Below are 105,929 nucleotides of genomic sequence, written 5' to 3'. Positions count from 1 at the left end.
TTAGAACTGTTAGGGAATCGCGTCCTGTACTTTGACACGGACAGTTGCATCTACATCCATCGCCTGGTTAACAGCACCCTGACATCGAAGGAGACCGTTTAGGAGCCTGGACAGACGAGCACCCCGACGAGAAAATTTTAAGTTTCGTAAGTGGCGGTCCTAAAAATTACGGCTACGAATACCGGGACAAACAAGGAGAAGTGCACACGAAGTGTAAAGTGAAAGGATTGACTCTGAATTATCGTACCAGTCGAGTGGTGAACTTTGGCGTATTGAAACAAGCCTTGCAATCTGGAAAAGATGAACACTTTAAAGTGACCACCTATCAACCAAACAAGATTGTACGTTTACCCACTCACCACATCGTCAGTCGACCATTGGAAAAAGTCTATCAAATCGTGTACCAGAAGCGAGTGCGGCTTCCCAACCAGTTTACGTTGCCGTATGGACATGTTGGTATTGGTCTGTATATAAAAAGGGACAATGTCCAATATCCATAGTTCATTGTGACTACTAAGACCAGGCGAACAAGATTAATCCTTTGAAAGAGAGAACATTCCAGTTTGGGGATTGTAAAAAAGTTTTATTTTCTCCTAGTGTGACTAATATTGGATGGATAAGACCCATGCATTGCGACGGAAAATGTCCGGAAGTAAACTGCAAGTTTCCATGCGGTTACCATTGTTATTGCGTAACGGAGTTTGCAGACGAGTACGATTGTGAGCCTTGCGATGGGAACGATGCTGTACGTTGTGACCTTAGCGATGCCGTAAAGCATCATGGGAAGTTTGTTCTCCCTACCCCTATCATGGAAAGTGATGCTGTGCGTGTCAAACCTGAGGGATGCGAAAGCGATGCCACTCGTCCTCTTGGACACTTTACTGGGTTTCATTTTAAATCTGGATGTCAACCTTCACGTCTACCACCCTACGGATGTCATCCAGCCCTGAGCAAACTCCTGTCCATGTCAACTTCCCTCATCGAAACGAACCTGTGAAGACGAATATTCGTTTCCTGTGCGTTTGTCGGAATACTGCGACTTTGAAAATCGTCTTCAATCGTTCAAAGGAAAATGGCCTAAGTATCTGGGAGGCCCTACCCCCGAAGAATTAGCCGGAGCCGGATTTTTCTACTTGGGCGAAGGAGATAAAGTCAAGTGCTTCAGTTGCGGTGTGTCACTTCACCACTGGGAACCACAAGATTCGGCCTACCTAGAACATGCTCGATGGTCACCGAATTGTCATTACTTACCCTTAGTGGGACCGAGACATTGAAGTAACTTACCATGCCGTTGAAGAAGAAGAAACCAGATTGGCTAGGAGTCAAATGTTGGATATCACCGAGACCAGTATTTAAATTTCATTTCAAAAACGATATTGAATCATTACCTAAAGAACTGCAAGAGAATATTTACAAGGAAGTTTGGCAGGGGCTTGCCAGAGTGAAATCTCAATGGGTAACTGTAGAACTTTTGTGTCGAGAAATTCACAAGAGGAAAGTGAAAAAAGTCAACCAGTGTGTTAGATTTCTCTGGGTCAAGTGTGCATTCATCCTATTATATCACTCTAGACCGTTTGCATCAAAAGATTTCAACGAGGTTCTTGGATGTTACCCTGAATGGCAGTGGTCAGAAATTACTTACTATGTAAATTCAATTGTACGGACTGACCTATTCATAGATACTTTGCTAGAGAACATTCGTGGCTTGCCTGTGGAGTTGAGAGAGCGCATTTACCGAGAACTGGTCAAAATACAAGTTCAGCGTAAAGAACAGTTGCGTCCGTTACATCACCGGTGTTTTAACCACTGGTACCTGAATGCTATACAAGGACTGATTCAGTTGAAAGTGTTCCACTGGACACACATTCATGAACGACCCCATGGTTTAAAAATGGATTGGTTTGCTATTGATGATTATGTACTGCATCGAATTCCAGAGGACGAGTTAAAGACTTACCAATATCTTTTACACAATGTCAACTTAGTAAAAGAGGAAACTTCTGAACGAATTGTAATGTGTAAATTAGTGACTAAACGATTTAAATTCGACACTGAAGTAAAACCATGTCTGTGCAAACGGTACATTTATTGTACATTTATTCTGTCAGACAAAAGAGGATTTAGTATGACCTATTCATGGATACTTTACAAGAGAACATTCGTGCTTTCCCTGTGGAGTTGAGAGAACGCATTTACCGAGGACTGGTCAAAATACAAGTCAAACGTAAAGAACAATTGCATCCGTTACGTCACCAGATGTTTAACCACTGGTACCTGAGTGGTATAAAAGAACTGATTCATCAGAAATTGTTTCAGTGGTCAGACCTTGTTCAACACTTTGAGTTAGTGAATGATCGACATGTTTGTGATTTTGGTTACTTCGAGATTCACCTTGAGCAACGCATTGAGGAAGACAAGTTAAAGGATTACCAACATATTTTACGTGGAATCTACTTAGAGGAAGAGGAAACTTCTAATCGAACTCTGAAGTTTAGGTCACAGTTTGGAGCATTTAAATTTCCAACTGGAGAACGAAGATCTCTGGGTAGAAAGTGCGTGTATTGTTTCCGAAACAAAGAGACTATAAAAACAGGCTGCCATGCCACGACTTTTATTACATGTGATTGACCAATGACCATATTCAAACCGTGGATCATTACCATCAATTATTACAAGAACTGTATCCAATCAATTTGGGTCGACAAGTGGTGTGTGTCTTAGTGACTTGTTTTCTGGGATTTCGTTTACCAGCCGATTCCTTGTGGACTCTTTACGAACAGTATTTACCACCCAAATGGCCTTAAATGGTCAGAAAAGACTCCTTTTGCTCAAAGCCTTGCGTTTTCATCTAGATACTTCTCGACCTCTACAGGAAAGAAAGATTCGTCAACTTTTAGCTACCGAAGACGTGTATGACGATGTGTGTGTAGCTTGTGACTTACACCCCCATTGGACAGATGTACGTGCCTGGAAAAAAGGGGGATTTGAGGCTTGGACCCAAGAAGTGACCCAGTATACACGAGAGTTGTTCAAGGAAAAAAGTCACTTTTCAACCTGTGTTAGTGACAGTACCAGAAGAAGAACTCTTCACTCAGGATAGGACTATCGTGAACATGCCTGAAAGACCCTTTCTGGAGGACACTTGTGTGACCTTACCCCCTGTAGAACTGGTCAGAACCTTACCCAAAACATGTTGTACAGAAACTTGTTTTTATTCCACGTTGATGGTTTTCGTGTGCCTTTTATTGTTGGACTTAAGCCTTTGGCTTTTATGTATTTTTGTCTTTCGTGTTCATGTTTAAAACATTCAGTAAACGTGTCCTGAAAAAAAGTATACAAACTCTTCTCTTGTCTGTTTTCGTGTCACAAGTGACATTCCTGAAACTATGGCTACATCCGCTTTCTCTGCTCCCTCTTCCTCTATTGTCAAAGTCATCGACGAACACTTAGATCGTGCCAGTTGGGAGGCTTTGTATCTTCGCCATCCATTTAATATTCTCATTGCTGGACCTAGCGGTTCAGGCAAAACCGAATTCATCAAACGTTTGATCGAACTTAAACATCATTTGATCGTTCGTCCACCTCATCGCATCGTGTGGTGTTAAAAAGAGTGGCAATCGGCGTACAGCCTCTTGCGAGAAAGTCAAGGCGATTCCATCGTGTTTGTGGAAGGCATTCCTAAAGAAGACGACGGAATCGTCTCTGACTCTCGTCAAACCCATTTGGTCATTTTCGACGACATGTTAGGAGAAGACAAAGAAGAAATTAAACTTTGGTTCACGCGCAAAGGGCATCATCGTAATGCCAGTGTCGTTTACATCACCCAAAATTTGTTTCAACAAAGTAAAGCCCATCGCACCATCAGTCTCAATGCTCATTACGTGGTCTTGTTTAAAAGCCCTCGAGATAAATCGCAAGTGCAAGTCATAGCTAAACAGTTAGGAACGCCTTGGTTGACTCAGGCGTACGACGATGCCACTCAAACTCCACACGCCTATTTACTCGTCGATTTGAAACCTACAACCCCCGAGGATTTGCGATTTCATACCCACTTGTTTCACCACTGGTGCCAAGAAGGAGGGCCTGTCCTGTACACGTTTCTGTCCTCGACTTAATCCCTACAAAAAAATCTATAAAAACCTCAGACACTTTTCGTCTGTCTCAAACAGTTTGAACATGACGTCCCTTCAGTCGCATCTTCCCGTCAAATGGATTCGTGCCTTGTATGGCATCAGTCGAGAAAAAAATCCATAAATACGGGCTCGTTTCTTAGAAGCTAGTCTCAGAGAAGTCTTACCAAACGCTTTTTTTGATCGAAACAAAGTCGCTTTGACCCAACTGGCCGATCCCCGCATCGACACTCAAACCTGGAGGGAGCGGTACTCTAGGAGGTGTCAAAATTCGCTCTCTCTTAAGTTCTCCCCAAGAAAAAGGGCCACGGTGGCAAGACCAGGTCCCCAAGGAGACCCGTGTCTCCAAGAACTTCTCCAGTGGCGGGACCCACCTCTTACCAGTCACCAGCCCGGTAAAAGAAAGCCCCCAGAAAAAGAAACAGAGAAAAAGTCCCCAGAAAAAGAAAAGCCCACAGAAAACTAGTCGCAAGAGAGGCACTTCGGCCAGGATGCAAACTTACACTCGCATACGTCGACCTGCAACGGCGGTGACCGCGTCTCCGGTAGCCTCAGGTTCATCCACTTCTCCGTTGATGACACCAAGAACTGAAAAGTACTTGGAGACGTTGATCAGACCAAGAACTTCTCCGTTGATGACCCCAAAAACTTCCCCAGTCGCAGGACCCTCCAATTTAGCGACAGTGGCAGCTGTTCACAAAGTACCTGCTCCCAAAATCAAAGTTCAAGAAAGATCGGACATGTTACAAAGTTTACTGGATATGTCCAAGCAAGAACTGGCTCGATTTAGTCCGTTGCGTACCCATGCACAACGTGTCATGCCTGTCTTCAAGTTGATACAACGTAAAGACAATCAGTGGCGACGTGTTACGGTATAAAAAAGGCCTGTGACAAAGTAGGGGTATCAGTGAACTTCCAAAAGATGTCACCTCCAAGAAGTGCACACCGTCACTATCGTCAAAAAAGAAAGAGACAAAAGCAGACTCGTCATCCGACAAAGCGCTTAGCCAAGCATCGACGTTACCCTAAGAAAAGACACGGTCGTTCAAAGAAAAAGAGGCGTCAACAAAGGGGAGGATTCCTTGGCGATTTTGGAAAAAACATTGTCACCTTTATGACAAAGCGATGGTCCCAAAAAAATATAAAAGGGCGTGTGTTAAGTCATCGACGTTAGTGTATGTTTGGTGAATGTCCCGGTACCCACAAGCAAAGATGTCACCCTCCAGAAAACGTTCCTCTTCTAAACCCCAAGGAAAGAAAAAGAAAGGACTTCGTCCACGTTTAGTCAAACATGGGGACATGTTATCTGTCCTGTCCAAAGCTTCTCCACCCCTGCGAAAAAAAACTCATTCAAACGGCCTCCAAAGAGGTCATCGATACCGTGTGCGAATGTTGTTTGAACGTGTTGAAAGGCACGATCCCATTCTCCAAACACCAGAAACAATGTTTAGGCAAACATCGTCACGTTCTTCGCCAAATGGTTCAAAAGAAAATTCCCATCGGACAAAAGAAGATGATGTTGGTCCAACGTGGAGGAATTTTACCCCTCTTGTTATTCCCATTACTGAAAGGAGTCTTGGGAACCGTGTTGGGAGGACTGGTGGGAGCAAGATAAAAAGGCCCTCTGGAGTCCCAAGATCTCAGAATTAACCCCCTGACATCCCATGGAAGGACGAAATCTAGCTTTAGTGCCTTACAAACGATGGATGAAATACCATCGTTGGCAAGAACAACGCACCCCGCATTTACCTCCCAATCCCAATTTGAGCGAGATGTCCCAGTTACAACACGAATTGCAGTCCTTGATGGATCGCCAAGATTTGTCCGAAACAGAAAAATCGCAAAAGTACGGTCAACTCTTGCAACAACTGCAACTCTTTCACCAAACGCTTTAGACGAAACAGCTCTACCCACTCTGAAAGATTTTAAGACCTTGATGAAAAGTCCATTCCCCACACCATCACCATCACCACCACCACTACCATCCCCAAGGGTCACCAGAGATGCTACCCCACGAAGGCCTGAGGAAGAAGAGATACGAGAAGTGTTTCAAACACCGTCAGCAGCACATGTCTAGCAAGATTGCAGCATCCTTGTTGACCCCGTCCCCCAAAAAATTGTATCGTGCTGTCAAAACTCGACTGAAAAGTCTCCGTTTACCTCAAGTGCAACGATGGTTACAAGAACAAGCTACCTACACTTTACACAAACCCATTCGACGCAAGTTTTCCAGAAGTCGCACCCGAGTGGAAGGCATCGATCATCAATGGCAAGCCGACTTAGCCGATGTCTCTCATTTGGCCAGCTACAATCGCGTCTACAAATATTTGTTTTGTGTCATCGACGTCTTGTCCAAATTTTCCTGGGTCGTGCCTTTGACTTCCAAATCGAGCAGCGAGTTAGTGCGAGCCTTGCAACGGGTGTTGAAACAAAGCGGTCATCACCCTCTTCGATGGCAAACGGACAAAGGTACCAAATTTCTGAACCAAGCTTTCCAAAAAGAATTAAAGAAACGTGACATTCATTTTTCTAAAACCGAGAATCCTGAAACCAAAGCCAGCATCGCGGAACGTTTTCAACGCACTTTGAAAGAACGCATGTGGAAATATTTTACGCATCACCACACTCTGAAGTACATCGACATCTTACCGCACCTGGTGCAAGTGTACAACCAATCTTACCATCGAAGCATTGGACGTGCCCCGCAAGAGGTGACTACCGAGAACGAAGTGCTGGTGTTTGAGCGCCTGTTTGGTACGCCCCCGACGAGAGCTGTCCCCAAGAAAAGTGGAGTATTGGCCGTAGGAGATTGGGTACGCATTGGCAAAACCAAACGCACTTTCGACAAAGGTTACTTACCTAACTGGACGACCGAATTGTTTCGTGTCACTGGACGAGTGCATGGCCGTCATCCTGCCGTCTATAAATTGGAAGACATGAAGTGCTCAAAGGAACGTTTTATTTGCCCGAGTTACAACCTGTCACCAAGAAAGAAGACGACGTGTACGACATCGAAAGCATTCTCGAACGCAGATCCCGTAAAGTAGGCAAACGACGTGTCAAAGAAGTCAAAGTACGTTGGAAAGGATATCCACCCAGTTTTGATTCTTGGATCGACGCTTCGCAAGTCATCGACTATAAAAAGAAGTGACCATCATGCCCTTTCACACAGATGCAACTACTGCGACCACTCCTTCACCCAGTTCTTCTCTGCAAGATTTACAAAAACAACCCTTGTGGGTGTGGTTTGGAGAACGTGTGCCTAAAACGCAAATCGTCTTTTTCTGCCAAATCTTTGTGGTGTATCGTGCCATCGGGGCAGCCATCGCCAATTTGAGTTTGCAACAAGGAGACAAACAATTGTGGACCATTTTATTAAGCAGTTGCATCAGTTACCTGCTTCCCAATCCCTCCCTGAAATTCACCTCGAACGGGAACAACGGGAACCTTGTGTCCAGTGTCAGTGCCAGTCACCACTCCAATAACAACAATCCCATGTTGAGCGGAGACACGCCTCTGACTTCTAGTAACTCCTCGGACAGCCACAGAACTCTGGAATTATCAGTAATAACAACCAATTTTACTTAACCTTACCCAGTGACAGTTCCTTGGAGGTGTTCCCAAGAACACTTTGTGCTGTTACACGGCCAAATTACCTCAGGCCATCCAATTAGATCACGAAGCCCATTGGGAAGTGGCTTTGGTAGAAATCATTCACCTGACCCAAGTCCTCAATGTCCTTCCCAATCAAAATTTTTTACGGTGGAAGTTCATGACGAGCAAATGCAAAAGTACTTGAATAGATCAAAATATGACAATAAAACCTTTGATGACAAAACTCAAAAGTGGACCTACCACTTGTTCATTCCCCCAGGCTATTATTTTAGTGGTCAACATTTGGTCAGCACCATTACCTCCAGATTTAATGTCGTTCTTCTTAAAGCTTTGGGAACTGTCAGAAAAAGTGTCACCATGGAGTACCACAAAGCAGCTCGTCGCTTCCTGATGAAATTTGACGGGGGTAAAATCATGTCTATTTTATTTTGTCCTGAATTGTTTGACATGTTGGGTGGGGACATGGACATGAGAATGGCCATGATCAAGAAAAACTAATTACCAGTCATTTCCGACAATGATACTTTTACCAAGTTATTTCGTTCCCCGGTAGAAGTGAACCAAGGACTGAATTTGATTTTTGTGTACTCCGATGTGGTGGAGTATAACGTGGTGGGACACACCTCTGTATCGTTACTGCGTGCCATTCCTTTCAAAGTGGATTCTGCCACGGTCGCTGACGAGGAGGGTGGAAACACTTATCACGTCCACCGCGAATTTGTACATCCTCACTATTTGCCTGTCAGCAAGTCGTATTTGGACACGGTCAACATTGCTATAAAAGGAGATCTGGGACAAAATATTCCATTTACCAAAGGAAAAGTCACGGTGAAACTCCATTTTCGAAAACGGTTCTCTAACGAGTTGTAAGTCATGTATCCAGTGTACCGAGGAGTTGCTCGACAGCGAGGACACTGTTTAGGAGATACGTTAAAATCGGCTTTTCGTTCGGTGGCTCCGGTGTTGAAACCGATGGTGACACGCGGATTGCACGCCTTGAAAGATGCGGCATTGACACACGGCAAAGAATTTCTCCAAAATGTCATCATCGACAAACAAAACCCCAAAGAAGCTTTCTTGAGGGCAGGCAAAAATGTCTTGCTGCAAACAGGTAAAGACCTTTTAGGCCGACGAGAAACACATATAAATGCCCTAAACGCTACCGAGTAGGCATTCCAACTTCCCTGAAGCCACAGCAAGGACAAGGCAGAAAAAGACGACGAAGAAAACACCCTTTCGCCAGACTTCACACGTCTAAAGCTAGAAAGACAAAGAAAAGAAAAACCGTTCGAGACTTAGACGTTTTCGATTATTGAGAAAGAGAAAAAAATGATGCACCGAAAGTCTTGCGCCTGTTCCAAGTCGTAACTGGATCTGTTTGCCATGCCACCCACCAGGATGACCATGCAAGAATCCCAATGGTTGGAATTTCATCCCGTGTCCTCTTTGACCGATTCAGCTCCCATCGAGTTTGATATCAAAGGTCAGCCCGAAGATTACATCGATCTGAATAGCAGTTATCTGTATTTGAAAGTCAAAGTAATGAAAACGGACAACACCAATCCAGGAGGCGATGCTAGAGTAGTTCCTGTCAACAATTTCATGCATTCCTTGTTCAGCGAAGTGGACTTGTGCTTGAATAACAAACTGGTCAGCAGCAGCATGGATACTTACCCGTATCGTGCCTACCTGGAAAATCTCTTGACGTACGGAAAAGAAGCCAAGAATACTCATCTGGATGCTTGAGTGGTATGGAAACCTGACACAGCGGGTGATAACACGTTTAACGATACAGCCCTCACAGCAGATGACGATCCTCACAATGTGGGGTTTAACACACGTAGAAATAAAATTCTGCAAGGACGTAGTTTAGAACTGATGGATCGTTTGCATTTGGACATGTTGTTAGAAGAAAAGTATTTACTGAACGGGGTGGATATTCGCCTGAGACTAAATCGCAGCAGTACCGCTTTCCATTTGATGGCTGATGCTAACGAGTACAAAACCATCATCCAAGAAGCCAAGCTCTACGTGCGACGCGTGGAAGTGTTACCCGAAGTGGGAAACGACATCAGTCAAACGTTGAGCAGAACGACCGCCAAGTATCCGATACGACGGGTGGAAGTAAAAACGTTCACTATTCCTGCTGGACAGTGATCCATGATCGAAGATCATCAGTTCCAAGGCCAGCTACCCAAGCGTTTGATCATTGGTATCGTCAAGAATTCAGCCTTCAACGGAGTCCACAACGAAAATCCTTTCCTGTTTCATCATTACAACGTAGCCAAGATCGAAGTCAGTCGCGATGGCAAGACACTGTGTACTCGACCGTTTGAGCCTAAGTTTGGTGACAGGAATTACTTGAGGTCGAACTTGTCCCTGTACGAAGCCACCGGACAGTTAGGAACCAACACCAGTCACGGCATATCGTACGAGGATTATACAGAAGGCTACGGTTTGTGGGCGTTTGATTTCACTCCAGACCAAGGCAGCGACGAGGGACATTTCCACCCTATAAAATCCGGCCAGATTCGTGTGGAACTTCAGTTTACTAATCCTCTACCTGACACAGTGAACGTCCTCCTGTATGCAGAATTTGACAATACCATAGAAATCAACAGTTTAAGAGAAGTCATTCTAGATTATTAGAAGCTATGGAAGACTGTTATCCCTCTTTACCTAGTGGAGAAACTGGAAATGGAATGTGAGGAGACCGTGGAAGAAGAATCTCAAGACAAAGACGACGAAGTTATGATGAAGTCAAGATGGCCAGAACAAGAAGCGCATTTAGTCTCCTGCTTTGCTACAGTCCTGGCAGAAAAAATGAAGGAATTATCAAGGAAGAGTGTTATGGATGTCAAAACGATCATCCCAGTCAAATTCAACACGATAAATGTCTGATGCTGAGTCAAGAAGAAAAATTGGACGAGTATCTGGACGAAGCTTGGGGTCTCATCTCGAAAGAAGTCGTGTTGCATCAGTGGTATAAAGGCTTGCGTGAACATTCTTGTCCTCCATTAACGCCTCTGGAGATCCGTCGCATCGAAACTCTCGTGAACCAGGGTCCGAAGTCAGAGCTAAACGCCTTTTACTTGTCAGACATTTTCCAAGAGAAAATCAGGATCGAATTGATCACTTATCATTACCTGTGAAGAAAAAAACACACAAATAAATGGATACCTGGGAATTTTATTATCTTTTGAACCACAGTTCGTACACTGCTTCTTGGAATCCTGTCGTATGTGTTAAAGATGAACTCCCTCATCGCAAACCTCAAGACCATCAAGCTTATGTGATCAACAAGGACGACAGTCATCTCCCAGGAACCCACTGGGTAGCCGTCTACTTTCCTCAAGAAGGATGTGTGGAATATTTCGATTCCTATGGATTACCACCTTTGGAAGACGATATCATTGACTTTATGAGAAGAAATGCTCAGACCACCCGATTCAATAATGTGAAATTACAAAGCACAGATTCCCTGGTGTGTGGACAACATTGCGTGTATTTTCTGCATCATCGCAGCCTGGGCTATTCCTTAGAACATTTAGTGACTCATTTTGATCCTAGTTCTTTTTCTAGAAACGATATGAAAGTAAATTGATGGTTTTGTGACCATTATGCTTATCTTTTGTCTCAAGCTAGGAAACGTAGTGTCCATCAATGGCCTAATGATTTCCAACAGTGGAAATCACAATTTCATTCACAACGTTGTCAGCCCTGTCTAAAATAATGTGTTAGTTGAGAAAAAATGTTTGGTATTTGAAAAAAAATGTTTAATGTTATATTGAATGGTTAATGTTAAAAAATGTGTTACTTGTTAATGTTAAGTGATTTTGAATAAAAATGTTGTGTTTTGAAGAAAAAATGTCTTTGTGGTTTGTTTGGCTATAGGTATCCTGATTCATGCTCTTTGACTTCTCTCTATCCCTCCCATGACACTCATTGAACGTTCCGACTCGAAAACCGTGTAGGGATGTTTTCATTCACGTCCGCGCTTTGACCATAAAACTGCAGCAGCAACCTGAACCTGACAGAGGCTTTGTCAACTGTCGTATTGATACCAAAGAGTTCTTCTTCTCTTTCCGAAGAAGCAGACCTTATCCTGGAAGAAAGCCTATCGTCAGAGGACGTCGCAATCTTAGAACCTAAAAGATTGCCATAGCTTCAACTTCACACACAAAAAAACAGCCCTTTTCAGGGCTACCCCAACCTCTAGAAAAGAAATAATTATGAATTTGCCGATGTGTAAATGTAGAGTAGTGTAAATATAAACACTCACTCTTTTCTGGTGTGATTGTATATGTTTATATGTGTGATTGTAAGCGCTCAAGTACGTTTGTGTGGATAGTAGATTATGATAATGTTTTTTTGCTGTTTGACGTGGGTGGATAGTAGATTTTGGGTTTGATTTATGTATGTGGATAGTATATTATTTCTTTAAGTGATTAATGAAAATTTTTAAATTAGTAATGGGTAGTAAAAAAGGGAGTGAGTGTTTCTTTTAGGTCCGCGCGTTTTAGACTATAATGTAGATAATATAAGTTTAGGGTTTTAGGGGATGTTTTCCTTCACGTCCGCGCTTTTCGTATAAATTGAAAACCGCTAGGCAGTCTAGCTACCCTTGTTGATTGATCAACACTACAAAATGAGCAGAAGGCTAGCGAAACTTCTTGAACTTCATGTTCACCTGGAATATGCCAGGCTCATATTGAATGAGCTGGCTGCAGAGGCTATAGTGGAAGAAGGAAGGATGAAAGAGGAGGAAAGAAGAAAAAAAGAAGAGGAGGAAAGGACCACAGCCACAACAAGGAAATTTCAGATACCCAGAGACAGAAGATTGGGATTCTGAAGCCACTCATCCCGCCTCTGCACTCCCAGCGAAAAGAGTGAAAGGAGACTGGAGTAGAAGATGCGTTTGCGGTGCCAGGCCGGGGAGGTGCAACCATTAACAAGTGTCTGTGGAGTTGGAAAAAAAAACAGCCCTTTTCAGGGCTACCCCTTACTCTAGAAAAGAAATAGCAATCGATTTGCCAATGTGTGTATGTAGAGTAGTGTGAATATAAACACTGACTCTTTTTTCCTAGTGTGAGTGTATGTGTTTGTGTTTGTAAGCGCTCACGTACGTTTGTGTGGATAGTAGATTATGGTTATGTTTTTGCTGCTTGTCGTGTGTGTGTGTGTGTGGATAGTAGATTATGGTTATGTTATTTGTCTAGCCATTACTGTGTGAATAGTAGACAATATGAGAAGAGAAACGTAGGGGATGTTTTCCTTCACGTCCGCGCGTTTTAAGTGATGATCTAGGTAATATACGTTTTGGGTCATAAGGGATGTTTTCCTTCACGTCCGCGCTTTAACTATAAAACTAAAAGTGTTAGCCATTAGAACCCATTCCACGGAATAAAGACGAGGAAAATGGTGGTAGCAACAGAGTTACTGAATCATTTGATAGGTATTTATTATTGGATAGTAGATGTTACGTTTGTCATGGAAACGATAGAGAAAGAATTCAAGTTAGAAAAGTGTCTTGACTGTGTTAATAGTCTGAATGAAGCAAAAGAGATAGTAAAAGGAATGATGGAAGAAGAGGAAAAGAGATTGAGAGGATTGATTGACCCGCCTTATGTAAGAGTGGGAAGTTTAAAGGAAGCACTTGAAAATGTCATCGAAGTCAGGTGCTTCTTAGAAAAGATATTGAATTGGACGGAGTGGCGATACGTAAAATGGGGGTTCGACCAGATGACAAAAACGGAAGAAGTAATGAGGAAAGTGATGACGGAAGAGGTAAAGAACATCAAAGAAAAGTGGACTAAGGAAAAAAAAAAGAAGAAGAAAATAGAAAGAGAAAAGAAAGCTTTGAGAAACTCAACAATAACTGGATAAGAATATAGGAGAAATTCCGAGCGATAGGTCATCCTGACTGGATGCCTGAGTCAGAAATAAAGAAGAAGAAGACAGGAATACTGGCAAAAGTTAGAAGATGGCTAAAGAAGTGGAGGAAATAAAAGAAGAAGGTGATGATGAAACCAAAGGCCCTTTTCAGGGCCCTTTCATAGGCCTCGAAAAGACCTTGAGTTTCATTGCCTACCCCTTTTTAAAAAAAAAAATACAGACCCACCCTGTTAAATTTCCCATGTTCAATTTCCATAGACCCATAAGGTCGGGACCCTATTAAAATAGGGTCCCGACCCTGTTCCATTTTCCCCTTGTCCCTATAATGCCTATGATGTTTGTCCTGTTTGTCCAGTTATAGGGACAATGGGAAAAACTAATGTTCTTTTCCCATGTTAAATTCCCCTTGTCCCTATAATGCTTATGATGTTTGTCCTGTTTGTCCAGTTATAGGGACAATGGGAAAAACTAATGTTCTTCCCCCATGTTAAATTCCCCTTGTCCCTATAAGGCCTGTGTCTTAGGAAAAATTCTCAGGGACTATGAAAAACTAATGTTATTTGCCTAATGTTAAATTACATAGTCCCTATATGCAATTTTCACTTTTTTCCATAGTATTGCCCTAGTCCCTGAATCGCCCCACTTCACTAATCATATCTAATATGATGATCCCTTTTTATAATATGAAAGCCAAATACACGGATGAAGACAGTCAACTGGAAGCCCATTGTAACTAATATAGTGATTTAATGAAACAAGAAAAACACTTCTGACCACAAACCAACATTCATTGACTCTTTACTTCTTGAACCGTGTCATTTATACATTTACAGAAAATGTAACGTCCTCGTGTTGAAACAATAAAGTAATATTTCTTGAGAAACCGGAACCCAATACTTAACTTTCCCGTCTAGCCTTCAAAGGACGTATTTCGTCAGAACAATTTAAATATGACACATTCATAAATTATCACTGGGCAACACATCCTTTGATTCAGGAGATATGTGATTCACTGAGATATTGAGAAGGAAATATAATCTCATCTGTTACTGCTACACTGTCTTGAAAATGACGAAAACTGGAGAGACTAGAAATAACACCTGACTTTATGCGACCACATAAGCTTGCGTGTGTCGGAATCTGAAATCTACTCCAGTACAGTTGTTGTGTAAAGCGAGTTCTTTACTGCTGCAATTCCCGAATCCATTGAATATTATTGAATGCCCTTAGTTTAGTCTAATGATTGTAGAAATCAATGCATGTTTTAGTGGTGTGTTGCGACACCTCAGCACAATAGACGACATATGGTGCTAACTTCAGTACAGCTCGAGTACTGTAACATGAATTGCACAATGATTTATTATGATAAAGCCTTTCAAATAAACGTAAACATAAAGTACAAGAAGACCAAATATATACCATAAAGATGTTCAGATTCCATAAAATGTATGCAAGATAAAAGTGCACATATAAAAGTCTTAAAATATATGGAATAGCAAACAAACAAACCAGGAACTCCTCAAAAACACAATGATAGGGTAAATAACCCATAGAATAGTTCACTAGGTAGCCTATTTTATTAATTGTCGCTGCATTCAAAACACATAATAGTGTCTTTGTACTATCATAATTAAAACGTGTTCTATGATAGTAATACTTGTATTTTCTTCACAATGCAATGTCCTCGTGACCAGAAATATAGTGATTCAAGGTTATGCTAAATATCCTCAGATCTGATGGGGACTTTGCAACCTCCAACCTGTATGTCTTCAAATCTAATGGGGACTTGGCAACCACCAACCTTTATGACCTTAGACTTGATGGGAACTTGGCAACCACCAACCTACGTGTCTTCAAATCTGATGGGGACTTTGCAACCACCAACCTATATGTCTTCATATCCCAATGGAGACTATGCAACCTCCAACCTATATGTACTCAGATCTGATAGGGACCTCGCCGCTTCCAAACTACACGCATCTGAAAGTTAGAGATGATGGTGATTTATAAATGATGCGGTAAGAAAATTTAACTTGTATATTATTCCGTCTTTCAGGCCCCGCCCAGTTTGAAAATACGCAATAAAGCACATCTTATACTAACAAGAGCGAACTGGAAATTACAATTATGAGTGTATTCCTCTTTTAGATTCTGACATTTTGCCAAAAATAGTTAATTCAAATATTAATCTCCAAACCAATGAAGTGCAATAAGCGACATCTTTCAGATGGAAAGCGACATCTTGTGGACGGTAAGCGACATCTTGCGGACGGTAAGCGACATCTTGCGGACGGTAAGCAAGATCATGCGTACAAAGAACAACACTATGTGGACAATAAACGCTATGAATTGGACAATAAGCGATGACAAGATTTAGTAACGGGCTGACTATAGCCACCTCAAAAGACGACAATGAATAGTTAACGAGTGCTCTTGCAAGTGATAAATATAAGACAAGAGAGTTAACAGAAGGTTGCACTTGGCAATTTTAGGTTTTTAGAGACTTTATGCACATCATATTTCGTGTACGACTGCAATTACTTCGTATGTAATAAAGAGGGTGTAATTATTTAGATTAGAAAGTACTTTGTTTTTGTTTGAATTCCGTATAAGTGACTTATTTAGATAATTCAATTACATTGGCCGGGTAATAAAGCTTTAAAATATGCCATGTATGAGCAACATTCTCTTAGCCGCTTATGCATTGTGAAAACTATTTTCAAGCTTCTTAGCGTCATGAATACTGCAAAATATGAAATTGAATTAATAAATAAATAAAAGGGGGTTAATCAGACCAAATTCATCTTAAAATGTGATATTATTAATATTAGCTCTCTGTCTTAACGTATATAATGTGGTAGTGCTTACTTCAATATATGAATATTTACGATAAAAAAGCAGCAAAAATAGCGATTGAAAAAGATTTTGTCACAGTCAGCGTGAAACCTATCGGCATTTATTTATACTCTCTATAAGTAAATTACTATCATATGCTCCAACTCGTTAAGCACAATCTGTTGCTGAGCATTGTCGTTCGGATACTTTACTGGTGTCTCCTCCATGTCGCAGGAAACGAAATTACACAGCTAGATTCTAACCCTGTTATTTCTAGTGAATACGGTTCATTTTTGTTTATACATTGACTAAGAAACAGTATATGACGGAAATGGTGTATCAAAAGTATAAATGTGCTACTGTGACCCACCTACTTTTAATCACGGGATGAGACTGTCAGTCGTACAGTGCGAATTGTTAACAGTAGATTCAAGTCTACTTGCAAATACAGGGAACATTATTTTCTTTTTGTCATGCATAGCGTCAAAAGGCACCGGTAAGTAATTTTAGTATTTCAATATTTTAAGAAAAGAAGATGTTTTTATTATTGATGATGATGATGATTATGATGATGATTATAATTATACCTGTATGTCTCAGAGTTTAAAATGAGGCGTAATAATGTTTACGTAATGCTGATTAAAAGTTAAATTCTGAGTTTTAAACATAAAAAACTGCAGTAAAAGGATTCGATGATAAACCGTTACAAGTAAACGTTAGTTCTAAATACTATGACAGGTAAAGCTGTTAATATTTTGTAAAATGTTTATAATGATGACGACGAGGACGACGCTGATGATGGAAGATGGAAAAGGAGGAAATTACAGTGATGATTATGATGATGGCAATAATAATAATAATAATAATAATAATAATAAATAATAATAATAATAATAATAATAATAATAAATAATAATAATAATAATAATAAATAATAATAATAATAATAATAAATAATAATAATAATAAATAATAATAATAATAATAATAATAATAATAATAATAATAATAAATTAGGAAGAGGAGAAAATGAGGAGGTCATCATCATTTTCGTTCCTTCACTGCTTTTTTCTAAAATTCTTTGTTTTGTTTCTATATTAATAAACTAAGAAACAATTGAAATAAGTAGGTTTTACTTACACTTTGGTTGATAACAATATCTGAACATAATTTGGGAAACATACACTTATGAAGGGTCACGCTAATAGTAAAAGTCTGAAAATAAATCAAGCCATCAAATACACATACTCGCTCATAAGAAAGCACAGATTGAGATATTTATGTTCACAGTTTAGACAGACTTTTAAAAATGGTATTTGACGATTTGTTTCGATATCTGTGACAGGTTGTTACATTATTTGCGATCATTTGGTAAAATATCTTTGACTGATTGGTACACTGTCTATGACAGGTTGATATAATGGCTGTGACAGGTTGGTACACTGTGATAGGTTGGTACAATATCTGAGACAGGTTGTTACAATATCTATGGCAGGTTGTTACAATATCTGTGACAGTTGTTACAATATCTGTGACACTTGTTATAATATCTGTGACAGTTTTTCACAATATCCATGGCAGGTTGTTAAATTTTATGTGAGACGTTGTTACAATATATGTGACAGGTTGGTAAAATATCTGTATCTGTCTGTATATTGTCGTTTTCTAAAAGCCTTAATTCTATAAATATATTCCAAATTATAAATATAACATACGCCAAAAGCATCTGTCAGTAGTATAACAATTTATTTTTTATTTCATTATGAGACATTGAAATATATCTATGGGTAAAATTATAGCACCACAATGGAGATATCACTTTGCGCATGCTTTTTTACCTTCAGTTTAGCAAATATATATGCTTCTTCTTCAGACTCGTATTTACATATTTAGGCTGTTTCTTCTTCCTCTCTCTCTCTCTCTCTCTCTCTCATGAATAGATCTTAAAATTTGTTAGACTTTTGACCCTTTATTATATATTTATATAATCAATAAAATGCAAGAATGCATGGCAATTAATCCCAAAATAAATTTTACTAGGCTCCTTCCATCAGTTTTGGTTTAATGGTGGCACGACAATGCCTCAAATACATCTTCGACATTGCACACACGTGGGAGTGGAGTGTAATCAATGGTTTCAGGAAAATGGCTATATTTAGAAATATAATCTATCGGTGAGGCTGATAGAGCTCCCTCCTATAATAGCTACAAATATCCTTGTTTTCCGAAGTGGTATTGTTTTGATCAACATAACAGATATTTCAAACATGATCGAGTTTTTCTATGTTTGTTTTCGAATTCTGAATTTGTCCCAAATTTGGAGAAAAATGGATGTCGCAAGGCATATAGACTTTCGGAGAGATAATGACATTCGTTGTTATTCTAAATCTGATCCCACACAAAAGTGCTTTTGGCAGCGGACAAAAGTAGAAAGGTGAATATTAAATATGTGAATACCTACTTTGTCAGCGGTCGTTTGTTCATTGTCGCCAAATAACATCTAACCTATGTAACGAAATTTTACACTTACTCGAAATAATGCGTATATCGGATAAAGACAATGAATTTAATTTCATTACATATCTATCGTGGATAGCTCAATATAAGAAAAATTGCATGACAATCAAAACCTGACACATCAACAAATTACTGTATGCTGATTTTTGTTTCCATGTCGCCATTTAATAACCTAACCTAGATAACGTTGTTTTCTCCGGACACATAATAACAAAAATCCTAGGAATTATAATTTACTCAAATGCTATCGTCATATTCTAGAAACAAATCTGTTTAAATTTTCATATCTATTTCTTATCTAATATATAATTCCAACCTGCCACAACTTCAGCCTACATAAAAACCAGAATTTCAAACTCGATTCCCGGTTGGTACTTTTTTATGTTTTTGTGGAGTATATCAACACCCTTTGTTTGGAAAATGTCATAAGTAATGTGACTTGTTTAATCATTTTTTCCAAGGACGAAAAACCTCCGTACAGTAAAGTAGCATCCATATAAAATTTGAAAAATAGCATAACTAAATAACAAAATGTAATTTGTGTGTAAACCCCTACCGCCACATCAAAAAAAAGGGAAATAAAAGTGTTTCTCATTATGAATAAATGACTATTTATAATATTTTGTTAATTTTCTAATCTTTATTGTAACATTTCTTCCTGGAGCTATAGCTGATAGTTTTGATAAATTTCAGGCTGTCAGTCATATAAATGACCTCCATTTATACCTGTTGTTGTCTTATAGTCCCTGGAGATAGGAAGTAAAACTTTCAGACAAATTCAGGCATTATATTTGACATCGTTTTTTAAAAATTTATTTCTGGTCGGTTTATAAACTAGCAGGTATTAGACACGTGGGTTGTCGCTTTTTAATGGAGTTAATGGAACTCTGAAGCGAAACTTCCATCGAATCTACTTTACATCTTTTGTGAAACAAAGTGGTTGATATGGTTGTTAATAAGAAATTATCTATATTAACATGTTCCTCTTAGGATTTCAGGAAAAGATAATTATGGATAGAACTGTTAGCAGGTGTAGGCCTTTCGGGCATCATCTTAGAACGGTACAAATGATTGGGGTCTTGGTGGCACACAAACGGCTTAGAACAGTACAAAGAATTGGAGTCTTAGTGGCACACAAACGGCTTTGAACAGTACAAATGATTGGGGTCTTGGTGGCACACAAACGGCTTAGAACAGTACAAAGGAGTAGGGTTTTTCGGCCACACAAAAGTTTTAGAACTACACAAACCACTAGGTTATTTGAGGCATACACACGTGGTAGGGCTGTACAAAGGGGTAGGGTCTTTCGGGATGAAAACGTCTTTTGAACAATACCAATGAGCAGGATCACTCGGTAATATAATCATCTCAGAACTGTACAAACAAGTAAGGTCTTTCGGTTACACGAACGTCTTAAAACTGTACAAAGGAAGATTGTTTTTGATCATTCAAAGACTCTTAGTGCAGAGTATATATCGAAATTTACAGATGAAAATGTATCGATGTTGTCAAGGGTACAAAAGAAAAACATTGATAACGGACCGCGAACACACGTCTTAAATATCTCATATCGTTAAATTAATATCACTTTTACCTGATCAAGAAATATCTTTACAGGAATTAAAGTTTTTTTTGTAGCATTTCGTAAGATTTCTATGTATACATTATGTAATAAATTGTCTAACTACACGTTGATAAACCCGCTTGTCTAGAACTAGTGTCGCTTTATTTTATACAAACATTTGACGTTAAATACAGATTCTTATATACTATATCTTGAGGTGTCGTCTTATACATCAGTTTTTACGAGTGCCGATGGTCAAACAGACCCATGTCCAGTCTTAAGTGTACGGTGCGCATTTAACAACATGACTAGGTCGGTATATAGAATTAACACTCATCCAAGTTAAAAGTAAAACGGAGGAAGTTATACAACAGAGGAAGTTATACAACATTGATATTTTTATAAGTATGTCATCTGTCGTTTTATCTCTATAAATGTTATCTTTCCAATCTGAGAGACCCTATATATACATAATTTAAACAATAATTCACAATGTAGACCTTTGAGATCCCTTATTTTGATTCTCCTTGAAATTGACCAATAATGCATCCAAAATACTGTCTATTTTAAGTCAAGAGAGGGATTCATTCCAGAGTGATCATTTGATGCGCTGTATGCAAACAGTTTATTTAACTACAATTGGCCTTGTCCTATGCCTTACGAAATAAATATCCTTTGACCTTACCAATGTTTATTTTTTATGTTAGAATATTTGTTTAACCGATAAGAGCTGTCTCACGTTAGTGTTTTGGTCTAAAAGAAGAATGACAACTTTAAATCAAATTGTGCTCACGCATATTTGTATCAAGTAAAGGAATAATTTATGTCTTTACTCGTTGCTTTAAAAATGAAATCAAAACAGAACAAACAAACAAACTGACAGTGGTCTATGGATGCGAAGTGTTGTGAGATAAAGAAAAATGGAATAGCACTAACCTTCTTCCAATAAACTGCATAGACAATCATTCTAACTTAAATGATATAATAACCATATAGGTAACAGGAAAAGCTTTGCTTTCCGAACTCGTCTTTAAAACTTGGGCTGAACTTTCTTCAAGCAACTCTATTTGAATTTGGCATTTAGAGATTTCATCATTGAACAATCAATCGAAATATCAAAAAAATCAATATGTGATAAAGGGAGTTTACCAGTATTGCTACAAATGCTAAAGAGAAACCGCAGAATGTCATTCTAAAGTACACCGAAATGTTAAGTTCATCACATTTATAGTAATGGTAGCCTTGGTAATATCCTATTGCAACGAGGAAATGCAGATGGACAAAATTCCTTTTTCGCGAAAGATATAGCATTGTTTTTAAATATAAGCTGACTATGAAGTGTCGGTTAGTATTTCAATTTAAGGCACGTGATCAAACACGTGATCGGTGTAAATAGATGTCATTGGTCGTTTCTAAGATGGTGTTATCGAGAAGAGTATATTTCGAGAAAAGATCCATTTGAAATCATAGTTGTCGAAAATAACACCCGACCACGTTTCAAAAATCAATAAAGTATGTGCACTTTTCATTTCTAATATTATTTATGAACATGTTTAAAATAAACGATTGAAACAAAATCATTAGATTCAACACGGGCTTGAGGTAAATTAGAAATGACCACTGTTTACAAGGATGTTTCAAATGTTTTAAACATTTTGTAATAATATTTATTTCTTTGAATTTAACGTGGATCGATAGACAAAACAACTTTCTATAACATAATTATCAGTACGCCAGACACGTGTAGATAGATGCCTGCGACGTAACATGGCGGATGATAGTGATTTAAAAATGTCCAAGAAAGAAAACAGTTTGTCAACAGAGGATTAAGCATACTGTAAAATTAGCGCACTTAGATTACATTCATATTGATATCTAGGCCGTAGCGTAATCTTCGTACTGCTATCAAGGCCGTAGGGTACACTTCGTACTGATATCAAGACCGACTTGGACAAACTATTCGGAAGTAATTCATTCTGATATTATTCATTTTGTTTTGCTTCACAGTTTTAAAGATGGTTGCGATAACGATGACCCACGTTTTGGAAGAACATTCTTTTACGACTGTCATAGGAGATGCAATCTACATCTACTTTCTTAACTCAATTCAATGGAAAATAAAGAAGTTTGGATAGCAGAAAACGATCAGAGACTATAAACCTCTTGACCTAATTGCTCGAGAGAGTTTTATCTTTTCATGCTAACGTCCCTATGTATATGGCTGTACTAGTGTCACGCGATATTTTTCTTGCCCCTTAAGCGTGACCAAAAGTTATTTATCTCTACCAAACCACCTGTCCGCACACCTTTAGTCGAAGTATCCCACTACTCGATGACATGGCACCACTGCATGGAATACACTATTGCGACAAACTTCCCAAAGGTGCACGTCATCCAAAGTTTTCCTAGTCATCCACACAGCCCTGATTTAGCTCCAATTGATTCTGGGCTGAATCCCATTATCAAACATTTGTACAGAGGTAGTTGATTTAAAATCGACCACGCGGTCGGCACTACAGGTTTCCAGCCTATGAGGAACATTCTAGAACGTGAATAAAAATTGGAATTTAACAATTTTGTAATCTGACTGAGAAAGTGTATAGAGGTGAACGAGGAGTAACTTGAGGGGAATGCACCGATGTCCTGTTCACTAACAGAAAAAAGAAATTGTTATACAAAGCACCAATAATCAAAATGTTTCAAATACCTCTCGTAAATCAGAGATATATTTCTTTCATGCGACGTGGACACTAATTTGGATTGGCTCCTACTATAATCGCCAAATCATGCATTGAGGTTCCGTCGAGAACGAGGGAAAATAAACCAGACTAAATGGGGACGGGCGCTATACCTATGCAATTGTGACTCTATTTGTATACTATGTCCTATGCTTACGTGCTACCTCGTAACGTCGTCGGCCCTGCATTATATGTCAGCATTCAAGCAATCAAGGCAGCTCAGGCATATTATGCAAAATGTTATCATTTGGCATCAGAACAACGTCATGAGGACTACATATACTAATTAGTCGACACAGATGGATTGTCCAAGCGCGCAGAAATTGTTATGTTCCGAATTGCATCTTAATCTTGGCATTTTTATGAATTTATGCATTGAAAAACTTCATTTTCTTTTCAATATTTATGTACGAACTATAAATGATGCAAGACGAAGGAAGAATGATTCGTACATGCTATGAAAATGAAGGTATCTTGATTTTTTGTGCTACTTCCACCGAGTTTCTTCTCATGTTTCTGGAAATGCGAATTGTCGTCTATAAATACGGATGCAAGTGTGAAGTCTTAAAAAAATAGCTGTGTTTGTATCGTGTCAAGTAAGTGAAAATGCCACGGTAAATGAGACTTGCACTAAACATCAGCAAGTTATCCAGATGACATTTAGCAAAAAGATTTATAACATTGTGGTATTGGTCTTATCATATGAACTGGCGGTAACGCAAAAGAGATGCATGGAACTAAAACGGTCTATAAGCGAGTCCTTTATAGTTACAGTTGGAAAATGACGTGAACTTTAAAGGGGTCATACATTGATGTTAATAACCATAGGATGATATATAAAATAACAAACGAAACAACATGAATCTGCCTAAAGAAATCATTCCTTTTTCTAACAGTTCCAGTATCTGTTCTAATTCTGGCAAAAAGTAAAACTCGTTATTCTTTCATTGTGATATATTAACGGAAAATACCATCACATATTAATTGCATCGTTCTTTTATGTCCACCTTTATGACAGCATAGTCTTGTTCTATATCGAAATCTCGCTGTCTGTCTGTCTGTCTCACTGTGAACGTCTAAGCAGACAATACATATAAAATGTTGCCCCTTAAATGGAGGTAAGCCATCGAGAACAACTCTTATTGAGTTTGTTTGTAAACGCTTTACTCTTTCGCACATATATAGCGTGCACTTTGTCTCTGAATATATCAGTATAGTCTCTCTCTCTCTTTCTTTGGTTTCATACAATATTGACAATTGCACAAATTATTTCAGGTAGGTTGTATTCATACAAGTGTTGACTGACCTGGATATGAAATTTTTCCTGTTACTTCTACACATATATTGTCTTACAGAAGACAAAACAGTGACCGCCAACGAGAACGGTATGTTTCATTAGTATGATCAACGTTACGAAATTAAATTACTTGAACTCGTGTGTACACGATGCTGATTTAACTGCGAGTGTGTGTCAGATTGTGTTAAAGAATCTATGCAAATATCTCCTTTTTTCGTCCCTCGTTTCCTCCTTTCTTTTATCACCTACAATCTTCTTCATTTTTCTTTTTCTTTACTTTGGTTTTCCTTGCCACTTGTAACCAAAGTGTAGTTGTTTTCAATTTAATTAAATGAATATATTCAAAGATTTATGTTCATCGATGTTTAAAACAGTAATTCTCATATTTAGTTGCCTTTCCTATGTATATCACACTTTGTTCAAATTTTAGAGGTTTTTTTAATTATAAAAATCTTAAGCCAGAATACAGAGAACATATTTGTACCAATAATTGTAAGCAACGCATGTACTCTCGTGTTTAGAATGTTCAAAATATAAACTATTGCGTCTGAAATCGAAGAAATGTGTTAAAATACACTTGACGACCCCCGATTCTTTGACAATAGAGGCAAGTCTTGTCTTTGTTATAATCTCTACTTTTTCAATATAGAATGCTCATCCAGAAACGAGACCGAAGCTGGAGGGTACTTCAAACTGGATGGCGAGAAGATTGGTTTTGGTTGTGTAAAAAGGATAAAGGTCAACATGGGATTTTATATCAAAATGTCGTTTGGGTCATCAAATACTACTGAAGTTGAAGTAAGATTTCAATTTAAGTCTCCATTTTCTTTAAGGGAAACTTCTCATAAAGCTGCTGCAGTTATGTATTACATATAAATTTGGAAATACTAATACGTCGAACGCAAAATCGGTCACGAAAAACTGTGTGAACACTAGTATCGGAAAACCCCTCCACATACAAAACACTCCCCAAACCAAACACGTAATTAAAATTATACATAAGTATTTCTGTGTGTGCAGGTACGTACGCTTATATTCACATAAATACGGTCAGACATAAATATAGAAATATTCATAAATACAGACACACATATACATACATGTTTACATATATAGAGATATAAAAACTATACAGTATTTACAATAATGTAAAAACAGAAATAGACACCTACCTACTTACCTATATATCAGTAAGGTAGATAATTGGATATTAAACTTGTAAAGAAATTGATTCTTACTTCTTTGACATGTTCCTAAATTGAATAAAATACCCCATTTAAACGTCGGAGTGAGTTCTTGTTATATTTGCGTGAATATATATATATATATATATATATATATATATATATATATATATATATATATATATATATATATATATATATATATATATATATATATATATATATAATTATCTTCTAAATGATTAATTTACAGGTCGTGGAATTTAGTAAGGGCACGAAATTCCGTGTTCAGACATTACGTCCTAATCAGGTGATGTACGAAAGTAAAGAAAATGAAATTGAAGTGAGGATACTCACTTATTCAGCTCCTCTCGAAGTGCACTGGTGGAGAGGTAAGACAATGTTAAAAGTTGTATTCTAAATGCTAAAGATATAGAATATTAACCTAGAATACTACACATGCCTTTAGGAGGATTACTATACATGGATATCTAGGAAAGGGTGAAAGAGTCATTAATGTCCTTCATGTTATTTCATGTCATCAGTCCAAATTAGGGTTGGGTGGGGGTCATCTTAAACTATTGCAAATATTAACAAAATATCCGTTCGAAGATTTAAAATGAAAGTTAATGCGGACAGGAAGAAAAACCCGTACCTAAATTTAAAAAAAAAAACAAGAAAGTTTATAACCTTGGAGTTCATTCTTTCTTTCATTCTTTGCTTCTTTCTATCTTGTGGAAATAGCAGCATCACAACTGACGTCTCACGCGAAAGAATCAATAAATTTAAACGTGAAAAGACGGTTACTCATATAAGTAAAATACATCGAATTATTATTTATTTTTTTGTTACAAAAAAGTTGTTCTAGTAATTTAACATTTCACAAACAATAATGGTTTAGGATGGATCATTGCTTTCACCTTTCATCGTCCATTTGATAATGACAGAAATCAAACGAAAAAAAGACCCAAATAAATCACATCCATTAAAAATGGATTTTGGGGATTAAATTTATAAACAAAAAAGACAACTATATAAATAAAAAATAAGGCCAGAGTAGTAAAGTGGGCCACTATATGGACGATGGGACTTCTATGTTAACATAGTGGGCTTGTACCCTGGCATCAAGGGGAATTTAACATGGGAAAATTTAACATGGAATGAATGGGGAATTGAACATAGCGACAAGGGATTGGGCCACGATAGCCTCAGTGGAAATCCCAGTCAAAAAGGTCGTGGGCAACTTTCGCGTCAAGGGGAATTTATCGTCGGGAAAAGTAACATGGACAGAATGGGGAATTGAACATAACGACAAGGGATTATGCCACTATACGGACAAGGGGACTTCTTTGTTAAAAATGGGTCCCGGCACTTTGGCGTCAAGGGGAATTTAACATGGGGAATTTTAACATGGAATTGGGACTGTATAGCGACAAGGGAAAATGGAACATAGCGAAAAGGGATTGGGACTGTATGGCGACAACGGGAACTGAACACAGCGACAAGGGATTGGGACACCCTAGCCTCAATGGGACCTTAATATTAAAAAGGGGTATATACACTCTAGCCTCAAGGAGAATTTAACATGGTAAATTTAATATCCACTCTGGGGACAATGGGATTTAACATAGGTTGGTTTTGTATAGGGGCTCTAAACACCTGCTTTAGTTCATTCAGAAACAAATTTAATCAACCAAAATGTAAAGCGTCTGCTACACGAGAGTACATGATTTGTTTACAAAGTAGTTCCTAATACACTATTGGGCACAAGTGTCCTGTGCGTGAATGCAATATGAAGGTGTGCAATATCGTAAAATACTGAACGATTCTGACAATGTAAAGTTAACGCAGAAACAAATGAGCATATGATAAAAAATATTTATTTTAGATTAGCACTCTCATCACTATGGATTGTTTAGTAGGTGATTTTATTTCTATAAAGTTGTATGTCCCTCCTCACCGGGCGTTATAGATTTATACCAAACTGTCACTGTTTGATCCCGATTGAGGTCAGCCCGTTGCAACATTGTTGCCAATGTCCAGTACCGTGACGTCAACCCACCTGTTCCATTCCTATTGTCCCTATAAAAACCCAATTTTTTTTATATTACTATACAGGCTCAACTTTTTGTCCGTATAAATCTTGTCCCTGAATCGTCCCAGCGTGTTTTGTAATGGTAATTCCCATTGTCCGTGAATCGCTATGAAAAGCTATAACGCTTGGCGGGGCGGGGCATATAACCTTATATAACGCCTGGTGGACATTGTTGCCAATGTCTAGTACCGTGACGTCATGATTCCTATTGTTCCTATACAAACCCAACCTATGTTAAATCCCCATTGTCCCTAGGGTGGATACAAAACTCCCCATGTTAAATTCCCCTTGAGGCTAGAGTGTATATACCCCTTTTTAACATTAAGTTCCAGTGAGGCAAGGGCGACCCAATCCGTTGTCGCTATGTTCAATTTTCCCTTGTCGCTATATAGTCCCAATCCCTTGACGCTAAACAGGCTTACCCATGATAAAATTCCCCATGTTAAATTCCCCTTGACGTCAAAGTGCCGGGACCCTTTTTTAACATAGAAATCCCCGTGTCCGTATAGTGGCCCAACCCCATGTCGCTATCTTCAATTCCCCATTCACTCCATGTTAAATTTCCCAATGTTAAATTCCACTTGTCACCAGGGTACAACCCCCTATTTTAACATAGTAGTCCCATTGAGGCTATAGTGACCCAATCCATTGTTGCATTGTTGAATTCCCCATTCTCTCCATGTTAAATTTCTCGATGATAAATTCCCCTTGACGCCAAAGTTGCCCACGACCTTTTTGACTGAGATTTCCATCGAGGTTGTCGTGGCCTAATCCCTTTTTGCTATGTTCAATTCCTTGTCCATTCCATGTTAAATTTCCCCCATGTTAAATTCCCTTTGTTGCCAGGGTACAACCCTCTTTTTTTTTTAAACATAGAAGTCCAATTTTTCCGTATAGTGGCCCTCTTTACTATTGGCCAGACTAATTGTATAAATCCCATCCGATCCAAAAAAAGGAAGGAAGAAAGAAAACGTATAAATGTTAGACAACGTATTTATATTTTTTTTTTAAATTTATAATTATCATCGTTTTTATTGCTCAGAGATATATAAAAAGGCTCACCGAAGCCTTAACATATGCGAGTTACTGACATTTTTGTTCATCAATCCGTTATTTGAATATTTCTTTCTTTATTTGTGAAATTAATGAGTCAATAGAACCAATTAATTCTTAATCCAAGAAAAAAAAGTACTAATTCAGTGTATGATTTTTGTCCTTATGGCTCTAATCTTCCGAACCACCCCTTTGGGGGCCTTCGAACATTTCAAATTATACTGACCTAATTGTCTCTATTGACATTAACCTAATGTCCAAGGACATGAAACACTTTGAGCCAAGGAGCAAAAATGGAATCGTAACATGTCCATTTGATACAGTTTTACGCTGTTCGTTAAATATTGATTTAAGTTAAAGTGCGTAGACCATACTCATTCTCGTTGTATCTACCAGTGCATTATGCCGTGTCCGATATTAATGAATACTACTCATGTCGAAATACGATATTTGTTTTTACATAAGCAAGGAATTTGGCACTGACTTTAAAACTTTTTCACAAGAAAGTTTTTAGAGCGAGAATATGGACAACCCATTTGGCCAGAAACGTCAGTTCTTCGCTATACTCTCGAATCGAACACTAATTTCGGTTGCTCTATTTAATTCGTCTTGAACTGTTCGTTTTCCTTGACAATTTATATGTTGCAACTCATTTCTTTCATAACCAAGCAATTTTCTTCCCCTTGGATTTGTGAATCTTGGAACTCGTTTTTCCACATTTATTAAAAAATACGTATCTCCGATCAGACACAAATCATCAAGCGTGCATTTCATGGATACCAAAGATTTATGCGCTTTGATTGGACAAGCAATATATATATTGTGCGCTTTGATTGGACAAGCAATTTATATATCGTGCACTTTGATTGGACAAGCAATTTATATATCGTGCACTTTGATTGGATAATCAATTTATATATCGTGAAGATTACATTATAAGAGAGTAAAAATATTTGAGTTGAGCTGAGCTATTAGTTCGAATTCCGACATATGCCTTGTGATGTTTGTTTTAAATGTAAGGTTTGTTTGCTGCGGTATAAAAGTATGTTCTTTGTGATCATCATTATTTGTGCATGCAATTTTCTCATATGGCTGTCTTTATATACATAATAGGCATAGATATTCGATATACTACCTTAAATGGGTTCGTATAATTTGATTTCCTTGCGAAACAAACTGCGCAACATTAAGGATACATATATCACTGTTCTCATTGAAAACCATAATATGTATTATATAATATTTTAACTTACTTCTCTTGATTGTCCATGTTAATACTTAACACAGAATTACTCGTAAGTTTTCAAAACCTTTGTCAAAGTCTTTGGATGTTATTGGTCTCAGAGTGGTATTCAATTCGATGTAAACTTTTAGGCATGGTTTTCTTTTCCAATAACTCAACTCTCTGCATCGACTTTAGTTTCGAGCGTAAATAAACACACAACTGTCAGTTACAAAAGTTATACATCTGTGTTATACAACAAGGACATTAACTCAAATACTAAGGGATATTATCTTTTTCTGCTCTGTTAACCTTCTCTGTAATGGTAATAAGTCATATTAATATGGAATTATTTTTTTCGATGCTAACGGATAAACATAAATATGGTCTTGCAGATATGTAAGCAGTGAGGTGCTTCTGAAATGCCACCAACACTTTAGTCATCTTTCCAGGACATTAGACTGTCTTTGATGACTGTATTGGTCATTTGGTTGCCTATCTAACGTTTTAACAGCCATGACTTGACTCACGGTCCATACATGCAATTTGTTGTTATGTAGGTACATAATGAAAGACCTTGTCCTTGGATATCGTGTTTTCCATCGTGTGTCGTGTTATCTTAATTGGCATCTTAGTACTTGCTATCTGCTTTCAAGTCTAAATTTTTCTATCTATCTATCTATCTATCTATCTATCTATCTATCTATCTATCTATCTATCTATCTGTCAGTAGTGAAGGGGGATCTTATAGGGTCTATGGGATTTATCATTAAAAACACCCTTGGGAACATATAGGGTCTATGTAAATTTAACATGGAGAAAAATCGTGGGAACATATAGGGTCTATGGGAATTAACATGGCCAAAAACCCTGGGACAATATAGGGTCTATGGGAATTAACATGGCCAAAAACCCTGGGACAATATAGGGTCTATGTAAATTTAACATGGCCCAAAAAAACCCTTGGGACTGTATAGGGTCTATGTAAAATTGAAACAGGGAGGGTCTCTATTTTTTTTAAAAATAAAATAAAAAGAAGGGGTAGGCAATGGACAGACTATCTCTTTTCGAGAAATATGGCTGGCCCTGAAAAGGGCCTTTGGTTTATGTTAATATGCCCTTAACATAAAGGGCATTTGCGACATCTTCTTGTCCTCAAACTTCGTCTTACAGCAGGGCCATACATCAGAGTCCTCTTGAAGCAACCTTGTCTCTCTATATAGACTCTTCTTATCCACAGGCTGCTGCTGGTCCTGTGGACAACGGTCCACTTGGATCGGACATACATGAGCATGTCCGTCCTCAACATCATTGTTGACACAAGGGTTGAAGATTCAACGTCTGTCCACATGCTGAGGCTCCGACAATAGGTGAATCAATGCAGTGAACTGCGCTTATTTATAGGGACAGAAAGGATTGAAACGGATTGAGTTCATTCACCAATCCTAACACGCGTTACAGAATTCAGTCAGCCCGCATCCAATCCGAAGAGAGCAGTCTGTGACGTCACGTAGTCGATATAGATTCGCTAGCGCTTGTGTGCAGTCAATCTATGCGACAGTGATTCAACATGACGGAAACTCAGAAAACGATCCAATGGGGTGCACCAGTAGGGGAGACCGCCCAAGGGAACCCGGACTTACTTTCAGAAGAGGTGAATTGGGATTTTGTCGATTTTCTCTCCTCGCAAGAATTTGTTCCGGAACCTTCGTTACCTTCTTCATTACCACAAGTGGAGAATTTTAGACAGAGACAGAAAGAAGAATTGGAGAAATTTATACAACGACAAAAGGAAGCGGAACAGGCTTTTCTCTTACAGCAAAAGCAACAAGAAGAAGAGGTAAGAAAAAAACAACAGCAAGAAGAAGTAGCAGCAAAGAAACAAGAGGGTGAAAATCAAACGGTCACGGTACTGTTGGACATTTTAGCGGAGTTAAGAAGTCTGAAACAAATGTATCAGACTTCTTTATCACGACCGAAGAGAATACGACCTTCCCGAGCTAAACACGTCAACCCTGTGACTAAGCCTACCGCACCACCCTTAGTGATTTCAACCCAATCATTATCATCAACATCAACATTACGCAGTCCAGAAGTAGGCCTTGGCCGTGGCAAAGGCATAAGGCAGTTAAAGTTGATTGCTTAAACTCACCCCTACATCATAAAGAAAAAAGGCCCTTTTCAGGGCCACCCACATATCTCGAAAAGAAATACAATTTCAATTTGCCAATAACTCAAAAAAAAAATAACCCAGCCATTTTACCCTATAGTACGTGTCTTTGTATGAGTGCGTGAGTGTAGCTTCTTTTTTTAAAATCAAAACTCAAAGACTCTTACCTTATATCATTCATTTATTCTTTTATCCATTTTTTACAATCCAATTCACAACTCAACACTTTAATTTAAAGTTCATTGACTTCTTCATTCTCCTTTTTTAGTCTCTCTGTTTTTTGAATTTCTTCACTGTCACACTCTTTTCCTCTTCTTCCTCCTCACTTTCTTCCCTTCTTCTTTTCTTCTCCTGTTTCTTTTTCTTCACCTGTCTGCTTTTTTCCTCTGAAGAATCCCTCTCTTCTTCTGAAGAATCCCTCTCTTCTTCTGAAGAATCCTTCTTTTCTTCTGACTCCTCTTGTTTCTTTTTTGGGCAATCTGGAGACCAATGTCCTTTTTCTTTACAATAATAACAGGTATGTTGACTTTTGTCTTTTTTAGCCCCTGTTTTTGTTCTTTTTTGACGGTCTGGACACTCTGAAGACCAATGCCCTTTCTTCTGGCAGATATAGCAAGTATCTTGACTTTTATCTCTAAAGGAAGGAGAGTAGTCCGTAGGCTGGTCTGAAGAGAATTTTCTAATGACCCCTCGCAAAGCTCTGACGAAACGTTCCATCTGGTTAGTCTCTTCCATCGTTGTGCTCGGCTTGAGAGTGAAATGAATAGTGAAAGGATGAGACACACGCCCTTTTATATACGCTGGTCTGCTATGACTATAAAGTAGCTCATGGTGTTTGAACTTGAGTCATTTGACTTTTTGCTTTCAAGATGAAACGATCTAATTCATTCGAGAAGAAAGAAGAAGAAAAAGAAAGTAAGAGGCAGAAACGTGATCTATCGCCTCGTACCAGGGCTGAAATCTTGGCACAAATTCATGCCAGTGATTTTGAAGAGGACGTGAGTGAACCAGAATCAGAACCCTCTAAACCAAGTTCACCACCCTTAGTCAACCCTGAAAAATACTATTCCATTCGAGAGGCGGAAAAGCGCTCCTCTAGAAAATTTAGAACCACGGCTTACAAATACACGGTGAAGTTTAAAGATTTCAAGTCCGAAGTACCGTTAGAGAAAGCAGAAGGGTTCATCACCGGAGTGTGGGATTCTCTGCTCACTGCACTCAAGCGACAATGTCAACCCAAAGAAGACGATCGCTTGAGACTTTCCATACAACACGACGGTTTGAAATCCCCTGTTTGGATCGAGTTTAGCACCCCTGCAGAATTGACCGCTTCCAAAGTCATGGACAAGATTCAACACGTGCAACAATCTAATGACCAGTTTGACATCACCGATGGAAAAGCCACATTGGACATGACCCACGCCTCTCCTCCTCAAGGAACCGGACGCAAAAAGATGTTATTGGTGAATGACCTTCGCAGCATTAAGCGTAGCCTTGTCCAAATTCACAATCCTCATGACCAGATGTGTTTAGCCCGTGCCATCGTGGTGGGACGAACCTATGCCAACAAGAACGACACGGTAGAATGGAAAAGAGACTGGGAGAACATTCGACAATCGGACCGAGCCAAACAACGAAGTGAAGCAGAACTCCTGTTACGACAAGCTGGCATGTCCAAAGACACACCCTGTGGCATTCCTGAGATGCAAAAATTGCAAGATGCCCTAGCTCCACGATACACCTTGAAAGTGTACCCTCAAGAAGTGCGCGGGTCTTTGTTGTTTCGAGGGCAAGATTTTAAGGACGGAAAATACATTCACGTTTATCATCACGATGACCATTTCGATACCATTACCAGTATCACTGCATTCCTGGGATACGGTTATTACTGTGAGAAATGTGACCATGGTTATAATAATCGAGAGCAACACAAGCATTGTGGATCGAAATGCTCAGGATGTTTGGCCTCTTCACCCTGTCTGAGCGAAGAACCAGTGCCTTGTTCAACTTGTCTGCGTACGTTTGTCAGCCCTACCTGTTACCAACAACATCTGAAAACGCAAGGTTCACAGAAGAAATGTGCTTGTCAACTCCTGAGATTGTGCCCTACGTGTGAACAAGTCATACGTATCAATAATACCAAGGCACACGTATGTTCAGGAAAGAAAAAATGTCACATTTGTCACCACATCGTGGACTTGGAACACGAATGTTACGTGCAAAAATACCAACCCCCACCAGAGAAAGAGGACGGTCACAAGAAGAAAGGCAATTTCATCTTTTTCGATTTCGAATGCATGCAAGAGACTGGCATTCACATTCCTAATTTCTGCGTGGCTCATCGAGCGTGCGAGAAGTGCATTCAAGAACCTATCTTCAGTCATTGCCCTCTCTGCAGCAAGATTCCTGGAGGGCGTGAAAAAATCTTTCGGGGACCAAACACGTTAGCCGATTTTGCCCAATGGGTCTTAGACCCCGTCGACAAGACGTGGAGCCAAGAGGACATCGAACGTTACGGAGATTGTCATCGTCATGCCACGGTGATGGCTCACAATTTGAACGGAGCCAAAATCCTTTTCATGCAAGTGGGACAAGTACAGTTTAAAGATTCGATGAGCTATTTGGCCATGCCTTTGAGTCGAATGCCTAAAACGTTTGGAATGACAGAAATGGTTAAAGGGTACTTTCCACACTTTTTCAATACGGAAGCCAATCAACACGCCGTTCTACCCCATTTCCCCGAGGCTCACTATTACGACCCCGACAACATGCGTACCGAACAACGAGAAACTTTCTACGCTTGGTACCAGGCTCACGCTTCGGACCCTTTCGACTTTCAGGAAGAAATGCTAAAGTATTGTCGTTCCGACGTGGACATTTTACGGCGTTGCTGTGGAAAATTTCGAGAACTGTTCATGGAACACGGAGGGGTCGATCCTTTGAAAGAAGCTTGCACCATTGACAAAGCGTGTTCCTTAGTGTATCGACAACGATTCATGCCTGAAAACACCGTGGCTGTCATCAGTCCTCAAACGACCCACTATGTCAAACGTCAATACTCGGTCAAAGCCCTACGTTGGTTACATTACTTGTGCGACAAGGAAGACAAGTGGATTCAGCATGCCCGCAACGGAGGGGGCGAAAAGACCATCGGAACGTATTCGGTCGATGGCTGGGACTTAGAAAACCCCAAGATCGTGTACGAGTTTAACGGTTGCTTATTTCACGGATGTCCCGTCTGTTACCCTGACCGTGGCACTAAAAATCAGTTTTTACAACGAACCATGGAAGACTTGTACCAGGACACTTGTCAGCGACGCCTAAAGTTGGAACAGGAAGGATACCAAGTGGTGGAAATGTGGGAACACGAGTACGATCACCGTATGAAAACCGATCCCGAGTTTAAACGCCTCGTGGAAAGTTACCAGTTCATGGACCCGCTGAACCCGAGGGATAGTTTGTACGGAGGAAGGACCAATGCCACCTGTTTGCTGTACCAAGCCGACGAAGAGAAAGGAGAAGAAATCAAATACTTGGACGTGTGTTAGCTGTATCCCTACGTGTGCAAATATTGTCGCTTTCCTGTAGGGCACCCGCAATTGTTGATGGAACACATCGACCTGAAAAACATTCGACAATACGAAGGCTTGATCAAGTGCAAAGTTTTGCCTCCCACGAACCTATACCATCCCGTCTTACCTCACCATTGTCAAGGCAAACTGATGTTTCCCTTGTGCCGTACTTGTGCCGAAACGTGCAACCAAGACCAACCTTGTCAGCACAGCCAGGAAGAACGGGCCTTGACGGGAACCTGGGTCAGCGTAGAATTGTTCAAAGCTCTGGACATGGGATACCAACTGTTAGAAGTGTACGAAATTTGCCACTTTCCCAAGACACAACAGTACCGCAAGGGTGATCCCAGTCAGAAAGGCATTTTCGCAGACTACGTGGATGCCTTTTTGAAACTGAAGCAAGAAGCCAGCGGCTATCCTTCCTGGTGTCACACTCCCGAAGACCAAATAAAATTCAAAGAGAAATACCGGGAACAAGAAGGCATCACTTTAGACCACATCGAGAAAAACGAAGGCAGAAGATCGTTTGCCAAAGTGATGTTAAATTGCTTGTGGGGTAAAATGGCACAACGACCGTGTTTACCCAAGACGGAATATTTGACAGAACCTTCCCGCTACTTCCAGATGATTCACGACAAAACCAAATACATGAAACACGTGGACGTCGTTCGAGAGAATTTAATCTTGGTCAATTACGAAGAAGATCTGGACTTTGTACAAGACGACCCTTTTGGAAATGTCATCATTGCGGCTTACGTGACAGCCCATGCTCGCTTAAAATTGTACGAAGCTTTAGAACTGTTAGAAGAACGCGTCCTGTACTTTGACACGGACAGTTGCATTTACATCCATCACCCGATTCAACATCACCCTAACATCGAAGGAGACCGTTTAGGAGCCTGGACAGACGAGCATCCCGACGACAAGATTCTAAGTTTTGTCAGTGGTGGTCCCAAAAATTACGGCTACGAATACCGTGACAAACAAGGAGAAGTGCACACGACGTGCAAAGTGAAAGGACTGACTCTGAATTATCGTACCAGTCGAGTGGTCAACTTTGGGGTATTGAAAGAAGCCTTGCAATCGGGAGAGGATGGAAACTTTAAAGTGACCACCTATCAACCGAACAAAATTGTACGTTTACCCACTCACCACATCGTCAGTCGGCCCTTGGAAAAAGTCTATCAAATTGTATACCAGAAGCGAGTTCGACTTCCCAATCATTTCACCTTACCGTACGGTCACGTCGGTATTGGTCTGTATATAAAAAAGGAACCCTAGGCAAGATCGATAGTTCATTGTGACTACCAAGACCGAGCGAACAAGATGAATACTTTGAAAGAGACATCGTTCCAGTTTGGGGATTGTAAAAAAGTTGTATCTTCCTCTAGTGTGACTAATACTGGATGGATAAGACCCAGGCATTGCGACGGAAAATGTCCGGAAGGAAACTGCGATTGTCCATGTGGTTACCATTGTAATTGCGTAACGGAGTTTGCAGACGAGTGCGATTGTGAGCCTTGCGATGGATACGATGCTGTACCTTGTGACCTGAGCGATGCCGTAAAGCATCATGGGAACTTTAGTGCCCCTACCCCTATCATGGAAAGTGATGCTGTGCGTGTCAAACCTGTGGGATGCGAAAGCGATGCTGCTCGTCCTCTTGGACATTTTACTGGGTTTCGTTTTAAAGGGGAATGTCGACCTTCACGTTTACCTCCCTACGGATGTCATCCAGCCCTGAGCAAACTCCTGCCCATGTCACTCAACCCTCATCGAAACGAACCTGTGAAAAACGAATATTCGTTTCCTGTGCGTTTGTCGGAATACTGCGACTTTGAAAATCGTCTTCAATCGTTCAAAGGAAAATGGCCTAAGTATCTGGGAGGACCGACCCCTGAAGAATTAGCCAGAGCCGGATTTTTCTACTTGGGCGAAGGAGATAAAGTCAAGTGCTTCAGTTGCGGTGTGTCACTTCACCACTGGGAACCGCAAGATTCGGCCTACGTAGAACATGCTCGATGGTCACCGAATTGTCATTACTTACCTTTAGTGGGACCGAGACATTGAAGTAACTTCTTACCATAATAATCTGTTCATGGATACTTTACAAGAGAACATTCGTGCTTTGCCTGTGGAGTTGAGAGAACGCATTTACCGAGAGCTGGTCAAAATACAAGTGAAACGTAAAGAACAATTGCATCCGTTACGTCACCGGTGTTTGAACCACTGGTACCTGAAGGCTATACAAGGATTGATTCAATTGAAAGTGTTCCATCGGACAGACATTGATCAACGATCCTCTAGTTTTAAAAAGGATTGGTTTGGTATGGACGATTGTAGTTACATCATTGTAAACGTACTGCATCGAATTCCAGAGGAAGAGTTAACGAATTACCAACATCTTGAACACAATGTCAACTTAGTGAAAGAGGAAACTTCTGAACGAATTGTAATGTGTAGATTAGTGACTCAACGATTTAAATTTGACACTGAAGTGAAACCATGTTTGTGCAAACAGTACATTTCTTGTGTCAGACCAAAGAGGATTTAGTATGACCTATTCATGGATACTTTGCTAGAGAACATTCGTGCTTTGCCTGTGGAGTTGAGAGAACGCATTTACCGAGAGCTGGTGAAAATACAAGTCAAACGTAAAGAACAATTGCATCCGTTACGTCACCAGATCTTTAACCACTGGTACCTGAATGGTATAAGAGAACTGATTCGTCAGAAATTGTTTCAGTGGTCAGACCTTGTTCAACACTTTGAGTTAGTGAATGATCGAAATGTTCATTATTTTGGTTACTTCGAGATTCACCTACAGCAATACATTGAGGAAGACAAGTTAAAGGATTATCAACATATTTTACGTGGAATCTACTTAGAGGAAGAGGAAACTTCTAAACGAACTCTGAAGTTTCGGTTACAGTATGTAAGATTTAGATTCCCTACTGGAGAACGAAGATCTCTGGCTAGAAAGTACGTGTATTGTTTCCGAAACAAAGAGACTATAAAAACAGGCTGCCATGCCACGACTTATGTCACATGTCATCCAACAGATTCCGTGGAAGGAACTCAATGACCATATTCAAACCGTGGATCATTACCATCGATTATTGCAAGAACTGTATCCATTCAATTTGGGACGACAAGTGGTGTGTGTCTTAGTGACTTGTTTTTTGGGATTTCGTTTACCAGCCGATTCTTTGTGGACTCTTTACGATCAGTACTTAGCACCTCCATGGCCTTAAATGGTCACGAAAAACTCCTTTTGCTCAAAGCCTTGCGTTTTCATCTGGATACTTCTCGACCTCTACGGGAAAAAAAGATTCGTCTACTTTTAGCTACCCAAGACGTGTATGACGATGTGTGTGTAGCTTGTAACATACATCCCCATTGGACAGATGTCCGTGCCTGGAAAGAATGGGGTTTTGAGGCTTGGACCCAAGAAGTGGCCCAGTATGCACGAGAGTTGTTCAAGGAAAAAAGTTACTTTTCAACCCGTGTTAGTGACGGTGCCAGAAGAACCCGTCACCCAGGACAGGACTGTCGTGGACAGACCTGAAAGACCCTTTCGGGAGGACACTTGTGTGACCTTACCCCTACTATAGAACTGGTTAGAACATTACCCAAAACATGTTGTACAGACACTTGTGTTTATTCCACGTTCATCTATATCATGTGCCTTTTATCCTTGTACTTAAGCCTTTGGCTTTTATGTATTTTTGTCTTTCGTATTCATGTTTGAAAAAAAACATTCAATAAACGTGTTCTGAAAAAGTATATAAACTCTTGTCTTGTTCGTTTTCGTGTCACAAGTGACATTTCTCACACCATGGCTACCTCTACTGTCTCTGCTCCCTCTTCCTCTACTGTCAAAGTCATCGACGAACACTTAGATCGTGCCAGTTGGGAGGCTTTGTATCTTCGCCATCCCTTTAACATGCTCATTGCTGGACCTAGCGGTTCAGGCAAAACCGAATTCGTCAAACGTTTGATTGAACATAAACATCATTTGATCGATCGACCCCCTCAACGGATCGTGTGGTGTTACAAAGAGTGGCAATCGGCGTACAGCCTCTTGCGAGAAAGTCAAGGCGATTCCATCGTGTTTGTGGAAGGCATTCCTAAAGAAGACGACGGCATCGTCTCTGACTCCCGTCAAACCCATTTGGTCATTTTCGACGACATGTTAGGAGAAGACGAAGAAGAAATTAAATTGTGGTTCACGCGCAAAGGGCATCACCGTAATGCCAGTGTCATTTACATCACCCAAAATTTGTTTCAACAAAGTAAAGCCCATCGCACCATCAGTCTCAATGCGCATTACGTGGTCTTGTTTAAAAGCCCTCGAGATAAATCGCAAGTGCAAGTCTTAGCCAAACAGTTAGGAACGCCTTGGCTGACTCAGGCGTACGACGATGCCACTCAAACGCCACACGCCTATTTACTCGTCGATTTGAAACCTACGACCCCCGAGGATTTGCGATTTCGTACCCACTTGTTTCACCACTGGTGCCAAGACGGAGGGCCTGTCCTGTACACGTCTCCGTCCTCGACTTCATTTCACTCCCCATCAAAAAATCTATAAAAACCTGAGACCCTTTTTCGTCTGTCTCACACAGTGTGAACATGACGTCCCTTCAGTCGCATCTTCCCGTCAAATTGATTCGTGCCTTGTCTGGCATCAGTCGAGAAAAAGATCCACAAACACGAGCCCGTGTCTTAGAAGCTAGTCTCAAAGAAGTCTTACGATGGTTCACGGTGACGGCACGTCAATTACTCCAAGGAATCATTCAGATTCCTCATCAAACCAAACGCTTTTTCGATCGAAACAAAGTCGCTTTGGTCCAACTGGCCGATCCCCGCATTGACACTCAAACCAAAAAACAAATCATTTTGAAACCTGGAGGGAGCGGTACTCTAGGAGGGGTCATCATTCGCTCACTCTTAAGATGGGATCCTAATGCCCCCAAAGTTATCCCCAAGACAAAAGTCCAACGAAGCCCCAAGAAGAAAAAGAAAAAGACCAGGTCCCCAAGAAGAATAACTTCTCCAGTGGCAGGACCCTCCTCTTACCAGACACCACCACCCCGGAAAAAGAAAAGAAGCCCCCAGAAAAAGAAACAGAGAAAAAGTCCCCAGAAAAAGAAAAGTCCACAGAAGAAAACTAGTCGCAAGAGAGGCACTTCGGCCAGGACGCAACCTTACACTCGCAAACCACGACCTGCCACGGCAGTGACTGCGTCTCCGGCATCCTCACGTTCATCCACTTCTCCGTTGATGACACCCAGAACTGAAGAGTACTTGGAGACGTTGATCACACCAAGAACATCTCCGTTGATGACCCCCAAAAGAACTTCCCCAGTGGCAGGACCCTCCAATTTAGTGGCAGTGGCTGCTGCTCACAAAGTACCTTCTCCCAAAATCAAAGTCCAAGAAAGATCGGGCATGTTACAAAGTTTACTGGATTTGTCCAAGCAAGAACTGGCTCGATTTAGTCCGTTGCGTACCCCTGCACGACGTGTCATGCCTGTCCTCAAACTGATAAAACGTAAAGACAATCAGTGGCGACACGTTCCAGTATAACAAGAGCCTGTGACCAAGTCGGGGTATCAGTGAACTTGTAAAAGATGTCACCTCCAAGAAGCCACAAAAGAAAGAGACAAAGGCAGACGCGTCATCCGACAAAGCGCTTAGCCAAGCATCGACATTACCCTAAGAAAAGACACAGTCGTTCCAAGAAAAAGAGGCGTCAACAAAGGGGAGGATTCCTTGGCGATTTTGGGAAAAACATTGTCACCTTTATGACAAAGCGATAGTCCCAAAAAAAAAGATAAAAGGGTGTGCGTTAAGTCATCGACGTTAGTGTCTGTTCGGTGAATGTCCCGGAACCCACAAGCAAAAATGTCACCCTCCAGAAAACCCCAAGGAAAGAAAAGGAAAGGACTGCCACCACGTTTAGCTAAACATGGGGACATGTTATCTGTCCTGTCCAAAGCTTCTTCACCCCTACGAAAAAAACTCATTCAAACGGCCTCCAAAGAGGTCATCGATACCGTGTGCGAATGTTGTTTGAACGTTTTGAAAGGCACGATCCCTTTGTCCAAACACCAGAAACAATGCTTAGGCAAACATCGTCACGTTCTTCGCCAAATGGTTCGAAAGAAAATTCCCATTCGTCAGAAAAAGAAGATGTTGGTCCAACGTGGAGGCATTTTACCTCTCTTGTTAGGCCCCATACTGAAAGGAGTCTTGGGAACCATGTTGGGAGGACTGGTGGGAGCAAGATAAAAAGGCCTCGGAAGTTCCAAGATCTCAGAATCGACCCCTGACAACCCCATGGAAGGACGAAAACTAGCTTTAGTGCCTTACAAACGATGGATGGAATACCATCGGTGGCAAGAACAACGCACCCCGATCCCAATTTGAGCGAGATGTCCCAGTTACAACACGAATTGCAATCCTTGATGGATCGCCAAGATTTGTCCGAAACAGAAAAATCGCAAAAGTACGGTCAACTCTTGCAAAGACTGCAACTCTTTCACCAGAAAGCTTTAGACGAAACAGCTTTACCCACTCTGAAAGATTTTAAGACCTTGATGAAAAGTCCAGCACCATCATCATCATTACCACCACCACTACCATCCCCAAGGGTCACCAGAGATGCTACCCCACAAAGACCTGAGGAAGAAGAGATGCGCGAAGTGTTTCAAACACCGTCAGCAGCTCCCATTTCGAGTAAGATTGCAGCATCCTTGTTGACCCCGTCCCCCACACCCCAACGAGAAGAAATGAAAGCTTGGGTTAAAAAGATGATGTCCACGCCTCCTTCGACAGAAGTGAAAAAGAAGTGAAAAAGAAAGAAGGGAAACCAGAAGCGAAAAAAGAAAAGAAAACCAAAGCCATTCCATTGCCACCTCCACCTCCACCACCACTACCTTCGACTTCTACTCCCGTAGCCCATCGGACACGTAAATCCGTTTCCAAACCACCCTTTCGTCCCACCCAAAGTAGCATCACCGAAGAGTGGGTGACTTATTAACACACAAAAAAAATGGAAAAAGTCTTAGCCAGCATTTACTACGATCCCTCGCATCCTGCAGGTTACGCAGGAGTTTAAAAATTGTATCGTGCTGCCAAAACGCAACTGAAAAGTCTCCGTTTACCTCAAGTGCAACGATGGTTACAAGAACAAGCTACCTACACTTTACACAAACCCATTCGACGCAAGTTTGCCAGAAGTCGCACCCGAGTGGAAGGCATCGATCATCAATGGCAAGCCGATTTAGCCGATGTCTCTCATTTGGCCAGCTACAATCGTGGCTACAAATATTTGTTTTGTGTCATCGACGTCTTTTCCAAATTTGCCTGGGTCGTGCCCTTGACTTCCAAATCGAGCAGCGAGTTAGTGCGAGCCCTGCAACGGGTGTTGAAACAAAGCGGTCGTCGCCCTCTTCGATGGCAAACGGACAAAGGCACCGAATTTCTGAACCAAGCTTTCCAAAAAGAATTAAAGAAACGTGACATTCATTTTTTTACCACCGAGAATCCCGAAACCAAAGCCAGCATCGTGGAACGTTTTCAACGCACTTTGAAAGAACGCATGTGGAAATATTTTACGCATCACCACACTCTGAAGTACATCGACATCTTACCGCACCTGGTGCAAGCGTACAACCAATCTTACCATCGAAGCATCGGACGTGCCCCGCAAGACGTGACTCCCGACAATGAAGTGCTGGTGTTCGAGCGCCTGTTTGGTACGTCCCCGACGAGGGCTGTCCCCAAGAAAAGTGGAGAGTTGGCCGTAGGAGATTGGGTGCGCATTGGCAAAACCAAACGCACTTTCGACAAAGGTTACTTACCTAACTGGACGACCGAATTGTTTCGCGTCACTGGACGAGTGCATGGCCGTCATCCTGCCGTCTATAAATTGGAAGACATGAACGGAGAAGTACTCAAAGGAACGTTTTATTTGCCCGAGTTACAACGTGTCACCAAAAAAGAAGACGACGTGTACCACATCGAAAGCATTCTCGAACGCAGAACCCGTAAAGTGGGCAAACGACGTGTCAAAGAAGTCAAAGTACGTTGGAAAGGATATCCACCCAGTTTCGATTCTTGGATCGACGCTTCGCAAGTCATCGACTATAAAAAGAAGAAGTGACCATCATGCCCTTTCACACAGCAGACGCAGCTACGTCGACCACTCCTCCTTCACCCAGTTCTTCTGTGCAAGATTTACAAAAACAACCTTTGTGGGTGTGGTGTGGAGAACGTGTGCCTAAAACGCAAATCGTCTTTTTCTGCCAAATCTTCGTGGTGTATTGTGTCATCGGGGCAGCCATCGCCAATTTGAGTTTGCAACAAGGAGACAAGCAATTGTGGACCATTTTATTGAGCAGTTGCATCGGTTACCTGCTTCCCAATCCCTCCCTGAAATTCTCCTCGAACGGGAACGTTGTGTCCAGTGCCAGTGCCAGTCACCACTCCAACAACCACAATCAGAACCCCATTTTGGGCGGAGACACGCCTCTGACATCCACTAACCCCTCGGACAGCCACAGAACTCTGGAATTATGAGTCACGAAAACCAATTTTACTTAACCTTACCCAGTGACAGTTCCATGGAGGTGTTTCCCAACAACACGTTGTGTTGTTACACGGCTAAATTACCTCAGGCCATCCCCTTAGATCACGAAGCCCATTGGGAAGTGGCTTTAGTAGAAATGATTCACCCGACCCAAGTCCTCAATGTCGTTGCCAATCAAAATACTTTTACGGTGGAAGTTTATGACGAACCATTGCAAAAGTGGATGAATGACAATAGCAAATATCCCCATAAAAAACAAAACAAAGACAATGCAAAGTGGACCGACTATCAGTTGTTCATTCCCCCAGGCTATTATTTTAGTGGTCAACATTTGGTCAACACCATAGCCACCAAGTTTAATGGCGTGTTTGGGGAAGCTTTTAAGACTTTCAAGGCCAAAGCTGTCACCATGGAATACCACAAAACAGCTCGTCGCTTCCTGATGAAATTTCCTGAGGGGGAAAAAATCATGGGTTTCAATTTTCATGATGACTTGTTTGACATGTTGGGTGGTGACTTGAAGATGAGGAAGAAAACAGAACAAACACTAAAAGAAAAAGTCATCATTTACGACAACGATAGTTTTGCCAAGTATTTTAATACCCCGGTAGAACTGAACCAAGGACTGAATTTGATGTTTGTGTATTCCGATGTGGTGGAATACAACGTGGTGGGACACACCTCCGTGCCGTTACTGCGTGTCATTCCTTTCAAAGTGGATTCTGCCACAAACGCTGACGAGGAAGGTGGAAACACTTACCACGTCCACCGCGAATTTGTCCATCCTCACTATTTGCCGGTCAGCAAGTCGTATTTGGACACGGTCAACATTACTATAAAAGGAGATTTGGGACAAAATATTCCATTCACCAAAGGAAAAGTCACGGTGAAACTCCATTTTCGAAAACGGTTCTCTCACGACTCGTAAGCAAGTCATGTATCCAGTGTACCGAGGGGTTGCTCGACAGCGAGGACACGGTTTAGGAGACATGTCGAAATCGGCCTTTCGTTCGGTGGCTCCGGTGTTGAAACCGATGGTGACACGCGGATTGCACGCCTTGAAAGATGCGGCACTGACGCAAGGCAAAGAATTTCTCCAAAATGTCATCATCGACAAACAAAACCCTAAAGAAGCCTTCATGAGGGCAGGCAAAAATGTCTTGCTGCAAACGGGTAAAGACATTTTGGGCCGACGAGACACACCTATAAATGCCCTGCACGCTACCGAGTCTGGCATTCAGCAAGGACAAGGTAGAAAGAGACGACGAAGAAAACACCCTTTCACCAGACTTCAAGCGAGAAAGGCCAAGAAAAGAAGAACCGTTCGAGACTTAGACGTTTTCGATTATTGAGAAAAAGAAAAAAATGATGCACCGAGAGTCTTGCGCTTGTTCCAAGACGGAACTGGATCTGTTTGCCATGCCCCCCACGATGATGACCATGCAAGAATCCCAGTGGGTGGAATTTCATCCCGTCTCCTCATTGACCGATTCCGCTCCCATCGAGTTTGAAATCAAAGGACAGCCCGAAGATTACATCGATCTGAATAGCAGTTACCTGTACTTGAAAGTCAAAGTAACCGAAGCGAACAACGGTGCCATAGACAATGATGATGTAGTAGCTCCCGTCAACAATTTCATGCATTCCTTGTTTAGCGAAGTGGACTTGTACTTGAATAACAAACTGGTCAGCAGCAGCATGGATACTTACCCTTACCGAGCCTACCTGGAGAATCTCTTGACGTACGGAAAAGAAGCCAAGAACACTCATCTGGATGCTTGCGTGGTATGGAAACCTGACAAAGCGACTAAGTTCAACGGCGTTGTACTTGCTGGGGATACTTCAAATCCAACGGGATTTGTAGAACGACGAGCGAAAACTCATCTAAGTCGTAGTTTAGAACTGATGGATCGCTTGCATTTGGACATGTGGTTACAAGAGAAGTATTTGCTGAACGGGGTGGATGTCCGCCTGAGACTGAATCGCAGTAGTGCTGCTTTCCATTTGATGGCTGGTGCTGATGCCACTTACAAAACCATCATCGAAGAAGCCAGACTCTACGTGCGTCGTGTGGAAGTGTTACCTAAAGTAGGTAACGACATCAGTCAGACATTGAGCAGAACAACCGCCAAGTATCCCATACGACGCGTGGAAGTGAAAACGTTCACCATTGCCTCTGGACTCCGATCCAAGATCGAAGATCATCTTTTCCAAGGACAGTTACCCAAACGTTTGATTGTTGGTATCGTCAAGAATTCAGCTTTCAATGGTGTCTATAACGAAAATCCTTTTGAGTTTCAACATTACAAAGTGTCCAAGATCGAAGTCAGTCGCGACGGCAAGACCTTGTGTACCCGACCTTTCGAACCTGTCTTTAATACCGCCGATAAGACTAAGTCGAATTACTTGAGATCGTACTTGTCCCTGTACGAAGCCACCGGGCAGTTAGGAACTAACACCAGTCACGGCATTACGTACGACGATTATGACGGAGGCTATGCTTTGTGGGCTTTCGATTTCACTCCTGACCAGGGCAGCGACGAGGGACATTTCCATCCTATAAAATCCGGCCAGATTCGTGTGGAACTTCAGTTTGCGAGTGGTCTACCAGACACGGTGAACGTCATCCTGTATGCAGAATTCGATAATACCATAGAAATCAACAGTTTGAGAGAAGTCATTCTAGATTACTAGAAGCCATGGAAGACTGTTATCCCTCTTTACAAAGTGGAGAAACTTTGGAGATAGAATGTGAGGAAACTGTGGCAAAAGAAGAAGTGATCATGATGAAGTCAAGATGGCCAGAACAAGAAGCCCATTTAGTCTCCTGTTTTGCCAAACACTTGGTCGACAAAATGACGGAATTGATCAAGAAAAATTGCTATGGATGTCAAAACGATCATCCCAGTCAAATTCAACACGATAAATGCCTGATGTTAAGTCAAGAAGAAAAATTGGACGAGTATCTGGACGAAGCTTGGAGTCTCATCTCGAACAAAGACGTGTTGCATCAGTGGTATAAAGACTTGCGTGAACATTCTTGTCCACCATTAACCACTCAAGAGATCCATCGTATCGAAGCTCTCCTGAATCAGAGTGAGGAAACAGAACGAATAACCGTTTATTCGTCAGACATTTTCAAGCAAAAAGTCAGGATCGAATTGACGACTTATTATTACCTGTGAAGAAGAAGAAAACAAATCAATGGATACCTGGGAACTTTATTACCTTTTGAACCACAGTTCGTATACGGCTTCTTGGAATCCTGTCGTCTGTGCTAAAGATGAACTCCCTCATCGCAAACCTAAAGACCATCAAGCTTACGTGATCAACACGGACGACAGTCATCTCCCAGGAACCCACTGGGTAGCCGTCTACTTTCCTCAAGAAGGATGTGTGGAATATTTCGATTCGTACGGATTGCCCCCTTTGGAAGACGATATCATCGACTTTATGAGAAGAAATGCTCAAACCACCCGATTCAATAATGTGAAATTACAAGGCACAGATTCCTTGGTGTGTGGACAGTACTGTGTGTATTTTCTGCATCATCGCAGCCTGGGCTATTCCTTAGAACATTTAGTGACTCATTTTGATCCTCGTTCTTCTGCTAGAAATGATGTGAAAGTAGATCGATGGTTTTGTGACCATTATGCTTATCTTTTGTCTCAAGCTAGGAGACGTAGTGTCCATCAATGGCCTAATGATTTCCAACAGTGGAAATCACAATTTCATTCACAACGTTGTCAGCCCTGTTTAAAGTAGATTGTGCATTGAGAAAAAAAAGTTTGTGATTTGAAAAAATTGTTTGATGTTATATTGTTGGATTATTGTTAAAAATGTTAGAGTTGTTGTTTAGTGTTAAGTGATTTTTGAATAAAAAATGTTGTGTTTTGAAAAAAATGCCTTTGTCTTTTGTTTAGCTATAAGAATGTTGGACTGATGCTCTTTCATTTCTTACTATCTCTCTCATGACACTCACTAAACGTTGCGACTCAAAAACCGTGTGGGGATGTTTTCCTTCACGTCCGCGCTTTGACTTTAAGAACCGGGTTGTTTCCAGTCTAACCATCCATTGTCGACTCATCCTCCTAAGAAGATGTGCTCCAAACTAGCTAAACTCAACGAAGCCTACGTGAATTTGCATAGGGTCAGACACAGTCTGATACCGAAGCCAGAAGAAATAGAGAATGTGAGAATGTTAAAAATCACTGAAGACCTGATAGAAGAGCTCTTCAGAGAAGAAATGAACAGGGAAAAAGAAGAATGGACAGAGAAGTACAGACTTCAGAGACAGCAGCAACAGCAGCAACAGCAGCAGCAGCAGCAACCTGAACCTGACAGAGGCTTTGTCGATTGTCGTATCGACACTAAAGAGTTCTTCTTCTCTTTTCGAAGAAGCAGACCTTTCGCCAGAAAGTCTATCCTCAGAGGACATCGCATTCTTAGAAACCAAAAAAGAATGCCATAGCAAACAAAAAACAGCCCTTTTCAGGGCTACCCAATACTCTAGAAAAGAAATAACGATCCATTTGCCAATGTGTGTAGGTAGAGTAGTGTGAAAATAAACACTAACTCTTTATTAATAGTGGAAGTGTATGTGTTTGTGTTAGTAAGTGGTTAAGTAAGTTGGTATGGATAGTAGATTAAAATGATGTTTGTTTTTTTTTTTGCTGTTAGAGGTGTATATTTTGGGTTAGATTGGATTGCTTTGCGTATGTGGATAGTCTATTGAAGTGATTTATAAAAATTTTACAATAGTGATGGGTAGCATAAAAAAGTGAGTAAGTGTTTCTTTTAGGTCCGCGCGTTGTTTTGGGTCATGATCTAGGTAAGATCAATTTTATGTTATTAGGGGGATGTTTTCCTTCACGTCCGCGCTTTCACTATAAATTGAAACTCGTTCGGCAGTCTAGCTACCCTTGTTGATTGATCAACACAGCCAGAAGAATGAATAGCAGAATAGTGAAACTGTTAGAACTCCAGATGCACCTGGAATATGCCAGGCGCATAGTAAATGAACTATCAGCGGAGGCTATCGTAGAAGAAGCAAGAACAAAGAACGAAGAGGAGAGAAGACAGAGGGAAGAGGAAGAAAAAAAACTAGAAGAGAGGATGTCATACAATATTCCCGAGACAGAGGATTGGGGTGCTGAAGCGAATCATCCCGCCTCTGCACTCTCAAGACAAAAAGTAAAAAGAGACTGGAGTCAAAGATGCGTGTGCGGCGCCAGGCCTGGAAGGTGCAACCATTAGATAGGTGCATCTGGAGTTAAAAAACAGCCCTTTTAAGGGCTACCCAATACTCTAGAAAAGAAATAACTATCCATTTGCCAATGTGTGTAGGTAGGGTAGTGTGAATATAAACACTAACTCTTTATTTATAGAGAGAGTGTATGAGTTTGTGTGTTTGTGTGTTTTTGTTTGTAAATGATGAAGTAAGTTTGTGTGAATAGTAGATTATGGGTTTATTTATTGATTCTTAGCGTATGTAGAGAGTATAGTTGTGGTTATATTATATGAAATGAGAAAGTAGGGGGATGTTTTCCTTCACGTCCGCGCGATGTTAGGTCATGATCTAGGTAAGATCAATTTTATGTTATTAGGGGATGTTTTCCTTCACGTCCGCGCTTTCACTATAAGAACCCACAGTATTGGTCGTTCAAACCATTCTGCATAGAAGATGGCTTCAAACCACCTGGATAAATTTCAATCATTGCAAGACGTCCTTGACAATTTGGGCATGATAGAACAAATGCTCGTACGACTCGTTGAAGACCACTATTCTTATAGTCCGCATAGAGTAAAAATGGAAATTAACAACTTAAGAAAAGCAAAGGACATGATCAGTGGTGTGATGAAGGAAATAAAGGAGGAGAAGGAGGATGAAGATGAAAAGATAAGAATAAGAACATGGAACGAAAAAATTGAAAAAGAAGAAGAAAATGAGAAGAGGAAGAAAGAAGAAGAGGAAGAGAAGAAAGAAGAAGGGGAGGAGAAAAAAAAGAAAGAAAAGAAGAGAAAGAGTGTTGGAGATAAAATAAGAAGTTGGTGGAGGAAAAGAAGAACTTAGAAGCAGAAGAAGAAAACCCAAAGGCCCTTTTCAGGGCCCCCATATTTCTCGAAAAGAGATAGTCTTTCCATTGCCTACCCCTTTTTTTATTTTGTTTTTTTTATTTTTTTTATGTTTCAATTTTACATAGACCCTATACAGTCCCAAGGGTTTTTTGGCCATGTCAAATTTACATAGACCCTATATTGTGCCAGGGTTTTTGGCCATGTTAATTCCCATAGACCCTATATTGTCCCAGGGTTTTTGGCCATGTTAATTCCCATAGACCCTATATGTTCCCATGATTTTTCTCCATGTGAAATTTACATAGACCCTATATGTTCCCAAGGGTGTTTTTAATGATAAATCCCATAGACCCTATAAGATCCCCCTTCACTACTTCTGTCTGTCTGTCTGTCTGTCTACCTATCAATCAATCAATCAGTCAATCTGTCTGTTTGTCTGTCTGTTTACCTATCAATCAATCAATCATTCAATCTGTCTGTCTGTCTACCTATCAATCAATCAATCAATCAATCAATAAGTCTGTCTGTCTGTCTATCTATCTGTCTATCTATCTATCTACCTACCTACCTATTTATCTATCAATCAATCAATCAATCTATCTACCTACCTACCTATCTATCTATCAATCAATCTATCTACCTACCTATCAATCTATCTATCTATCTATCTATCTATCTATCTATCTATCTATATCTATATATCTATATATCTATATATATATATATATATATATATATATATATATATATATATATATATATATATATATATATATATATATCCATTATGATGATCATTCATCGAATTCCTATTTCAAACAAGTGTAAAATATCTACAAGTAAATGAAATGTATCTTGCTAATTTTCAAAATTACATCTTTAGCAAGTTCCTATACACTGTAATAATGTCAAGGGTTTCCTGTACTTTTCACTCGGATATCCCAAAGTTCTTAGAAAGTGTCAGTATAGTAAAGTATTGTCACGTAATAGTAATGTAGATTACTAAATCTCAGTTTGATCGTTTTAATGACACATTTTGCATACTGTTAATGCTCATATATCATGCTTGATCAATTGAGACTTGAATAAAAAATTTCTGTTGTTGGTAGCTTAGTTTCCGTATGGCTTTTAAAATGTCCCATTTACTCACAAGGGACTTGGAGAACCACATGTACTCGTAAGAAACTTTTAAAATAGTCCATGTACTGGTAAGACTTTGAAAAGACTGCACTCGCGTTAAACTTTTAAAATAACAAATGTACTCGTAAGGAACTTTTAAAAAGAAAACTACTCCTTAGGTACTTTTAAAAAAGCCAATGTACTCTTAAGAGACTTTTAAAAAGAAAACTACTCGTTAGGTACTTTTAAAAAAGCCAATGTACACGTAAGGGACTTTTTTTTATAAAAAGAAATACTCGTTAGGTAGTTTCAAAAAAGCCAATGTACTAGTAAGGGACATTTTTAAAGAAAACAGTACTCGTTAGGTACTTTTCAAACAGCCAATGTACTCTTGAGGGCAAAAGTACTTTGTAAAAAAAATTGGAGTTTTTGTTTAAAAGTTTCACAGCCTCAGTGATCTTTTCAACAATTATGTTCTTTGCAAGCTGTTGGCCTATAAACCAGAAACTGTTGTCTTGAAATGTTCTCGTCTGTCTTATAGCAACATATGTGTCTCAATTTTCAAACTAACGGCTATTTATAGCCTAACTAAACGACTATTTATAGCCCAACTAAACGACTATTTATAGCCTAACTAAACGGCTATTTATAGCCTAACTAAACGAAGTGAAATGTATAGTTTATCATTATTCAGCATTATTCTCACCCCTTTCTCGGTAACTTGTTTAAACTGATTGGAATTATATGCTGAGACCTTGTGGATGAGGAGTGGGATATGTTTTGTATGTGTATAGTTCATCATGCGCAGGATTTCCGCACTTACCATTTAAATGACAGTATCTTACAATTTTATATATAATTTCCTGCTCTCAATCACGGCATGTTTGTTGAAATAGATTGCACTTTCGTCGTAAATATTTAGGTCGTTCTTTCCTAAAATTACCGTCATCTGCTTGCAATTAATTGGTTGATCAGAAACACACAATCTTTCCGACTTTCATGAACATCCCAAATTATCCAAATTATGTTGCCACACCAGCAGGCATATTTGGAAATTTTAATTAGGTTCAATTTATTGATTGTTCACCTTTTTTCAACCTTTTACAAGTCATGTTTGCCGTAGATCAACATCTCCTGATAAAATACAGTTTTATTAATCTCTCCCTTTACGTCATTCCGTTTATATACAGTGAGTCATCTACCTTTACCTTTCTGATTTGTTTGTATAAATGAGTTTTAAAAGTATTTGCAAAATTAGGAAGGGATACGGTTTGCAAAGAACAACCTAATAAGTCAATCCAAATATCATATATATATGTGTGTGTATGTGTGTGTGTATGTGTATGTGTATGTGTATGTATGCATGTATGTATGTATGTATGATGAAACAAGATAGACGCTATCGCTTAACCGGCTTGAAGCAGCTGTTTCGTTTTTTAGTGCCGTTTTCATGATATTTGTGCTTGTTGCCTGTTTTCATCTTCGTTATTGAGTTCATTATGTATTGGCTGTTAAATTCGTATGTGTTTCTTCATCTCCTTGTTTTAGAAACGAGAATAATTAGACTTTTTCTCAGCTGTCTTGCTCCAATCTTTTTGAACAAAACTCCATCACGTGATACTCGCCAGTCAACCCGTTTATGTTACGATGGACCCTCATTCATTGCTTTAAATGTTCACTCCTTGGCTCTCCACACTACATTGTGCTCTAGACTAAACTAACTGGGACTACAGTCATCATTACCTAAATGTAAACAGAAGCAAAAAAAGAAACGTTGTTTCAAAGCTGGCCGGCGTAGAACAGTCACATTTTAGACTGGATTCTTCGTAGACCTGATGATAACATTCTACGGTCCTCCCTGGTATCCCATGACCTTGCATCAGGTCACCTCTGCATTATATGCCATCTTGACGTATCAGTCCCTAACCCTCCACCTTTATCTGCTACTAAGAGAAACCTGCGTATGATAAATAGAACCAAACTAATGCACGACATCCAAGCTAACCTAACAACTTGCTTACCTCCTACCGCAGAACAACTCGATAACTGTCTACGTTCATTACTTGACAAACATGCCCCATCTACCAAGTGCAGAGTATAAATTCAAAAGTGTTCTCCGTGGCATATCAGTGTTAGGGGCCAGCTTCACACTGCTAAAAGAGACCGCCGTAAAGCTGAGAGGCCTTGGCTTTCCACCAGACTCACTATTCATAAGCAAATCTATGAAGCCGCTAAGAAGAATGTCACAAATATAGTCCATGCAGCGAAATCAGCCCACTATACTACTAAGATCATGGAAAGTTCCAGCTGCAAAGAGCTCTTCGAGATTACTAACAAGCCAATGTCAATGAACAAATATACATCACTTCCAACTACCTTCTCTCCAGTCGACCTTCCGGACATGTTTGCAAATTTCTTCCGTGACAAAGTACAAACCATTAGAGATAAGCTTGACATCACAATTTCAATAGACTCGTCGTCACCATACAGCTGGGATACAGAATTTGAGCGGCAAACATTAGCAGCATTTGAACCTGTCTCTATGGATTTCGTACGTGCAATCGTGATGAAGAGTGCACCAAAGTCATGTGTACTTGATCCAATTCCAACATCACTGCTGCTTGAGTGCTTAGATCCATTATTGCCTTCACTAACTGATGTTATTAATACCTCTCTCTCATCTGGGGAATTCCCATCATTTTTCAAAACTGCTATCGTAAAGACTCTGCTGAAGAAACCAACACTAGACCATAACGATTTAAAGAACTACCGCCCAGTTTCTAATCTCCTATTCATTTCAACAATCTTAGAAAAGGTTGTTCTATCCCAGATTGTATCTCATCTAAATTCAAATAGTCTTTTTAGCAATGTACAATCTGCATATCGCCCTTGCCACAGTACTGAAACAACCCTTCTAAAAGTAGTTAATGACATTATCTCTGCGTTGGATAGCGGAAAGATTACAGTCCTCACCCTCCTTGATTTGTCTGCAGCATTTGACACAATAGACCATGATATATTACTTCAACGTCTTCAGCATGTATTTGGCATTCATGATACAGCCTTACTGTGGTTCAAGTCCTACTTGGTCAACAGGACACAAATTGTATCTGCAAATGGAATACTCTCCAGCCCAGTTGATCTTGTTGTGGTGTTCCACAGGGGTCTGGGGTCTGTTCTTGGACCTGTTATGTTCATTCTGTACACTCAGTTGCTCTCAAGTGTCATAGATCATCATCCAGTGTCTCACCAATTGTACGCTGATGACATCCAAATATACAAATCTAGACACCCAACTGAAGTTGATGCTACCATCCAAGGTGTAGAGAGGTGCATTTCTGATGTGAAATCATGGATGACTTGTAACAAGCTGCAGATGAATGATGATAAAATTGAGGCCATTCTGATCACAACACAAAGACTTTCTCATTCACATCCTTTACTTCAAACAATAAATATCAGCAACACCAACATTAAATTCACACAATCAGTACGAAACCTAGGTGTTACTCTGGACAGTATTCTCACATTGCACCAACATGTGATGAACATATGCAAGGCTGCATATTTTGAGCTGAGACACATCAGCTCAATTCGCAAATATCTTTCAGTTGATGCCACTAAAACACTTGTGTGTTCATTAGTACTTTCAAGACTGGACTATTGTAATTCAATTCTGTCTGGTTCATCTCAATATCTACTCCAGAAACTTCAAAAAGTTCAAAACACAGCTGCTCTAATCATACTTAGAGTACCACGATCAGAGCACACATCCCCGCTGCTCTGAACCCTACACTGGCTATCCATTCGATCCAGAATCAAACACAAAATTTGTTCTCTGTGCTACATTTCACTAATGGACTCCAGTCCAAGATACCTATCTGACCTCACCCATGTGTACACAGCAGCAAGATACTTACGCTCCTCTTTTGACAATCGTATACTCATTATTCCCACTATGAAAACAAAGTCATATGAACAGCGTTCTTTTGCATACCAGGGCCCAGCAACGTGGAATGAATTGCCCACTGAACTTAAACACAAAGACACAGTGATCACATTTAAGAGGGCTCTCATAACTCACTTATTTCGACAGCAAGAACAAAGTTAAAGACCTAATAATGTTTCCTACCTGAAATATTCCCAGCGTGTTTTTTAATTTTTAATGTTTTTCTAATTTCATGTTGTTTGTTTTTGTAATAATATTATTATATTTCTTATCTTATAGGTGTTGTCTAATGTTGTAAAGCGCTTAGAGCTTCTAAAGATTAGGCGCTATGGAAAGTCTTCATTATATGTATGTATGTATGTATGTATGTATGTATGTATGTATGTATGCGTGTGTGTGTGTGTGTATGTATGTATATGTGTGTGTATGTATGTATGTATGTATGTATGTATGCATGTGTGTGTGTGTGTGTGTGATCTATTTAAGATTTCTGTTTCTTAGCCCACGTAGTTTAGAGACAATATGTATTACCATTACAATTATTTATGTTCGTTATTACCCTCCGAGTATGCTTCAACCGCTCAGGTGGCCTAGGTGGTTAGAGCGTCTGTCTAGGATGTGGGAGGCCGGGGTTTGCAACCCGGTTGAGCCGTACTAGCAGCTACCCCGCTATGAGTTCAACATTAAGAAGTTAATATTAAGATTAGACGTCCTAGTGTCAGGATAATGCGACTGGATGGGACATCATGCTACATGTCTGCGGCATGATGCTCCAGTGCTATACCTCACTATAAACTGCCACACTGCAGACATCGTAGCGATATGACTGAAACAGTGTTAAAAGTGTTAAAACTACGTTAAAAGTCGAAATACTCTCTCTCTCTCTCTCTCTCTCTCACACACACACACTCGTATGCTTTAAAATCGACTACGTTTCATGGAAGTTGGTCGTATTTATGACTGTCGTGCAACGTTTTTCATTTATTTGGTAGTGTGCAGTACCATTGTTGAATCAACTACTTTTCAATATCTGATCTTCTTATTTAACTTCTTCCACGAATATTTTGATATTATTATACACGACAGGATTTTCACGAACATAACAAATACCTCATATATTCTTCTTTTATTTCAATTTAATTTAAAATATTGTTAGTTTTAAATGGGCTGTTCCGAAATAAACAGGTCAATTTGTAAAGTAATGACGGAATTATGTTTTTAAAATCTTTAAAATGAAGCAACAATATCCAGATCTGAAAGTAATATATAATACCTCCTGAAATTTATATAGGTAACATCTGATGTTTAGGAAAAAAGAAAGACACCCCCACCAAACAATAACACCATACATGAGAATGCAAACACCTGTTTATTTACCGAATACATACAAAGGATATATGCCCCTCTTTATAAGAGCAGAGATGAAAAAGTATAGATGAAACAATGACCTTGAAATCATTTACTGTCTATGCGCCCCAGTAGGCCTCGCAAAGTTATAACTAATGTGACATAAGAAAAGTGTAGATTAGAAGTAGAAATAAAGAATATTCTCGAAACTTACACAGCTGCCTCTTATCCTACAACTTAAAAACATTATTTATTTTGCCAGAATAACACAACGACTCAACATAAACAGACGTTTACCGAAACTACAGTTAGATTTAGGATGGTCTAGGCAACTTCAACTTATAAATTACCTTTGATATCTTTAAAGTTACCAAGAACCAATTTTGCTATTGACATAAAACAGTTTTGATATTTTAGTTTCAAGCACCAGCATAAATACTGCTGGTTTGCTACAGACATAAAACAATTCTGATATTTTAGTTCCTATCATACGAGTAAATACTGCTGGTTTGCTATAGACATAAAACAATTTTGATATTATAGTTCCTATCATGCGAGTAAATATTGCTGGTTTGCTATAGACACAAAACAGTTTTGATCTTTTCGTTCCTATCATACGAGTAAACACTGCTGGTTTGCTATAGATATAAAAGAATTTTGATATTATAGTTCCTATCATACGAGTAAATACTGCTGTTTTGCTATAGACATAAAATAATTTTCATATTTTAGTTTCTATCATACGAGTAAATACTGCTGGTTTGCTATAGACATAAAACAATTCTGATATTTTAGTTTCTATCATACGAGTAAATACTGCTGGTTTGCTTTAGACATAAAACAATTTTGATATTTTAGTTCCTATCATAGGAGTAAATACTGCTGGTTTGCTATAGACATAAAACAATTTTGATATTATAGTTCCTATCATACGAGTAAATACTGCTGTTTTGCTATAGACATAAAATAATTTTCATATTTTAGTTTCTATCATACGAGTAAATACTGCTGGTTTGCTATAGACATAAAACAATTTTCATATTTTAGTTTCTATCATACGAGTAAATACTGCTGGTTTGCTTTAGACATAAAACAATTTTGATATTTTACTTCCTATCATACGAGTAAATACTGCTGGTTTGCAATAGACATAAAATAATTTTTATATTTTAGTTTCTCTCATACGAGTAAATACTGCTGGTTTGCTATAGACACGAAACAATTTTGATATTTTAGTTCCTATCATACGAGTAAATACTGCTGGTTTGCTTTAGACATAAAACAATTTTGATATTATAGTTCCTATCATACGAGTAAATACTGCTGGTTTGCTATAGACATAAAACAATTTTCATATTTTAGTTTCTATCATACGAGTAAATACTGCTGGTTTGCTTTAGACATAAAACAATTTTGATATTATAGTTCCTATCATACGAGTAAATACTGCTGGTTTGCTATAGACATAAAACAATTTTGATATTTTAGTTTCTACTATACGAGTAAATACTGCTGGTTTGCTATAGACATAAAACAATTGTGATATTTTAGTTTCTATCATACGAGTAAATACTGCTGGTTTGCTGTAGACATAAAACAATTTTGATATTTTAGTTTCTATCTTACGAGTAAATACTGCTGGTTTGCTATAGACATAAAACAATTTTGATATTTTAGTTTCTATCATACGAGTCAATACTGCTGGTTTGCTATGGACATAAAATAATTTTGATATTTTAGTTTCTATCATACGACTAAATACTGCTGGTTTGCTATAGACATAAAATAATTTTCATATTTTAGTTTCTATCATACGAGTAAAAACTGCTGGTCTGCTATAGACATAAAACAATTTTCATATTTTAGTTTCTATCATACGAGTAAATACGGCTGGTTTGCTATTGTCAAATAATGATGATCAGTCTGATGCTAAACATTCATTGCATACATTTATTTCCTTTTGACGTATATTACCCCTATGGGAGCCTTTGGTTGACATATATTACCCCTACGGGAGCCTTTGGTTGACGTATATTACCCCTACGTGAGCCTTTGGTTGATAAGAGTAAGTTTCTATCTGAACATCAATGGCATTTCCCCTCAAGTCGAGAAAGAAGAGTCGGATTTAGTTAATCGCTACTGAGAACAGTATTCGAGTTACCATCGGTTACATGGAACAATATGCGTCGGAAGAGGACACAGTCATAATTGAAACATCTCGGCCTTAGTTGTCATATCATCTGTTGTGCATTCCGCCGAAGGCGAATCACCAAAACACATCAATTTTGTGTGTATTCCTACAATTACTTCCAACATGTTTTCAGAATGTGACAGAAATGGCCGAGTGATATTCCAAAACGGCCTAAACGTGTGCATTTACGCGTCGCAGATTTTTGTTGCAATAACTGATACTAGAATAACCGGTTTTCATTTGCTTTTACCGTTCAGAAATATGGGAAGGTCATTAGTAATTACATTTTCATGGTATCTGTTGTGGGGTTGATTTTACAAAATGAAATAAGTAGCTGCAGTAAGTTGATGAGGCTATTGTCTCATGAAGGTCTACCAGTCTTTATGAAGACTTTTTCTGCCCCAGTACAAATATTTGTAACGACCATTACGTATGTGTATCCAATTTCTTTTACCAAATATCCCATGACTGCAATGACGTGCATATGAGAGTGCATTTTCAGGAAAAGCAAATCATTAAATTAGCCGGGGGAGGAACTGAGTCACGCTCACTGTCGAAATATGCTGATCAACAAATATTGTCTTTGAAGTCTAGTTTGTCTTTCAGCTATAGCTCATGTACCTTAACAAGCAGACTCGTGCCTAATCGGAATAACGGAACACGTGATCCACCATTGAAAAATAGATGGGTTATCGTCTGCAGTAAAGGCTTACCAGTGGGAATCAGAGAGAGAGAGAGAGAGAGAGAGAATCTTCTATTTATCAATTATCATGCTTTCTCAGAACTGAACAGCTGATGATAAATTTGTCACACCTTCCCCACTAATGGAACATCCTAATTATTAAATTTTAAAAGCTTACAATAAAATTTCTTCACCTGAGCAGTTAACATTACGCACAACCCATAATTTGGCATAAAGATACATTATAATGCCAAGACTCAATCGAGGTCACGATGCTTATTTTCTTTTTCAAAGCTATTAATAGTCACATATGACGCAATATCTCTACCGTCATATAATTAGTTCTACGATTTCAAAGGTGATAACATAAAACTATGATGTATTTTATATCAGCGTGTTAATCAACGATTACTCGAAAAATATTTGCCTTCTTTGTGCATTAGTAGGTTCGTAAGTATTCTATTATATAAATATGGTCTGCGTTCAGTAATTAACCTTTTAAGTATGAATAAAATGTACCTAATCTGGAAACTCTTCTGTTTCTCAGAGTGTGGAAAGTCGCATATCCAAACTATGCAATTTTTTTGAAGTCACTGGACCATCTGTACTGTCCGGATACCCGAATCATTCCAAATGTAACTGGGAAGTTTCAAGTGCTCCTGATTACCAGATCATGCTGGAAGTCCAAGAAATACGGGCATACAACCAGACTTTGGGCGACTGTTCTTATGATTATGTACAGGTATAAACGCGTACTTAAAGTATCGTATCTCAATATTTTTCCTATATATTATAATGTATATTTAATTTGTACTGTTTGTTGGATTGTTTTAATTTTTATATGTTATGTATATTTGTATTTTGTTTATGCTATGGATGTTTATATTTTGTTATTGACCTTCGTCCAGAATCAAGTTAATGGTGTACCTAACTAGTGAAATTTATTCTATAAACAGAATAATACATATTTAATATTTCTCTATAATGAGAGATTAAATATTCAGATCATTATTAATAGAGGACCGCCTCGGATGCGGAAGGTCGTGGGTTCAATCCCCGGCCGAGGCATACCAAAGGCTTACAAAAATGGTACTAATAGCTGCTTCGCTTGGCGCTCAGCATTAAAAGGTTAGAGTTAGGACTGGTTGGCCTTGTGTCAGGATAATGTGACTGGGTGGGACATCATGTTACATGTCTGCGACATGATGCCCCAGTGCAAGGGATCACTATTAACTGCCACACTGCAGACATCATAGCGATATGACTGAAAAATTGTTAAAGCTACGTTAAAAATCCAAATCACTCATACACACACACATACATTAATGGAGGTAAACGGGATTACTTCTATCTGTATGTAGGATATTAGTTTTTTGCTTGGAAATTCCTCCGCTAAGTGGATTTTTCCTTTCTTTTCTTGTTACTTAGGGTAAGACCATATAATCGTTACTATATATATATATATATATATATATATATATATATATATATATATATATATATATATATATATATATATATATATATATATATAAATTAGGACAAAATTAGAGATAATGGTAATAACATATGTCACCAGAACGTGACTCCCAAAGCAGTCGTTGTCAGATCTTCACGTAGAACAGATTAGATCTGATCTTAACCAGATTGTGATCTAATTATTCGTGTTCCTTATAAATCGGAAGGAACATTTACAAGTCGCTGTAAGAAACATATTCTTCTGTAATAAATGACAGTAGAAATTGTTTTAAAATCGTTCGTAAATCTGAGCAGATGAAGACATTAAATTTTGAAGTGCAGCATACGGATTTTTTGTTCCCTGCTAGTTACTTTTAGAAACTGTAATTTTTTGCAGGTAACAGGGATACTGGAGGGCGAAACAGGGTCAAAAACCATATGTCTAACAGAAAGAAAATCAAAGTACCACTACAACTCCCCAGTATATATTCTTTTTTATTCTGACAGCAAGAGTGATTCTGGCATCATCTTTACATTTAGAACAAGTATGTCGACAGAGCATGCAATATTTACGTTATGAACTTCAGAATACATATAGCTTGTTAATGGAATGTAAGTGTGAATTGCACACTAAGCATAACAGAGCTGATCATTTGGTTAGTTGTTTGGTTTGTTATGATGATTAGAGCTTATCGTTGACCATATCATACTTGGGAATCTAGGAAATGAGAGCAAAGTGTCTTTTCCAAGGACACATTTTGGCAGCAGAAGGAACCCGATACCTCAACCAGCTGCTAAATGTTGAATTCGTTACTAGATTATGGTAGTTTATTTCCTTTTGTTAAATATACCCCTTAGAGTACTGATCTATCCATTCTTTTCTTTGGCAGTATATATATATATATATATATATATATATATATATATACATAATTCTCGTAACCATCATTTTGAAATTCCTTTGTGAAGTTCAGACAGTATCAAACAACCTTATTTTTCAAATATTCTTCCTTCTTTTTATCCGTGACGTCTTTGCAGGTTTAGTGAAATTCCTAAGAAAATACCAAGGACGAATGGAGAGTCCTGGGTATCCTAGTAGTTACCCTAGCAACTTATTACTAACATGGATTCTAGAGGCACCAATGGGATTTCGTACACAGCTAACATTTGACGATTTCCGACTGGAGGAGGAGCATACAGGAAAATGCTATGATTTTGTAAAGGTATATTTGTTGTCCCGGGTGGTTGATTAATTGGTTAATTTATCGTTAGAACATCGGTGTTTGATTTACTTGAGAAAGGAGTTACGTTAGTTGATAATGTAAATCAGACAGATGTATTTAATATAGGATTCTGTCACGTTCTTGGCAATCTTAAAAGAGCATTTAATTATTATAATGTGTAGAGCAAATGAGACACAGTGATAAGGAATGTGCAGTTTAGGAACAGTTGCTTTACTTTTCGAGCACGTAATAACTTTCTAACACGTCTCAAGACCTACACATAAATCCAATGTAGTCTTTAGTGTACATTGGATAACCCAACTACTAAAATTTATTTTTACCGTTCTTTTCAATCTCTTCCTCGCACAAGACCTATTATATTGCCAAATATTGTCTTGGGACAGTAAATTTGCTCTAGCTAGAGAATAACTACGAAACATTTTATGTAAAATGATGTATTGAAATAAGTGTATATCAATAAAATTCATTTAGATCATCGAACCCAGGCAAGCAGAGGTAAACAATAGCGATATGAGTTACTGTGGCACATCAATGGTTAACTCGTCAAAGACTTCAGGAAAGCAAAGAATGGAGGTGCTTTTTTCTTCCGACCAAGCAGTTTCATACAAGGGCTTTTCTGCGTATTGGGTGACAGGTATTTGTTTACTAAACTGTTTAAATTGCGAAATATTTATTTCCAATTGTTTCATGCCTTTCTACTGTCTTGCTGGTAAATTTGTACATGTATCTCATGGGATCAATTTTACTGAGTAAACATAGTCACATCTCATTGTTAAAAAGAATATAAGAGGAGCGTGTTTTATGTCTGGTTTAATAAACGTCAGCATGAAATGTAAACATTCCAATTCACGACAAATATTCTAACTAAATTTAATTATTTGGTCAGAATGAAGTAAAATAGCTAAATCTTATTTTTCTCTAAAATTATTCCTAAATCAAATTCATGAAGATAAACATAACCTATCGGTATCTTTTAAATCATGTATTAGGTTGTAGAAAAAATGTACATGTAGTGGCTTGATTGAATGATAAGCTATTTTAATAAATTAGTAAGAACGTTGTATTCTACATTGCAAAAATTAACCAAATCTATAAAATATGAAGAAATAGCTATTGCTGCAAATCCATATTCATAAACTAATTAACAGAAAACAGGAAAACCAACAAGTTTTGTTAAACTTAACAAAAACTTTAATTATTAATATTATAAATGAAAATGTGAGAGGAACTTACATTATTATAAAAAACAATCCAAATTAATCACGAGTTCTATTAAAGTCTAAAAGAATGAAAAGTCTGTATAAACATCAGAACAGGAACTATACAGGTCCGCCAAGTATCGCGTCGAAATGGCGTTGTCCAAAACAAATACTTCCATATTGCAAAAAAAATATTCAAGTTTTGATGTTACTATGAATATTAGAATAGTGCCGTCTTTTAGGGACAAAGAAGTAGACAAATATTTTCCATATTTTGAAACAATTGCTGAAAATTTGAAAAGGCCAAGGGAATATTGGACTCTGTTATTACAGAGTGCACTTTTTAGCAAATTCTGAGACATCTACGCATCCCTGTCGGTACAGCAGAGTGCTGACTATGCTTTCGTTTCGGAATGCACTTTAAAGGGTTATGAGTTAATCTCTAAGGCTTATTGGAAAACGTGCAGGAACTATAAAAATGAATCTGGACAAGCTCATGTCGAATTTGCAAGAGAAAACGAGCAGTTATTTGATAGATGGTGCTTAGCCAAGAAAGTTGATCAAGATTACGAAAATCTTAGAAGATCCATATTAATTGAAGAGTTTAAGAACTATGTCCATAGGGACATTAAGATTTATATTGATGAGGATATGGTCGAAACTTTGGAAAATGACAATCGTTCTACGCATGTGTATTCCTTAGTTCATAAAGTTTTTTTGTAAGTAAATCTTCCACTCACCAGTTTCCTGGTAGACAAGTGTTTCAGCCTAACATGAGCCATTCTAATTTTCAATCTGGCTCAACTTTTAGAAATCAAGTTTCTGATAAGAATGAACAGAAAACCTTATCTCTTCCTGCGTGTTCATGTTCTAAGAAGAAAGGACACGTTATTTCTGATTACTACAAATTGAAAAACAAGAATTAGAATCAAGACAGATCTGTTCTAATTGCTCTTATTTATAAGATGTCAAGGTCACGGTCATGTATTGAAGGCAATACATTTGTAGGGTCTAATAAACCCCCAGTCTAATTTTATTATGGAGAATTATAAACCATTCATGTCGAAGGGTTCTATATCATTCAAGGGTGATTCGGCCATCCCATCCCTATTAAACGTGTATGGGTCACATGAGCTTCTCAGAGTCTTTTATTGTCAGGTCCGTTACCTTTTTCTGATAAGTCTTCTTCAAATGAGTGTGTTTTTATTCAGGGAGTAGAGTGCGGCTTTGTTAATGTTTCTCTCCATTGCGTAAATTTGTCATTAGACTTGGTCTCAGAATTCGTGACAGTCTTAACTCTGCCTTATTTACCCGTTAAGGGCATTCGTTTATTACTAGACAATGACCTAGCTGGAGATAAGGTTGTGGTTAATCCATTTGTAATTGGCATTCATTGTCGATCCAATTGGAAAAGAAGTCCCTGATTTATACCCAACTTGTGCAGTTATTAGAGCAAAAGCAAAGAATGCTCTTGAGAATGATGTTGATAAGGAAAGTATTCCTTTAGCTGACACATGTTTTGGACAGGCTTTCCATGAGGTCACTTTCACTCCTTGTTTGGATCAATCAAAGGGAATTGATCACAGTGATCCTCGTTTAACTACTCATTCTCTTTTTTTTCTAATCATGGTGACAAAGGACAATTACTTGTCGTTGAACAGGAAAAACGATTCCTGAAATCTCATGTTTGTTTCAAAGGACCATTAGTGAAACTGAAAACAAAGAAGTACCTCTCTGTTATTTCATTAAAAATGGAATTCTTATGAGAAAATGTAGACCTCACGAGGTACCTGCTGGTGACGAGTGGTCACTGAACTATCAAATTGTAGTTCCTAAATCATACAGACAGGATATACTTTGTCTGGCCCATGAAACTCCATTGGCTGGTCATTTAGGGATTAACAAGACTTATCACATGATCTTGACTCACTTATATTGGCCAAAAATTAAAAGTGATGTTTGTAAATACTGCTGATATTGTCACACTTGTCAGATAGTAGGCAAACCCAATCAGAGTATACCTAAGGCTCACCTACAACCTATTCCTGTATTTGACCAACCATTTAGTAGAATAATAGTTGATTGTGTTGGTCCCTTACCTAACGTCAAGTCAGGTAACCAATAATTGTTGACCATAATGTATGCGTCCACAAGATTCCCAGAGGCAATTACTTTGATGAATATTAAAACTAATACAATAGTAAAAACGTTGATAAAGTTTGTAACTCAGTTTGGCCCTCCGAAATCTGTCCAATCTGATCAAGCGTCTATTTTTATGTTTGGAATTTACAATCAAGTTATGTTTGAATAGGCATCCAACAATTCAATATTCTGCCTCTCACCCTGAGAGACAAGGGGCTTTAGAATGATTTCATAAAACTTTGAAAAATATGATTCGTTCATATTGTTTCGTTCGATAATGTTAAAGACTGGGATAAAGGCAATCATTTACTAATGTTTTCTGTTAGGGAATCAGTTCAAGAATCTTTAGGTTTAACTAGTATTTTGGACATACTGTGTGTGGACCACTGAAGTCGTTGAAAGAGAAACTTCTTTCTAATGAAGATGCTGAAATCAGTCTTTTCGATTATGCTTCCAATTTTAGGTATAAGTTGCCAAAGGCCTGTCAGGTAGCAAGAGTTTCAAAAATAAAATTGCGGTATGATGAAAATACAAAGGAAAGGAGCTTTCAGCCTGGTGATAGAGCTCTGGCTCTCTTGCCGTTACCACAAAATCCTCCTCAGGCCAAGTATTATGGTCATTACACAGTTGAAAAGAAAGTAAATGATCTAAATTTGTATCGTAAATAGACCTGGAAGGCGAAAACAATAAAAAACATTACCACATAAATATGTTAAAGGAGTATGTTGAAAGACATAGCCTGGTTAATCATGCAATTAATTTAGTTGTACCTGTCCCACTCCGTGAGGATTTAAGTGAGGGAATGCAATCGGACTCTATTAATTTTGGAGTGAAAAATCTTCGGAATTTAGAAATTATGACTAATCTGGACCGGAAACTTTCACATTTGGAACAAGAAGAAGGAATGAACTTAAACAGATATTACTTGAATGTGAACACTTATTTCCAGATGTTCCTACAATAACAAACACAATTTACTATGACGTTGAAATTGTAAATTTCACACCAGTGAAACAACACCCGTTTAGGATGAACCCACTCAAACAAGACTACTTGAAAAAAGAAATTCAGTACTTGCTGGAGAATGATTACCTAGAACCGAGGAAAGGTGACTGGAGTTCACCATGTATACTTGTTCCGAAACCCGATAATGCTTTCTGCAGTGTGACTAAAACATTAATTTCTGTTACCAAGAATCGATGACTGCATCGATAAATTGGAAATGCAAAGTATGTCACCAAATTTTAACTTTTGAAAGGATTTTAACAAACTCCACTGACAGAAAGGGCAAAGGAAATTTCGTCATTCGTGACTCCAGATGGACTTTATCAAGCTAAAGTGATGCCGTTTGGAATGAAGGATTCGCCAAGTACGTTTCAACGTTTAATGAACATGATCACTTGTGGTCTACATAATGTGATTCTTTCATCGATGATGTCATCATATACAACGACACCTAGAAAGAAAATTTAGCAACAATTCGGAAATTATTTGACAGATTCACTGATGCAAGTTTGACAAATAATTTATCCAAACGTGTGTTTTGTCGTGCTAGTGCAACATTTCTAGGACACATCATGGGACATGGACAGATTAAACCTATATATGCTAAGGTCAAGGCTTTCTCTAAATTCCCTGTGCCTGTCAGTAAAACGCAACTGATGCAATTTTTGGGTGTGGCTGGATACTTTCGGAAATTTTGTTCCAATCATTTCATAATTGCTGAACCTCTAACAAATTTATTGAGCAAGAAAACCACGTTTTATTGGAATGACAAATATCTAGAGGCTTTTGATCAGTTAAAAGCCATACTTAAGAGTGAACCAGTTCTTACGGCTCCAAATTTCAGCCAATCATTTAAACTGTCTGTTGATGCAAGTGATGTTGGGTTTGGAGCAGTATTGTTTTAAGAAGATAATAATGGTGTTGACCATCCAGTGTGCTTTGTTTTCTACGAAATTAAATAAGCACCAAAGAAATTTTTCTACAGTCGAGAAGGAAGGTTTGGCTTTGATATTGGCATTACATTACTTGGATGTTTACATTAGTAAAGCTCTTTTTCCGATAATTGTGTTTAGTGATCAAAGCCCTATTACTTTCATCGGCAAGATGAAAAACAACAATCAGAGCTTATAAATGTTCAGTTTGCTGTTACAACAATATAATATTGACATCAGGCACATCAAGGGAAAATACAATTTAAACGAAGATGCATTTTCAAGTGTTGACAAATGTATGGTTTCATGTATACTTTGTATTATTCATAAGATTTCTTCTTATGTTTTTTATATAACCCACATGTATAATTGAGCTATGGTAAAAAGGAAGCTCAATTATATAAATCTTTCTTTATCATTTATGGGGGAGCGTTTTGAACATTTAATATAGTTTGATTTGTTTCTTAGTTTTTAATATGTTTTGTATTCTATTTAAACTAAAAGATTATTGTATGCTGCGTAATTAGCATTGTATCTTGTTGCTCACTTTGTTCCAAAATCAATGACGGTTTTGGTAAATAACTTCTTTCAATTATCTTTCTCAGAGTAAGAACCAGTAAGTTGAGTCAAGGTCATACATGAACAACGTGTCATTAAGCATGTGCATTGGTAAACAAACTTGTAATTTTTCCAGAAGAATGAACGTTTGTCCCTCATCTGTTTTGCGTCTTAGTTAGAATTATTATTGATGTTTGGATAAAGAATTGTCAGTCGGGCTTTAACATCTGACACGTCTGGTTGTATTATGTTGTGACCAGTTTGGGCTGCATCTGTTTTCAAATTATTGAATTGAAGTGATTATTTTCTCTGGAAATGCAAATGTGCTCTGATATAATTCTTGGACACTGTATGTTATATGGAATTCAAAAGTGGAATAATATTTTCTGTTGTTCAACAAGAGACTGTTGACACATCAGTACAACGCTGACTATTACTGGCGTTATCGCCTTCTATCTTGAATTTCGTCGGAATTTAGCCTGAGTTTTGTTTACAACTTTACATTGATATGACTTGTATTTTTCATTTCTTTGATTATTTTTGGATTTAAAACCGTAAGTTCATTTTTTCCTCATTTTATACTTTGTATTCTAGGGAAAACAATTTGTCAAATTTTACAAAGCTTGTTGTCTTCACTCTTTTCTGTTACATATTTTAAGAGCATAGACTCGTAACAAGACATAACACTATTTTTGATACAAGAGTGATAATCCACATAATAATACAAACATAGATAACATCCACCTGAAGCAAGTTGAACGAAACTCATACTTCATGTTAGGGCAGCGTATTTAACTCTAGTGACTCAAAAAGGAATTCAATATTTTCAACGTTCTTCAAAATCTAGTTTGTGGAGGGACACTCGAGGGAAAATATGGAGAATTGATTGGTCCAAATAATGCGGTTGGATATCCGGAGAACCAAACCTGCACTTGGAACATCCGGGTTCAGAACGGGTACAAGCTGTTCCTCGCATTAAATGTCAACGGTTACAACGACAGGACAAACTGTTCGTTAGACCACATTCAGGTATATGGTTTATGATGCTTATTTTCGTGGCTGGGCCTCTAAGATAAAGAAAAGGAAATATAAAAAATGTCTTTAAAAGTTTTAAACAATTTCTCTTCTTCCAACTGTCCTGACTAACACGTATATGACATTGATCGTTGAGGATTAAAAACAATTCGTTGTGTCTCAGTATGTACATGAAGATCTTTTCATCACCTTGGTACCATGGTGAAATACGTTATTAATTTATTAGTTCCGTTCTTTATTTACATGCTGTAGACTGACCACACGTTTATAATTAAGTGAATATGGCAACACAACAGTGAAATGGCAGGGAAACAACTATCCTGGATTTTATCAGAAGGACCGGAAACTTGTTTCAAATTTCTGAGGTCATTCAGATTAACCGGTATGTGTCGTGAATCCTCTCTGAAATTCTCAACTAGAAATAAACACACACACTCCCAACTACGTCCTTAACAGTCTAAGGAATAAATGGTCTCGTATTATATTATTGTATGCTTGAAAAAGAAAGCCAGATGGCTTACAAGATCTGAATTCGCTTTTAGAGAGGATATACTTAAATATTTTGCCCATATTATATACACATGATACAATTTTTTCATAAATATTAGGACCGCTCCGGTGGCTAAGTCGTTAGAGCGGGAGGAGGGAGGTCGCGGGTTCGAGCCGCGGTTGAGTCATACCAAACATTTATAAAAAATAGTATTAACTGCTGCCTCTCTAGGCGCTCAGCATTAAGAGGTTAGTGTTAGGACCGGTGTGTCTAGTGTCAGGATAATGTGACTTGGTGGAACATCATGCTACATGTCTGCGGCATGATACCCCAGTGCTGGACATCACTATAAACTGTCACTGCAGAAATCGTACCGATATGACTTGTTAAAACTACCATAAAAATCCAAATCACACACACACACACACACCCCACACACACACACACGTTAGCACAGACTGAAGAAAATAAATACAAAACAGAAAACAGACCATTTTGATCACAAGGAAGTGTAGAATGCAGTAATATAGTCAGCAGGCATCACACCATTTTTTCTTATCAATATATGGTAATAATAATAATAATAATAATAATAATAATAATAATTTATTTATTTATTTAAAAGAGGTAAATCGATTAGTTATGTACAATTTATCTCCCTAGAGACCTTTCAAATATGTTCATGTCCTTCAGGGTAAAATTGTATTTCCTTTGGTGACTTTTGTATTAATTTAAAAAAAAACGTTTTTAAGATTATTTTTTACAGAATATTCTGAATATGATGATCAGAATGTGCCTTTATTGTATATCTAATTTAGTCGTTGACGATTGTGTTTCGTCATGTCTTCTTCATAATTACTCTCAGTATTATATAAACACATGATACATAATTACACTCAGTAGTACGCACATCCGAGATAATTTATTACACTCAGAAGTACGTACATCCCTGATACATAATTACAGTCAGTAGTACGTACATCCCTGATAATTAATTACTCTCAGTATTATCTACATCCCATATGCATAATTATGCTAAAGAGTACATGCATAACTGATACATGATTACTCTCAGAAGTAGAACGTACATCCATAATACATAATTACTCGCAGTAGTAGCAAGTACATAACTTATGTATAATTACGCTCACTAGTACGTAAATCCCCGATACATAGTTGCTCTCAGAAGTAAGTACATTACTGATACACAATTACTCACAGTATTATCTACATCCCTGATACATAATTTCGCTCAGTAGTAGTAGCAAGTACATAACTGATATTTAATTACATCCCATATGCATAATGACTCTAAATAGTACGGACATCCTTGATACAAAATTACTCTCAGGAGTACGTACATCCCCAATACATAGTTGCTCTCAGTAGCACGTCCATTGCTGTTACACATCGCTCCGGTGGCCTAGCGATTAAAGCGTCCCCCTCGGAAGCGGGTTTGATCCCCGGCCGCGTAATACCAAAGACTTACAAAAATGGTACTACAAACTGCCTCGTTTGGCGCTCAGCATTAAAAGTTTAGTGTTAGGACTGGTCGGCCTGGTGTCAGGATAATTTGACTGGGTGCGACATCATACTACATGTCTGCAGCATAATATCCAGGTGCTAGACACCACTATAAACTGTCACACTGCAGACATCGTAGCAATATGACTGAAAAAAAATGTTGAAGCTGGGTTAAAAATCCAGACACTCCCACACATTCCTGATACATAATTATTATAATTCGTACTGAAGATCCTTTAATCATGATTAGTCTCAGTAGTACATGCACCCAGGATATATAACTACTCTCAGTAATCCGCACATTCCTGATACAGAATAGCTCTTAGTAGTAGAACGTACATTCCTGATACAGTATTACTTTCAGTATTATGTACATCCCTGATACAGTATTACTTACAGTATTATGTACATCCCTGATACACTATTACTTACAGTAGTATGTACATCCCTGATACATAATTAATTTCAGTAACAACATTTTATCGCATGCATGCATTACGTAAGCACCTATTTTAAAGAACCAAGTTTTGAAAATTAACAAAACCATATTCAACTAAAGAACTTTTACTAAGCAGAGACACATCTTCAAAGGACAAGTTGTCACTTTCTGCACGTGATCTCCAAATAGAGGTTGTACACTTTTATTGATTTGAAAGATATTAAATCAACAACACAAAGTTATCACCATTTCATTATTAAGTCCCAGAAGGCCGTAAAACACCCGTTGTTGTCTTTATATGTTTGTCTATACCATTTAAAATATTGTTGTTTTTTTTAGTAATTTTGCTCAGAGGTTGTGTATTATGCGCTTCAATTTTTCATGAATAGTGTTTTCTATAATCAGTGAAGAGTGGAAACAAAGAAATAAAAATATGAATATCAATGAATGTGACGATATATTGCACAACTAGAATGCTTTGCCCTGGTCCTTCAGGTTTATTTCATAGACCAATTTTAAAAAAATTCATATTGTTCTATCTCTTCAAGCAATATGAACACAGTATTATTGTTATTATTATTATTATTATTATTATTATTATTATTATTATTATTATTATTATTAAGAGGAAGTATTGGATAAAGATATTTTGTACTGAAGAAATTATTACTATGGCAGTAACTTTCATTTGAACATTATGAAAAGAATCGGTCGTGAAGACGATCTCTCGAAACAAAAGGTCAGCAAACCATCGTATCTAAATCACACACACACACACACACACACACACACACACACACACACACATATATATATATATATATATATATATATATATATATATATATATATATATATATATATATATATATATATATATATATATATATATATATATATATATATATATATTCTTCAAGGTAGGCCAGAATTAGGAAAGGAACAAAAATGGCTAAATTTAGAACATTCACTGCTTTCTTTAACAGGGGTTTCAGACGCTTCAGTGTCATATTTATATATTCCACATTCTTAAAACTCGTTCTGGTTCTTGATTAAGGCCCTGACCGAAAATAAATGCACACGGTATATTTTCCATACGAATACTAGACAATGTTCATTTTATGGAGAAAAAAGTAGAACTTATCTATTATTAATGTTTCTAGGTTGAGGAGGAGCAGGGCGAACATGAGATAAACGGGAAGCGTTTTTGTTCTGGTGCCCTTACCTTGGAGCCCAAAAAGTCCGTGACAATTATCTTTCACTCTGATAATGACCCAACCACTGGACTTTCCTTCAACGCATCGTGGCTATCAAGTACATATTTTGATACTACTACTACTACTACTATTACTACTACTGCTACTACTACTACTACTGTTGCTACTACTAATTTATAATAATAATACACTAATGATGGCAGATGTTGAAGTGGTAGCGTCGCCAAGCTGCTTCTTCAGATAGTGTCATGTTCGAAAGGGCGCTTGGGATGATTTAGAGATGTAAGTTTCTCCCTGACTTAGAAGCCAAACTACTCGTGGCATAGGCATGTCATTGATCACTGAGACACGTGCCTATATTGATAGGCAGGCCAGAAATCATATCCGTATAAGTTTGTGCGGGTGGTTCTATTTTTAGCTCTGTCGTTAGTGAGTTTCCAGATAGCAAGTAGGTGAGTTCTTGTATCACATAATTTGTCTACAATAAGTGCATGGCTACCATGTAGGATTTGTAAAACACGTCGCGGGTTCAAACCCTGCCCAGATCAGCCCGAGAACATTACTCTCATTCACTGGCACTGCATAGCCTTTCAGGGATTAATGGACTATTAGCCTTCAAACAAACAAAATAAGCAAGATTATATTGGTTAACAAAGTGGTGGTATAATACACGTTACAGCTGAAGACGATACACTTGTTTAACACCATTATGTAATTTAATATGATTGTATTAGTGTGTAATATAATGTTATGTAATATCACTGATACGGCATACGTTTTATGAACATATTACGTATGACATATATGACGATACATAATAGGTTATTGGCATGCGCATTGTCATTCTCACAGTTTCACCCTTCACTTCTGTCTGTAACTGGACAGCGTGAGAGTACGGTAGAATTTCTAGACTGTGTCTCTATTTTACAAAACTTGTATAATGATCTAAACTTCTATAACAAGGAAGAGAAACGTCCTTACTACACAAACCATCTGGAGGGTTTAGTTCCATTGACCATTTCCTCCACTTACAGAATGTGGCGAGACTTTTGAATCGAACAGCGGAGAGCTGGCAAGCCCAGACTATCCTGTTGACTATGACCATGAAGTAAGATGCAACTGGACTATCCGGGTTTCACATGGACACACTATAACCCTTAATTACACTCTTCAAATGACTTCAAACGACAAAACTCCATGCCCGCCGTATGTACAGGTAAAGGTCTTATATAAGTTTATCCCCTTGTAAGTTATGTACCATATGTATATAAAATGCAAAGACTGCGCAGCATCAGCGACAACGTAAACAGAAGATGAATCATATGGGCAACAAGATGCATATATATATATATATATATATATATATATATATATATATATATATATATAGAGAGAGAGAGAGAGAGAGAGAGAGAGAGAGAGACTCCAGGTACATGATTTGTTTCTAAATTTTTGAATTTCTATTCATGACTATAAATTTTAATAATTGTCTATAGTTGGATTTGTAGAACAAAACTTGCATAGGTTCTATAAATAGATGCTTAGATACGTCTTAACAGTTACTAATAATATAATTATTAGTAAATATGTTTACGAAAGTCGGCCATTATACAGGTCGGTCAGGTTTTAACTTAGAACGATTAATTCCTCTTGGAATTATTTGGGCACATGAATAGGTATTTTGAAATGTTACATATTTCTTGACTGACGATAATAATATGGTAGGCCACGTTATTTGCAGCATTTGTAGAAAATTAATGAAATATTAAAATAATCATTGTCTTGCATTGGTGTCGGAGATGACATGAGGCTTTTCCCGAGACAAACGCTTGATCTCAAAAGAGGAATTTCCTATCCTATACTGGAGCATAATAAAGGAATCTTTTTCTCACATTTCCAAGCGAAAAATGAGGTGCAAAGTAAAATTTGCTTATTCTGAATATAGATATAACTTTCAAATAAACACAACTTCCGTTAACAAAACCGTTTAAGCTTAGGTCGGAGGTTAAGAAGATCGGCTTGCGTTGAAATATTCGTTGTAAACTTTAAGTGACCTTCAGATTTTCAATAACAGTGGTTGAAAATGCTGTGGTAATGGCAGTACACACCGTCCGAATTTTAGTGCTAATAGAAGGCGCAATGATGCAGATGAGAACAGGTAAGAATAAAGTCCACTCCTATCCATAAGATTAATCGAGACATACGATTCATCTTTGGCCTAGAATGTATTTAACTCTTATAAATAATAACGTAAATAGCAGTTTAAAATAACAAACAATTAAACAAACGGCTTATTTGACTAGAATTCGTATTCGAGAGGACGTGCTTGCGTTTTGGCTGATCACAGTGCGAAACAGCCTGTTTGAGAGCACGTTAAGGTCCACCACTGCTCGCTTTAGGATATTTTGCAATTAATCTTTGTTTTGATTATTGTAAAAGAATGTTGAGGTGCAGATGGATATCGGGAAGTGCCTGCTATTTTGTCAGCACTAAGGGCACAATAGTCCACGAGTCAGATTAAAGGTCACGTCTGAGATAGGACAGATCTCTCATGCACAGGTGTTCCGCACTGGAACCCAGGATCATACGTCTACAGGAATGAGAGAATAATAAAGTCCTTCATGTGCACCGTTATAGAATAAGAAGATTGCACCCTAGATTGTGAACGTTGCGCCATACGCAGGTTGGAATGCCCTTATGAAACAACGATGGAAAATGAATGTTTATTGTTTGCACATTCTTGGCAGCAAAGTGTGTTATAAACAAAATGACTCCAAATCGGTACACACAAAACATGAAAAGGACTAAATATACAGTCCATACAGCATGAAAGGACTAAATATACGCCACAGATATAAGCCCATAAAGCATATAAAAGAGTAAATATACGCTACAGATATACAGTCCATATTCAGAGAGAGGAAGAGTCAGAGGAAGGACTTCCTAAACCTAAAAAAGATATTGAAACGCAGATACATCAGATGAGTACATGAATAAACTATATAAAAATGCAGACAATTGTGACTTATTGAAACATATGACGTAATATAAATAAGTCTAAGTGATGATGTACTAGACAAAACGCTAATATGGACGTCATGTGATGAACGACAACAATCATGTGATAAATTATTGAGATATTGTTTAGCGTTGTTCTGCAGACGAGAACAAGATCCTACACATATAAATAGCAGCAGAGGGGGCGAATCGGACATTTTGTCCAATCGTCATTTTGCTTAATTATTACTTCTGCACTCAGCGGATCCGGTGTAGTCAGCGCTGGTAAAAAAAAAAACGACGACGTCGTTGGGGGATCGTCGCGTCGTCATTTGGTTTAATTAACACCTTCTGCGCGCCGATCCCCAGCGTCGTCAGCGTCCGGTAAGCACGTCGACGACCGCGTCGATGTCATCGCCCCCTCTGCTGCTAAGAAGTTATTTACAATGAGGGTCTTTATGATCTTACAAACAGAGTGATCACTAACTCCTCCTCCTGTAGATCAATTAGGTTATTTGACTGATCGGTGAGTTTAAAATTAATTCTCGTTAAAAACCGATCATGGCATCGCATATAGACCGGATTAATCGGATTCTCAACGATTAAATATCCCGGAGGGGCTGTTGGTGAAAATGAATAAAGGATATATCCCTGTTGAGCTTGATTTGATTGATTGGTATCCACCTGGTAACTCCCTTCGATAGCATCACACACTAGATTGATTGCTATCACCGATGCGATATTTACGTTGTACGGGGCAATATGCCTACCATCATCCCCGTTATCGTGTCTGAGGATATGAGTTGATGGACTGAGAAAATCATTAAGAGACTTTCTTAGTTCTGGCGCGTTGTATCCTGGAAACTTGAAATCGGATAAATCGGCTTCTGCGATATTATACTCGGTTAGGAATTTTTGTTTATTATCATCGCTGCTATCGGATATTGCTTTAACGATTCGTTCATTGATATATTCCATGTCTGATATAAGTTGATTTAACGCCTCAACGTGTTTTTGTGCTTTTGTTTCCCATAGCCGTCCTAGTTGTAATTGGTAATCACGATTAATCCCGATAAAATACTTATTAATATCACTTAAACTAATTATGGCCGCGTCGGACAATTTAGGAGTTTCCTTATACGAAAATATCCATTGCATGGTATTCCTGTCTTGAAATGTAAACCTACTGGGTAATAATAACACGCTTTTTATAATAGGCAAATCAATTTGATAAGTGGAATCAATCTTATGATACGATTGCTCATTCGTGTGAAATTCCCGCGGACTTTCATGAGGTGGATTCTTAGGCCATCCAAGTATGGTTCTTATTGAACTGTTATAGATATCAACCGTATACCCCGGTGTGCTTATTTCAATCGTCGACGATAACGTCGGTTCATGAACCGTAATAGCGATTTTTGATTCTTTTCCTGTGATCGATTTTATCCTGCGTTGAAATTCTTCATTAATTTGTTCTATTTGGTATGACCCAGTTGGTATTGTAACCTCCTCCCAGTCTGGGGTCCCATCGGGTTTATTTTTCCGTGCAAAAACCAGCGAGTTATTAGGTTGTTGTCCGTTAAATGCGTCCGCTCGAATATTAGGCCAACTGTGATATACTCGCAATTTTGCCAGCGCTATTTCCTTCACTGGAACCGGCGACGGGAAGTTCACACTGAATTCGGGTTTCGTTGACGTTATTGATATCATATTTGTTTGTACCGGAGTGGTGTTCTCCGCGATCCGCTGAAGTAATTGAAACCCTTCGGGGTTCAGCGACATTATTATTATTCGTTGTCTTTAGTGTCTAATTTCAACAACCAGGTGGTTCCGGCTTCCAGTTGAAAATCCTCGATTTTTGACATCGCGGAGCTATACAACTGGACCATCGTGGAGAATTCAACATCGGATACGAACAAATTATCAATTGACAACGAGATCAACCCGGATAATTTCGAGTACGCGTCGGATACTATTTGATGTTTTACTGTATACTCGTTGAGTTTTTTCTGAAAACACGATGATATCTTCCTAGTGATTGCGTTGGCGACTCCAGCAACTGTTGTCATCGCGGAGACAGCGATTGGAACAGCGATCGGGGCTATCGTGGTCACCGTGGATAAAATAACACCGGTGCCAGCTACTATACCCGACACCGAGTACACGACCGCGTCGATGGCGGTTATTTTACGACGGTATTTTTTTATTTTTGCACGGTATTGTTCGGAAAGCGTTTTTAAGTTCGCGGAGAATTCTTTTGCGGTATCGAATCGATATTGATGTGACGTCGGTGATACCTCTGATTCAATTTCCTTGGTGGTCATTTTTATTTTAAAAGAGCTAGTGTTTTTAATTACTTAGATTCGCTGCAAATTCCACATACCATGTAATGTTTGCCCCGGCTAGATTTCTATCAACGGCATAAATTGTAAACAGTTCAGTTGCGTTCTTGTCTATAATTGTTGATATTGTATTGTTAAACCCGGATGAACTCGACGATAATATATTAAACTGCATCATTGAAACCAGTGTCAATCGATAAATACCCTTAACAGTTGCGGTAATATTTACTGTATTCTGTGTAGGAGTCCAATCGAATGATCCATGCCGAATTGTGTATACTGTGTTGATGATGTTCTCATGAGGGATTTTTATTTTTTCGAATTGCTCTGCTACTCTCGGTAGCCCGTCTTTAATCGCTTCAACATCAGTTTTAATCGTTCCTATTTCCTGTATATGCGTGTCCACATCTTTTTTGTTCGCTGCAACCCTAGTAATGAGTGTATTTATTTCCTGTATATGCGTGTCTATACTTTTTTTGTTCGCTATAACATTAATTTTGAGTACTTCTATTTCCCCTTCATGCACGTCTATACTTTTTTTGCTCGCTATAGCGTTAGTGTTAATTGTTTCTATTCTCTGTCCATGCGCGTCTACATTATTTATGACCGTTATAACATTAGTTTTGATTGTTTCTATTTCCCGTGTATTCTCGGTCATACTTTTTTTGTTCGCTGCAACATCAAGTTTGATTGTTTCTATTTCATATGTATGCACGTCTATACCTTTTTTGTTCGCTGCAACATCAGTTTTGATTGTTTCTATTCCCCGCCAATACGCGTCTACATTTTTTTTGTTCGCTTCAATATCGGTTTTGATTGTTCCTATTTCCTGTGTATGCGCGTCCACACTCTTTTTGCTCGCTTCAATATCGGTTTTGATTGTTCCTATTTCCTGTGTATGCGCGTCCATATTATTTATGATCGTTGTAACATCAGTTTTGATTGTTTCTATTTTCCGTCCATGCGAGTCTACATTATTTATGATCGTTGCAACATTAGCGCCGATTATTCCTATTTCTCGTTCATGCGCGTCTACATTCCCTTTGCTCGTTGCAACATTAGTTTTGATTGTTTCTATTTCCTGTCTATACGCAATGATATCATTTATAGTTATTGTGATTTCATCCGGCTTGGTATTTTTTTTACCAAAGAATTTATCAAAGTTGTCATCGATCCTGTTAACATTTTTTCGTAACGTGTAAAATTGGCCCGACAGCGTCGTAAACTCCGAAATAGTATTCTTTATTGTTGCAAGATTTGGTTCGGTTACCGTCGGGGTCCCAAAAAAACTAGCGGTAGTGAGTTGTATATCGGTGACAGATTTTTTCACCCGCGCGTCGAATTCGATCATAGATATATTCAACGATGTAAGTCTGTCTCGAACGGATGTTATCTCATTCATCACCTCCGATATATGTTTACCCGGTTTGAGTCGTCCGTCGCCGGTATACAACGCGATAGTGCCATTGGCGACATTAGGATGTCGTATTAAAACGTCATCCAGCGACACATTACTGGATTTCAATTTACCCTGGCGGTCTTGAAATACAACTATTTCACCTGGGTCAACACTTGTTAAATTCAACGTATCAGCGATTTCATCCTCGATTAGTTTTTTTATGTCATCGGTGGTAGGCGTTTCCGTGGGCTTTTTCAGCGCCGAAACCGGTCGTCCCCAAATATCAATCATTATTATCTAATGTAATTGTCTCTAAATTTCCCACTAGTGTATTCGTTTACAACCACATGAGGTGGTTTCCGCGATGATGAAATCGCCACGAGCACATTCAATCACGGTTAGCGCGTATTTGTAACCGTTGTCATGCGGCAGAAATAGTATATCAGCCTGATGAACTTCATTAGGTACGCTGACATCAAAGCGCGAGAAGTTGATTTGTTTAGGCGGTGGTAGATAGATTTGCCATATAGCCTGTTTGGATAACCAATTAGCCGCAGTGGTCTTTGTTACCTTTGCAGCGCTTGCAAGCTTACCAATTGCGGCCTTCCCCTTCCAGTATCCTCTCGGAGAATAATAGATGGAATCCATCGTTTTTCTTGGATGATTGTTATTAATTACCAGCGCCAATCATTAATTTACCTTTCATAGCCGATTTTACCAACCATGAGGCCAATTTTTCTTTGACGGATTTATCAGGAATAGCATTTAGCGCGTGAATTAATTTTACATCCGCGATATGACGCTGTTGCAGATCGCTACTTTTGTAAGCAACATCATGAGCATGACACGCCTTATCGATAGCGTTTATTGGATACTCACCGGGTTTGGGCTGATTTTGATCATCGAGTCTAATATCTAATCGTGTTCCGGGGCCACAGTAGTTATATCCTGGGAGGTGTTTTTCTCCTGGATACTTTGCCCACGGTGTTCCGGGGAGTTTTGCCAATTTGGCTGCGATGTCACCTCCTCGCTTTTTTTTAAAACATCTCCGGGTCTAATAGAAATAAATCTAAATTTCTTTGTACCGCATTGTACACACTTACCAGTAAGCGCCGATCTGTTATTTCTTGTCGTAACGGTTGTCATATCATTTGTGCCAGTACGCACTCTACACTTCACACAATATAGATCCATAATTTATGTATAGAGATATGAATATAATTGATTTTTCGGCGACTAAAACAAGAGAACCAGTTAAGCATGTTGCAGCGTTACCAAACTCGATCCGGATGATTATCATCGGACCATCTGGATCCGGCAAGACGCAATTGTTACTCAATTTAATAATGAGATGGATGAAGTGGGATAAGTTGTATTTGGTTGCTCCTAGCGTAGATGATCAACGATGCTACGAGGTGTTGAAAGATTTCAACGAGAATGCATCAGCGATCGCTAAAAAGAATGTTATTGAGTTTATTACGGATATCAATGATGCACCGGGTATTGATGATATTGATGGCGACGTTAACAATCTAGTCGTGTACGATGATGTTATGTTAGACAATCAAAAGAACCCAGCTAGGATATTTTCCAGAGGCAGGCATAAAAACACTGACGTGATATATGTCACTCAACGATACACTCAGATTCCAAAAGTAATCAGAGATAACTGCAATATTCTTGCTGTATTCAACGGCGTTGATACACACACGCTACGAAATATTTGGCAGACATGGTGCGGCGGTGACATGGACTTTAATGTTTTTCGAAACTTTTTTAGTCATGCTCAGTCGACCCCACATGGATTCATAACGATAAATTTACATGATCCTCGGACACGATATCGTATCGGACTTGACCAAATATTCGGTTAGTTGTAAATAATTTTCATTGTAAATAACCACTTAGCAGCAGAGGGGGCGATGACATCGACGCGGTCGTCGACGTGCTTACCGGACGCTGACGACGCTGACGACGCTGGGGATCGGCGCGCAGAAGGTGTTAATTAAACCAAATGACGATTGAACGATCCCCCAACGACGTCGTCGTTTTTTTTTTACCAGGCGCTGACTACACCGGATCCGCTGAGTGCAGAAGTAATAATTAAGCAAAATGACGATTGGACAAAATGTCCGATTCGCCCCCTCTGCTGCTTAAATCGTATAAATTTCTGTCTGACCTCGTCTCATTGTTATCCCACTTAACATATATCTACAAATATATAAATTTTAGAAATTCCTGTCTGACCTCGTCTCGCTGTAATCCTACTACACATGTATAAATGTTAGAAATTTCTGTCTAACCTCGTCTCAGTTATCCCACTACACATATATCTACAAATATATAAATTTTCGAAATTCCTGTCTGACCTCGTCTCACAGTAATCCTACTACACATTTATAAATGTTAGAAATTTCTGTCTGACCTCGTCTCACTGTTATCCCACTACAACATATAAATGTTAGAAATTTATGTCTGACCTCGTCTGATTGTTATCCTATTACACATACTTAAATGTTATAAATTTATGTATGACCTCATCTCACTGTTATCCTACTAACATACATAAATGTTTGAAATTTCTGTCCGACTTGTCTCACTGTTATCCTACTTTACATGACGATACACTGGCGTCCATACTCTATTATTTTGATGTCGTTATCTCTATGACGTCATTAATTTCTGCTATTTTCAAAAGCATTTATTTCAGAACTAGATTTTCTATCGGTTATTCATATATTTTCTTAATACTTAGTAAAGATATCAAACACAGTAATGGAGAGACATTATTGAGAAACACAGAGCAACGTGGTTCGTGTTTCATTGGCTATCTAAGCTCATTGTCACTTACATTTGCGGCTAGCATCAGACATTTGCAAGTACGAAATCTAAGTTTATCGTGAATATAAACGGTATTATTAAGGAACGCAAATAGCCGTGCTTTTGTCCAGTAATGTACTATATAGGATGCAGGTATTACACGTAAATTTATCAGACTAGTCTAGAAAAATGGCCATAATAGAGATACCGAAAACGGACCAAAGATTATCAAGATCTTATTAAGTTTTAAGACATATTTTTCAGAGAAGTTTTAGAAGTACACTATCAAAACTTATTTCTTTTCATAAGGTGACAGAGACAGACTCCAGTGCTTCGAAGGTTCTATGTAAAAGCTATACGTTTGCAGTCCATCGATCCAGCTCCAATACCCTCCATATCTCCCTCACGCATGAACCGAGTATGAGCTACGCTAGATTTTATGCTAAATGGCACGCGGAAAAAACTCTGACGTATAAACAAGGTATTCATGATGAAACGTATACTCTTTAAATTGCAAAGATTTTCATTTCGATCTGCTTTGTTGTTAGAAGCTAGTAATGGATAGTAGTGGCTATCAATGACCAACCGCCTTTTCGTGCATTCGTCCACCAATTAGGGTTGTAACCGACACAGCTCGGAAAGTATTTGGCATGTTTAGACGTCCTACAGATCAAACATCATCGATTGGTCTTTTTGAACTTGTCTCTTGACCACCTATTTTCCAGTTTTCTGCCAAGTTATGTCCCTTTAATATTCAAGTTACTATGTGTCACATATGATAAACATATCATATTGGATATATTTGTAAACACGTGACGTAGAACAGCAGCTGTTTTCTAACATTACAGAACCTGTCTTAAATTCAGTCTTTGCTTCAACCCATATTTCTGACATCTATTTAATCAGCGATAGCTAATGATAGTCTATATATCTGGATTATTAAGACTAGACCTTGAATACAACATTTTGTTCTGTGTAGACATGTTGTGCATTTCATTCGATTCAGGACAATATTCATGGCTCAGAGATAGCTGTTGAACGCACGATCAATCGATAACTCGATAGCTCCATATCATGTTTTCTATGCATCTTCGTTCCTATAGATGTTACAGACCTTGCTAAATGATTGGGTAAAATCTTACCTATTTTGTGTTTATGCTTATAGGTTTCTTTCGCTTTTAATCTTTGCCTTCCCCAGATTTCTAACCACTTTCTAAGCAAGTATGTAAGTAAGTGAGTAAGTGTTTGGTTGGGTTGGGTGCTTTACGTAGTAGTGAAGTTATTTAGTGCCGATACCTTTGGTATGGAGTACCGTGCCCAAGTCATAAGTAATTAAGTCATTAAAAAAAGTAATTCATGCCTTAGTGCGTACGCCAGCTACAGAACTAGCTATCTAGTTAGTTGGCTGTCGAATTGCTGATTAGTTTGTTGCAAGCAAGAACTAGTGAGGGTTGTCTGGATGAATGTTTAGTAGACAGATACGTAAATGAGCAAGCATGCGGTTTAATTTGGTCTGTGTTTTACGGTACAAAAACGCAGGAATGTTATTTATTGTCCAGACAACTGGGGTAAAGTGCCTTGCCAAACTAGCAAGTATGTATTTTGTTAAGTAATTCAATACAATATTACGCTGTGCAGCTAGTTAAATTGTTATCTAGTTATCTATTTGGTTTGGTTGTTGATTAATTTCTTAGTAAACAGAAACGTTTTTCTGGATTTATGGCTGGCTGGCTGAATTAATAATGTATTATATAAATATAGCTGTCAGTAAAGTATCAGTATCAGCCTAATGACCAACATACATCCTATCAACCATCTATTAGAGACGAAGGCTGTAACTGGTTCATCCAAATCACAATACGTTTATCTAAACTATAGCATTGACAAGTCATTCATTACATTAATAACAAAATGTGTTGCTTGAGGGTCTTTACTACGTAATTAGACTGTATAGCATAGCATAACTGATTAGCTAAATACATATAGTATTATAGGCAAGTGAATATAGGTAACATTGATAAGGATATCTGAATGTATATATGTCACTTGCGTAGTACGTAAATGATGCAAATATGATAGGAAAAAAGTAACTCAAAAATGCAAAGACAAATTACTCCTGAAAAAACAACACATTACGCTGTAATAAAGACAGTATGTTAACTTGAATTATTGCTAGCATTTTGTTATAAGTTCATCATACCTTTTGAGACCTTTGACAAGAATATTCGATCGTCAGGTACTATAGAATTTGCCGGCCTCAAAAACTTAGAAAGGAAAGAGAAGATCCAATATGGCGGATCGGACAAATTCATTAAATCATATACATACAAACCGTTAAGAGGGGTTTGGATTTTGAGAGATATTTTAATTGTATTTAACATATGTAGTTTGTTCTCTGTAAAGTAAACCGAATTCAGCAAATTAATGGTTTTGAGGAAATTGAGGATGGACCCTACAGAGTGGATGGGATAGGTTGATATTTGGTTTCGAGTGTCTGGTAAAAGTTCGTATGATCGCAGGATACTTTTTGGGGGAAAATTGAAGAACGACGTTTAACCGAGTGTTCTGGAGCGTTTATTGCACATCAAACATAACGGAACGTTTACATAATGGTGCGGGGTTGATTGACGTTTTTTGAAGTACTAGGGAATCGGACCATTGCTGAAAATTTATTACGGTTTGAACAGTAGTAAATATATTCAGAAGCAGTCTTGTCATGAGTGGTCTCCTACAAAAATAATAAAAACACGTTTCCAAGGAAACCTACATATTGACAATCTCGTGAATATTCGAGGACTCGGGATTAGAAAACCGATATCGTCGTTAATTGTTTGAGACGACCTTTTCATAGCACATATGATATATATATATATATATATATATATATATATATATATATATATATATATATATATATATATATATATATATATATATATATATATATATATATATATATATGTGTGTGTGTGTGTGTGTGTGTGTGTGTGTCTTTATCCACCTCAAAATATGGTGTTCTATCTATAAATCAATAAGTCACACTCTCTACCTTGAAATATAATTATATATTTCTGAATCTATTCGATACAAAAAAAAAAAACACAAACTGTCTTCCGGTAGATCTGTCGTTTACCATTTATTCTGGAGAAGTAGTTCTATTATCCGTTGTATTATTGTGATTTTCTTTTTCAGATGTTATAATACAAATTGCTGCACCACCGATGGCATTCGTCATTGTCTTATTGATTAGTGTTCTCATAGTGCAGAAAAGAAAATCGTAAGTATACTACATCCACTCGCCCCACTCTCTTTTTAGCATCTTCCTATCGACATTGTTACCTCCCCTGAAGACGTTGCTGGTTGACGTATGGGTTAATGTTCCATTGTTTGTATTAAACGAAAGCATTTTCTTATATCACAGAAAGAGTTGCTAGAAAACTGATGCTGCTTAACCTTCAGAAAGACATATTTGGAGATTCTTCGTCTTGAGCTCAAATAGATTTCGTGTCAACCAATCAAAAGAACTTTATTTTTGAGAAATAATTTCGATTGGCACATATCAGTATCAAGTCCCAGTCTCGTATCATCACCATTTACATTAATCGAAGTGATATTCTGATACGATAACTAGTATAACTTTTATTTATTCTTCTTTGATCTCCTTTGCTAATAGATGTTCGCCACTTAATGCACATTAAAAAATAACAATTTAATTACTTGTTTTGGCGTTTACAAACATGTTTGCCCTTTTCCTTTCCAGACCATTTTTGATCCTTTCATTTGCTTTGAGAGCCATTCCTGTTTCGTATCGATTCTAACAGTCCTTCAATCTTGTTTTTTGTATAAATTCTAAACATTTGAAAATAACCATTCGTATAACATCTATGCTATAGGGTCAGCGTACCATTTCCGACCGTACCGTATCATTCTAAGCCGTCTTTCTCGTCTTCTTATGCTATCTAACCATATTTGTGTCATTAAACATTTCACATAGTTCTATCTTTGTACAGTTAACTATGAGCCAAAAGATGTTACTAATCTTGAAGTAAAACTCAAGTTTATGCAACAGCATATTTATGACGTCATTGGATAATATCCCGTGACAAGTGTTACGGCAATTTTGCAAGCTAATATAAGAGAAACGATAGATTGACAGAATGTTTTAATTTTCATAGTGTCTTTTCACCAATGTATTTAACTGTAGAGAGAACCATATCATTGCTGGATATAATCCGAGGACAGCAATCAGTGATCGCTTGTTGTCGTTTATAAACTATTCAATAGAAAAGGCAATAAATATTGTACGCATAGGCATTTCGAATGTAGTTAGATGCTCAGTTTGTACCTATAGGCATTTGGAATGTAGTTAGAAGCTGTTTTTGTAGCTGTTGACATCCAGAATGTAGTTAGATAATCATGTTGTACCTATTTAAATTCGGTCATATCTGTACCTATTGGCATTCGGAATGTAGTCAGATGCTCATATTGTACCTACAGTATTTCGGAATTTATTCAGATACTCATCTTGTGCCTATTTACATTTGGTTATATCTGTACCTATTGGCATTCGGAATGTAGTCAGATGCTCATATTGTACCTACAGGATTTCGGAATTTATTCAGATACTCATCTTGTACCTATTTACATTCGGTCATATTTGTACCTATTGACATTCGGAATATATTCAGATGCTCATATCATGCATGTTAGCATTCGGTCACATTTGTACCTACAGGATTTCGGAATTTATTCAGATACTCATCTTGTACCTATTTAATACATTCGGTCATATTGTACCTACAAGCATTTGGAATATAGATAGATTTTCATGTTGTACTTCACCATTTTATGAATAAAGTTAAACTCTCGTGTTGTGCCTATTTGCATGTGCAATATAGTTAGACTTTCATGCTGTACTCTGCCATTTTGGAAATGTAGTTAGACTCTCATGTTGTGCCTATCTGCATGCGGGATATTGTTTCATGTTGTTATCTTTGCCATTTTTAGAATGATGTTAGACTCTCGTGTATGCGGATTAGGGGTTAGATGGTGGGACTAAAAGTAGATAGTTATATTATTAATTACTTTTTACCTGATGGTAACTTTTTAATATTAATTTTGCTTTCTACAGTACGGCATATGTCTAACAAAAGTGGTAGAGAGGTTATGTTTTTCTTCCATTCTTATATTGTAAGCAACAACAACAAAAATGATTTCACTAGATTAATCCTAGATGAAAGTCGATAGTTGAGGCCTGGGTCGATATTGCTTTTCCGTTTTAATGACATATTTTGTGTTAATCAAAATATTGATACATATATCAAAGTTGTTTATGCACAAGGGATATGCTTTAATAATTTTAAGCACTCAATTATCATTTTATTTCTTCCATCAAGATGCCATTCCATTACAAGATCATTTTATTTCTCTCACTGTCTGTCTGTCTGTATCTTTGTCTCTCTCTGTCTCTCTCTCTGTCTCTAGAGATGCATGCTATTGTCCTGACGACCAGTATACAGTTTCTGCTGTTTTGCAGTCAAATTACGCTATGACGAGTGCAGTATGTTTCAATGTAGTCGTAGTTCCGCACCTAAAGCCAATGTTCATAAATATAGAATTCTCAAGTTTTTGTCACAAGATACGCGCACAAATAGATGTGATCAGATGTGAGGTATAAAGTCCTCTTGACTTTTGAACTTTGTATATTCAACAGGTTCGTGGCGAGGGTCACATAGAATTGTCAATTTCACGTTCGCAACAGGCAGTCTCTGTTTTGTCCGATACAGATCTAAATTATTGTAAATATTTGTCCTAACCCTTTTTTCCGTCTTTCTTCAAGGAAATTCTGTTTCTCAAAGGAAGCTGAAAAGGCCACTTATGGCACAGAAGAAATCATGTACGACTCGATAGATGAGAAAGATATTAATATGGAAACTAGTAAGCTGCCAATGACCAAAAACATTCATCATTTAAGTAAGAAGCGCATTGAACATCAAACCTTTCGTCGAAGACTCCCAAACCCACCGATGGACAGACTTTCTTCATTGCTGGCTCGAGTCAGGAAAAGCATGCATTTCGGAAATGAACACGATACAGCATATGACAAGTCAACGGAACGACGGCACGTATCGTTTATAGGAGATCACACCGAGCTCCATGAATGCTGGCATGAAGTTACGCATTCGATACAAGAAAGATTTTCACAAGAACTTCAATCTACAATAGAGAGTTTAACAAATGCAGGTTATATTTCTGCTGTTGAAGTTGACATGGGGAACAAAGAACGTGTCTGTTACTTGAATACTGTTGAAACCGATTGTGTAGTCTTTGACAAATCTGTTGAGACATCAGATAATGAAGGATACATAACTGCGGTACATTCATTCGCGACCGAAAAAAGTCCTTCAATCGTTGATTCAGATCCAGTCAAATCAAGGAGCGATATTCACCGTTAAAATGATTAGCTGCTTAATAAACCATTCAGCAAACCTGATAGTACAGCAAGTCTAGAAATAATGGATGTTTCCAAGGAAAATTAATGGATGCAGGATGCAGTTAAATTTATAAGACAAAAACATTCAAAAAGGATAGAGAAGCCGACCAGTCAACATATTCCTGCCTAGCGCTGTTTGTTTACCTAGATAGTGATAAATAACAGACCAATCAAGATTTTTGTTTGACAAATTATTGAACATATTAGTAATATTTTGTTGCAGAAATACAAACTTTAATGACAGTACTTGACGCATATAATACAATGATCTTATACAGGAAATAATCTATTCTTTTCAGATGAGGATACTGACGTATTATACAAAATACTGCATTTGTAAGCTCGCTTAATATGGATTTTCTTACTGATGAAAATAATAGACCATATACTTCAATGTCATGTTTCGTATAAAAGAAAACTATGTACAAATGAATGAGCTTAAAATCAAAGACACATTCACTTATATGAATACTGATGCAATTTGCAGCAAAGTGTCATGCAGTGCGTATTATGTATTTCGATAATGTTCATGACTAACAGGCTTTGGGCTGAACATTGACCGTTCATCAGAGCCGAGATAACTAAAATTATTTATTACGTTGTACCATATTTGTTTAAAGATGAACGTGTTTGACATGATTAGCACTTACCCACACCGAAATGTTAAATGATTATAAACAATTTCCTCAAACCGGTTTGAATGATTTAAAGTCATCCAGTGGTTAATTAATGTGATATGAGGTTAAAAAACTGTTTAGTGTGTAAAACAAATTCACCAAAAATATGAAAGACAAAGATAAAGGGAAGTTCTGTAAAATTCACACTGTAATCGCAATAAAATTGGTTCTCAGTTTATTAGAATTTTGAAAATGTGACGAATCACCCTTCTAATCAGGCAGGAGCAGGGTAAGTTATTAAGCGAGATATTTTTCTCAAACTCTGTTTTCAATATTATAATAAAGAAAATATATCTCTATTCATAGAAGCGTCAGTAAAGACGGCATATTGTTTCGTTGATACCCATCTCTATGTCAACAATTCAGTTTCGAATCCCTTTTAGTATCATTCCATAGTAAATGCTGGAATCATGCATAGTCCGATTCTTCCAAACTTACAAAAAGGTTGCGTGTTGTTCTTCTCAGAATGACTGATCTAAATTGCTGCATAATGTTTGTATATTTTGAATTCTTTGCGCTTTTGGAGATTAGCAATTTTCAGTCAAAATGTTCTTACAGCTTATAGATAAACTGCTTTCCCTGTTGGATGAAATTTCTATGCAGGTATAATTAACCTGAGAAGAATTTCTTTTATTAGTTTCGCTTTGCATTTATTTGACATTGTGCAGTAAAAATGTTATCATCATAATCTATAAAAAGCATGACCTATGTCAATTTAGGAAAGTAGCAGAGAGGGCGAACAGACTCTAATTGACTCACCCTCGAATTACAAAAAAAAGCCTTCCTGAAAATCACAGACAAAATCGCATGGGGGGCATTGCGGTGACTGGGTGCCGACTATGAGACGTCGCCCTCTCTGCTGCAATCAATTAAAATCATTGTTATAACAAATAATGGTCGATCCAGAATCTTACACTGCACGTCTAGCTGGACAGCGACTAGAAGAAATTAAGAAATTTCTCCCCGTGAGAGATTCTTGCAGAAAAAAAAAAAAAACTACAAGAACGGTAAGGATCCTAAGTTGAATTCGCTGCAGGTGTAGAACAATTATTTAAGCCTATCACAACAGTTACTGAAAAAGTCGTAGCGGCTACTGAAGGTCTACTTGCGTCAGTACAATAAACTGCTGAACAAACTGGAAAAATAGCGGCAAGAACTAAACAAACAAAAAAGATTTTACGAGTTCTTCCAAATGACGTAGCTGCTGCACAACCTCCAGCCCACCCAGGGTCGACGAAGAAATATTTTAAAGTATTGACAGAGTTCGTACTGAAATCGCCAGCGTAGAAAAAGAACTTGCACCTAAACCTAAAGTAAGAAAAGAAAATATTGAACTGACTAAAAAATTTAACAAGGTGTTGTTGAAGAACTTAGAGAAACAGTTAAAAAGAAATATTTTTCTCGTGTTGCATTTGATAGTTTTCCTCAAATGTCTAAATTTTAAACCTTAGTACTTTAACATAAATACTGATAGTTATTTTAAATGGCTATATCGCGTGTATTATAACAAACCCCAGGCTAGAAATAATGACGAAGTACACATTGATTATATTAACGACATAAATAAATTTTATTTGGAGTCAAAAACTTCAACAACAACAAAGACTACACACACACCCAGCAGGAACCTTCATATCAACTTCCTCCACCGCAGCAACACATAAAAAGAACAACAATCTTCTTCACCGCAGCAAACGTTGATGTCGGAACTTGAAAAATCTACAGAACAACTTAAAAAAGTAGAAAAATCGCCCTTAAGACTATTTAAGAAAAGCGCGGAAACAACAAGTGAGGAAGAAGGAGCAACCGGAAGTGGTTTTACTGGAAATGGTCTTGTTACTCCATGCCCTAACACTATTCTTTCTGACGTAGGACGACTAGAAGTTCTCATAGGAGGAAAACGTGCTGGCAATAATTCTCCACAAATAATTAATGAAGCAGCTGATATTTGTCAACTATTAATCACAGGTGGTATCGTGGATATTAGCATTTACCGGGAACTTATTGATGAACTCGTTGACAACCTTGACTAAATGACTAGTTGTCACAATGATAAATTGCAAGTAAAATAAGATGATCGATCACAATACTCAGCTTGGATCTGTCATGGTCAGGGTAATAAACTCACGATTACCAACCAACAGAGTGATTTATGGAGATGGACTTGGTGATGATGTACAGGGATTATTCAGAAGGTTAGCTCCAAAAGTAGTACCTGTCGCAAAACAATTATCGATGAAAGCTATTGACGTTGTTCGTGAAAAAGCTCCTGGTACAATCGTCAACGTTGCTGGTAAAGCAATCTCGGCAATGAAAGAAAGACTAGCACGATTAATACGCAGACAGCAAGCGGTCCGACCACAACCAGTGAAATTACAAAGCACTGAAGTTATGCCTGCAAATGTCAGTAAAATAATAAATCAAGCTGCAAATCAGAAACTGGCATCACTAGCAGATCAAGGACCCAGTGAATTAGGGCATAATATGTCAAATTTAATATCAGGAAGCGACGTTTTCCGAAGGCGGTAATCCTCGTGTTAGACGAAAAATAATTATAATAAAACCGTTTAAACGTATATTCGACACAGCATTTTATACGGAAGCACCAGTCCTTAAAGATGAGTCTGTATGTGATTATCAATTTTATTCTTATGACCTCACGACTACCAAATCAGCGTGGAAGAATTCAATTACAAGTCCATGATACAAGCAGATACTCTCTAGCAACTGAGGCTTTTATTGAGGTATAATGTGAAATTATAAAAAACAGAAGATACTGTATATGCAAATGAAGTACGAGGTGGTTTTGTCAGCGACGGCATCATGGCATTGTGTGATAGCTCCACCTATATGATCGATGGAGAAAGCATCGAGACAATTCAGAAAGATGTTGACGTTGCTACAACAATAATTGGACTGGCAAGATACTCTGATGATTATACAAAATCAGCAGGCCCCAAAATGATGTTTTTGAAAGACAATTATTATAGTCCCAACGACGATCACTATGTTATAAGACGACTAAGAAACAATTGCAATAACGCTGACGCTGATGTGTGGCCGGTGGTTCATGGTAGTAATCCAGAATTTAACCAACGATTTGCAACACGCCAATCAACATTGGAGGGAGGTCGTAGAAACGTTTTCATGCGCAATTCCAATGTCGCATATCTTTGGATTTTGCAGAAATGTTAGAAAAGTTATCGTTGGAGCTAAACACAGTTGCTCTTGTGAGAAAGGCTACCGACGACGATGCTGTCTGGGGACCTCTTGTTGACCTCGTAAGGTAATACTAACAAAACGATAGCAGAAGAACAGCGGTTATTATCTTTTATGGACATGGGTGGTAAGTCCATGTTGTCATGGTTGACAACAACCACGGATAGCATTCACACTGATATTAACGGTCAATTTACGTGGCACATAGCATCACAGCAAAGTGTTTCTGCACCACGACATATATTTGTTGCTTTTCTGAATTATAATCTAGTAAACAGACGAACTCACTCCCATATGATATTTGACAGACTGGGTGTTATTGAGGTTTCTTTATGGATAAACGGACAAAAACCAACAGAAAACATACTACTGAATTATGAACAAAATCGTATAGCACGTTTGTACCATCGGTTAATGACGTTTATGGGACGTGATCAAAACGTAGATACTGGTTTATATATCTCACAGCATGATTTTAAAACTCGATATCCGATCTATTACTTTTCGCTGGAGCATCTTGATTTATCCAAACAATTTTAATTTTTCGTTGATATACATTTCAGAGCCAACGTGAATACAGGTGGTGGTGTTAATTACAGATCAATTGCGGTCATACTCAGTGACAAAGCAATGTTACTTGAAGGTGGTAGTGATCGAATGAGAGTCCTTGATTCGCTGGTTGAAAATCTTATTTTGTTACCTTAATCCACGTTTTTTTTTTAGAAACACGAGTATTTTATAAAATGTTTTACCATAACGTTAGTGTTAGTCTGACTACTGGTCAGATTAAAAAACTGCAATCCGCATCAGCAAAAAAGTGTGGGACCACCATAACACTAAAACACAATCTAATCACAGGTGGTGAAAATAAACTATCGTTGAAAGAACGTCAGCTTAAACATCTTAATAAAGGCAAACAATCCAAGAATGGAATTCATATTTAAACTTTCCGCCGGTGCCATTAAAGAGACTGCTAAGATATGCGGGATATTCCCATTTCTAGCAGCAATACCAGAGCTGATAGCCACAACACCTTCAGCCTTTGCAAATGCAGCCGCGTTAGGTGATGTTGGAACCGCCGCTGTAATGGCATTAAAAAAGCAACAGGAAAAGGTCTAAGGCTTCCATTAGCTCATCGAGTAAAAGGTCCGAGACTGCCAGGAACACTTCATTAAAAACCAGCTGTGTTACCCATATGTCAAATTTCGATTTACTTGATGCTGGTAAGCAACTAAAAATAAAAAAATAGAGGTATTGTTATGCGAGATCAATTAGCACAACGATCAAACAATATTGAAACCAGTATAGTTATTCACGATAACAGCACTGGACCTGGAACTCACTGGGTATCATACGCGATTGACCCTCGTGGAATTATTTATTTCGATTGGTATGGGCTAGCTCCACTTCAGGAATTTATCACGTATGTTACGCCATTACAAGTGAAAGTTCGGATCTCAACGCTACCAACACAAATATTAACCGATCCGCCAATATGAAGCGATTGCTGTACTCAAGTCTGTATCAAAATCATCGTTGGCACCTCACAAAGTCGTATCTAATTATAAAAGTCAACCGTTTGAGAAATCATTTATTAAGATCACCATTTGGAAAAACGATCTAGAAAATAATTTTAGATATTTACAGAAGATCCTACTGCGAGTAAAAAATAGTTGGACGAAATAGATTTGTCAAATTACGAACTCGCTGATATCATGAACTTCTCTGGGGTCGACCGAGATGAGATTGTTCTTTTTCAGGATAAATACGGTAATTTAAAAACGAGCAATATCAAATGGAATGATATAGTTCGTGGAGTTCTAGGTGCTACCACAGATAACATTCCAGCATTTACTGACGGCGGTAGAATCAGAGACTCAAATACATAATTTACAACCATCGGAGATGAAATTGCAAGAAACGTTGATAATTGTTTGAATAATACCGGTGACACAATGACAGATGAACTTAGCATGAACGGAAATAAAATAGTAGTGCTCAGAGATCCAACATCCGACGAAGATGCCGCAATAACAAAATTATGAAAACGATAACCACAACACAGTAGATGGTAAATTATCCACGTTGTGGGCCGAGTATGACGTTCACGTGAGTACGTTTACAAATCTTCATACAAAGTTTAGATAAATTAATGAAATTTGCAGAGTAATTCTTTGGTAATACGTTGACCGCTGGCGTGAAACTCTCTGATATCAAGACAAGCATTGAAGCAACTAAAAACACTAGAAGATGTCGTAAGTGGAATTCCTGATATAGTTAACAAAACTAATCTGATTAAAATTCCCCACAAACCGATCACCAATATAGTATACGCAGTTTCATCGGGATTCTCGACATGGTCACAGCAAAATAATACTATCATACATACGGCAGACGTCACTGGTGTGTATAGATTGTCTGTGTTGAGCGCTGACAAATTTAGTATATGCACGACATATCCCTGACCGAATACAACCGATAAATTTTCCAGGGTTGTGTCTGTTGTCTTAAATAGCGGGAACGAAGAAATATTTATACTGGAAACAGCTGATAAGAAATTAACCGCAACATCTTACTGGTGGCGTCTGGAATTTGTTGCTGAAACGCCTCAGTTGGTTACTGTGTAAGGTATAATGGACGTTCAAACATTTCGATATGATCAAGTACGTGAATGGCAAACAGCACTGAAAACCATCGTTGACAAGTATACGATGAAAGCAAAAACATACCGAAGACGTGTAGTTGCCATCGATGTCATTGCATACTGGGTATCTACGCTCGTTGCGTCCACCGGCGTCATGGTATCAGCGCTAACATCATTAACGGTAGCAATAGCAACGATATGTGTTTCATCATCGCCGGCCATCGCTGTTTTTTTTAAAATATTATCGCGAAAAAGATATCCACGTGCACAAGTACAAAATTAAATGACTACATTGTACGATTACACACGGCAACAAACGTGTACTCTAAAGTGTCGTCGCTGATATCGTCAAGCCTTGACGATACGACGATATCAGATTCTGAATTTGATATAATGGTTAAGACATAAAATGAAGAAATTGATTTAGAAAAGCGACATTTGAAAAATGGAAATTCAAATGATGACAGAACTACTTCAGCAGTTAGTTGTAAATACAAGTCTGCTGAAAACCAGAATGATATCAATAAGCTCAACCAACCCTGAATTCAGTATTAATTTCCAACCGCGATTCCAGTAAAAGAAATCGCCCAAGTATACTGCAGTTGGCCACATATCTGGTCAAGATCATTCGGCGGTCTACACTCGAATAATTCGTTGGTATTTGCTACTAAAATTAAACCTAACTGGGTAGTTGTCGGAACATCCGAGGGGAGTTATCAAATCGAACAGATCATTGACGAATTACAGCGCAGAATAAATAATATCACCGGAAAGGGATTCAAGATAGCCACTGCCTCCACCGATACTTCAGACAAATAATCATATTGAGAATTTGCCCCATCATACACAAATCATTTACATGCTATAAAAATGCAATGTCGGGTAGTAAATTTGGCTTCGGCGGTAAGGACTATATGTGGTGTAATTTTATTGCTGAACAATCCGCTAGAGAACTAATTACATCAATAGTTATTCACCTAAATCAAATTATTGAATATTTTGAAATCATTAATCGAGAACACACGACACAGCGAGAACAACTACAGCAGTTTCACTGCGTATCTTTTTGATAATTAGCAAGTTCACTCAAGGAAATTATTACACAAATGGAAATATTAAATCAGCCTGTATCTGATATGGAATATATTAACCAAAGAGTAATTCAGGCAATATATGATTACACTGACGACAGAAACAAGAAATTTTAAATGCATGCTCGATAACAGAAGCCGATCTACCAATCTTTAAATGGCTAGGGTATAACGCAGCTGAGTTTTAAAAAACCCAAACAATAGTCAATGATATCATTGATGAGTTTTCCCCTAAAATGAGTGAACAGTGGATAAAAGCACTTCCGCCAGCAACTGTTCTCAGGTATTATAATGACCCACACGGACAAGGTCGTCATATTTCTCCGGGAATCATAAATATACCCTCGACGATCGCGGTCAATCTTGTGTGTGACATAATTGATGGAAGCTATCTGACAAACCTAGGAATATCAGCACAGGCACAGCAATGATATATTCTTTATACTTTTACCCGCACTTCAGAACTGGATCTATCATTGCGCAGGAACCAATTAACCCGGTCTATCTAAGATGTCATACTCTGCTTTTATCAAGAATATATTTCAAACTAACTGACCAAATCAATAATTTGATTGACCTTCGTGGAGAGGTTTCAATTCTTAATTTCAATGTAAAATCTTAAAGATTTCCTTGTAGAGTGTTATCTCTCTTGATAAAATCAAAGTTAAAGCACATACTTTAAAAATGTAACTGACGCGTGATACACATTAAAAACAGTACAACAAATTAATTCTCCTCCTTGTCCTTTATAAAATCAAGGGTGGATATTTTTTTATACTGACAAACGGACTAAAATCTGACACACTTTCACTTTTCATTTCCACAAAGGAGTGTAACTTTCATTTTACAGTTTTTGACATATTTTTTCTTAGTTGTCTTATGCGAGTATTAATTGTCTTTTTTAGCTTCGTATTCACGAGATAGTTCTGATCTAATATTTTCGATTGCACACGAGAGAGAGAGAGAGAGAGAGAGAGAGAGACAAATTCCCTCACCTCATTTTCTTTTACTCTGCCAGCGATTAAAACATTTCCGTTTGAATTATTTTTAAGAATCGATATTCTGATGGTAACGTATATGCCCCTCCCCCCTTATGTTCTTGTAATGTTTCCAAATCAGAAATCATTTTATTTTCTTCAGGATTAAGTTCATCAAATATATTTATGCCGTCTATTTCTAATTTCGTAAAAGCAGAGATAATATCATTGATATTTTCGTAATTTATTTTATACTAAATATCCGTTTAAAAGAAAAATATTGTATATGTTTATGTGAAATCCTATGGTGCCAGATGACATTCTAGCAAGTCCAGAAGGGTGCGTAGTTTTCACCGAGGACGACACAACCCATATTTTAAACCTTTATGTGGAATCCTAGGAAATCTAAGAAAACCGGTATTATCAACAAAACCAACTGAAGTTTAGTCGACAATGTTTGATTACACCATCATGCGATGCCTCATAATTCTTGATAATATGAAGCCTGACAAATTCTTTTTGCTCCATTTATATATAATATTATTTGTCTAAATTATAATTTGTCTTCAAATCTAGCTATATAATCTTCAGGGGTTCTTATAACCTTATCAAGGACAGAGTCCTTGACGTTGTCCTTGACAAAGTCACCGTTGTTCTTTTCTTATCATAATGTCGTTTTAGTACTCTGTATCTTTTACCACCACATTGCACACATAACTGCGTTTTCCCTCTAACTCCAACACCACACCATAAACAGGTTTTGGACCAAGACGAATCCCTTCTCACGCTTTGCTAAATGCTGTCCGCATAATTCGTTTACACAGGATTTATTACAAGAAGATGAAGACCTTACCATCAACCACTTGCACTGATTCTTTATTTGAGTCATTGTATATATAAAATGTTTTATTTAAATACTTGTCTAAAATATAATATGGAAGAGTTTGAGAGATTATCTACAATCAAGCCTTGGAAAACTTCGTTTCTTGAATCTAGATTCGATCTTGCCATAATAACTCCTGACTTGCGGAGGCGAACTCTGGTTGAGCCGACAAATAATCTGATTAATAATATTAGAATGCTAAAAGAAAAGAATTTCGTGATGATGGGGCATCTCGCGCGAGGTCTACATTCAAGGTCTTACACAATGACATAGTCGTCGATGAAGTAATTGATGCTACAATGAACAATGAGTGGGCTAAAACGATTATTGATTATCTCAACGATTAGAATCAATTTATTTTCAGAATAAAATTTGTTGTATTATCAGAAACAGATTCCGCTGAGTGGATTATCCGTAACAAACGTGACCCTGTCCTTGCTAATGGAAAAACCGCTGTACTAAGTAAAAAGTCCAAGCCAGGAATGCTGACTGGAATTGACAGACCATATTACACTCGAGCGTATCCTATGACCGCGGATTTTTATGGAATTTATCAGATAAATGATAATCCCAACATTAATGATCTTGCACCAATGAGATTTTCAAAGTTGAATTGTGTAGATGAACGCGTAATCGAACATTTTACAAACGCGATACTTGGAAATGGGTTAACGGATCTACGACGTGAAAAAATAAACAAATGGGCAGAATCGGTTAAGGAAACCGGAGCTACAATAAATGATGTCGCCGAATTAGGAAATAAATTAAAATTTCCAATAACGTTAGCAACGATAACCGAAGAGATTTTATACGAATCAAAGAATAAATCGAGAGGAGTCGCAACTGAAATTATTGACCATAATGCGCACACGTGAATTGCACCCTGAGAAATACTCTGGGAGAAACATGTTTGATTTTATTCACGAATTAAGTAAAATCGATCCAGTATCAGTATGGCTATTTAAAAGTTCAGATGATGAAAAATATATCGTAAAGAATCTCTCCATGAAGAAATAAAAAATCTTGCATAGATGTTTCAACAGAAAATACTGAGTAATTTATAAATAATTGTTTTAATGTTCAATCTGTTTCGACTAACTTTGCACGGGAGAAAATTTCGATGAAGTAAACACGATTTGAATTTCTAGAAGACGTACAACTAAGCTGCTGTGAATACGGACACGGTGGATTGTGGAATACCGATTATAATTATAGTGACGTTATCTCGGTTGATATGATCGCGTGCTATCTGGGAAGTTTTCTTTTTTTTACGGAGAATGTTATGGATATTTGAAAAGATTTGGACACCCCTCACACGAGATGACAATAGTATTGATAAATGGACCACTACCTGATTGTACTCTGACCGGATTCGCTCGTATTGTATCATTCGAGTTTGCTAAGGGTCTTCATCCGATCTGTTATGTTTGGTTTGGTAGACACTTTTCAGAAGAACGCTGGGCACCAATAGTTTTTTAACGATATAGGCTTTATTGTAGAATACCAATATCGTTGATTGTAAGTGAGACAATTATATCTTATCGGAAGCAGACCGAATTTTGATTACCACCACCTGATGGTGACAAAACCGCCAAAGATCTCGGTAGAATAATAATCGGTAAATTTACTTAAGGTGGGGCATATGATCATAAACGATATTATGCACGATTAATAATTTACTATGTTGAACATGATTTTATTATCGCCGATGCAATGAAGAGAGATATATTTGTAAGTCGAGAAAACTCTTACTTGTCTAACGGAAGACGATTAGATACAATTCTTGGTGATATTGATGGTGAGTCACCTCAGTTTACTCGTTTTAAGATCTTCAATGGTCGCTTATGTTTCTATAAATGTGTTGGAACGGATTCATTCTATATCGAAAAAAAAAATATTCCGAATTACTAACTCAATTTACAAGTACTGATGCATCTTGGGGTGAATGGAGAATAAAACAAGAACTGTTATATAGTTATTCTGAATCCGCAGACGTTACGATTAAATATATTTATTACAAAAATAATCAGGTATAAGGAATTATAATCTGCGGCATCTGTGTATGATCCAGTATCCATACACAAGATGGTCTATCTAAACGGACCGGGTGGTTCTAGTAAGACGACTTGAGTGATCGAATTATTTCGACAGAATTCAGATGATATGGTTGTTTTAATACCTACACACAGACTCGCAAGAAAAATTAAACAACAATGAGTGTAATCATGTACTTACCAAATCTTTTTTCGATACAAGAGTGATACATGGACTCCTGATCAAGTGAATGAGAAATTTATTCCGAAATTATTATTTGAGATGAAGTGTGCACAGTATCTAAAGATACATTAAAATGTTTCTCGATTGGCTGTTATTGAAAATTTCAGCTGTGATCATGTGCGGTGACCATGGTCAACAACCACCTTTGTTGGGTTATCTCCGCACGGGTGGCCAAAGAATTTTGTGGATTATTACGAGGAGATAACTGATGTTCATAGATCTCTTGATGTAGAATTAAGGGAGTTTAGAAAATTAATCAGACTACAACCGAATAAATTTCAATGTGAAATAATGCGTAAAATAATTTCAGAAACTTCTATAAACGACTGTCTGCAAACGTGGAGACCAAATGATTTGATAGTGGCAAGTAGAAAGATAGATCGTGATACACTTCAACGGCGGCTAGTTCAGTTGCATAACGAAAAGTGTACGTGTACCATTGTGTTATAGTCCAGTTGATACACGACGACAGAATATCGACGTTGATATACCAGGACAGACTGAGAAACAGAATCTCGTATTAAATGATGTCGTCGCAGTTGATGTCAGTGCTGTTGAGGATGCGCTACGCGCTGATAAATCCCCGTGGACACTGGGATACGCAATGACAGTTTACTCATCTTAGGGGTTAACCATCTCTGATACGCGAGTTTGGATTGTCGATGATCGTGTCGAGTGGTTAAACTTAGTTTATCTCGCAGTGTCTCGAATCACAAGAATATATGAGCTGCAGAGAATTGTCATATACGATACAGAAACCATCAATGATGTCTTCGATGACAGTGATATAGTAAGAAACAAAATTAGTTATAAGCAAAGTAACAACAAAAGAGAGACTTTGATCTAGATGTTGAATTTGCTAAAACAGCAACAAAAAACTCATTGTGCAAGTTATAATTGTATAATGTTGTGGCGATATTCAAATTATGATCCAAGACAATTTACCGTTGATAAAAAAAGATAGCAGTCTTTGTCATACGCGTGAAAGTGTGATTCTGACCTGTCTTGAATGTAATCGGCTTAGAGCAGCTAGTTAAGTGATCGCGGTGGTAATTGCGTGTCTTCAGGAATTACTTGTAATTGTTCAAGTGTAAATCCGCGTTGAGGGGCAGTTGAATCAAGTCTGTAGAATGCAGGTCTACCCGTATATGTAACCACACTGACAATTGTGTGTGGTAATACTCAAGATAGGATCAGTCACTTCTTTACCACCTTCTAGTTCTCCGGGTTCATATAAATATCTTAGTCACATTACCAAATATTGGCTGTTTTGAAAAATCACGTCGTTGAACGGGTATATGTTGTTTTTTGTGTGATCGCGCTAATAGGTTTCATGGCAGTTGTTCAATTAATTTCATTATTTAATGCAGTTATCAAACTTGGTAATCTTGCAACACATTCGCGAGATCTTTTGTCTTGAATTATTTCCTTCGCGTAATTGATATCCAAATAACCGCTCAGCAAGCGTTCGATTAAATCGTTCAACTATTACCTGATCACGATGAATTGCATTATGTCTTCGTCTGATTGTGACATTATCTTTTTTTCATCAGCTATGATACTACGCCCTGAAATTCTCTACCAGGATCAACTTGTTTTAAGTTTCAAAATAATTGATCATAAGAGAAAGATGCTTTCATATTTGGAATTGTTTATATACCTTCCGAGGGTTCGAATACTCTTCAATAAATGCTTATTATGTAACTGCTGGTGTGCTACTGATTAGGCTTAATGGAACTCAGCATGTCTGGTTGCTAGGCAATTGGAACAGCTGTACTTCAAGAAACTCAGCATGACTGGTTTCTAGGCGATTGGAACTGCTGTACTTCATGAAACTCACCTTGTCTGATTGCTAGGCGATTGAAACAGCTGTACGTCAGATATAAATTATGTTATTACATTAACAACCAATACTGACAACACTGATAAATCTGATCAAATCTCTTCTGATTACCTTAACAATGTACAGCGTCTCCACGATAATGGCATCCCAAAGAAAAGACATATATGTGATAACAGAGGCCAAATAAATATGGCCATCGTATGGCAAATGTAAAAATAAAGGTGTGTGTGTAGAAGACTAATTAGTTACCACTGTAGAAGCTTTTAATTCCATCAAACACGGTTGTGTTCATGACTTTTGTCCAACGCGCTCCACATTTAATATGTAGTAATTTTCACGGTACACGACAAACTGAGTAGGTGCTTATCTGAGTCAAGATGTGTCAAAACCCAACTGTGGAGGTATGGTAAGAAAAACATTCTTACCAAGCTTTCGCAGAGATTCAGTAAAAGCTTTAATTAACAAACAAACGAGGAACCATTAAATATAGAATACTTCACAGTACTAAAAGAAGACGTTTCTTCAGATGAAATACTCAAAGTACTGAGAAATTTGAAATCTTGCTATTTGTCAAGTTGAATGAATACTTGAAATGTACAAAAGAAGTTTGCTTTTGAGTTTTTACCCTGATTTTAAATAAATGTGTTGTCGTATAATCTTGGACTACAGGGCTGATTAAACCGATATATATATATATATATATATATATATATATATATATATATATATATATATATATATATATATATATATATATATATATATATATATATATATATATATATATATATATATATATATATATATGTATGTATGTATGTATAGTATGTACGCTGTATCAATGATATACCACGAGATGTGTACAGTTTTCATTAAACGAGTGGTATATCATTGATACAGGGCTGATTAAACCGATATATATATATATTTAAGGGAGATAAGTCATATCCTACCTATTACAGGCCAATTACTCGACTGAGTTGTCTTGGTAAGGTATTCACGGCTGATCTTAATAGAATTTAGCTTTTTATGGAAGAAAACAAATTGAAATCTGGGGTTTTGAAAGATTAGATGTGATCTAACGGGTCCATTTAGATTTTCTGAAATATGTACTGAATGATAAAAATCATACTCCACTTACATTCTTTTCCTTCTTGGTAGAGCCCTGGTACACTTGCAAATAAAAGGTGGTATTGTTGGCTAATAGGTAAATCTCATTATTGGTAAACTAAAGAAACTGTCTTATACCATGTATCTGAGGCTGTTGTAGGATTGTAACAGATGTGTCTTGGTAGTAGCAGATGGATTGAGAGCATTCAAAACATCCTATCGGAAACTGGGTTTCAGTTATTTTGGTTAATCCAAACATTCCCAACAAATACTGGCAAGATACAATATTTAAGGAAAGACTTCACGATCAGTTCATAAAAACAAGGAAATCGTCTATTACTATCTCCACAATAGCAGATACATGAATAATTTTCAAACGAATTAAAATTTGAACACTATTTTGACAGACCTATTAAAACATAAAGAAATTATTCTAACAGTTCGAACAAATAATCACTGTTTACCGAAAGAGAAGGGAAGATTAGACAATTTGCCTAAATATTAAATATTGTTTACGTTTTCCATGTCAAACTGTGTAGGTGATGAATTTCATTATCTCCGTCAATGTAGCTATTTCAGAGAACAAAGAAAGCAACTACTGCTTCTATATGAGACCAAAATTACCGAAGTTTAAAGAATTATTTTGCTGAGAAACTTGGTATTTAATGAAATCTATCTAAAATGTTTGATATTATTAATTTCAAATCATCTTTAGTCGGTGTGTTTATTGTTGTTTCCGTTATTTTTATTTCTTTTCAAGGAAGATGAAAGTACCATAGGTTCATTGTAAAGTAATGAGTTTGCTGGAGTCTAAATTGTGTTCCATATTCAGTAATTTTTAACATGTCTTCCCAAATATAACAATATCAATGTAATTAAGTTTCAGCATAATCTTATTACACTGATGTAATGACTTTAATAACATAATAATGCTATTAATCTGGGTTATACTGCATTTACTGTGAGAATTTATTTTATCGTCCATGGCTGATGTGCTGATGTGCACGCATGCAAAACGAGTTACTAATATTTTTTTCTTCTTCATATGTTGCGTATTGTAACCTGCGTGTAAAAAAGAATGTGTTGCTTGAATTCGTCGCTTGCACCCCTTTATTTGAAGCTGTTAATTATTTAACCCGGCATTGACCATTGAAAATCAGATACTCTAGTACGTCGATTGTCGTGATCAGTGAAAAACAGATACTCTGGTACGTCGATTGTCGTGATCAGTGAAAATCAGGTACTCTGGTACGTCGATTGTCGTGATCAGTGAAAATCAGATACTCTGGTACGTCGATTGTCGTTATCAGTGAAAATCAGATACTCTGGTACGTCGATTGCGTAAATCGAAGACTATGTTGATAATGATGATGCTACAACTAAACAATATACAGATGAGCAAGCAGATCGCAGACTTGATTCGCTACCGTGCGTAATTGCTTCGGTGGGCATATTTGGGGACATATTAAACAGCGAACAGAGAGGGAAAAAGATTGATCTAGTAGATTGCCAACTTATTCACTGCTGTCCGGGATGGCGTTGAGAGACCTAACTTCATGTGTTAAATGTGCACGAGTTAGGATCGTATTTGTTTATTATAAATGGATCTAGATCAAACTTGGGTGGGATGGCCATATTGTTAAATAATCAGCATTATGACCAGCTGTAATAAGTTAAACTAGAGGTGATTTTACTCTAGAAGTGACAATGCTAACACGTTTCATGTTTACAGTATCAATATCATTATTAAAGAAGAAGGAATAAACATCTTTCCTGCGGATATTTAACCACCTTTGGTATTTGTGTTTAATATTAGGTTATCATTACATATAAGTACTGGTTTCTGTACGTCGTGATGATGTTCCGGTATTTGCCGACAAGATGTTTGATAAGTGACGCTGAAGGCAATTCAGCTTCTTTCCACTTGTCCATGAATATCTGCTTCAAAGCGGTGTTAACATAATTTTGTATGCACTGAAATATAATTTTGTTAAGAGTCAAATTGAAACCAACTCTTTAAGACCAAATTGGTGTGACAATATAAGCTCGAAGCCAGCTAGCA

At 38.0% G+C, this 105,929-nt stretch overlaps 1 protein-coding gene across 2 annotated transcripts; it reads left to right on the top strand.

The window, feature by feature from the left end:
* The first annotated feature begins 16,646 nt into the window (after positions 1-16,646).
* LOC149781627 (bone morphogenetic protein 1-like) lies at positions 16,647-90,007 on the top strand. Of its 2 annotated transcripts, none has more exons than XM_089935685.1 (14): positions 16,647-16,971; positions 24,574-24,679; positions 25,241-25,389; positions 26,029-26,167; positions 60,400-60,594; positions 61,708-61,855; positions 62,349-62,533; positions 63,026-63,188; positions 69,238-69,419; positions 73,042-73,192; positions 74,130-74,311; positions 82,963-83,134; positions 85,846-85,930; positions 88,493-90,007. In XM_089935685.1, the coding sequence occupies exons 5-14, from the start codon at positions 60,526-60,528 to the stop codon at positions 89,106-89,108; spliced, it is 1,953 nt and encodes a 650-aa protein (XP_089791811.1). In that variant the 5' UTR covers positions 16,647-16,971; positions 24,574-24,679; positions 25,241-25,389; positions 26,029-26,167; positions 60,400-60,525; the 3' UTR covers positions 89,109-90,007. The 2 variants fall into 2 exon arrangements, with proteins under 2 accessions (XP_089791811.1, XP_089791809.1); XM_089935683.1 differs by having other exon boundaries at positions 24,570-24,679.
* The last annotated feature ends 15,922 nt before the right edge of the window (positions 90,008-105,929 follow it).

Source organism: Sinohyriopsis cumingii, chromosome 15 (genome assembly GCF_028554795.1).
Source record: "Sinohyriopsis cumingii isolate HCF-2022 chromosome 15, ASM2855479v2, whole genome shotgun sequence".
In the NCBI taxonomy this organism is placed as follows: Eukaryota; Metazoa; Mollusca; class Bivalvia; order Unionida; family Unionidae; genus Sinohyriopsis; species Sinohyriopsis cumingii.
Note: the sequence above shows the minus strand (reverse complement) of the source record. Positions and strands in the feature narration are given on the sequence as shown.

Bases quoted from the DNA above. Each gene is read 5' to 3' on its own strand.
- LOC149781627 (XM_089935685.1), top strand. From the start codon at position 60,526: ATGCTGGAAGTCCAAGAAATACGGGCATACAACCAGACTTTGGGCGAC. The intron at 60,595-61,707 runs GTATAAACGCGT...AATTTTTTGCAG, and splicing joins GTTCTTATGATTATGTACAG to GTAACAGGGATACTGGAGGG. The intron at 62,534-63,025 runs GTATATTTGTTG...AAATTCATTTAG, and splicing joins AATGCTATGATTTTGTAAAG to ATCATCGAACCCAGGCAAGC.